This window comes from Gadus macrocephalus, chromosome 8, assembly GCF_031168955.1.
Source record: "Gadus macrocephalus chromosome 8, ASM3116895v1".
NCBI classification, from domain to species: Eukaryota; Metazoa; Chordata; class Actinopteri; order Gadiformes; family Gadidae; genus Gadus; species Gadus macrocephalus.
Window position 1 is genome coordinate 13,928,916 of NC_082389.1, and position 142,850 is coordinate 14,071,765.

The window sequence follows — 142,850 nt, forward strand, 5'->3', positions numbered from 1 at the left end:
TAATTTTTTGCCTGCAGCTCTTGGGCAAGCTGACAGCTGCCTCAGCTGTGGTGCCCCTCGGCTTGCTGTCTCTGCGCCCTATGCAGATGTGGCTGAACAGCCTCCACTTGGACCCCAAGTGGCACAGGCACCGAAAGGTCAGAGTGTCTCGGCAGTGCCTCTTCTCTCTGTCCCCATGGAGAAAGAGGTCGTATATGTCTGTGGGTGTACCCATGGGCACCATTCCATCCCGTCGGGAGCTGGTCACAACAGACGCCTGCCTATCAGGATGGGGCGCGGTTTGGCAGGGCAGGACTGCCCAAGGGCAGTGGCCGGCCCAGAACCACGCTCACATCAATGTGCTAGAGCTCAGGGCGGTACAGCTAGCACTCAATCATTTTCTGCCTCATTGAGAGGCAAGCATGTGCTGGTTCGATCCGACAACATGTCAGCTGTTGCCCAGATCAACCACCAAGGGGGGACCCGGTCTTCACGGCTACTCCGGGTATCTCGGAACTTGTTGGCCTGGGCATATCCCCGCCTGGCCAGCGTACGGGGGTCTCTTTGGCAGGGCGGAGGTAGACCTCTTTGCATCAGAGGAATCCGCACATTGCCCCCTCTGGTTCTCCTGGACGGAGGTGACCGGCCCCCTCGGACAGGATGCCTTAGCTCACGACCGGCCACAGAGTCCTCTGTATGCCTTCCCACCGCTGCCCCTGATTCTCCCCAAACTCCAGAGGGTATTTCTGCAGGGCCACAGGTTACTTCTGGTGGCCCCCTACTGGCCAGGGAGACTCTGGTTTCCACTGCTGCGCAGGCTCTGCTGCAGCTCTCCATGGCGCCTCCCCTGCAGGAAGGACCTCCTTTCGCAGCTGGGGGGCCAGATTTGGCACCCAGATCCCCGTCGCCTCCAGCTCTGGGCCTGGCCGCTGCAGGGCCCGACTCACTGCTGAATGTTTGCACTGAAGCCGTCAGGAATACCATTCTGAGTGCCAGGGCACCATCTACCAGAGCACAGTATGCTAACAGATGGAGGTTATTCTGCCCAAGGTGCTTTCACGCACCTATTTTAACCAGTTGGCACGTTTTAACTCCCCATCTGAGGGGAATGAGTCCGAGATGCTATGCCCGGTGCGGGCGCTTAGGGCTTACATTGCTGCTACGGCCGGTATATGGCAGTCCGAGCAACTGTTTGTATGTCACGGTGGCCCGAACAGAGGTTCTGCCTTGTCTAAACAGAGGCTATCCCACTGGGTCGTCGACGCCATTAAACACGCCTATGTGGCCAGTGGCCGCCCCCCGCCATCCGGGTTGAGGTGCCATTCCACCAGAAGCGTGTCGACATCGTGGGCTGCACTAAGAGGTGTACCCCTGGAGTCGATCGGTGCCGCGGCATCATGGACGTCACCGGGCACCTTTACAAGGTTTTACCGAGTCAACGTCGCCAGTCCCCACCCGATGAGTGTGGTCCTACTGCCAAGCTCTCTTACCTCCAATTAGTGAGGTGGGTTTTGGATTCTTTGTGACCTTTTTGGTATGGGTCATCCAGTGCTTTAAGCACCGCCTCTGGCGGTCAGTAAGGATGAAATAGAACGATAGTTACGAATGTAACTACGGTTCTATGAATCCTGGATGACCGCCAGAGCGTTCAGTCACTCAGAATCCTTGTGTTCTCGCGAGAAGATTCTAGGAACAGATCCTCTAATGACACCGGAAGATATAGCCTTCCCGGTGTCACGTGGGGGTCACAGGTGACTATGTTGTTATTAGGTACTCGAAATGCGCATGCGCGAGGTGGAGATCCAGTGCTTTAAGCACCGCCTCTGGCGGTCATCCAGGATTCATAGAACCGTAGTTACATTCGTAACTATCGTTTTACTCAATATAAAGGAATCAACCATCATATCAAATACTTAACTATTGGTAGACGTTGTAACCGTCTGTTGGTATCGACTTTGCTCAGTTTTAAACGTTGTGTACTGGTAAACCAGCTCTAGATAGGGGCAAGTGTAGCCTTTCATACAGTGGCAATACAATGAGCTTCTCATAAATAAAACCAAATGGATAGTATGTGATAGGCTACAAGGAAATTAAAGCGTCTGACTTGAAACTGATCCTACTGAGTTCGGTTTAGTTCTGACTGTTTTTTATCGGATAAAAAAAACATGAACGGTCGCTGTCGGGAACACGCGTAAGCATGAGCGTCATCACTGACGAGGCGTCTTGTTATACCAAGACCATGAATGCGCCTTTAAGGCCAGGGGGTCAAAGGGGAATTCAGGGCCCCCAAATGGTGAAACATTTCACAATTGCATTCAAATAAAAAAGATTTGGTTATTTTCTGTGTTCTTTCTTCATCGGTACGTATATGAAAATTATTCAAACAGTAAACATGCTTTTAGCAGATTTTCTTCCAAAGCGACATAAAAAGGGAAGACAATGGAAAGCACACATTCAAAAGTGGAGTAACAAAAAAATCCCAAAAGAAGCATGACCAAGTTTAAAAAAACTGGATAAAGTGCAAAAGCGATGTTAGGAATCTGACTTGGGCAAAATTGTTATCAAAATGCTTAGGTTGGAGCTCAAAGAGAAACGGTACTATCAACAAAACATTCTCTTAATTTATAAGAGATGAAAAAGAATAAAGGGAGGGAATCCTGCAGCTCATCAATTGATGTCAATCACTATCCCAAAGATTCAAGCGGACATTTATTAACATTACAAGGTAACTATGAAAACAAAGATGCATCTTGTTTGGTGAGATGAAGGTGGCAACTCACTGACCGATGTTCTCCAGTTGCATATCTAATTCCCCTTAATCCAATTAAACCTCTTCCAAATGACATGCACACTAGGGACAGAGATTCAATGGGAGAGAAAGAGCTACAAAAACAAACCACATAACCACGACTGAACAATATTTTTGTTTCCCCACATGGACCTATATCTGAATTCTGTAGTTATAATAAACAGAAGCGGAAACTGGCCAACTCAGTGTTTTTTTTTTGGTTGTGATGAAACAAGATGGACGAAAGGCCTTTCCATGTTGTCATATAAAATTGCTTAATATCCTACAAAATGTGTCACAAACTACAAACAGCCTAAATTAATGGAAAATAAACGGCTGCTAAAATAATATACAGTGAAATACATCTAAAGGATACTCATTAAACTGTTATATTGGGCCTAGGATAATATTTTTGAATATCTGAGCGTTTAAACTTCTGATTCGTCTTATATCTTGCATGTGGTGGATTGAAAGTAAGACATTATTTGTCATCTGTTTCCTTCTCCGGGCTTTACCCTGAGTGGGTGGAACATTAACAAAATTTATATTTATGCCTTCCCATCCGATAACATCGTCACAGCATCCGTGATGTTGAAAGTAAATCTCGCGAGACCATCAACATGATTGCGTGTGGCCTTGAAGTCAGTGCCGTTGCTGTGGTTACGGATGAACGCGATTGGACGAGGAAGTACAGTTTTATACTTGGAGGAGCTCAAGACTTACCTCATTGGTGGCCACTAAATAATAATAATAGGTAAGACGTACTACTCTTAATACCCAACCGCCCTCAAGGGGAATATGGTTAACTTATTGACTCTAACAACAATAAATTAGCTAGTGTGACGAATGAATTATAATTAAGGTCGTCCTTTGATTATATGGATATGTTATTATCACTGAATAAAGCAGTTTCTGAATTCAATATGGTTGACCAAATGGCGGCCACTTTTTCAATCTGTGTTGATTTGCGGTGTTGCGAAACAGCGACCAAGTTACGATTATTCACAACGATTTTTTACTAGGTAGATAAAATGGTATTGCCCTTATAAACATTTGGTGCCGCAATAGTGCCGGATCTGCCTGCCTCCATAAAACACACAAAACGTTTTCTGTGTGACCTGCAGATAATGGAGGATGACGACGGATTGAATGACACATTAAGACAGCAGTTTCAAGCCCTGCAGAATCAGCAGAAGAAACGACTCCAAAAAAACCAACCCAGACCACATACGCACGTCACACACGAGACTGCAGAAGTCCAGGATAACCTGAACCTGTCAGATCAAGGCTCAGCCTCTGATCCTCATCTACATCTAAACCTAAAGGAGAGGTACGTCAGATGCATTGATAGAACCCCTTCAAAAGTTGAATAGATAATATATTGTGACACACATCATATTTCAACACTAAGGCATATCAATTTTGACAAAAATACGTTTAAATTCAGCTGCATAGTAATTGCACATAACAAGTATATATGGCAAAATTGTAAAGGTGCGGGTTCAGGTGAAGTTATGCATTTCAGATCAAGTGGGGATGCATCATATATATTATTGCCTGTTCATAGTTTGTTACAGAATGAGATTCAGCAGTTGCTCGATCAGGTGAGAGAACTCCGTGATGAAAATGGCCGTCTCCTCAAACTCGCAAGTGAGAAGGATTTTGAGATAAATCACCTGAATAAGAAGAGATCTGAGGAGCGACTGGCCCTTGGAGGTATCACACAACAACAACAACAATAACAACAACAGCCAAATACTTTTTGGTACACTGCGTCTTTAAAATACAAGTTCTCAAATGAATGAATGTTTTCATTATTACGTGATGTATGATTTTATATCCAGGCACATTTGGTCTTGCGGGGGATGCAGCAGCTGCCAAGATTGTTGAGCTTTCCAAAAAGAACAGAGAGTTAACAGCTGAAGTGGAGAGAGCGACAATTAAAATAAAGCATGGCAGCAAACAAATCAGAGAGCTTGAGATGAAGGTAACTGAAGTTTAGAATAAGACTTTTTTTTTTTTTATTAAGCCTTTCACAGCAAATTTAATGTCATCATCATTTATACAAATATTACTTAATAATCACAATGGGATACTTTGGTTTATAGAACGTATTACATCAGCACAAATATCTGATGTGTTTTCTCTTTCACCCCTTCCACAGCTAGAAGATGCTGCAGTTCACACTCCTGGCCAAAAGTTTGACACAAGATTGACACAGGTTTCGAGGTCCTCCGAAGGCTGTGAGGTATAGATTTCACAGGGAGAATCAATCGGGGGGAGGGGATTGTCTTGTGGCTCCTTTGAATGCATAACCTCATCTACTCTCCAACAGAGCAGTCCTGCAGTGAAATCCCTGCAGGATAAATTAGCGGCTGCCCAGTTCAAAATGACAGAGTACCGCAACCAGATTCAAGCTGCCAAGCAGGAGGTGAAAGTAGCTCAGAAGGTAATTTGCATTTACATGAAGAAGACATTGAGTACAGTAATTGCAATCCATAGCGACTTACAAGGGAGGATGAAGACAGTCAACATTCATGAACCTAAAGTTCAAACTTCATCAACAAAACCTAAGCACATAAGTGATAAAGGGAGCTAAAAATACAAGTGCACACTTCTGTTTATGCGATGGGTTCATTCAGAGGTTTTATTTAAATACAGTGGGATTCTGCAGATCCTATGATGCCAGGTAGCTTATGACAACCCTCAAGGAACCACACATCTGAATAGGCTGGACTGAGCATTAGGTTTCTTCTGACTACAAGGTGGTAGTCACATCACAGGAGCAATCCAAGCAAAGAGACGTGTCCTATTAGCAATAGGATGCGTCCCTTTGCTAGGATTCACCTTAAATGGTGTGCTGTGGTCATTTGACCTCGGTGACTGCCGCCTGATAAACTAGTGTTAACAACCTTTTGTCCAACCACATGGATGTCCTCTTTTGATAGGCATTGCTGAGTGAGGTAGGAGAGGAGGTCAACCTTCAACAACTTATAAGCAGCCCGGGGAGCTTCAGAGGACGTTCTCAGCAGATTCTAGCGCTTCAGTCACGGGTGAGCAGGAATAAAAGACCTCCATAACAATGTCTGCAATCATTCAGCCCTTTCTGTGGGCGTGAACATGTTCCAGATCCTCATGAAGATACAGACGTGTGGTGGTTTTCTGTCCTCGAGGCCAGGTGCGAGACCTTGAGCAGCAGTTGGCCGCGTCCACGCAGCGGAGACACGGCAGCATGGAGGACGAGCTTCTGGGGGCACGGGTCCTACAGAAGACCTCCCCTCAGGACAAGAACCTGGGGCACATCCGCAACATGGAAAAGGAGAAGAGGGAGGCCTTTGAGGTGCGTTGGGCACGATAACCGAGGTTACCCCAGGGGAAAACCATTGAAATTATGGGGCTTTGGACATGGTACCCAGCTCACTTTCGCTTTGTTCCTGAGTGGTTTGTTGTTTGTTTGCAATGGCCTGACAGCGGCTCACAGCAGCGTATGAGGGGCTCTTGGAAATCCATAAGGAAACCAAGACGAAGCTCGAGGCATCCAGGGCCAGGAATAAATCTCTCACTGCGGAAATGAAAATGCTGAAGGTTCAGATATCCACCCTCCTGGACAAGGGGAAACACGATGATGAGCTGGTGGACACTTTACTGGTAAAGGTTGAAATCAGACTCACACACGATATCAATAGAGGATAATATAGATACTAATTAATTACTTAAACTTAGTTAGCAGGTGCAGAAGGCTTTCTATAACATTTTGTATTGATATAAAAAACACACGCGCACACATACAAACACACACACACAGACACACACACACACATGCACACATATACACTGAAATACATCCATACAGACAATATAAATGTATATATAAATATTTTTAGAAATCAAATATTTTATTCATAAACATATACGTTATTTTCTAGGATTTCAAGGTTTAATATGACCGAAACTCTCAACCCTACCCTGACTTGTAGCCCTCTCCTTCCCCCTGCGTTTGGGGTGTTTGTTATCATCCCACTGTGTGATGTCTCATCCTGTTTTGTCAGAAACAGCTGACCCGTCTGCAGGAGGTGCTGGCCAGGCACAGTCAACAGCAAGACGCACAGAGCCAGTACACCCAAGTGCCCCTGGGCAACTCCGACACCACTCCACGCAATTCCCTCGTCCAAAAGCTTGGGCAGTTGGTAGCTGAGAAAGAAGCAAAGGTCAAGGAACTAGAGAAGGAGATTCAGCAGCTCTCCTTAAAGGTACGCAAAGAGAAAGTGAAAATACTCTCTCAAACTCTTTAATCAGCCCAAGAGCTCTAAGAAATTGTTATGTTCAACGGTTGCAGAGAGAAGATACGGGTAGCCAGTCCAGCTTCCAGACCTGCAATACCCAGAATCTGCCAGAAGAGGGAGACAGCAGCAAGATAATCACTTCTACACGGTATAGCAAGGCATCCGAGGAGATTTGTTGTCACTGTATTTGACTTTAAGCTGGATATTTGGAATTTGCCTTGGGCAGTAAAATACTGTTGATGTTGTGTTCATGCATGTGACCCTCTCTAGCCCTAATCACCAAAAATATTTACAACACAGTTAATGTAAAACTGGCGTTACAGAGAGTAAAACAAGTTTCCCTCTGTATGACCTCTATGCATAGGTAACTAATAATTAGAATGTGTCTGATTAAAAGATTTCACTGACTGTATTAACTGCTGTCCTTTTGAATCCATGTAAACAGGAATGATAAATAACTGCAGCTCTAGTGATTTAACGTTGGTATTGAAAAGGGTAATTTGTATTATGTAAAGGGGACCAAAAGGCACTAAACTGCCCAGTTTTCGACCTACTTCCAAAAGCTCCAACATTCCACCGGATCATTTCTCAGTTTGAAATGCGTCTTTAATCAGTACTTAAGATGTACACTAGAGACACAGTTGCTCTGCACTCCCTATAGACCCTATTTCAGGCGACAAATTCATTACAACACAGTGCTGGCTGGAGGCAAAAGAATGCAACAACTGGAGGCCCATACAAATAATGGGCTGTAGTTACAATAAACATAGCTCTATAGAATATATTTTGCTCAGGTCTATTTATGTTGTATATCAAAGTCTCAAATAATCCTACAGTTTCACTTTTGCGATCAGAGCCAGCCACTTGATGATTTTAAAAATATAGTTGTTCTCCTTAAACCGTTTTCTACCATACCAGGATATAATGCAATCAAATTGCCATTTTGCCATTGCCAAGTGTTTGTTTTTGCGGTTAAATTAGGTTGTCAGGATGAGTCAGATTCTGCAGTACTATTTGATTATGTGTCTGAACTTTGGACACCGTATTATATACCATCTGACCTCTTAGATATGGTGCCGGTGTTGAGGATGAAGACCTCAGCTCTGTGTCCTTACTTCATCAAGATGTAAAAATAAACCCTTTACAACTGTTAGTTGTAAAAAAAAAAAAGTTTAGCGTCAGGGATTATTTTACCTCCACCCTAAACCCTGCCCACATAATAGAGTTATTGTTTACTAACAGAAAAGGGGTCTAAAGGCATTGTCGCTGACTAATGCATTTATCTTCTGTTTTCAGGCCGGTTTCTAAACATGGCCATCAACTTGTGCCTTCAAATCTAGGAAGCAGTGTGGAGTTAGGGTAAGATTAGAAGCCTTTTGTTTTTTTACCCCAATGCACTGGTACACTGTGTTTCACACAAGGCTAACAAACTAGCCGTCTAACTGAAGGTTTTCTTCATTTTGCTCCCCTTTGTCAGAGATTCAGGGGTGTTGAAGTGTCCTCACTGTTCAGCTGATTTGACCACGATCCAGTACGAATACAAGGCTCTCTACCATGCAATGAGTGTGGAGAAAGACAGACTCTCCGAGCTAATACAAGTCCTTCGGTCAAAGTAACAATTCTTGTTTTTGCGATATGAACAATATTTATAACAATTTGGGTCTAATGCTTTGTAGAACTATAACAATACAATGTGGGTCTGTTTCATGTCATTTCATCTCTTAGACAAAGTGTTTGTTTCGGTCTCATTAGCCATACTCCTTTGTTTAGATCATAAACCAAACATAATTATTCATCAGATCTGTCAGAAGTGGTAATGCCAACCTGGAGCAGCACCGAAATAATGATAATGAGTAGAAAAAAAGCAAAACAAGTTCTTCATCCAGACGTAAATGGAAGGACACACTGCAGAACACAACTATACAATTTAGACCAACACATTTATACAGTTTTTTATATCGTTTTATAAAAAATCCCTTCTCTTTAGCTTCTGCTTGGACTCGTATTTCCCTATTGGATACACCACAGCCACCTTCTTTTCTATTCCTATTTTCTAATCATGTTCTGGCCCATGTGAATTCCTGGGTTCCTCTGTTGCAGAGAGAAGGAGATGAAGGTACGGTGTGTGGAGGCGGACCAGAGGTCCCTGGAGGCTCGTCGTGAGGCAGTGACCCTCGAGCAGCAGCTGGAGAAGGCCAAGCTAGATCCAGCGAAAACATCCACTCGTGACGCCAGCAGCAGGAAGTGAATGCAATCGTGCAATTTCCGCTTTCAATAGCCTGACAAAAAGTGCGGTGCGATTTAGTTGAACCCTATTTATTTTGAATGTTCTCAATATGTGGCTTAGTTGTAGGATTTACAGACTGGATACAAGCAACACACAAACAGTTGTAGCTGCAGACACGGTACAAACTGAAAGAGGAAAAGCGGTTGCTTCTCTTGACCCGAGGATCAGATGATCTCAGAGATGTTGGTCTGTCTCCCCCCCCCCCCCCCCCACCACCACCACCACCACCACCACCCACCACCACCACCACCACCCCTCCTCCCCCACCCTGGCCAGGGGCTGTCGTCTGGGAAAGGGTGAGGGAGGACCTGGAGCTGGAGAGTGACATGATGAGCCAGGTCAAGCGCGCTCTCCTGCAGGCGCACTAACAAGGCAAGGCAAGCCAAGCAGGGAGACCACAAGCAGCACACTGCTGACTCCCAGCGAGAGGAGCCGCAGAGGCCCGCCGACGTCCTGTCAGGTCTGCTAGAGACAGAGAGGGTGGGGGGGGGGGGTCTTTTTGTTTTCATGGGACACACACTTCTTCGTCTTCATTAGGTCCCTTTTATGTTTTGCCTTGTTTCCTTGACAGTCTCCGATTGCTCCCCCGTGCTTCAAATTAACTCAATCAAGTCACTCAGAGCTCAAGTGTCTGTCCTTATCATCTTAACCCCTAAGGGCAGTTGTTCCTACAGCTGATTGCAGAAATAATTTCTCAGTCATAGGCTCCAACATGTCTTTGCGTTGCTTTGCCGCGTTCGCAATCATTAACATAACATGATGTCAACCTTTAGCATCGCTTGCTTACTGCCTGAATTGTTCTTACAGACTGGGCGACAAAAGTGCATATGGTTAGCATACTTTGATAATATTATACTATTATGGACAATAAAGGAAGCCTAGCGTTTGAGTGACTAAATGTTTGTAATTCTTGCCTCCATCTTTTAATCAACCGCACAACTGTGTGTATCTGTGTGTGTGTGAGCGTGTGTGTTTGTATCTGTGTGTTATTTATAATGCTAATTCCTTCCAACCTCAAACCGATTTGTAATCTCATGACTACAGAGAAAGGCTTTTGATTTCCCTCCCAGGCACATTTCAAAACCATTTCTAGTGTGTCAAGTTTGGATAAAAAGAGTCGAGACTCCTTCTAGACTGATGGTCTATCGGAGCTCCAAGACCCCAGCAGGGAGTGTCCTCTGCATTCAGATTCACCTATCAGTTATTTTGTTTCCAATGTCGCCAAACGGCCGTCGTCAGCAAACCCCTCCTCTCCCTCCCTCCACATCACGCTTAATTTAAAAGCATGGCTGAGTTAGTGTTCTGCTTCAAATACCGCACTATGGCCTCCAGAAGCCTGTGGGAGATTGGCAGGTCCCCACTGGACTCTGAGAAAGTGCCACAAGACAAAAATATCAGACTTTGGTAGCAATGAAGAAAGCCTTTATGCTGGGAGACAAAAAACTTCTTGTGTTGAAAATACCTCCCAGACGGAAGGTGAGGACCGCGTTCATTTACCGTTCACTATCTGACCCGAACAGCCATCATTCGTGCCATTAGTATGCATGAAGCGGCGTCAGCCAATTGTCTCGTTCATGTCAACCAATAACAATTGGTGTTGGAGTCAATAGGGTTCTATATCAACACCATGGAGAATAAATACATTTAAATCCTTTGTAGTTGTTGATTAAATACTCACCAGGAAATATCTTTATTCAGATATAAAGGTGATCAAAATGTCATGCATCAAAATAGTTGTTTTGCTTTGTTTTTTAGGGAAATACATTCTAACAGAGACACACCATATTACTACCCATATCACTAAGTTACAAAACAATGTTCCTATTGGCAACTGTGACTTTTGTCATATGTATGATGATATGTCCTGATCTTGTTTATTTCGTTAATTAAACAGTGTCATCACTTCCAACTGAATGACTTTCACCAAACAGTTTTAATATTGTTTTATGGAGCTGTGCTGCGCAGAAAGGTGTAGATTTATTCCAAAATGCCCAATAACCCACCAAACCAAACACAAACTTATGTAAACACACCGTACGTAAACAGCCTCCCCTATTTGTCATTCCTGCTTTGAATGACTCCTTTCTCCATCTTCCTCCTCAGAGGTATTCCCTCGTTCTGGACCAATGCTTCTTCTTGCAGACCATTGACTGCCTCCAGAAACTAAAGTCAACAGTGGGAGCCGTGAACGCAGAGGTTAAAGTTAGCCACTGGCGTAAGAGAGAAGGAATCAGTGAACTTTTCTTGGGGCCGGTAAACGGTTAGTGTCTCTCTGAGAGTACATTCATCTCGCCGTGGCACCTCATTTACATGTAATGGAAAGAAAATAAACGGTCAAGGCTTAATGTGCACATTTACAGTAAAGAAACAAATGAAAATGGTGATATCTTTACACGGACACAGCTGGATATATGCTTGACCAGATGTTCAAACAAGCCACATTCAATCTAATATATTTGCCTTTCCCACAGTCCCAGACGTTGGTATGGATTTATGGGTATGGATTCACGTGGATATTTTCTAACCCATTAACTCAAACCTCATAATCCCGCTGGCAATCACCAACTTACTCTCTTTTGTCTACATCACCTTTAAATATAAGGCTGTTATAAAAAGCTCACAGCCAACCATTTGACCTGCCTTTAGTTTATCCAGCAAATTGATTAGCATCTGAGTAAAAAAGTGAGATGTATTTATGTTGGCATTCATGGAAAACCTCAGAGAACCACAATGTAACTGAAAACAGGAAGCCAGTGACTGTGTCAACACTGAGCCAGTATCACTAGATGGCACTGTGGACAGCCATGTCAACCACTGATGACATGCAGCTCGTTCCGGCTCATAATTTTGATCTTTAAGTCAAACACAACCAAGAGGAAAAAATGCTAATTTGACTTGAGGCTGAACGGTAATGTTATGTAACACGCGTTTTGCCTTGAAAAGACAGGTTTGGATATCATCCTTTTTATCTTTGAAATTGAAACGTTACTTTAGGCTGACTATAGAGACATAGCCTACTTGTGCATGACCATTGGTAAAGGGATATTTATTGACATTATTACTGAAACAGTGAGTAACTTCACTTTATCAGTAGTCAAATAGGCCTGTCTAATTGCTGCACCTTCTAAGATCCCAAACATCTAAAGTAAGTATAGGGTCTAATTAAATACACAAAAACAAAAGTTTAAATGTTAATGTTGCACCCATATATGCGTAGCACCATAAACCCTGAGGTACAAACCCTGATGGTTTGTACCTCAGTTTAAGACTGCCTGCCAGTGGCTCCTCACCACACACCACACACCACACACACACACACACACACACACACACACACACACACACACACACACACACACACACACACACACACACACACACACAGTGTGCTGGAAGTGCAATCACCAGATGTACACCCAGTTACTTCTAGCAAAACACCAACAATCTCACATAGCTTTTCTCACCCTGGGCTCCTGGTGAGGAACTGGTTTCACCACCAGTCTCAGCTGAATAATTGCCATTTCCAGCAGGGGCCGGAAAAGCACATCTTCTCAGCCAACACTGAACATTTGAGTGCTTCTTAAATTAAAAAAATATGATTTTGGATAAATAGTGCAAAATCCAACGCTAGGCTCAGCATAATTCTATCTACGTTTTTATTTATTTAGCGGATGAATCAGTTCTTACTTTGAGTGCACGGCTGTTTTTCAGGCTGTTGAATAGGTATCAATTGAAGTAGGTACATGCTAACACAGTTCATCTTCAAATCCACTAAATGATAAAAAAAAAAGATTGTCTGCATTTATATTTACAATAGAAAAATCCACATCGTCCAATGAAGTCAGAAGTGGAAGACTTTTTTTAAACGGGGAAGGGGAAATTTGAGCTGGATGTTTGTGAATCATTGCTTCGTTTATTGTCGTCAATAACATGATCGCCGCCGGTGAGGCAGATATCCGTTATAATTCGGTCCAGGTGACAAATGAGCTTTGCGTCTCTTTTTCAAAGACAGCTTTAGCCTGGAGTTTAGTGGAGCAGTTGGTGGGCCGGTCTGCTAATTGACATCTCCATCTCGATACACTGTGATATTTAGACCTGAGAGACTGAGCTGCTCTCTCTTTCTCTTCCTTGCATCTTGGCTGCTGTGTGGGGTGACGTCAGATCAGCCATCTGCTTATCACTGGAGTTTGTTTCCCCCAGTATTTTCTGTTCTGCAAACTAGATGACTAAAGATTAGATATGAACACCCATTGCTTTTCCTGTCTTGGACTGATAAAGTATATCTTATCTGTTGCTTTCCTCCGGTGCCAAGTGTGTCCTTTTGCTTGAAGTAAAAGTGTCAAAAGTACCATAATTGATTATTGAAGCGTAAGATCTGTGGTGCTCTAGTCCATGTACTCCTCATAGCATAGTGAATAATAACATAACAGCACTTGCCATGCGTTTCAAAATTCAAATGGTAAATAAACTGTGAAAGTCAAATACTAATACAATTTTGTTAAATAGCTCTACATGTCTTTTACGGAGTCAAATAGGAGGTAGACCAAAATGGCTGCAGATGAATCTGTATGATATGAGCTGAGCTGAAGGGGGATTGTTTACAGTCTGGTGGCCATGACGGTGAAACACTGCCCATGCTGGTTCTGACCTTGATAATAACTTCTAAAGGCTATTTGAGGATTATGTGGCGTGAGAGGTTGTTCTGTGTCTTCTGGAGTAAGACCATGTGTTACATTATCACTAATAGCATCTTGGAGAGGGACATGTATGCATTCTGATCAATGAGGGAGACCTACCATTCAAATTAGGAGTTAAATCTGTTCTGTAAAAAGGAGTCATTTGATCTGAGGTTGGTCGTGGTTAGCAGTTCTTCTTTGTAGCCTACTATAAAGGCCTATAGGCTATATGGAGGGTTGGAAGCAATGGTGGTGAATAATGTAACACACAGCTGGAGATGAAATGACTTAATAGATCTTCAAAAGATCACATCCTTATGTAGACTGACGTTTTGTATTGACAGTTATGATTTTATTTGTGTGCCCTTGACCCTCAGGCCAAACCCCAACTCAGACTCATAAGCAGCAATGTGGCACTATATGGCCCAATCCCAATGTCCGGACTCACGGACTCACGGACTTTGATGCGCGTCCTCGCGAAATTATTAAGGCTTTAGGGCTGTCCCAATGTCGAATTCCAAATGGCGTGAGGGTTTGAGTCCACACATACCGAGCCCTTTTCGTGAGTCCGCATCGGTCCGCATCAGTGCAGACTTTACCTAAGGGAATTACTCACAGTTCAAAACGTTGTGACGTTTACCGCGGTGACCATAAGGAAATCCGAAAATTAGGAAGGTAAACAACAAGACGACGCTTCTGTCAATGCGTGACCAGATGGGAATTTTGGCCTTTTTTTAGTGAGCCGGATCATTTGGATCAGCTCAACAACAAGAGCCTGCTCTTTTGGCTCCCAAACGGCTCTTCATATTACTACTTATACCTTTTATAATTCAGCCAAATGTGCCCGTTCTGACTTATGATTAGTAAGTGTAGGCCAATAATCACCTAAATTATTCAAAAGTAAAAATTATATTTTCTAATATCAATAAATTGCTGTAGCCGATTGTTTTCATTGCATTTACAAAAAAACTAAAAAAGTCAAAATGAGAATTCCCAAACCGGCAAGTGTCAGCAACATCTTTGTCATTAAATGTTGTCAAGGTAATATGCGCTCTGTGAAGTGCTGTCCCAATCCCATCTGGTCTATCTGAGCCCATGTGGCCTCGCACACTCACTTAGCATCTGAGGTCCGTGAGTCCTTAGTCCTAAATCCTCAGACCTCACTTTGGGTTTGGGCCTATGATAATCAGGCCTCATCCTCAATGGTTGATAGCCTTCAAATCTAATCAAAAGGCAGTACCAAACGTAAAATTCTCTAGTATCTGTTGGCTAGCCTATTCGTCAGATGTCTTGCTAGTGCTTTTAAGAAGTCTGTGCTTCATGCATATCAAAAAGAAGGCTCACATTCAAAGGAACCAAAGGGAGAAGAAACACGCCTTTGCTGAGCTCCTGTCTACAATTGGGATTAAGGGATGGGGTTTGACTTGACTTTGTCCCTGAGTGTGTGTTTCTGTCAAAGCCGGTTGACTTCAGAAGAAGCCCAGAGGAAGAGAATTTAAAACGCATATTCTTTGCTATTGAGAGAGAGTCCTCATTTTGACGCCAAACATTATGGTCACACGTTTCACCTGACATTTGCCACATTTCAATGCATGTTTTCATGTAACCTTAGTAACATTGTGCAAAATACAGCATTGTCAGCCATCGATTATTTTTGTGCGGATGGATATTGATCCTAGATCCTAGACAGATCCTATCATCTGTTTCCTAACCAAAGAAGCATTAACATGTATAATCGCATTGCATTATATTCTGCAGCCAGCAACTAATCAATATTTTTCACTGTACAAAAATCCCCTGGTTCCCGTTTTTTGTTACTACTACTACTACAGACTAGATTGTAGTAGAGACTTTATTCCTGCTGTATCTCGTTGAAATACTAAAACCTCAGCATAGTCAAGCAAGGCCAGCATTTTCCAAAAGTCTGCGAATCCAACGTGTGCAACGATAAAGATTGCTCTCAAGACTCTATGTCCTTATTGTTATTATGATCAAATATTTACAATATTACAAGCCAAGGCTGTAACCAAAAGTGTTTCTTCCTCCACTTATGTATAATATTTGAATACCAGGTCACATCATTGCCAAACAGATGTCATTTCGAAGCTTTGAAGCCACACCTATTGAGAAGCTGACCCTTAAGTGACCACACTGCCCATCCCCCCAATGAACGCCGCCTGTTCCTAGCAGGAAGGCTCATCGGTAAACCACACCAGGACTCCTAACTAATTAATGTCCCCTGCGAGCGTGCGAGCGAGCTAGCTGGGCTGTGGTATAGTGAAGCCTTTCTCTCAGCTGCCCTCGACCAGAAAGAGCTCCTGTTTGGCTGCTTGCGTGGCTCCCACACACCACCATGTCCTCCTCGCTGGCTGACCGGAGGGAGGGCAGAGCGAGGCACCGGAGCCAGAGCGGTGGAGCGGCGGGGCGCGGAACGGGGCTCAGTGATAGGGAGCAGTCAGCGCAGCCGTAATAACCCTCAATCACCCGCGGAGGCCATTGTGGTGCTGTCTGGCAGGACGCGGCGTCATCGGCCCAGCAGAGAGAGAGAAGGGGGGGGGGGGCGGGGGGGCAGGGTCCTGGTGGCAGGATAATAAGTGTGAGTGTGGGGGCGGGGGAAGGGGGTTGACGAAAGGAACAAGGGAGAAGGATGGCGGGGCATCGGCCTGGGCGTCTCCGCCAGCTGGTGCTGCTGGGCTGGGGGGCGCTGCTGCTGGCTCACTGCTGGTCCTCCGTGCTGTCCCAGATCCCCGATCCCGAGGTAAGAGCCGGGGCGCCGCTTCCCGGGGACAGGCAGGCGGAGGGGGAAGGACACCATTGATGTCCCGCATGGCGTGAGCAGGTGTAGCTTCATGCATGATGGATGTATTTCTGTGTGTTTATTGCTGAAGGAGCCCGGCGCGGCTTGACAAAGACCGAACACACTCGCAATGAAACCCGAGACGTTTGCGTGGGTCCACGGAAAAGGATCATAAATAAAGGGGGGCGGGTTCAGGACCAGGATCAAACTGATGTTTTGTTTGCGTCGGTTGTTTAACCTGAGAGCGTTCAAAGCAGTCGGTTGAGCTGTGAGTGTGTGTGTGTGTGTGTGTGTGTGTGTGTGTGTGTGTGTGTGTGTGTGTGTGTGTGTGTGTGTGTGTGTGTGTGTGTGTGTGTGTGTGTGTGTGTGTGTGTGTGTGTGAGGTAACCATCATGATGGTGACACAAGCTAAGTACGGGGAAGGACAGGTAACATATTACATGACAACTAGTGGGACCTGACCCGACTAAACACGACAACACCTGCGCTGAACAAAGCCGTTCCATAGACTCTGTATCCATGTCTGCCTTTGATGGATTCATTTTTAGATGGCTGAGACAATATAGGGGACATTATATAAAGATTGTGCTTTTTTAAACCTCAACTGAACAATGGTTGTTTAATTGTGATGTATCAGATTCATTTGTATGTCACAAAATGCATATGCATAGTGTAATGATAGCATAACTGACGCTATGGTGCTTTCAAATCAAAAATACTAATACTTATTGTACGTAAATGGGAATTTACATACAGCCAAAGAAACTACTTTGGCTGTAGCCTGTAGCGGTCCCACGCACTAAATCACAAAATTTGCAAGCTGAACAATGCAGAAAGAAACACAGATGTATACAAAGACATGTCCTTATGTGATGTTCTTATGGTTATATACATTTGGGTAGCTTAACTTCCATAGCACATAAATATGTTCTTCAAATGGTGTACCAACTGCATTTAACTAGCGCTTTTCTCACCAGTGGCCGCTCATAGCGCTTTACACATTCAAACACACATTCCTTACCGATGGCGTTGCCAACCACAGAAGGCAACAGGGAGCAGTCAGGGTTAGGCGTCTTGCTTAGGGACATTTTGACATCTAGCTAGGAGGAGCAGGGATCTAACTAGCAATCCTACTATAATCCCCCTATTCATTTGGTTCATGTGACGTCACTGTAGCTTTGCGCCGCCATCTTGACGAACAATCCCACCCACTGACCCACTGATTTCAGTGGTAACTCGGCACCAACAACAACACCTACGACCACAATCAAACAATGAGGATGCATTATTTTATTCTCTTTAGTGCAGGTAATGAAAGTATCTGAAAGATGGCATATCCATGTAGCTTACTAATGAATAAAATGCATACAAAAAACGTTGACATGTGACCCACTATGTTCTGCTCCATATACCCAATGTTGACATGGACCCAGCCAAAGAGTATTGGTATTAATACCTCATTCATTGTCCAAAATAATCCATAATAATTCAAATCGGGTTTTGTTGTGGGTACAAAATGGATCTTGAAGAAAACTCGTCCTAAGCGTCCCCGGCGAAATTATCGTCTGTGATTTGATGACCGATTTCAACGATCAATGATAGTAACCACCACAAACTGTTCACAAGAAGTCACAAATATATAGTACTTAACTTTGCCATTATCAGATAAAGATTATTGGTGGCCAAGTGCCTCACTTTAGCGTCCTTCACCCATCCAGCCACAGCATATTGGTAGGCATCAGTGCTCTTGAACGCTTTCAAGATATCTCCACCATATGGGGAGGGGTTGTGGACTAAATAAATATATATGTCATGAAGATTGATTTGAGGCAAGCATACTAATGGACAAATAAAAAACTAAGGATAACAAATAAGGATCGGAGCCTAAAATCGATAATATCTCTGTCTCTCTCTAACATTCAGATGAGCGGTGTGGGCGGCCATACTTGGCGAGATCGGTCGTGCAAATGGCGGCGTTACAGAAAACGTGACGTAGATGAACCGTATGAATAGTATTAGCATTAGCTAAACATTATACAATTTACTACTTTATTTGTTTACTTATTTTTCTTTGCACACCTGTAGCCAACTATGTGCACTATTGATGGGTCGTTCGCGAACGAGTCGGCTCAAAGAGCCGGCTATTTTAAGTGAACGATGGGAGTCGGCTCCCGAACGTGAGCCGGTGTCTTTTTCTTTCTCCCGCGCTACGGGTGCTACATGCATTCGTTCTACACGTTCTATGCGTGTCACGGCGCATGCAAGGCAGCCAGCAACCGATCATGAGAACAAGCAGCGAGGGGCGGGGGATTTCGATGCGCGACACACGTTGCTTGTGACTGACAGGCAGGGCCGGCGCATGCGTTTGGGGTGCCCTCTGGTGGCGTCCGTAATTAGTCAATTAAAATATACGAAACAAACGGAGAAGGCAGGGGGCGCGGGAGCAACTGCGCACTGTCACCGTAGTACGCAGGACAGTGCAACAAGCCCTGATTGCAAGTGATTTCCAGGACAAGGAATTCAGAAGTTTCACATAGGCTCCAGGGACACAGGAAGTGGGGGTGCTTAGGGTGCTGCAGCACCCACCTGGCGGTCCCTGGCTGTAACTGCAAGTGAGCACGTTTTCTGAACAAATCAATACTTTTTTTTTTTGAGTAGAATTTTATCATACAACATGATTTTTCATGAAATTATTGACACCCACCATTTTTGTTATATTTATCATATTAGCATTTCATTTTATTTAGGAAAATTCGAAAAATTCGAAAAGTCAAGCTTGTTACAAGTGCAATGTGTCACAGGAAATAAGTATTTTCAGATTTATTTGGCCCCAAGAAGGCAAAACTTCGCGATCAAAACACCAGCCGGACATCCAATTCCCTGCATTCCGTATGTGATCTGTCCATAGCTGAATATGGTACTATGCTGATTTTACATAAGCATGTTGGTGTTCAACATCTGTTGTAGTGCAAAACATTCTAAAACTGGTGTAAAATGTTGCTGGCCATATTAATAGACACGTTGAATGTTATCGTTTTGATTCTGGAATCCCGCACGTAGGTAAACTGGTTGGCAAAAAAAGAGCAAAGACGGACGGTTCACTTGACGGAGAAATCGTCACTTTCCTCACATCAGACAACTCGTAACTCTGGATGAAAATTAAGGCTTTCTTTTACTGTCACTTTCCTTTGTAAACCTTTAGAAAAAACCTCCTGAATCCTTGTTATAACGCCGTGTATAATCCCGGCCCGCAACAGCCTGTCGGCATGTTGTTAGTGTGTGAAATTCAGCACAGTATCAGCCGAGTTGACTCTAATTTCCCCATTGTTTACTTGCTAACGTTTGTGAATAACAGCGGCTAGTTGGCAGAGTTAGTCTTTTTACACACCAAGAGTGTTTATCAGAGCGGAGCCCTGAATGTGACGTCACCCGTCTTCTCGTCTCTGTAAACATTGGATGTTGCGCAGCATTTATTTTGACGTCATTAGATAGACTCTCTCTCAGCACCCCCCACTCGGACTGACTTCCCGCGTCCCTGATAGGCTCTCAATCCTATGTATGTTCCTCCAAGCAGGAAAACACTCTCTCAAAAAATGATTCCAAGACTGCATGACCTTCTGAGTTACGGCATGGCACCATTATAAAAGGTATACGTAAGCGGTAATATGAAGAGCCGTTTGGGAGCCGAAAGAGCCTCTTGTTGGTGAGCCGTTCCAAGAGATCCGGCTCACCAAAAAGAGCCGAAATTCCCATCACTAATGTGCACCACGCTTGCGTGGGCTGAAGCGTGTGCAAGTGCTACCATGTGACCTCCTTTGATTCGATGCGACATATGCGTGGGGGCCGTCCCCCTGAGGTAACCCCAAACACAGCTCTGCCTAGGTACGCATCGGACCCTGACAGCGCATTGGGTGGTGTGCTTACGGCATTATATATATATATAGATATATAGATATATAGATATATATTATTTTGAAATTGGTGTCAAATTTCATATTTGGCAATTTTTTTTCATTTTCAGAACACAAATAGTTCGCCACCCCCGTTCGTTGGAGGGCATGAAAAGACAACGGAGGTCTTTTATGTTATCAAGTTAGATGTCGATCCAATTTCAAAAATAGCCTCTCGTTAATTATTTTGCAATGCAGTCATGGGAAATCAAATGCCTACTTCCGCAAGAAAAACCTTTAAAGCAGTGTAAATCTGTATTTTAAATTGAAACATCATAAACTAGCTAAGTTTGCGAAAGAATGAATGAATTCAATCATTATGAAACGATTGAATTGACACAAGGAGGACAGAAGAAACTAATAAGATTAGCATGGTATACAATAGCATGGTGTGGAGAAAAAGTATAATTTATTCCCAGTTAGAGGAATAAAGTGTGCATCTTGACTGCTAAGCATGTGGAGGTGGTTTGCATGATGTGTTTAGTGGCACTACTTCCTTTACGCATAGATTTTGCTGACCTGTTTAGTGGTTTCACTCAAAACAGGACTTCTATATTATTGTGACCCACTAAATGAGCATCACGCAGTCAAGTGTTTTATGAAGGTGAGTGAATATTGGGGATCACTGAAGTGTGTTTTCTCCCATCAAGCTCAAATGAAAAGTTCCCGCCTTTTTGCACTGTGTGAAACATAAAACGGCTTGTACTTCACAACGTCACATAGCAAACACCGCCCACATTTTGGAAGCGTAGGAGCATGTTTTTTTGGTTGCTGTTTTCAACGTGAAGTGATTGGTCATTATAGGGAGTTGATGTGCTTGAAACTCCCACAACATTTCTCATGTTAGACGTTGCAAAAAAGGATCATTAGCCAAGGTTATTTTAGGGTTTTACACAAGTACTACCACAAGTCCCATGAGCCCTCTCAACATGGCAGGGTTATGAATGCCGAAGAACTACAAGCTCTATTGAGTATACTTAACATCATTTTGTACAGAGCTGTGTGATTTTCTAGTAGGCTCTATCATTATTAATCTGTCAGCAAAGAAAATCAAACTAGCTCTCTTAGAAGCATAGTTCAATACTGATGGATGGATTTGTCCAGTGCATTGTACCGAAACCAAATTGATGTTGCGTTCAAGTACATACATTCAGCTTTCATACTGTAGAGTAATATACATCAAACATTCTATATTCATATCCTTTCATAGTTGTTCTTGCTTTTACTTCATATTTTTAGATTTCAGCTATAATGAATTAAATCTCAATTTTTTGTCAATGTGTGTGCGTGTGTGTGTGTGTGTGTGTGTGTGTGTGTGTGTGTGTGTGTGTGTGTGTGTGTGTGTGTGTGTGTGTGTGTGTGTGTGTGTGTGTGTGCGTATGTGTGTGTGCCTGAACGGTTCTCTGGGTATGTGTGTGTGTTGTAGACTAAGCCTATGGTGATAGATATCAAGATATAGAGATTTGGGCGACAGGAGAAAGACAATAATGAGTGATTTATTGAGAGAGCTGCGTTAAAATGCCTTTATTCAGTGTTCTGAAGGTCTCTTTTACAGCCTCAGGTCACGGGCTGGTTCTCAGACCCACTCTATCTCATGAAAGGCACCGCCACCTTTTGAACCGGTGCTCAGCATATTCAGTCAACTGCCTTCGAGGAATATCTTAAATGCTCCCATTCGTAAAGACACGTGGGGCGTGACCCGATCTGCAATGTTCCTTATCAAGAGAACTACACGCATAAATGGACCTCTTCCTGCCCCTTTCACCCCCCCAGCTCCTACCCACAGACCCCCCGAAGAAGCCCGACCCGGTCAACTCGGAGACGGTGGTCTTCTGGGGGCTGAGACTGTGGCAGGTCATCGGCATCTTCTCGATGTTCGGCTTGACGGTTGGTAAGTAGAAGCACCGTTTCCTGAAGGTCACGTTGACAATTAACCTGAAAATGACACTGATGCATTGCAGTTTCGTAATGAACGGGTGTGCCTTACGTATTTTGCCAACCCGTGTATTAGTCGGGGGGAGGCCGGTCGAGGTTGGTTCCACTCTGGCTTGAAAGGTTTAGGGGTCAAACCCCGACGTCTGCAGTCTAACGTTCACGTGCGTCCATTCCCAAAATGCCTCACCCCTCATGAGTTGCATCGATGGTATCCCCTGAATGACTAAGTAGGTCAGTAGTTTGGTCAGTTCACTCACCACAAGGAGGTTATGGGTTCAAATCCACCCGGGCCTGAGTGCATCAGGCGGGTTCTTCTACCGAGTATATAGACCCCAGGGTCTTGCTCTGGGGGCCCGGGTTCCCTCAAAAGACACGCACATTATGGTACAAAGCAGTGCAGTTCTAACTTTATAGATATATATATAGTGATCAAACAATGACCAGCAAGTCAAGTCGTAACATTGTAATATATGTTATTGTTTCACAAGGGCAACACTAATTTATGGAGCCAGTGATTCAGATATGAATCACTACTGTATCATAAGTGCATCCAAAACATCAGGGTAAAATAGATAACAATAAATGAATGCCATAGCTTCTGCATCTTAATTGTTTTGGGTTTAAGGAGAAAAATGTGTGAAGAATAAACACAGTCTATGTTTGTGATTGTACTATAAATAGATTTTGTATTGATGTTTATTTATGTGGTTAAAATAAAATAAAAAAACCTTTTTTGCAACGATTAGCAAACAACATAACGTGTTTAAGTCTGTTTTAAATGACATGAGTGCTATCTCCAAAATCCAATTATTGGACAATCTTTTGTGTCTATTGATGTTCCTACAGCGTGACCGCAGGAACGTGAGGATCCATGTATTCAGAGACATAATGGATTCTGACCCCTTTCTCCTGCTGTCTATATTCTGCTCCCTTCTACCTCAGTTATCACGTTATGCTGCATCTTCAAATGCCGAATCCCCAGGACCAAGAAGGAGATCGAGGCACGCAACGCCCAGAGACTGGCTGCTAAGTCCTACGCCGACACACTGGAGACTGTCCCCCCACTCAACGAGCTGACCGAGATCCCAGGGTGTAAGTGCTTCTAGATTCTCCTACACATGTTTCATCGAATATTGCAATTGGTGACCCTGTTGCTTCGCGGGCGGCTGTCTACCTATAGCAGAACGTGTTCATCACTCCCTTCTCTCTCGCTTTAGTTTTCCTGTTTTACTACTTTACTACTTATTTTTCTGTTTAACACTCTTTTCTTCTCCTCTTCCCTCCTTCCTTCATCTCTTCCTTGTCTATTGCCTGTTATGTCCTTCCCTTCTCTATTTGTCTTCCTTCTCCTCCTGCTTCCTTCCCCACCTCTTCCTCTCCTCTTTGATACTCTCTGCTTCTCTTTCCTTCTTTCAACCTTTTCTCTCCTCCTCTCCCTTTCCCTCTCCTCTCCTCTTCCTATCTCTATTCTCTTTTTCCGTCCTTCCTCTCCTCTCCCCGGCCACTCTTCTATTCTCTCCTCCTCCTCTCCTCTCTTCCCGTCCTCTAGCGGAGTCTTTGGCCAGCGTGCAGACGGTCTCTGAGCAGGTCCAGCTTCAGAGCACTGAAAGCAGCGAGCTTCCAGTAGTCAGAGAGGAGGAGGAGAGCAACACTCCGCTCAATTTGCCCGAGACAGCCTGATCTCCCTTCTACCCCCTCATCCTTCCTCCTCCCTTATACTCCTCCTCCTCCTCCCCTTTCCTATTCCTCCATCCCCCTCCTCCTCCTTCTCATTCCTCCTCCCTTCTCCTCTTCCTTTCTCCTCTCTTCACCTCATTTCTTCTCCTCCTCATCGGCCCTTCTCGGTCCTCCTCCCTTCTCATCCTCCTTCATTCTCCTCCCCCCTCCTACTTCTCCTCATCCTCTTCTTCCCTCTTCCTCCCTTCTCCTTTTCCTCCCTTCTCCTCCACCTCCTTATTATTCCTCCCCCCTCCTCATCCTCCTCCCTCCTCTGTCTCCTCCTGCTCGTCCCTTCTACTATTTCCTCCCTTTTCCTCCTCCTCCTTACTATTCCTCCTCATCCTCCTCCCTCCTCCGCCTCCTCCTCTTCCTCCCTTCTCTTCCCCCTTCTCGCTTCTCCTCCTCTACCTCAACCTCTCCCTTCTGGCGTTGATTTAGACTGTAGGCCCCCATGCCGCCTTTGGATTGAAGAACGCATTGAAAACAAAGTGTGTATGTTGGGTGTCTTCTTTGTGCCTCTTTTGTGTTAGTAATGCAACCCCTGGGGTGCTCCCTCTACCTGGAGAAGGGAACAGAGAGACATGCACGCCCCTCGGTCAGACAGTTGTCAGGCTCATGATATTTATGCACCACTTAGTGCTTTATATAGAAACTTTGCGAAAATTCATTTTCTCTTTTGCCCGGAAATATGTATGTGCAGCTGTGCCTATTTCTCGCATGCCATTATGTTAGGAGATGGTCCTTTTTTTATTGTAATCCTCTTAGCACCGGTTCGTGTGTATAGAGGCTGCTGTGAGAGATCATGCACATTGTGGTTTTAGTAGAGTCAAAATTAATCGTTGCGGAACTTGGTGTCCTGAATGTAGATTATTTAGACTTAGATATGTTACGTGTTGTGTATGATGTCTTATTTCACTTCTGTTTTCTGTGTGATTGTCTGCCTGTCAGTTTCTCTGTCTACTTCTCTATTTGTGGTCTTTGCTTCTTCACGTTAAATAAAGATTAATTGTAGTATAACTTATTAGTTATACTTATTACTTTCATCTGGCCAACACCAACTTTACAGCAAACATATTTAGGTCAAATCATCTTCCTTCTCTTTGTTATACATTTGGATCCTTTTTGGAGGTTTTCAAAGGTCAAATATTATGACAGATCTGGGCTGACAGCTTTGGTCTGTCGTTGACAGATTATGACGCACAAAGACACAGAAAGCCTTCTTCATAAAAGTATTTATTTGCCTAGTCATGACCACTGTGTTTCTCACACAGGAATGAAAAGTCAATAGTGAGTTGAAGTCGGTGAACCCTGAGTTATATTTAAATATGTGTGTACATACATAAAACCATGTAATCCCTTTCTATGATAATAATATCCCATAATAACAGAGAGTGCTAATGGAGCAGAGTGAGGCAGTGGGCCGTCGTTCACCTCCTACTTTATCGAGGGATAATCTGATGCCTTGAGCTAAATCCTTGTCCTCCGTTCCATAAATGTAATCACCCATGTGGAGGGGATAACATGTTTTTAATATGAACTGCTGCCATAACAGAGTGACAGGATGAACGGATACACAATCACTTCTCACTGGAACGGAACTCATAGCACTCCATTATTGCCTGCTAGGGAATATATACAAAAATGCACACGCAATTTGTATTAAGCAGGCCCCCAAATGATTGTTAACAGAAAGGAAATGACCATTTGTGTCAAACTGTGATGACCTACAACCTCGTCTGTGGCATGCCGAGGTTCAAATTAAAATAGTGAGAAAGTCATGAAGAGTTCATTTTAAATAATTAAACCATTCACCACTGGTGCTCTCATCATCACCACATACATTTCATCTCATGTTTTGAAACACAAATATCTGCCTTGCAGCATTTGCACCTGTTGATGAATAAATAAATTGATAGATACATATAACAAATCAAGCTAAATCCTATATGGAGTTTTTCAAAAACATCCAATCCAACAGGCAGCAATCCCTCCTTGGCCCTGACTGTGGCTCTGCAGTAACCCAACTGATGGTCACAAGGTGAAGGTGTACCAAGGTGCCAGCTCCTAGCCCTTCCATTCCCCTCAAAAGCAAGCAGTGAAAAGTCTTTGTTAAAGCCGACAGGTTATATCTTTCTATCACATCTCAACACCTGCACCTCACTACCTCCCCGACACACACATTCACATGCACGCACACACACGCACACACATCATAATTCACCAGAGAGAGATAAAGAGACGAAGGGAAGGAAAAAGGGGAAGGAATCCTATCTATGGGTGACAGCTAACGTAATAAGGTTGCTCGAGACTCTCACTGGCTCAAAATGGGCTTTAGCGTTCCTCTCTCCCTCACTATGATGGCAGGCAATAGCACGGGTGTCCACGCCAATGTCAAGAATAAGAGGTGTTATCAACAGCAAACGCAACAGTGCTAATATAATTGCTGGAAGGGGTTTCATGCTGTGTTTCGGGCCTTTCCCCCTCCGGCCTATACCTATAGTGTGAACACGATGATAGAGGATCTATGTGTGTATAATATATATTTAGATAAACAAACAGCATTATAATCTTTTTTGTCCCCTCGCTGTCAAATCTTCCATTGGCAGAGGGTGCACAACTTAATATTTCCATTTGATCCACAGCTTTAAAGCTAACCAATTACACAGAGAGTCAGGGCTGCTGAACTTGCTGTAAAATGGGGAATATATGAATGAATTGGTGTACAGGTTTTCATGGACATGCATAGCATTACAACAAGCAAGGCATTTATAGAAGACACTGTCATTTTTTTCACATGTATTTCCGTGGCTCCTGTTGACCGATACCGTAGGATATTTACACTGAGAATGTCGGAAAAACGTGACCACTGAGTCATATTTTCTTGAGCAAATGTCCGCGGTGTGTAAAGAGACACCAGTGTTTGTCTCCCCCTCACTCTCTATACCTTTCTTGCTCTTTTCAGTCTATGAATGTACAACATGAATGATATGCTGATTCCTTAATCCAAAGCAATGGCATATACTATGCTTTATGTATGCTTTATGCTTTTAAACAGACAACATATGCCATATTTATTTTAACCTGTTTAAGAAATACCTGGTAGTGTCTATAGAAATCGATAGACAAATCTTAGGACAAGTTATGCACTATTCTTGGTGCAATTATTGAAATTATGTAGTTTTGGAAGTGGAATATGGACATACCTTTTCGGTATGCCATAATACACACCCAAACTTGTCGGACTGCTTTCCTTCAGGCTAATACTGCATGACATGACTCCACATCCATATTTCAATGTAGTGCAGAGTGAAGCGGCCGCCTGGGATGCCTCTGAGTCTGCTGGACATACCGAGCAGCATGCCTCGTCATTAGGCGCTCATTACAATCCTATTAGAAGAACAAACAGACCATGATCATTAGGACCCATAGAGACCTCTCCGCCTCCGTTAGAACATGACCTACTTAAAGCTTCCTCTCCTAGATGCCTTCTCCCTTTTTCCCGCTAGCCTGGCTTGTTGTGGCAGATAGGATGAGGTGAATGTGGGGGCTGTTGTGGAACCAGGTGTGTGTTTGGTGTTTTTGTGAAGAGATTGAAGCGTTTTTTTCTTCTTCTTCAACCTTGTTCTTTTTCTTTCGGACGCAGCTGCGAAGGTGGTGGAGGAGGAGGTGGAGACGGTTGCCGGCAAGGTGGACGGCAAGGAAGGGAAGAAGGCCAAGAAAGGAAAGGAAGGGAAGGAAGGGAAGGAAGGGAAGGAGGAGAAGGAAGAGAAGGAGGATTCAGAGGAAGAAGGGAAGAAGAAGAAGAAGAAGAAGAAGAAGGCAGAGGACGAAGAGGACGGAGAGGAGGCTGAGAAGGGTGGATCCAAGAAAAGAGGGGACAAAGGAGAAAAGGGAGACAAGGAAGGAGGTAAAGGCGGAGCGAAGGGCGGGGCCAAGAAAGGAGGGGCTAAAAAGTGAACTGCAAACAGAATTTAAATGGAGAACAAAGACTCTTATTTTCTATGGACAGTCTCTAATTGTCTACGGACAAATGCTGGTGATGCTGCGAAAGAAAACACGAGTAAACAAACCTCATATTATCCAATGTTGGATAATATGAGTTTTTTTGGACTTTTGGATGCTTTTTATGTTTTGTACATGTTTTATAAGCAAACAAGAGAGCAATACAGTCAAATTTGTATATTTATTGTGTTATTTTCAATACACAAACAGCAAACACCATTTTGTTTGATTCCAAATGTACATGTACATTATTAACTTGCCTGAATAACAATCGACTATAAAACAAGCAATGGTCTCTTGCAAACATTCTCCACATATCAGAAGCAAAATCATATTTATGAACAATGAATGTATATATATATATATTTTAGTATGATATAAATAAAGAAAACCAACTTTTTATTCTATGAGAGGTATTTGAAACAATTGCTATAACCTTAGCTCTATGACAATTTGCCGTTATACACTTGAATCCAAAACACAATCAATTTACAAAGTACATCGAAAACAGAATACTGTATTGTAGTTCATTAAAGTGCTTCATTTAAAATGTTTCTTCCTTTCTAAAGAATAACAAGGGTTGAATGTACGGTTTACTGTCATTTTGTCTCGTTTTTATCCTTACATGAGATTTAAGATTAGTCTGGGGTGTGTAACCTTGCCAACTCTCACCATAGACGCATATGACCTGCCACGGCCTCAGCCCCCATAGACCGGGATAATAGTATCTACACATTAGCACTAGCAAGCAGCAATAGCTACAAATCTGGTTTCCTTTCTCCTCATACATCTTAATCACTTGCAAAGACCTCTAAGTTCACGTTAGAGACCTTAAAGGCGCTAAAAAGCTGAATAAGGAAGTTTCCTCATAATGGATTTTGCCATCTTAAGACTCATAGCTTATTGGATGTTCCCATGATAGGCAGTCACATCTTATTTCCCATCGCAGCGTATTGTGAGCCAAGCGCACATTGGGCTTAAGCCGACTTTACCGTGTGGACCAATAGCCAATGGGTGAGAACCAAAATAGAAACGGTAGCGGAGTCAGGGGGAGGCCAGCAGAAGGGTCATGGTGGACACAACAAACTGTCACCATGAAGGGCTGAACGGCTGGCTTCTTCTAACAGTGACACCCTCGGCTTCAGGCAAACAAAAGTGTGAATAAAAGTGAGAGGAACATCCTTTCGTTCCCCGTGTCATGCAAACAAGAAGCAGAAAGACCAAGATTATAGTTTGTGCCAAGCAACGGTTGTCCTCGTATAGCAGAACCAAATCAAAGTTACACTAACTTGTCAGTGATCAGGATGACATCAAAACCCATTAATAAAATGCTTTTGGGGGGTGGGGGGGAGGGGGGATAACCCATGGTTTTCTATTTCATATTAACACATTTTCTTCTCAAGTGACGATATTGTTACCTAACAACTTTTAAGACATAAAAAATCAGGGCACTGTAAATAACACTGAATAAAGGTAGTAACTTTCTTTGGTAAAAGTGATAATGCTCCTTAAACTGTAAACACATTTACAAAACACCCACACTCATTGTTACAAATCAAAAATACACAAAACATAACAATTTAAGACTGGGCCATCTAACAATTAATTGCAAGACAAAAACACAGATTAGGAGAAACAACATTATATGCATGGAAGGTGGAAGGAAAAATACAGTATTCAAATAGCAAGTGTGTCAAAGGCTACACATCTTTGTACTAATGTTTTGGAAAGCAGTGAGTTTTGGATTACAAAGGCATTTTATTGATTACCATCTGTACAGTACTGGCATGAATGTAATTCAGATAAGTAAGAGAGGAAAGAACTATTATTTTGCAGATATTCAGCTAAATGTTTTATTACCCCTTTCCTCTAAAAATATTCACACATTTTTGTATTGTGGATTATGTACAGTTTGGAACATTCCGGCAACACCAAAAACTTTTCTTCAACTTATGTACACTTATTTAGCTTGATAACAGATTTATAAAACACAACACTTTTAGCTCACAAACACTACGGCTTTTAGATCTTTGTAAACATTGTGACTTCTATTTAAATGTATACATTATATTTACAAAATACAAGCAGCATAACACTGTACTATATATATACTTCAGGCATGCTAGTTAATTTCTTGCTTTCCTTCCTAGCCACATAAGATATAGGTCTTGGAATTCCAAAGGTATTTGAGAGTTCTTTGGAATCCACATTTGATTAACATTCCATTGAGGAGGAGGAGAAAAATAAATCAATTTCCTCCGCTCTGAGTTATTTGGTTCCCTACGGAAATATTGAGAGAAATTGGCTCTCAGACGTACGTACATACAACCGTTCTGTTGCCCTGGCAGGGCACTGACCGTGACCGATATATTCCTAGGTTGGTGTTAAATACTGATATACTTACACCTTTGAAAATATACAACGACTAATTACTTAAATACTATGAAACCCCATATAAAAACATAATTTGCAGACTTGTTTTTTGTGGAAACGTTTTTTATTTAAGGCCTTAAATAAGACAATAATTAGCAAAGAAATGCTGACTAACACAAGACTTCTGTGCAAAAAAAAACTAACACAAAATGGATTCTAACAACCTGAGTACCTTCGTGTTTACATAGAAGCACATCCTGTGTTTAGGTCATTGCATGACGTTCCATTCCAAGGATCTTAAACTGAGTATAGACGTCGGTTAATGTAGTTCCTCTCCCTCATGATAACAAAACGGACAAAACGCCTTCGCCATCGGTCCTCAGACTCCAGATCAACTTTAATGTACAAATGGGATTTAAAAGCCTTTCTGCCAAGTAATTGTTGACTCACGTCTACTTGGTCGGCCAAAGTGAGGGGAATTAAATCCTTGTGTCAACCAAAAAGGATGAAAAGAAAAACAAACAAACTGTGAAGTCTGAACGGTGAAGCATTGGAAAAGGTAATAAGCGATCAGCGGCGCTTTTGTAGAGTCTTCACACGTTCGCCGTGGCAGGTGCGAGGAAGGTTTCCATGCCAATACAGACAGTGGGCTGTTGCTGTCCCCAGAATACAGTGATACCCACGTTTGTCTGGGGCTTGGTTAGTCATCCATAATGTCCTGGCTCTCTTTCACAGGACGCCATGACAAATAACGACAAATATGGAAAGCAAATGGAGTTGGCAGTGACCAGGTGGCAGTCCTCCTCTCCCCAAACCCCCGAGAACACAAGACCGGCCAATGTTTGTTCAGGTTGGATCGGCTTTTTTGTGAAGGTCTTTTTCTCACCAACCGGTGACTGGAAACTCAACCGGAGGAGAAGAAGGAGGAGGAGGAGGGGGAGGAGCAGGAGGAGGAGGAGCAGGAGGAGGAGGAGGAGGAGCAGGAGGAGGATGAGGAGGAGCAGGAGGAGGAGGAGGAGGAGCAGGAGGAGGAGGAGGAGGAGGAGGAGCAGGTGGTCACATGACCGTCTCCCTCTCCTCCTCCACCAGGGGAGCGGGCTTCTCCTCCTCCTCCTCACAGGGCCGCGCCTCGCTGCCGGCCTCCTCCTCCGGGACGTGGAGCTCCTGGCCCGAGGAGGGCAGGGAGTTCTCCGACACCGAGCCGTTCTTCACGTAGCCCGGCAGGGTCCGGTGGCCGTTGACGGGCCCGGGGCCCAGCCTGGTGGTGAGGTGCAGAGCCAGGGGCCCCCGGGCCGTGACGTTGGTGACACTGGTGTGCGACACCATGGGCCCGTAGCTGTACGTGTTGCTGCCGCTGCGGGCCTTCCTCTTGAAGTCCAGCGCCAGGGTGCGGCGGTTCCAGGCCTTCTTGATCTCGGCCTGCACCTATGAGGAGACACTCTGAGTCAGGACAAGGGGGCTTTGATGAAAGAGGCTGAGAGGAATCAGGTGAACAGAGACTTTAGAAAGCCATGAAAAGAGAGGAATTCCTTACCTCCCCGTTGCAGAAGCAATAGATGATTGCAACAAAGAATCCCTGAAAAAGGATAAAAAAGGCGACTACATTTTAGACCTTTGCACAGCAACACGTCAAATACGGGCCCTTCCGTTTTACAACTGCAATTTTAGTTTGAGTTGCTATTGCTATAAAGCAGGATCCACACCGGGGCTGTCCCGTCTTTTAACTGAAAGTTAATCGCTATTGTGTGCTGATGGACGGAATATACATTTTCTAAAGATACATTGTCTTTGGTACCAGTGGTATCCCTAGTGAAACACGGGCTGATCTAAAGTGTGCGGGTGCCCGTGGTTAACTACGGTCACCCCTGGTTACCAGTCAAACAAAATAGGTTCACGGTTTGCGGGCAAGCTTTTTGCAAGTCAGTCTAAATAGGCTGTGAATCACTGAACAAACACGACAGCCACAAGATGGGGACAACCAACAGCAACCACAGCCCATGAGCCAAGCTAGCTGCCTTGCCTGGAAGGAGTTGAACAGCAGCTCATAGTGCATCTGGATCTGCCAAGGAATCCCAGAGACGTCAGTGTACGGCATGGCCATGAACACAATGTAGTGCACACCGAACAACGGCATCAGAACCAAGGTGGACTTTAACAATTTCCTGTAAAAAGCAAAGAAAACAAACAAACAAGCAAACACGTTAATTTCACTATCTTCCCACTTCCCACCCAGTTATACATTCCCCTGCCAATGTGGTTAAACCATCGTCCCCAGAAACACTCCATGCCATAATCCATAAAGTTACATTCCGACATAATTGTTAAAATAATAACCACAACTTCTTGAGTTGTGTCCATGATTACAGACAATCTGTAATTTATTGCATGAGACCAAAAAGGTCAAATATATTCATATTTTATAATGCTTCCTGGGCTCTAGGTTTGTAACATGAAATTAAATGAATAATTCAACAGTGTGGGTCAGAATTGCGTCCCCGACGCACAGGAAGACTGGGTCGCTATTAACATAGCGGAAGGGACCTACCTGTACTGCTGGCGCGTGTCACATCTCCCTGCATTCGTCTCTCGCAGTTTAGTCGCCAAGACTCTGATTATGTTCAGGAATAAAACAAAATTGACCTGGAAGGGAGAAAGTATCCACATAATTATATGCATTACGGCACATTATCACCCGTAGATTACACACGGCATCATGTATCACAGGCTTAGAGCAAATTAGTCACATGTGCAGCCGGGGGCTACAGCAAACTCAGCAAGTGAGCGGGAGAGAGAGGGAGAGAGAGAGAGAGTGAGAGACTACAACACGAAGTGCATGCTTACCACGATGGCAGTTAGGATAGGAATCTGAAAGATCCCCGTCAGGTTGCCTGCACTTAGATCCCAGCACCTGCAAGAACAAACAACCCTGGTTATGTATGTGTGTGTGTGTGTGTGTGTGTGTGTGTGTGTGTGTGTGTGTGTGTGTGTGTGTGTGTGTGTGTGTGTGTGTGTGTGTGTGTGTGTGTGTGTGAGTGGCTGCGAAAATAGAATAAAGAAATCATCATTCTGTGTCACTTGGAATGCATGAGTGTTTCTCGAAATCAGATCTAAAATCTGGCCAGAATAAATATAATAAATAAAGAAGTTGGGTTGAGTTATGCTCCATAACGGATTCGCTTCTACCTTAATAGAGAAAGAATATATATATTGATGTTAAGCCGTTAGTTTTTCTTTGGTCTTCACTTTTTAAAACCAGAGAGAGACACCGGAGACGATACTTTATTCCCTTTAAGGTTCCTATGCGGAAAATTGTAATCATTCCCAGTTGTCCAGATGATTAAAAAAAGTAGTTTATGGTTGACAAATCAATCCTTTTCTCTTCAGAGACCACCTCACCTGGTGTCGGATCACTACAAATCCTCGGCTCATTCCATGTGCCTGCTGCACCTTGTGCGTCGGGGTCAACCCTATTGTTTACTATTGATCCCATGGAGTTCTTTATCTGTCTGACCGTGACACTACCTGCTGTGCATGCTGAGGTCAAAGTAAGGACCAGGATGACTTACTCTGTGTCGGCCAGGGTGGCTCTTACACTCGCCCACACCGTCACAAACATGGCAGGCACCCCTGAGAGAAACACAGCAATCGAAAGGAAAATCAAGAGCCGGTCGGCCATTCAAAACCTGAGTATGAGTATGAGTATGTTGCAATGCACACGACAAGTTAGACCTTGGGAAAAGGAAAGAGTGGTCTTAGATCAGGAAACAAGAGAAGGACATTTGGTATCACAGCGTCCACATTGTATGCGCTGTGCTCTGTTGACAAATATGCACAGTGTGTACAATGCAGGGGCTGTAAGGCCCATCACCTCATTGCTCATTGTTTATTCAAAGCAATGTGCCACAGCATTTCTGGGAATTGGGTTTATTCTGATGTATTTATTGTTATTTTTTTGTAGGTTCTGCGTACAAAAACCATACGAAGATGTACAGTTTACACACTACATAAGCTGTGACGCCAAGTGCATGAGAAAAGAGACATTGACGCAATCCAAAGTAATCAAGTCCTCCCTGCAATGCAACGTGGATCACCATGGTGATTGAGCAATTTGACCCAACAACTCACCCCAGCCAATAAGAGTGAATCCCCACAGATACTTCCTGTCAGAGAAGAAGGTCATGAAGATGAGGCTGTGGAGGTACAGGCCCTCCACCAGGATCCAGTAGTAGTTAGTGGCCAGGAAGTAGAGGAACACCGTCACCACCACCTTGCATCCAATCTGGAGCACAGAGCGAGAGATAAACAAAACACACACAGACAGACGGACGGACAGACAATGTTATCTGGGAAAAATCTATCGAGGCTCAGTCTCAACCAGGGGGAGACAGAAAGCGAAGAGGGATCTTTGTTTTTAATCAATCGCGGTATTGACTCACGCCTTCCGAAGCCAGTTAATATGAAGATGTAATTTTGTTATATTTCTCTTGATGCCCTTTATCCCCATGTGCAATATAATAAGCATTAACATGTCAGCCCGCTATCTCTTCTCTCTGAGATAACATCGGGCAGGAAATTAGAATATCAGCTATTTTAGGCATTCTAGACTCATTTGTAGCAGTTTGTAGTGCACAACTATGAGTGTATTTGCAAATAAAGTAGGATTTGTGTTGCTATCTACCCTCTCCTCAGCCATTTTGCTTGCATTTGGCACTAAATCATTGAGCATTCAGAAAATCCTCCACAGGCTGGCGTCACATTCCAGTTGCGTTCCTCACAGCTGTCGTCAGCTGCCTGGAACCACCCCAGAGAACAAGACTAATAAATGTGAATGGACGGATGATGGATCAAGGCAAAACCTCCTCCCCAGGGGCCCTACCAACGGGGCCCTAATCGTCTCATTCATCCAAACAATCTGCAATGACAAAGGGATCAGGAACACATCCAAACACAACCCACTGTATTGCTAAGAGGCTTAGAATGTAACCCTAATTGAGCCTCAACATTCCATACTAATTGCCTCATAGTTGAGCAACAACTGTAATGTTAACATCTGCACTTGGACTGACACAAAGGTCACACGGAAGTCACAGTCAATTAAAGGGCGAGCTCTGAAAAGGTGGATTACGCTGTGACGCTAACGCAGACGGCTAACGACGCCTAGAGTGCTATCAGTGGTGAACCTTACCCCGTGTCCCTCTGTCTGTCCAGCATGAGCTGACATTCCAGGACATGCCTCTCTCCCTCTCTCTTAAACGCTTATTTGTACTTATTTGTGCACGGTTTTAGTTTCTGTCGCGTCAATGCAAATGGAGATCAAAGTTCTGGTGTTTTATTATTCGCGCCTCTTCTGCGCCAAACGTACAAACTGTGTTTTGTCTGCGGGCGGGGCCTCGGTGATGGACTTGAGGTCCTCCACGGTGACCCTCTCCATGTCCTCCATGGCGGAGCCCGAGTACAGCACCACGTCCTTCACGAAGATGCTGATGGCCCTCAGCATGAAGGACACAAACAGGTGCATGTGGATGTAGTTGCGGGTGCAGTGCAGGCGCCTGCAGGGCGGACATGGAGGTGAAGGTTCGTCCATCAGTACAAAATCATGAAATCCAAGTGGGGGAGAAGTACACACACATAATCAATGATGCATGCTCCTGAAAAACATCTCCACATGAGTCATCCCAAGCAAAAACAAGTTATATGTAACGGTTTACATTGGTTAGCAGCATCCGAGGCCAGCGGTAGGCGTCCTAATGCCGGTGTGTTTGAGTGTGTTTGTGTGTGTTTGTGTGCACGCTCACATGCATGCGTGCGATTTCACACACACACATGAACAAAGCTGAAACACATTCTTGAGATTAGGAGGCTTGAAAGGCACAAATATTGAATCTCTGGGCTCAAAGTGAGCAGCAAAAGCGAAATGACTAGCATGTGCTGAAACAGTCAGTCCAAATTCTCCCAGAATATCTCTCCATCTAAGCCCAAATATTTTCAAAGCGCCAGGCATCATGCTATTAATACTTATCAGTCCACCGATTGGCAGGTAAGGGAACACAGTAAATCAGTGCCCTTGTGACAGTGTAATTATAAAGTAATATGCACTGAAACAGCCGGTGCTTAAAATGCAGACATGGAATTGCCTGTCACAACATGGTGCTTATACATGTTAAGAACACGCTGCTACAAGTTACGACCCTCACGGGACACTGTAGCGTAATGTGCACATAATGTAAGGTGTAACCAGGATATACTGTAAACAATGTTCAAACAAGCTCATAAAAAAATAAAACATATATATATATAAATATTTATATATATATATCTATATATCTATATATATATAGATATATAAGCCGTCTTCTGACAAACTATCGATCTGGAGAATGGTGGCAAATTGAGGCAGGATAAGCGATTCCCCCGTAGGGACCGACGAAAAACTACAAGCTACCGCAAATGTGAAGTATCCCCCTGGAGACCGTTGTGAGCCCGGCTCTCCAGCAGTGTGACGTGCGGAGGAGGCCAGGCGGGGCCGGAGTGCCCCCCGAATGTCAGCCGCCCCCCCCGGGATAACACATTCAACTCATTCTGAACATAGATTTCCCGGTGCCGGTGCTGAGCCAGGGTCCACGCGAGGGGCGCTGGAGGCCCAGGACACTCACGCCCCTGACAACACCGGCCGAGTGTGGCGTCACACGTCCCGGCCAGCACCGTCCATGATTCTCCAAAACGTTCCAGAAAGGAAAACAAAAAGAGCCGATGATTTTACCGAGGCCCGGGAATTAAAGCTGGGGTGGCTCATTTTTTATTCAAAGCATCTTTTGTCGTATTTGTTGAAATTCTATTTATATCCAGCAATCAAAAATTGGATATCTGTGACTGTCAAAGGCTTATAATAAGTAAGTCTTCCGTCCTTCAGCCAGAACGGAATGATTGGATGGCCCATCTGTCTGTCTAGCAAGCTAGCGAGCTAGTCATCTATATTGAGCAGTCTTTTTGGAGGGGGGTCTGAAGGGAGGGCTGGGATTTGTCCTGTTGGATACATTTTTAAATGTAACTTACTCATGCTGGTTTCTCCAAATTGCCAACGTAACTTTAATAAGCAGGGACCGAAAAATATCTTTCTTTTTAATATGCGAGAGCTGCAGTCTTGTGTCTGGCTTCTGTCATTACAGATAAGTCTTCCATTAGTTCTGTTAAGAGGAAGTAAACAACAATAATAATTCTTAAGTCTATTTGTATAGCGCTTTTTCAGATGCAGCAAAACCATAAAAACTTCTTAGGAAGATGGTAATTTAGGTGAATAGGAAAGGAAAGGGAAGGACATGTTAATCCCCATTTTGAAAATTGACATGTGTCCGCAACTGTGGTCTGTAATCTTCATCCCTAGGCAAATGCCAAATTCAACGTTTTTTCCTAAGAATCATATCATATTCTAAGTAAAACCGACAGTTTAGAAGACAATAAAGCGGGCGCACGGCAAAATGTCAGGAAAATCGAGCATTCAGTCCTGCCAGCCTGCAGCCAAAATAATCAACGGTAGACATAATAGTATGCTGTTGAAAGTCAGGAGGCCTCCAAGGGTTAAAGTAACGGTTGATACACAATCTGCAGGCTCCATCCTCATTGTCACGCCACACATTAAGCGGTAAACTCCCAGCACAGCAGAGCTCAGTTCTGCAAGACCATTGTTATTCATATCAGATTAATTCACTTTTAAGTCTTCATCATGTTTTTATTGGAAATAAAGCCAGCATCTGGTGGCTTTGTTGTGTGCTAATCTCACATTAAAAAAAAAAAGGTTTGAGATACGTGGCGCCAATCTTTATTAAAAAGTTAATTAACTACTACGGACTCAACACACGCCTTTAGGTGTTGTATAACCCAACCCAGATCCTATTTTAGCTGTGTAGTATCTGTGTAGTATTTAAGTTGGCCGCAGCCAAACTCAATTTCTGTAGATGCTACTCAGCCACACGTAACGAAACATGACTTCAGTAGTTACAAATGTATGTCATAGGAGAGTATGCTTTAGAATCACTGTAGCATCAACAATAAGTATCAGATATTGGCTTCATTTCAAAGAAGCTGCATTTATTATATATAATAAGGCATTGAAAGTTGTTTTTCAGAACGCACCACTGCCTGTCTACTTATTAAAAAGGTAGTCAACTCACCGGAAATATCCCAGTATTCCCACAGCCACCATGAGGGAGCCCAGAGAGATGGAGTAGCCCACGGTGTAGATGATGTACAAGCGATGGAAGACCTCCTGGGGAACACCACATTGTATATATTAGAATTTAAAGTACTAATACCTCCATGTATCTTTTCAATATCCGTTATTTCGATAAGGGCAGGCAGTAAATATTACCTTTATATAAATAAATAAAGCTGCCTTTAAAACATATTTCTTTCATGGTGCTGCGTGGGTATCAACAATAAGCCCACTCTATACATACTTTTTGTATGCTCCCTCATGTGTCAAGGTAATTGCATTCAACTGGTCACACTAGACAGGTTTCAGAACTCAACATACACATGAGTCATGTAGCGACAGACTGTTTTATGTAGTTGAGGTAGCCGTTTAGCTATAAAACTCGTTTTGTTCACGTTTTATAACTACTTTTAACTTTTAAGTAACTTTCTCAAGTAAATAAACGGTAAATAATCGGTTGTCAGCGCATAGCAGTGGCACCGCACAGTGCACAGCGGTGAAACCTGACCAAAACGCGATGATCGCTCTCCCCAATGGCCTTGTATTGGATTGTGCTCCAGCACACAGAGTGTGCCCCCTGGAAATGAAACAGCAATTTGCTTGGGTGGGTGATGGGTCCCATAAGAGCCGCAGGGGGCTAATTGGGGCTTCCAGTGTTCGGAAAGGACACCAGCAGAGGGGGAGAAGGAGGAGGTGGGGGAGGTGGAGGAGGAGGAGGTGGTGGAGGAGTTGAGGGTGGAGGAGATGGTGGAGGAGGTGGTGGAGTTGGAGGAGGAGTTGATGGAGGTGGATGAGGAGGTGGTGAAGGTGGTGGAGGTGGAGGAGGAGGTGAAGGTGGTGGAGGGGGAGGAGGAGGTGGTGGTGGTGGTGGAGGCGGACGCAGCAAAGGCGTCCAGAGGCTAGCGGTGGCTGGCGCCAGGCCCCTCGGCGCCCCTCTCCCAGAGCCAGGCGCTGGGCTCACCCCTGGGTGCGGTAACCAGACCCTGCGCTGCTGTTATCATTTAGCATCAGGACCACCGTTGCCAATCGTAGGGGAGTCTTTAGGTTGTGGTGGCGGTCGTGCGGTGTGCGGTAGGAGTAATTGCACCGTGACCGGGGGTTTTCAGTTTTGCACATATGCATTCATCGTGGACTTCTGAAAACAATTCTTGAGCGTGCATTAACGTTCACATTCAGGGTACGGCAGAGAATGGAGGGACCCATGATGAGGTTGTGACCACATCCTTTTAAGAACTGTTTTTGGAGGGAGAGGGAGAATGAGCCATACATGTGCGAAAAGCCGTACATTGCCAGCTATACTAAAACACTATTTCGCTTATGGCTCTGCAGCACAAAGAGTGTAAGTGAAAATCGAATTTTAACACGTTGAAAGCAATGTGTTGAAAATGGAAAGGATAAATATATTTCCGTGCAGCCGTTCTTTGTTGTCACAGATCTGCAGCGGCGCCCCAATGAAATCAAATCCTCCTCCGCACTAAACCTTCATTCCATGAAATCTGCAATGAATGCATTCATGTTGTTCCGGTGACATTTCACTGAGAGGCTGATTGCTGTGTTCTTTCGAAAGACCCTTGTAACCAATAGCAACCAACTGTCTTTTATTTTTGTTGTTGGTTTTCAACATGGTTATATGGGAAATCCTATGAGGGACAACGGCGGCGAGGTCTGTGTGGATGTGTAGAGTTCTCAGGGCAGCGGTTGACTGCGGGGTCTGAGAGAGTTAGGCTTCTCGAGCACATAGTGTAACGCTCTGTGAAGCTCTGTCTGAGCAGCATTCTATTTCAATGTCCGCTTCCGAGTCAGGGTTAAGCTGCTATGACCCTTATAGTATAACACCAAAGTGTGTGGCGCATTTCATATACAACATCCATCATCATATGACTCATTCACAACGACCGTACTAAAAAAGTATGGTCGTAATCATGGGGACAACACGCTCCCCCTTTCGTTCCTAGAACCCAAAATGTATTATTTTAAGGTTGAAGACTCATTGAAAGTAAGGCACAGTTTGCAATTACGACTGTGCATGAATGAGGGCATAATGGCAGAAAAGTAATCCCTTTATCCAGGGGTACATTCAGAGTTTAATGTCAAGCCCTACGTGACACGTGTCACGTAGCTACCCACCCTGGACTGTGCTGCTACGGTGGTCCATTCAACTGGCAAAGATGACGCTGTGTCAACAATCACGTATTGTCACCTGGCTGGGGCTTCTGCTACACCTGACCTGTGAAAACGTGCGACAGGCCACAAGCCCCTGCTGCCAACACCATGACACCCTGCCCGCACTACGGGAGCTCTGGTGAGTGCTGATGTCTTCACCACAGACCTGTGTTCGCCACTTTCAGCCAGCGCAGAGTTGAGTCGGATGTCTGATGGTTCTTTGCCTTTCCCATACTTATCGAAAGCCCTGACCGGATGTCTGATGATTGATTTTTGTGTGAGTTTCGATGAATATTATATATAAATATATAATATTGTTTGGAAATTGATTGTTATCTCAGGTAATTTCCTTGTTTGAGGACACTCATCTAATGAATTATGATGTATATGAATGCATTTGCAGCTAACATTGCATCTGAAGAAAAGAGGCCATTGTTGAACCTACGACACTCAAATAAAACCATAATTGCATTAAATAATTCATGAGATTTTTGATGAATCTGCCACAGCGATTTCTGTGTTGTCCCTGATTGCGTGGAAGATACTAACTGTCAAACTGTGCAGGGTTTAATGGAGCAGAAATACTGCCATACAGAACATGAACAAAACAAATGCAAACCTTCTCATGGTTGTGGTTGTAGTGAGGGAAGAATTTTGCACATTCACTATAATTGGCCCAGGTCTTGTTATTGGTGGCGGCCAGCTCCCATGTCCCATTGTTGTCACAGCGACGGTATGCTAGTCCTGGGAATCGAACAGAACTGTGTCAATTATCACAGCATCATTACATAGACAATAGACATGGTACACAAAAAGGTGCCAATTGTTGAAACGATGACAAGCAAACTTTGCATCAATATATTCTATGTAATCACACACAGGCTGCTCAATAAGAGTGCTTTCTCTTGCAACGGCTCCCGGCGGAGACACGACAGGTCAGCCCTACCTTGGTGGTTGAAGTCATGGATGTACTCTGGACATGCCGTGGAAACAAGCTCTCCTGGAGCCCCCTCAGGCCAGCAAACAATACCATCCCACTCCGGTGAGCAGAAGCCATCTGCAGACACAAGAGCATGGCTGACATTTAAAACCATGTTCTTGGGAGCATGTACTGGAGGAGTGTAGAGCAACGTCTCAATTCAAGCATTACATGACCTCCGGGGGGGGTTCACTTGAAAAAAAAAAAAGGGTCCTTTCATCCCTGGAAAAAAAGGGAGAAAATTAGCTCTGCAAAGGCAGCCTTGTAATTTGCAACGTAGCTGACATACGCAAAATCATGGGGATGAAATGGAAAGGTCTGCGACCCGGACCGACAGCACTCACTGGGTCGAAGAGCCTACAGCCTACACTTTCACACCATATAATTAGTGTGGGATAAAATACAATGGATTCCCTAGCATCAGCACTCCCGGGTGTCAAAACAATTTGCCCATTAAGCTCTAAGTGTTCGTTAACGTTTTGTTCACTATGGCTGCAGAGGGCTCATACCAGCTAACATGTTTTCAGACATGTACGCCTGGACAATGTACTATGGTACATTGGTGGTAATGGTCAATTGGTTTCAATATGGATTTCATTCGAAGGATTCCCTGTTGAGGTTTGGGGAGCCACTTTGAACAGGAACTGCTGTCACGAAAGACAAACGGAAAACAAAGGCACTACTTGCTCAAATAGACTCTGCATCCTTGTTTCCCCAAAATGATTCCTTTATTTATGGAAACCTGAATTGATGAGATGAAAAAGAAACGCAGTCAACATTCACAATCATGACTTTCTTCTGACGTAAAAAGCACTATCACATTAACGCTTCATTTTAGACTTTCTTTTCTTTTCAGACTTTCCTCTCCAAAACTCTGGTGATACATTTGTCACTTTTCAAAATAAAATGTGACAAAATCGTCAAAGCCAGCACAAACTAATAATTATGGTTAAAGTTGTACACCACAGGGCATTCAAGGATACAAGTAAAGAGCTGGTGCCCTACGTCACCCATTGATCTCCAGAGGGCTATGAACCTCAAGCCTTCTGATAGGACAGGGCTGAGGCCCAGGCACTTCTGGAAGAAGCCATTCTTTGGTTTGGCATTGATTCTCTCTTCTATTGAAAACATGTACCCCTCTTCTGACCACTAATAAGCAGCTAAACCTATGCCCTCTATGCTGTAGATCCATTATTTTCCCTATTCCTGTAATCAAAGTTACAAAGGACCTTCTGGAGCGATGACGAAAGGCCTTTTTTATATGCCTTCAAGATGGCCTGTCACTCTGAGCACATAATTAAAGAGTAGCGGAATGGGGTTGAGTAATTCGTAGAGCGCTCTGGCGGGAGAACAACAGTGTCTACTTCTGAAATCACACTGACCACAGGTCCTGGGAGTCAAAAAAAGGAAAAGCCCTGCAATCTTCTGCCATAGTTTTTCATGACCGCGGGACCACCTACCAGCAGGCCTACATTTAACAATGCATAGGATCTACAGTACGCTGCACAGCTAAGATGGAAATGTTGCTCGTGATTGTTGGGGGACTTGGGCATCACTGATTTTTGTGCCGTTAAAACATTTGCATAGGGTTATATTTTTCCCCTCCGCTTGACTAATTCTGTCCTGCAGATGTCAAGATGCATACAAACAGAGTCCTAATCCACAGTGAACAGACTCATAATGATGGCCGGTGTTGTTCTACGGCATGACCGCAAGCCTGAAGGCCGGGCTATTTTCACACTGCGAAGTCTGGGGCCTCGAACCCACATCCCTCCACTGTCCTCTCCAGGGGGAAAACCTCAGTGTTTCCCTGAATGAAGACCTTGTCCAGGCCCTCTAACGTAGCCCCGCATGTATTTAAAGCACAAATGAGGAAGAAAAAGCAAATAAGAGCGGGCTTCACTGCGGAGCGGCATTCAGCATAATTAAACGTTCTGAGCGTTGAATGTGGTGAGCGGACTGACCCCTTTAGAGTATCTGGAATAGCAATAGCAATATCAATCCCATTTATTTCCAAAAGGTAATCCTATACCATACAGTACAAAACAGTTGGCATGTCTAATAATAGTGCAGTGAGCCACCGCTCTACGTGGTTGTGTGAAATCACTATGGGGGCCAGACAAGACAAAAGGAGGACAGATATAGAGTGAAAAAGTCCTCAAAAATGAATAGCCCTTACTATTCTCTGAGATTGACTCAGCACCACAGAATCCCGCTTTCACCACAATAGGCTAAAATTAAACAAATCTCAAATAAAAACCAAGCCATTTTAGGCCCAAACCAACAAAAGTAAAAATATAAAAACTATCCATGTCCTTTTGAAGAGAATCCTGTCTTATTACAGTCTCTTGACATCAAAACTTAAGGGTAGGCAATATATCGTAGAAGTACTTCTTGTCATATTTGTTGTAATTCTCATCCTGACTTGCCTTGAATAAGGAAAAATATCCGGTTTCGTGGCCGTCATAGGCATGTAATCATTTAATTACATGCCCAAATGAAATAATTGGATGACCTTCCTGTCCGTCTACCTCCCTGGCTACCTGGCTCCCTATCTGCCCATGCACTGCAAGAGTCTATCATCAAAACATATCAACTCATTATCGGATCTTACCAAGTTTAATATTCTATCCCATTCCATTCCATAGCACAAACAACACCGATACTTACCAAATATATGCCCCAAATACTTTACATTCAACTATTTTTATGTAAAGTAATAATCAATTAATCATTATTTAACAGTAACGTTTAACACATTTAAAACTAGAAAATGCATTTCCTGTGAAAAATGCAATCAGTGCTGTAGCGTCAAGTGGGGTTGAAAATATAGAGCAACACAGTTTAAGACGTACAGAAAGGTCGAATAGCTGAACCCAAGTGAATATTTAAAGTTCAAAAGTTTATAGTCTGAACGGAGTAAGCATGATAATCTAAACATACAAACTATTTTAGAAAAGTCAAATAGTTGGGAAAGCGTGTGTGTGTGCGTGTGTGTGTGTGTGTGTGTGTGTGTGTGTGTGTGTGTGTGTGTGTGTGTGTGTGTGTGTGTGTGTATTTGGCATTTAATTATGGTTGAGTCAACCATAAATTACCCACTTGAATATTTGTTAATGGTGGAAATATTTGTAAAGATACGACTTGATAACAACACAGGTAAGATATCATTTGTGGTTGTTAGAACACTTAGAAAAGTGTAGTGGGTTATTGACGTCATTCTTTCACATCTAGTTCGTCGTGTTTAGGTAAAAGAATGATAAGGCTTTTACTGAATTATGCTTTCAGAAATTTCGTTTGTATAGATGATAGGGAAAATTATACATTCTGGTACCTCTACCAAAAGCAGACAACAAGCCATTTATGAAGAACCGAGTCTCAAACTATAGACTCGTTCTCAAAAGCTATAATTCTGATTCTATAAGTTGGACATGGTCATGCTCAGTAGAAGCAGAAAAACTTTAAAGATATTATAAAGGACGAGACGCCAATGGGCGTGAGGCTCCGATTGGACCCATTGTGAAATAAGCAGGAGTCGCCTCGCCACACATAAACGCCCCATGCTCGACAGGTGAATGTCCAATCGATTAATCATATAATGTCAGTGAAAAAAGAACTACCGTCACAGTTTAAGCTTAACATTGTGTTTCTGGATTAAATATTCAAGGTTCAAAGACGTCCAAAATGTTTAGCTGTGGTTATAGCCAGCCTGGTCTAGAGCTGGGTGACGTCATCACTCTCTAAGAAGGGTTCAATGGAAGTCAATGAGTCAATGAGAAAGAAAGAAAGAAAGAAAGAAAGAAAGAAAGAAAGAAAGAAAGAAAGAAAGAAAGAAAGAAAGAAAGAAAGAAAGAAAGAAAGAAAGAAAGAAAGAGAGAAAGAAAGAAAGAATAATAAAGCCTAAGACTTAAAAGAGTTGAGCGCTAACTGTGGCACGAATAAACTATCTTATTGAATTTAATAATATAATAATAATTCAATGAATAATTAGTTGTTCCTCTTTGATTGACTAGTGACTAGTTGAAATGACCTATAAGGCATGATATAAGTCAATATCAATGAGTTTGTAGTCTCGCAAAGCCAGACCAAACAACAGCAAGTAGAATGGTCTGGAACCACGCTATTTAGAGCCGTCTATCCGGGGGGAAACTGGGCTGGCCTGTTTTTATTTCTTTAAACCAATCACAATCGTCTAGGGCGGGGCTAACCCGGGACGCAGCAGCGGTGTCCATCCGAAATAGTGCAAGAACATCTTTCTTCCTCAGCAAATGCTGAAAGCAAATCTTTGCAATTTTCGACGTAAAGAGCCAAACATGCTAGCTTTACAGCGCCGTCAAAGTCCTCTTCAAAACTCGCCATACTGCGTAGTTTCCGAGATTGAGGGGGAGCACAATACGGGAAAGCCTGCAACAGGAAGGGGAGGAGTAGCGGTGGAATCCAACGCTAGCGCTATAGACGCGGTCCATTTCCGCTCAGCCAGACTAATGAGTTGGTTGATTGGCTGATTGATCGTTTGATTGCTTGGTGTTGACAGGCTGAGACTACTAGTAGCCTTCAGGGCTGTGCCACGGTTCTACGTGTGCTGGTGCATGTTAACACTAAGGCTGGTAAGGATTTGAACATGATTGAAATATACAGCGCAGGCAATGCACACGATGACCTTCTCATCCTGAAAGACGGAGAAAACCTTTTTTGAAATGTGGCTTTGAGGGCACGAAAAAAAAAAACTATCATTGGCTACAAAAAATAAAAACGGCTCCAAATTAACCCTTTAAATCAACCAAGGGTTTGGTTGTTGTTAGTTTTTCCCAGACAAAATGCCCTCATTAGCATGGCTTATTTACACATGTTCACTTCTTTAACGGGGCTGCGATTGGAAAGACGTGTGCAATCTTCCAAATGGGGTCATCAGAGCGCCACCAGATAAAGGCTAGGTCACATCAGCTCCGCCGGCGTCATCAGGTATGTGGGTCAGGCACTGTGGCCAGCGCTGCACACAACCCCTTGAAACGCGCTCTTTACGCAACAAGCTTGAGCAATTTTCCCCTTAACATGATTCCCCTATGGGCGCATTACAGTTCCTACTCAGTGCGTCGTTGGATTAAGTGTGAAAATGTTTGCCAACTGAGGAAAAAAGAAACCTGTGTAAACCCCGTCTGAAATGCTGGGAAATACAAGCAATGCTGCACAGATGCTAATCCAATGTTTAGCAATAATAAAACCAACTACAGCGTGGATTCTGGATAAATAGGGACACTGGCCTGGGTGACTTGGGAATTGAACGGGTGGGTTACGTCCAACACATAAAAAACCCTCTAAATCCCAAGCCGGGAGCTGGGAATGAGCTTGCAGGTACCGGGTAGCTGTGTGACGTGTCAGGCTGCATTAGACATGACGATTGTCAGAGAGGGAAACTAGCCTCTCATTTTATAAAGGCCTGATGTGTAGCCGGTGCCCTGTGTTGTGTAAGTGTCCTTGGCTGTTGGGATCAATGTGGCGTGAGAAACAACATGCTTCTTGTTTTCCCTGTCACAAGCAGACAAGCCATCCTTTAAAGGCACAATGGTTTGAGTTTGGTTAAATGTTTTTCATTAAACATCGTGACACATGGAAATACTGTGTGAGAGACAGCATAATTACTGGTGGCAATGAATAACACTCTATTGCCGCTTTTTCACCGCACATGTAGCTCGACTCGACACGACACGACACGACACGGTAGCAGCACGGGTCCTTTTCCACCGCAAATAGTACCTCCTGGACGTGGGCGGGGTCGGCTGCGCGAAAGGGCTGTGACGTATTTTTGTACGCGACGCAAACAACACCTACGCAACCCACACATGGACAGAACCCACATAACAACAATGGAGGACATCGATGCAATGGTATTCGTGTTCGTATTATTAGCTGGCATGTTGAAGAAGTTGAAGAAGTGGAATATGTTGGCTGCGGCGCTGCTATGGCTGTTACCAGCATGGTTGCCATGTCGCTCTCGTGACTTCGTCACACTCTCTGGCCAATCAGTGGCCGGCCGTCTGCCGACGTCACCTTTTAGCATCGGCTCAGCTCGCTTGGAACCTAGAGCGAGGCGGTACTAGAAAAAGCAGCCTCTTCAGGTACCAGATACCATGTTTTCGCGGTGGAAACGCAAAAAATGCGAGCTGAGTCGAGTCGAGTCGAGTCGTGTCGAGCTGGTACCATGCAGTGGAAAAGCGGCATATGTGATTTATTTGATTATTATGGTTTGTTTGCAGAGAGGGAGGGGGAGGGGGGTAGTTCGAGTCTCTGACTTCAATTTTACAGAACCACAAGTTTCTGTAGAGAAATGATTGGTATGCAGATGGGATCTGAAATTTCAGTTTCTGAGCAACTGAATGGTAAAATTACTGCAACCAAGTTTTCTTTGAGTCTACACAAAATTATGCATTTAGAGTCCCATAAGTGAACCGATACAGCCAGAATACATATCGCCTTTCTTACTCTGTTAAAAACCCAAAATGAAGACATAAGGAAATGGACCCCCGTGTTGTTCTGATCAGGATCACTTGTTGAACCTAACGGATGTGCAGTCTAAAACATAACAGCTTGCCCCTGATTTGGGTCGATTCGCCTGTCCATTTTATAGAACTCTGTTAACTAAACAGTAATATACTCTCAGTGGTGCCATTTACTACACACAACAAACGACACTGCCTGTCTTACGATACAGACAATGCTCCAACAACCATTTATTCAACCATTGGCTGACATCTTTCCAGTGAAAAAAGGTTTTACATCAAACATGCAAGCAAAAAGATAAAGATCATAATGTTGTCGCTTTTCCTTACTCACCTGGAAAGATTTGCTTTGAAATGATGTTTCCCTCGCACATACGCTTGGCTTTGAACAAGAGGCCTATCTGTTCATCTTTGGTGAGCACGTCATCTGCATACACCTGCATAGAAGAAGGACATGGAGGTAGGTGTACAGGTGAACAGTCAAGTGTACCGATAGAGCCCCGCAGTTCCCATCTGTGTGACCTCATCTGTGTGACCTCATCTGTGTGACCTCATCTGTGTGACCTCTTTGAGGAACTCTCATGAAATCGTATACTATCATGTCATCGAGAACCCCTGTTCACTTAACAAACATATTGCCCTTTGTTCCTACCTATTAACAATGAGCAATACATTAATGCGGTGTGAATATTGCGCTGTACCGCATGCGAACCCATCTGGGATCCAGCATAAAGGTTACCACATCACTCTCCCCGACCCAAATGAGCATCTGCACATTAGTTGACCACCGTTGTTCTCCACACGTGATTGTCTGAAGCACAGCTGGTTCCCAACCCCCCTCCCTCCTTCCTTCCTGGGCTCTTCATATCTCCAACACAAATAAAAGATAAAAACAAGTGTTGTTTTGTAAAAGGGCAGAGGCGGTGAATTTGCAGGAGGCTAGATGGTGGCCCCTTGACAACCTGATAGATTAGCAGCGGAGGTGGAGAGGATACTCTTTATCAGCCTCCGCTCAAGAGCAGGGGTCAATCCACCCCGCTGAATGGTGTCGACGGGCCACCAAAGTGATAGGTGGGTGTAAAACAAGAACTGCAAAATAACCTGTAACTCTCCATTCCAAATGCTAATTTAGCCCAGTAGGTTAGAGTTAGGATCAAACCTTTAAATGTTTTTTAAAGGTTTAAAGGATCCTATTTTTGTTCCTGTATTAACAAGCCATCAAGCAAGAGGTAAAGAAGTTGTGCCATATTCCTGTCCTTGGGTCAACAGTATCCATTCCACCTGGTGTTGGTAGACACAGCTGGTATTCCTGTGATTCTATCTGCTGCAGTCAGTATGATTTAGCCACTAATCTGATGTGACGTCTGAACACAAGAAAATACATTATACATACACTTTCCTCTGACACCTTGTGTTTTCCTTCTGCGTTTTGGAGAGCGCAATAATAGCACAGGTGTGGTTTTCCATTGAAGGAAACATTTTTCCATCTAATAGATGACTTTGGCCAACTTACTGTTTTCTCTGAGGTCACCTTCAGTTGGGACATGTATGAGTGTATTGGAAATGACAACAGTCATCCTGGGTATTGGAGCACATAAATATAGTGAGCAAAGTGTGGAAGTGAAAAAAAATAAAGCTCAGGCAGCTCGCAAATCATTTGGATGTAGTATTGGGCTCATGTTTTTTATTATGTATGTTTTACTGAAGTAAATCAGTATTATATTGTACTTACAACTCCCAGTACCGGGAAACTCTATACATTTAGCATTTGAATATCATTAGAGCAGTTGCTCATACACAGAAAACGACTGCATGAAAGAGAAAACCCTCTCTTTCTTGAATATAGATGTATCCATGATAAACCAGTGACACTTTGAATACTAAAGAAACATTTAGATTAAACGTAGAATTTGTTCAAGGTAGAACTCATAATGTATCACGCTCAAGTTATTAGTCATATATCTCCGCGGTAAGTTGCCATCTACCTAAAATGCAAATGGATAGCCGTTGAAAATAATCAAATACCAAATCCTGGTATAAATGGAAAAGGTGGAAAGGTGGGGATATTCAAAAAAAATATTTGGTCAGCACTCAGCATACAGTGTTTTATGTCCAGAATTTTCCCATGAAAACCCTAAATAGGAAATAAAGGAAATCAGAAGACAGTATGTGTTTGCTTGGGCCTTGCGACTTAAGGCTCACCTACGTGCATAAACTGTTTTATACAAAACAATGATCACAAACAAACTGTTTGCTGTTGCCCCTTATCAATCGGGTACCAGTGCCAATTAATTAGCAGGAACATAACCCTTGGTGGAAATTAATGCTTAAAAAAAAACGATTAGCGTCTTGTGGGTCTTCCTAATTTGAGGATGCTAATTTAGCTAATAAGACACTCGAATCATCAAATTGCACATGCAGGCGATGAGGAAAAGGCGTTAAGCTCAACTTGTTATTGGATTTACATTCAACTTTTTTTAGCCACTGCCATCTGGCCCAGATGAACCGGTTCTTAACAGTAATTTCCAGACAGATTCCGCCTAGATTTCATATGCAGTCTAGTATATATGTATATAGGGCTATATATGTTCCTATATGATTTGGAATGAGACCATACCTAAGTTTCTGAATGTTCAAATTTTACAGTTGGTCTTTTTATAAAAATACACATTGTTGATAACACAAGGATATATTTTCTTACTTCAAATTTAAACCGTAAATACCAAGCTCTCGTAGAGGTTTGTGTGCTTAAAACCACAATATCTCGATCCATCAATATTTTTTTTTCACGTTCAGGCTTGAAATAAGGATGTCCATTTTGAGAGCTGAATGGAGTTACAGAATGAGACATTTTGGGCTTCACACTGTAAACAACCACAGAGGGAACAACCTCGGACCACAGTGGAACAGGGATAGATACAACCTGTTTACTGTGCTAACCATGCCAATACAGGATATTCATTTGAGACCTCCCCAGGACGCTGTTTATACCTGAAGCACACGTTTTAGACAAGTATTCATGTGTCAGATGACAGGCTGTTGTTAAAGAGAGAAGTACATTTCACTGTGAATGTACTGTGTGTGTGCGTCAGTCTTGTGCAAACCAAGTAGAATATTGCATAAATAGATTGCACAAATAGGTTGAATATTTTGTTCCCCCCTTTAGGAATATGAAATAAACACTTAAATGTCTACTAGTAGAGAATACAGTCCTCCCTAGAAGAACAGAGCACTGCCATATTTAGTAGGCAGATTTATTCAGCTAAAAACTTACTCTAAACAAATATGTTCATAACTCTGTTCTGCTAGTCCACTAGTGAGGACTGTATTCCCTTCTGGTAGACAGTAACATGTCCACTAACATTTAAATGCTGATCTAATAGAGATGAAAAGGTAAATATGTATTTGGAAAGTTGGAAATACAGCCATTACTCACATGTACCAAGTCCACCAAGCATAAGCACTCTTATAATTAGTAAAAGAAACACAGGTTTATTTTTTCTTCTCATCTAACAGAAACGAACAGGGAATTTTAAAAAGATACCAAAAAAATTATAATTTTCCATTTTTAATAAGGAAAATCATGGTAAATAACTGTGTCTAGTGATTATTCCAGAAATCTATTCCTCCTGCCCTGGCTTGTGGCCAAACCACCAGAGCAAACACAACTCTCACAGGGCGAAACATAGACATTCTTATTTACAGCATTTCATTTTCAATACAGTATTCCTTTTGTTTAATACTTTTGAGTGTGTGCCAGTGTGTAAATTAGAAAAATACACACCATATAAATATGTGTGTTTTCATCACTGGGCCGTGGAATACAAACTGCAGTTGAAAAAACCACAGGTTTCTGTTTGTCTATCAGTTAATGACTTAAACTGAAACTCTCTTCAAGGATATATGAAGACCAATATGGAGCTTACTGTATCTAGGCTGCTGTGTCAAGGTAACGATAAACCCCTTGGAATATAAAGTTAGCTTAACTTAAGAAATAAAACGGATATGACTCGTGTTTCCCCCATCCCTGAGACCACAGTAGCAGACGCTGTATATACGCCTCTCTCTGATGACGAGGTAGCCAATGCTACGGTAACAATCATTTTCACATCCTTTTTTATTTCACACTTCTATATTTATACTGTATGTATATCACACTTTTTGCCACTTCTACATGCCACCTACTTTCCCACCCTGCGTGAGCTGCAGTCAAAAAAGAGATATAATATTTTCTATTCAGTGCATTTAAAAACATTGTGATCAAATTCAAAATGTCTGTGCGTATCGTCAAATGACATGCACTCACTATTTTAAATTCTTAAATAAATAAACTGCAATGTGGCCTCCTTAAAAATAAAAAGGCAAATCTGAGTTGTGAGACATAATTTGGACCGTTTCCTACAAACAGTCCTAATTATAGACAGCATGATTTTTGTGGTGGACCAGATCACTTTCTGAAACAATGCCGTGTATCGAAGTGGAGAAGACACAAAGTCAAGGCCTCATCATTTTACTTTAGCATGCTCAAATGTACCATGTACCACTCACAAATAATGTTCATTGTTTTTTCACTGATATTTGATATACTCCTTTGTTGCTACACATTTGATTGCCATAGTTATGAATAATTAAGCGATTACCGGAGGTAAAAGGAGACATGTATGAAAGACTAGACAACCACAAAACATTATACTCGCAGTCAAAGTGACCAAATACGCAGAACAGACAATTGCTTGAGGCCCCGGGCAAGAGAACCTATAATTCAGTTGACCCACAGGGTCGAGTCATCTCAAAGCCAATACATCTCAAATTCAGGGAAGGCCTCTCTTTTATGGCCTCTTGTCCGTTTTAGGAGAACAGAGGCGAAACCATAGCACTGCAACTAAGATACTAGTTTGTTTCATATCACATCCCTACAACCAAATACTTGCTTATTGGACTAATCATCGATATCAGAGGAGCACTACATAACATGTTGTTATAATCAAAGTAGAAAAAAAGTTATTAAAAAGTAAAGCTGCACTATGTACACTTTTCCATTAGCAGCCTCTAGTGGCTTGCATGGTTGCTGCAGCTATAGTTATATCATTATCAGATGAGAGTGGCTGTCATCTTGACTCAAAGATGGGCAAGTTTTGTTATTTGGAAAACTTACTATTTCAGACATTTTTTTATTGGAGTAAATAGCTGCAATATAAAAGTACCTTAGTGCAGCTTTAAATATTGCAATGTTCAAAATTGAGATAGCAAACTATGAGTTGTTTGCTCAGTTTGCTATCTAAATTTTGAACAAACTATAGCCGATTGGTTGAAGAATAATAATCTAATCATATTCAACCCCATTGTTATATATCACAGGCTGAATACGAATGTCCATGCTGAGTACAAATAATTTCAAACGTCTCATTCAATCAATAATCCAATATTTTGCAAAATGGGCCTGTGGTTACTTAATCTGAGTTTAATGTTGCACAATGGCAGTAAAAGAGAGGGGAGGAAAGTAGAAAATTGCCTCCGATTTCCCCACAACCATTTAGCATATCAATAGGATTTAGGTGAAATTCCTTAATATACAATACATGTAAAATGTATCTAAACGTTTTGCGCCTCAGGGAATAGTTTACTAGAAAAACATGGGTCATTAAGGGATAAGCAAGTCTCAAAGTACTATATTACTACCTCCACCAGAAGGAAAGGGGGGAAGACTGTGTGTGTGTGTGTTTTTGACGCACAAATTCTATGACGTAGTTAGTGTTTTGACATGATGTGTATATCCACATTAAAACGCCTGATCATGACCTTGCTAGTGTTTTCATTGGAGCCATACATCTCATTCATTTTCTCGATCACTTACGCATCATCGGATATAAAGCTCCTCTTGTTAGTTGATCCATTGCTGCTGTGTGCATATCTACGATTCTCGGGTAAACGCCGACATAAAGTGAGACTTTCCTTTCCAGATCACACCTCATCACATGGATGATAAATAATATACCGATAATATTGACTCTGGTCTCTGTAAGCGCCTCTATTATGGGAGTACAGATGTGTGTTTGTTTTGTGTACTTGTTTTGGTCATTTGCCATTCTTTGCACCATAAACCAACATTGACTTCCTTGTCGTTGGCACGTTATCAAAATTGGGATCCCATGGGCTTCTCAGACTTTCCTCAGCGTTTTTATTTTAAAAGTAGTCGGATCTAGAAAATTATAACTTTGCTGAATCTCGTTTTTAATGGCCTGTCCACTATTTGGAAAAAAAAACATGAATATGTTACTTTTGACATATTGCACCACATGAATGTTTTAGCGGATGAGGTTCCTGGATATTATAAACTCTATGAGTCAGTGCCACTCCTTTTCAACTGTGCAATTTGCATTTGACGATAAAAACCACAAACCACAAGACTTGGTTGTCCTTTGGAAATACTCGCAGACCACATTCTGACTTAAAGCAGCATTCAGTTCCTAATTATACCCTCTGTTCATAAGGGTAAAGAACAGCACTTTTGTCCTTGATGGAAACATTGTGTGATCCATCAGAACGAGTGTGTGTATAACGCAGGGGCCTCAACCGGTTACACTGTTGCTCTCACTAATTGAGGATTGAGCACTTTTCCTACCACCAAGTTATATCAATGATTTACCAAAGCAATGCAAGGACAACAGATTAATTTTACACCCAACGTTTAGAAACTACTAGTGGTCGTTTATACAACGTAACACCCGTTTCCATTGTTTGTAGTGATGTATCAGTAACACACATGTATTGTATAACATCTTAATGGGTCTAACACAAATGCTTATATTCATACTCTAAACAGACTATTTTGCATGACACTGGGTTACATTTAAGTGTATTTGCATAGACCACTAACCCTTGACAAAGGGAGTGGTCTTTTAATGGATACATCAAGATAATCTAGATTATGGATTAAAAATGTATGTTCCAGACAGTGAGAGCTATCTATTTTAGGAGACACCAGCTTGTGGCTTTATATCATAGTGATGATACATAAGATTGAAGCACAGAGCTGTCCTCTAAATAGCAGTGGACAACCACAAACTCTCCACTTCCTGATGTAATGCCTTCTCAGTCTGTTCTCCACACAAACACGATTTAAACATGTTGATGTTGAAGTTTTTAACACATAGACCAGCCCTTTGATTTGTAGTCAAGAATTGCAGATCCTCTGTATTTCCAAATGCATTGGACCTTCTTGAGGTGGGTAATGTTATGACTGTCTTGTTTCTGTCTAAAGTATTAATACTGTGACAATTTCATCACCTCCATCATATCTCGGCAGATCGCCGTGACCTCCTCCTGGAAAATATGCCTCCCACATTTAAGGTCTACTAACCACCTGCTGCCCTAAAAACTACAATATTTAGGGCAGCAGGTGGTTATTTAATTGGTTTCTGAGCCCATGCAGAACCAAACCATGGTTGTGTGTTCCTATCCGAAGGTTTGGCAGCTTTTTATAAATGTTTTCCAGGAATGAGGTACAGCTTTAACATGCTGTTTGTACATTAACTGGTTATCTCCTGTAGCTGTTGTTATCCTTGGCTACTTAAGCCTCCTTGTAGCCAGGGCTTACCCACCAGCAGCGGTCACACCTGACCATATTAAACTTCCATAAGCCAAACCCCGAGTTTATTCCATCACGTCTGGGTGAGCTTCCTAAGATACTGCCTCTGTTAGCAGTTTAACTGTGCTGGTGTATCATCATAAAGGTTACAGCAATTAGTGTGAATGCAGCAGCACTATGAGCAGGTATAAATGATAAACAACACTTGGATATGTCAAATAGGTCATTTGACATTGTCCATTGCCAAATAGCGTTAAAGGGCAACTCAGCGCTACAACCTTAAAAACAGTTCAACGCCTCAACAAATGCTTGTCATTGCAAATAGCTGTTTCGGATTAACTCAGTAAGTCACGTGTTTCTTGCACTTCCTATTCATTCAAGAAGGTAACAAAAGGCAACACCAGGCCACAAAGACCTCCATGTCTCTCCTGTGGCAACCTGAGCAAAATTCAGGCTATAGTCATCAATTCATAACCTTGACTTTTTACAGTACAATAAAAGTTATTCAATGTTTTTTAGTAAGAAATACAGGGTCAAACTACAGCAAGCATAGTGCTAGAGGTATTTTAGCACTTCAGGTATGTTGAGCAGCTTAATAAGGTACGGTGAAACACAGTCACATGCATGTACCCAAACGCTTCCTTCCCCACTGTCCACCAAGGGCACTGGGGCCTGCAGAGACAGAGGCACCGCTTGTTAGAGTCCCTTAATTGCTACTGTTTTCCTATAGAACATCTCTAAATCAGAGAATAATCAGGCATACTTTAATCATCTGAGGTGTCTCTCATTGTCGGCAAACATCCTCCCTCTTGATTTGGCTATTAATGAGCCAGCTGGTCTTGAATCCTGCCAGGTGTTAGAGGTTAATTAATTAGAGGGAAGAGGACAATTGTAAACTAGGGCTCGGTAAGGCGAGGACACTTCAAATATACTCAGTAGAGGTTAGCCGGGCATGGCAAGATCAAACAAAAATGCAAATGCCCTGGTAAAGCATGTGTTGTTGTGTAATAGGATGTAATAGGATAAAATACACTGATATAAATTAGAAACACATTGTCGTTGTATACATACTTAATATTTAATACTCTCAAGACTTCTCGAACTGAAATACAAACATCACACAAACCCAGTGAAAGACATTTGCAAATGAGCCAAAATGACTATTATTATTATTATGACGTGTGATATAACCGTGAAACATATCTCTGGAGGCATTCAATGTGTAAACTGGCGCCAATTTCTGTTAGTATGAGGGCAACAGCCTCTCAAGCCCAGTGGACGATAACTGCCTAAAGTGGCCTTGTGCAGTACTTTAGAGCTTATTGAGGGCTCTTCTTGACAGCTATTTTTGATCTACCATTAGCCTCCAGGGATCTCAGTGCAACGTAATGCCAAATAAAATCACCTCGATGCCCTGTGAACACCACGCTTTATCTTTACACGTCATGCTGCTCTCCTGAAATAATAAAACATTTATTGTACTGCTTACTTGGTGTAGTGGCATATCTATCCCATTACGCAGATCTTTCTGCAGTCCATGGCTGAGCCTGTTGCTTTAGATGGTAGACTGGCCAAAATGAAAACCTCGCCTGGAAGGGATTTTCTTCTTGTATATATCCAGGTTTAAACTTTACCCTAACTTAAAAACAAGATTGGGAAGGATTTGCTGAAGCACACATATAAATTCCAGCAAGTACCTGCAATATGTGTTATTCTATTTTGTCATTATTGTCGTTTTTTCGATGCCGTGTAGTCTGAAAGCATTTACAGACGTTTATGCATTAACTGTTAGAACTATTATATGTTCTTGTATCTCTTTATAAGATTATTGCAGTCTTTATTTCTGGCGTTAAGAAAAAATGAAATTTTTTCTCCATTGTTATATTTCAGCTGCCAAGCTTGCAACTAAAAGGAGAAAATAAGATGACAAAAGCACATGACACTTATTTTGGCTTCTCTGCATAACGTGAGAGCTATTGAAAAATACTTTTTGAATATGATGATTACTTGGAAGACTCTTTATGGCTTTCCAATGGCAGTTCAATGTTAGGGTTTTTTCTTATTTAATCAGCATTTCATTCATAAATCGTGAGACACAGTATTTCAGTGCAGGTAGCTCTGCAGAATCAGTGACGGGTAATGCTATTATTTGATTGTGTGCTTGTTGTTGAATATTTTTTTCTAAATAAATATACTGCACTTTCTTTGCAGTGTGCTCATGTTGAAGCCTAAATCACGGTCTGCTGCCCGCATAGTGGTATGTGTTAACCTTGCAACAAACAATGGAAACGGGTTCTTTGTAAGACAAAGCGCTGTAAAATACAGTGGTTAGTCCACTTCCCCCAAAATATGTGTTGGGCCATCGACTGTATAAAATAGGTCTTGTCTGTACACCGTAACTGACAGAGCTGTGGCTGGAAAGATGTCATTATAATGACAGAAATATGTATCTCAATATGAGAAAAGGATGTTGATTTAATGACAGAGATTTCCAGTTAATGAGAAAAATTTATCACTATGACGTTTATCCCTTTTTGCAGTGTTCTATTAATGTGCAACTTGAACAATTAAATACCCAAAACCTGAAAACTAAAGCCATGCTTTCATCCTGAAACCCCCCCGACAGTTTTATTATTAACTAAGTACTGTTCATCAAAAGTAATTTCCCTTGTGTACTTGGTATAGGGTGCATGGTGCTAAACAAACTTCAAGCTGTTTTTTTTTTAACATCTCTTTTTTTTTGCCTTGCTGAAAGCCTTATTTTGTATTGATCCTTTGAAGTAGGGCTTGAAAGGGATTTGAAATGGCTTCGAAATTGCTGAACCACAAAATTGAGAGTTAGAAAGAGTTCTATACTTTGCAGATTTATTTTGCCTTAAAGAGCAAGTCAACCCGCTGTTTCAGCTGGAACAAACTCTCCACCCAATGCAAAAATTTTATTGGCGGGAGAGTCCTGGGAAGTTCTGGGAAGGGTTGGCGTTATGACCCAAGGCAACTTTGTGATACTTTTTAGTACCGTCGTTGGGAATGAGTGTTATACTGAGTGACGTTGCATATGAAATGCGCCACACACTGTGGCATTATAGTGAGAAGCTCAACCCTCAAAACAGACAGACTCATTCCTAAAAAAGTTGGATTACTTCAGCTGTATGGAAGTGGAAGTGATCACAGATGTGGTGACATATTAAATCAAAAAAGATATGGTCACCATTTACACAGTAAAATAAAATGGGTTCATTATGATTTTGCAAACAATGGATCATATACTTTGGTCCAAGGAATCAGGGTCTAAATCATTTGAGACAATTATTATTAAAAAATATATACAAATATACAAAATACATATACAAATCGCCAAGCCCCACAATGAAGTGTTAATAAATCAACAACCTTGCAGCCACCCATAGCGATTCAGTGCTCTGCTGATGAATAGCATCCAGCTAAGGAAGTCAACCTTGTTATCTCAATTTGCATTGGCTTCGATCCGGCCGGATCTGCACTGAGAGGAATTCTTACTCTTTGCTGGAAAATCGGAAAGCTGTGAACTGAACACGTACAAACCACTAAAGCCCCAGACGTTTGCAATGAAGCTCATAGAGGAACCTTTTTAAAGTGCACTCCCGTCTCAGCCATAACCCCAGCAAGCCAGCGAGATCTCCACTGAAAAAATGGACCTGCATCCCTTAAATCACCTAAACGCCTGTCCGGATATGTGGAGCCTCGAGGCTGATCTCAGCTATAGAGAGCCTTCATTTTCTCTTCCCAAAGGATTTCTGTCTATCCATAAAGACAAAGATACTTTCAATTTACTGCATTGTCAGATAAGGCAAAGAAATGCAGACCTTCAGTTTGTCCTGTGTATAAACCTCAAACCCTTCTGCAACAGTGGAGAGGGGCGGGGGCAGGAGTGGCTTCTGTCAATGGGCAAAGCAAGCTCCCTGGCTGAGAATTTTTACACGTCAACGCTATTGAGGTAATATGGGATTCCAGGAATTTTGCCCACAAGGAATGCAGTGCCAACGCGTTCATTCAGCTGGTAAGTGGTGAAAAAAGGATGGATTGAGCAGGACAAGACCATAGTCAGGGCAATCAAAATAATCCCAGTGTCCTTCCCTTGTCTTAATTGTTATAGTGCTTCTGTCAAACGTAGGCTTTCTTCAATTCCAGATCTGAAAAAGATAAGTTATTACAAATAGAAGATACACATAGCTCGTTTGTGGATCTTGGTCTGAAGTGTTTGCCTCGTAACTTAAAATATCACTCTTTTCATTTCTAATGCGAGTCAACAAGAACAGCAACGGCCCCACATTTGTGGTTGTATCGGGGACGGAGTTTTGCTTTAACGTAGTAAAACCAGTAAAATAAATATTGCAGTCTTGGCCCATTATTATTAAGACAGAACACATTCTGTCAAAGTTTATGTTCTGAAGAAGCCTGCTGCCAAAAAGTATTATTATTAATAGGTACAAATGAGCAGGCAAAGTAGATTATTCTTGAGTGAGTAATGTCCAAATGAGCAATATATTCACAATTAAAAAGGTAATTACGTTATGGTAAATTATATCCTTTTTATTATTTTTCCATTTGATCCCATCCTCTTCAAACATGTATGTTTACTTTTTTCCCCGTCTGTATGTTCATTTGCTTTTTCTTCAGCAGAAGATGCACAGCAAGCTAAGGAGGGTTTTCAGCAGCAGAGACAATGATATCATTCAGACATTTGGCGTCCATGGGCTAATGTCTTCAGTGAGGTGTTAAAGTGGCATTGAGTTACTCACACTCTAGCATTCTTCAAGTGGAAAAGAGAAAAAATGGAGGAGGTCATGGGAAGTCAAGAAAACAAGCCTTTTCCTGAGTCAAACACAGCCATGGTCTAGCCTTAGCATGGCAATGAAACCCAACACTCTGCTATCAACATATACAAGCTACCGGACTTGCTCAAGAGCCACCTCAGGGCCCAGCACTGCCACTAAACGCAGCAGATTGTGTTATATAACAGGAAGAAAGAAAAAGATAAAGACAAAAAACTTTAAATAAATATTTTCTTTACAAAAATTAGACATAAATATTTGTCTAAATTAATAAAAAATCCACTCAACTCAAATAAATGTAAAATTACCAAAGCGTGTGCCAGTGCTTAATAAAATAAAAAGTAAAGGGCAATGTAGTGTTGTAGGATGTTTATCACAAAATAAGGTCACGCAACCAATGATGACAGCCGGTATGGGGCTGTATACAGGTAAGTGACCGTACCCCATGCTTTTTTAAAGTTCAAAGCATGGGGTATGGTCATTTATTTACAGTCATGGTTTGTTGTAACTCTGCCAACCACATGGAAAGCATGGCATATTAAATTGGGTGGATCCCATGTCCATTCATGTAGGCTTGATGGAATACTCCCTCATGAATTCTCATGCTGCGAACCCTCCTTTCTATTTCCATTCATCAGTGGGTGACAAGAACTGAGAACTGTCATGCAAGACTTGTTCTTCAATACTCCACAATGCATTTTGGTGTCCTTAAATGGCTGACAGAATGGATGTTGATTTCTATAGACAACTGTCAAAACCACTAGTAAGCCATAAGAAGCCCTGAAGTGTTCCCTTAATACTCCAACGCGACCGAACAATACCACAGAATGAGTGAATGAATACAGCTAAAGGGGATTCAAATGATGCTTCAAATCTTACAGTACAAACCTGTACAGAGCACAGAGCACAGAGAAAAACAACAAACAGAACTAACAAAAGTTAGTCCCTTGGCTGAGATTACTTCGGCATGGGTCAACGGGAGGTGAATTCCTTTGAACAACATTTCAGTTGTGTTTTGATCCTGTAACCATGGTAAACAATTATGCTTATTAGCAATCAGCGGTTAATTAATTGGCAGCCTTTCAAACAAAATGCATTAGAGGATATAAGAGGATGAGATGGGTTTATATTTTTCATTCAGGATCACCCGTGTCATGTAATGTAGGACGGACCACAGTTAATCCTGGTCTCCTCAAATGGCCTGGCGTTGACACAGGTCAGTGCTCTGATGTTAATGTGCCCAGTGCGACTCTCAAAAAGGCGCATTTGGAGTATTTATAACATAGCTTTTTCTTATCACACACACGGGCATGAATTATGGATTAGCGTCGGCTATCTCGTCTTATTCCCTGGCCTGCTCTTGTGTTATTCTTCGATTTGCCCGTCCCAAACAGGGTTGATAGTGTGCTGAGCCTGCCAATGTTTTCACTAAACAAGGAGAACTTCAATCACCCGGCCGGAGCCACAATAGGAGAAACGCAGTGAGTCGTTCAGGATACTGTTCGATACTGTCAACCAGCGACGCACGAGAAGAAATGTGTTCATCATATCCTGGGGGTAAACTTAATTATCTCATTATCACGTGAGGAGATGAGTGTGAGAGCTTCACATCCCCAGGCCTGCACAGCCATGTATGTCTCTCCTACATCTCCATGGGTTGGTGATGTCACTGGAGAGTGACTGGACAACTACAGTGCTTTAGATTCAGTACTGTGGGAATGCCACACTCACACAGCAGTCCCTCACTGGCTGCTCGTTATTCAGTCCTCAGCCCTGACCTGTACATCTATCTGACTAGGAAATCCACTTCATCCAACCAATTTACTATAGCTTTAATAGCCTTGCCGTACTAGTATTGTCTGTCTGGTGAACGGCAAAAAACATCTTCCTGTGCGGTGCAATAGACTCCTATTATTGTCTTAAAGCATGAAACCATTCTCATTTTAAAACATACCATCACCTATAGAGACCTGAGGCAGATTTGACAGGTAATTCTCTGCATCACTTGAAAAGCTGCTTTAGGAAGGGCGTAGACGGTGGATTTAAGGATAGATTGTTTTAATCAAAGGTAAAGGTGGCTTTGTGACAACGACACTGAATCATTTTGATCCTGTGTTTTGGAGATTAGTGCTGGGAGTTCCCTGAGCCCTGGGTGCTGGCTAAATAGCAGTCCACTCTACACCTCTTTCTCATCCTCATTCAGAATTATAACAATAGGTATCTCTCTCCATAGCAGAGCGTCACTTAACATTTAATAATTATAAGTAAAGGGTCTCTTCCGTACCTAAGCAAAGCAATACATTTGCTATTTTTCTTTCTTCTTTCTTTTTATTTATTATACAGGAAAGTATTAGAAATAACAAAGTTACAATATAAAACGGGCCTGTCTCAGTAAAATAGCGGATTTCCAGCAGGTTCCTGTTCTGCAGCACATATAACATACAGGGACAAGGCACATCGCACGTCACATTTACATACAACACATAACAGGGACATAGCACGTATAAGTCAGTGTTTGCAAGTGTATGTGTTGAGGAGTAACAATTTATATGCTTTTTTGAACTGTGTGATGGATTGTAAGAATGGATGGATTTTGTGAGCAGTAGTAAATCTGCAACCCTATTGCAGAATCGCAATAGTTTGCTGTCCTTGCTCCCCAATGGTGGAATGAGCTGTCCCTGACAACAGGACTTCAGATACCCTACACGTCTGCTGTAACAGTCTGAAAACTCATCTGTTCAGAATTTATCTTGGCCAGTGAAAAAAGGAAATATAATATAATAAATATAAATATTAAAATAAATATAATAATAAAACCCTCATTTTTAAAACGTAGCACTTGATGCAGTTTGCTTATTATATCAATTGAATGTGCTTGCATTATTCTTGCAATCTCTGGGTTTAATCTTCGTGGTTAAAGGGACTTATTGTAAGTCATCTTTAAACCCAGCATGAACTGAATTGTGTCCGTGCAAACAACTGCCATCAATGCAACCATACATGATGAACCCACATTTGAATTAGGTCTGAGAGTACACTGCTATTACACTGTTGTAATTATCTTGGAATGATAACGCAAGCATTTGTTGGCATCATTGTATTTACAGGAGACAAATGCCATGCCCACAAAAAGTAGATCTGCCCGCATGTTGTGTATGATTGACAAAATATCAACGTCAAAGCAAAACATCCAGTGTCTGTGAAACCTTGCTGAATGTGAAAATGCTATTAAGGAAAAACCCTGAAACCTTATAATTAGGGGCACACATAAGAGAAACATACTAGTATTGGTCACACACAGTGTTTGCCCCAAGTTAATTTGATCGATTACTCTTAAAACCAAGGGACCATACAATTAATGCAAGCCACGATCAATACAACCCACTGCACATCCATCCATTCTTTATCGACATACATAAAATAAATGGCATAGTATTTATGGAATCACTATGAAAAGGTAATGCAATTCCAAATAACAAACTAGCTCCAGTAACAAAACACCTGGACCAGTACGCTACGGTACTGCAGGTGGTACACGGGATGTTATTCTTGATGGTTAAGGGCATACGGCCAATATTTAAATACAATGTCATTCAAAAAATATAGAAGTGAATAAGCTGTTATGGATTTATTATTCATTAATCGTGTCACACAAGCATAAAGGGGTACCGAAAGGTCTTCATTAAAATTGACATCAGAGGTGAGACCCCACTGGCCTAGACCACACAGCATCACCCCTGGGATGGCTTACATTACTCAAATGGGAAAGCAATAAGCAACGGTTTCCTCTGTGTTTGGTATACGGCAGATAAGGAACCAGTGGAATATCGGATGGAGCACAAGCAAGTGTATCAGTCATGCAAGTCACAGCTAACATTCTCAAGGGCTGCTAAATTTATGAGGAAATCAAGGGGAAAAATAAGAGTTATGCAAAACGCAATCATGTTTTGTTTATGGGAATTCTAACTTTCCAGAGCAGTCGATGTATATGTGGTTGAGTGATCATGGCATATAAGACGTGCGCGACACGTGTATATATATATATATATATATATATATATATATATATATATATATATATATATATATATATATATAAAGCAAATCACCAATGACTTATCCTCTTGTATTCATACATGAGGGTTAGCATTAGGGTAAGATGCTTGTGGACACTGATGGTTAAGGGCATACGGCCTACATTTAAATACAATGTCATTCAAATTGTTAATGTGAATAAGCTGTTATGGATTTATTATTCATTATTAATTTAATAGTGTCACACAAGCATAACCATATCCACATGTTAATGATGGGTGGAGATCGGACTGAGATGTTGAAATGCAGCTGTGCCAGGGGAAGTGGGGTCACACGCTGCAATTTTGTGTTATTTCCATAAAAAAAATAAACTTGAAGAAAATGGCTTGCCCTATAATTTTCCAGCTTTGGAAGACAGTTAACTTGGTTTGTCCCAGGTCCAAGTCAATAAAACCTTAACCCATAGAACAGTTGTTTTTTTATAAAACATTCTGCCTGATTCTGTCAACACTCATTGAATATTCCTATGCTGGTTCTCGTATGTGTTTAAGATGAAAAGAGTAAAAATGTATAACAAAATAAACACATACTACATACTAACACCACTCATATTGTTAAGAGGAGGGTGATGATTAAGAAGATGATAATGATGATGATTATGATGATGATGATGCTGCTGATGAGAGAAGACAAAGTCTTAGAGCAAGATGAAGAAGAAAAAAGTGGGAGTAGCAGCAACAACGTGTGAAGAATCAAGAATGAATACAGCATCCCAGTCCGTACAACCCTAGCTCCTCACACTCTTGATCTAGAAGTACAGATACCACTATTTATTGACCTTACCTAGTGAGAGTGCAAACACACACACACACACACACACACACACACACACACACACACACACACACACACACACACACACACACACACACACACACACACACACACACACACACACACACACACACACACACACGGTAAACATGGTGCACGAATCACAAGTCCAAGAATGTACAAATTATAGGATATGCTAACCAACTTTCCTGAGCAGCCATATTCCATTAAATAAATGCCATAATAATAGAGAGCGGGACTTTGTTTAGTCAAGAATATCAAAAACAGCTCCAGGGAATTTGTCTGGGAGTTGCTTATTTGTGAAACAATAGTGATAGATATCACAATGCCTGCAATCAGTCAACCTTACCCCGAGAATTACCCACTAAAAAAACAAACACATAAACACATGTATTTATATTCATAGCAAACACCAATCTTGCGTGAGACTTTGACTTGAATACTTGAAGTAGCGATGCAAAAGTTTCTCTTATGGTCGGGCCATGAGTCCTTTGTCGGCATTGTGTAAGGGTGTTGGGGACTGCTCAACTAAACAAACCAAACACTGAACTACTAAAAACAGATCAAGCGAATGAACAAACACAGCCTTCAATATGTGAGTGTTGAATCGGCTATAAATACACAGCTAGGGCCATAATTGTTTTCCTCTGCCATCCAAACCAATGTGCCTATGAGCCTAGAGGTCCATTGCGGCACACTGATGGACCACATCATGGGGAAACGGCTCTGTACCTCAGAGCTTGGGCGCACTGCCTGTTGAATGCAGAGAGCCTGATCCAAAACACACACAACCATTGGGGCACTGCTCTCACTCTTTCTGGCTGCTCGAAACCTCTGTGTGTGCAGAGCAGGAGCAGCCTTGTGGATGATGCTACTAATGTGACACACGGTGTGGATAAAATATTAATAAAGGTGAGAAGGAGGTGGGGCTTGGAAGATCCAACATGTTCACGTTGTGTTCACTTTGAGTGTGTGTGTGTGTGTGTGTGTGTGTGTGTGTGTGTGTGTGTGTGTGTGTGTGTGTGTGTGTGTGTGTGTGTGTGTGTGTGTGTGTGTTTCATTGGAAAGCATGCATTTACACACATCATTAGGCTAATTGTTTGGGCTATGTATAGTAATGCACTCTCTCCAGGGAACAAGAGGGGGACAGTAACAGTATAGTAGTACCTTAAGTTTCATTGATGATGCTGTGTGAATCACTCTAGAAGACCACAGGGTCAGAGTGTAAGCAAACTGGGACCATGCATAGACTATAGCTGTGGGGAGCCTGATTGCGATATCAAAGGCAATATAACAGATCTTCTTCATAGTATTCGTGTGTTGGCAGCAATACACACGGGACTTGAACATTGTACATAATAAACCTTGTGACCCCATGTACACAATCAATAATGCATAATAATAACATATTGACAATAATGCCCAGCATTAAGCAAATAATTGCCTTTTCCACCCTTTCACCAAATTTTTTTTTATCAATATGCCAGGACATTACTTACCAGACATATACTGCCGAGTAGTGAGATGAGCAGAAAGTCCAAATTGTGGAGCAGGAGATTGGATCCCATGCCTGACTTGAGGCTCTACTGTGAACTCCAACAGTCGATTCAGGGCTCAAAACAAACGGCGATGGTGGCGAGATCAAAACGAATGAATCTACTTAACTATCTTCAGACTGGCACGAGGCATGTCCCCTGCATCTGGCCTCTTGATGCCGATAGTGGCTTGTGAAATCATAACTCTATAATCTCTACTTTGGCCCTCAAATTTCCCCCCTCTAATCTATACCCTCAGATTGTGCTCACTCTATTTCTCTGCATCTGTCTCTTTTTTTCTTCTTCTGAAATTACATCCACATGTCAGAACTATTTATGTCGCTCTCGGTCTGCGGTGGGAAGTTCAAATGATTCTTTGTAGGGGGAAAAAACAGCGCTGTATTTTTAGGGCTTTTAAATTTCCCCTCGGTCTAACTTAAACACTTCAGTATGGAGCCTCGTTGTGTGCCATATCCCAGCCTTTAGCTCCGAAATGACTTTTTTTTGTCCAAATGTTGTGTCAATGCTGGGAAATAAAACGCCATCACTCCATCACGGATCGGAGACAGGAGTCCATACGGTTCATGTCCCCATCAGCGATGGGATGGACTATTTAGCAGCAAGTTGTTGAACAGAGTCTCATATGCTGCAGATAGTAACAAATAAGAAGTGGAAATGTGGAGAACACATAACACGTTGTTCTAGTAGAAACCTGAATGAATCAGAAACGTTGGGACTATGGCACTCTCAGTTCGTCCTGGTCAACTCAAGACATTTACTTTGCCCACGGCTCGCTTTGTGGTATCTCAGAGCATCGTGAAGTTAGCGTATTAAACAGCTTTTGGCAGGACAACAACAAAGTTTACACTTCGCTACACAACGTAGGCTATGAACCCTCCGAGTCACACTCACTGTTTATTCATACTGCTGAAGCTAACGCAGGGAGTCCGGAATACGGCCAGATTAGATTTAAGAATCACTACTTACTATTAAGGGTAGCCAAATATACCTTGAAGCACAAAAAAAAGCTACTTCACAAACGAGTCCTATTCCTGTGCAGAGCTTATTGGAAGTTAACTTAAGTTAGTTGAGGAGAGAAAGCGTCTCCAGATGTGGACGGCAGCGGCTCGTGCTCCCTTCTGACCGCGCGGGTGGAAAAGGGGAGGAAGGAGACAGGTAGGGTGGAGCGTAGGGCTCCGATTGGTCTACACCCTCTTACGTTGGATTAAACCACGAGTCGAAATGACATATTTTCTCTCCCCCCCCCCCCCCCCCCCCCCCCCCCCAAAAAACAAACTTTACATTCAAAATTTCGCAGGGGCTTTGCTTGCCAAACTTTTTTAACAACATGTCAGATTTGCATCTGGCTGGCACAAATGCGTAGGACAGAAGATCTCCAAACACAGCAGTCCTCTATTTGGTTGTCGCCATATTCTGACGAATGCATGCTTTAAAATAATGCTGGAAACATTTAAAATCGGTATAATGCACCGACTAAGGCAATAACTGATCGATGTATCCGTTTTCTCCTTAGACTATAGCAACACTAAGATAATTACATTAAACAAGTTGAAACTCCACCTTTTCAAAGGAATATATTGAAAAAAGTAACTCACACAGCTGTTGGCACCTGGGCAATGGGCATAGGCATGCTAATCCAAAGTATCAACTGTAATATGCAACTGAGTGGAATGCAATGGATATAACAATAACAATAATGCTATTTCATCAATCACTGCTGGAAATTGGGTTTTTGCAACATAATGACAAGGGCATTCAAATAAAGATCTTTGGAAGATTTCGGAAAACAATATAAAGATGTGTTCACTGGCTGAATTGATATTGATTATTCACATCTAACAAGCATCCAATCTATCGGACAGATCACTTCAGGCTCTATGACCTCTTAGCAAATGCTGAAAAAAGCAATGTTGCATCATTCCGAGGCAGAGCAATGGGGTAACAGTCCAATAATATTAGTACAATTATAACGGTGATTCTTTAACCAAAATATGTATATGTGTGGGTTTTGTATGCATATCTGTATGCATGAATGTTTATGTATGTATGCATGCATGCATGCATGCATGTATGTATGTATGTATGTATGTATGTATGTATGTATGTATGTATGTATGTATGTATGTATGTATGTATGTATGGATGGATGGATGGATGGATGTATGGATGTATGGATGTATGGATGTATGTGTGTGTGTGTGTGTGTAAGTGTGTGTGTGTGTGTGTGTGTGTGTGTGTGTGTGTGTGTGTGTGTGTATGTGTGTGTGTGTGTGTGTGTGTGTGTGTGTGTGCGCGCGTGCGTGCGTGCGTGCGTGCGTGCGTGCGTGCGTGCGTGCGTGCGTGCGTGCGTGAGTGCGTGTGTGTATGTGTGTGTGTATGTTTGTATCAACTTATGTACAAATGTGTTTTTTGTTTTTATTATTTTTCTTTCAACAAGTTGCTATTTTTATTGTATTTCTAGGTTTTATCTCAGTTCTGTTTAGTTTCAATTTTTATGTTAAGGGTTTCCTTGTCGTTTTTATTATAGTTTTAGTTGAAAAGATCTCATTCTATAAGTTTTATTACTAACCCTTTTTTAATTAAGGATTAAATAATTAATTAATTAATAAGTTAGAAAATATTAAAACACCAAAGTGCCGATACACAATTACGAATACAGAGCAATACCAATTAGTAGAAAATAAGAGAGAGAATTAGAAACAAGCCACAAGCATATACCACAATAGATTGTAAATTCAAGTGCATCAAGCTGCTGCACACTTATATTTAGTTTCCATTCAACTATTTCAAGAATTAATACTTTCTTGGAATGACTATAAAAAAGGCTGAGTTGTGCATTACTGGATATATCAACATACTTACTGATACTACTGGTTACATTGGGATTTATAAATTGTGGCCATTAGTATTAACAGAGCTTAAAGCAACAAAGCAAAAATAATGCTGTCAACAGATACAATTCCCTCCACAAATGCTTGGGATCCTCAGTATTGACCTGAGTCGTGGCTGTGTGCCCATTATTTACAGCAAGATAGCTCCTGTTTCTCTAAATTAAGAGGTTATCGGTGACTCCGACCTTAGAGCAGAGCTGCTACCGCAGAGAGCCATGTCTGACAGTGTATGTTGCTCATCTATGGTCGAAGGCGGTGAACTTCCTGAACGTTGTCGAACGGGGAACGTCTGAATCTGTAAACCCCGAGAATTCAGCTGTTGAGCCTTGCTGAGATATGAACAGACCTTGGTGCTAGTGGACTTCTGTTTTCCAGACTGCATACATACAGAAGGGTATAAGTTCTGTATTAGGTTTGACAGATTATTCACTTTCTCTGTTGTGTGGTTGGTGTAGCCATAACTGAGTTTGCTTGCTGTACTGTTGGCTAGTGTGTTCATAACAGGATTTATAAAAAGGGTAGGGTTAGGGGCTTTCTTTCTGGAAAATATTGATTGGTGTAGCTTAAATAGTTGACCAACTGGGATCTTTAGAGTATACAGTATGTGCTATTGTCTTAGAAATTGGACAATTTCACGTTGCATGAGGGAAGCAAATTGTATTGAACTGCACAAGGAGTAACAAATACACAAAACACCAAACTTAACTGACTTCTAAAACAGCGTCTTTTATCACTTACTTTCTTACTAACTTAGTGAGATGCTCGTTTACTTTGTACAACTGCCTTTGCAGCCCATTGTGACAGACTGCTGATTTACATTGAGCCAACATATCTATAATACATGCGAACGGAGGGGGCTTCAATTCCAGAGCGATCGCCCACCATATGTTTCTGACACATGGAGAGTAAATGCTTGGCAATTTTTAGAAGAAAAGGGAAGAAAGGACGTCACCATAACGTCAAAGTCCTCCCTTTGTGTCGTCAAAACAGCATGGACGATGTCATTTCAAATCACATTGGAACGTGTCTTTGTGCTTCCTCGTGTTTTCCAACCTGTGCCCAGGCAACTAAAGGCTAAAGATGTACAATCTCTTAAAAGATAACAAAAGTTAAAACAATGAGGGCTGGAGAGCCTGCTGGTACGATTTTACTCAGTTATTGCATAACAACCCATAACTTTTATCGGTAAGATCTTCCATGAATCTCAATTCATGGAATTGTATCTTAGTGGGCACGACAAAAATCATTTATACAGTGCTTTTATGAAAGACCTAAAGCCCTTTGAACGACAATCAATGGAAAAACATGAACCAATTACATTTCTTAGTCTGATTTCTCACTTTACTATACCTTCTGCCTTTCAACAACTGACATCATGAAAGAACCACCTTTCAACCTGTCACATCCTTTTATCTAATCTCCCAATGTCCCTGTTTCCCGGGGAGAGGGAAATTAACCATATGTGTCCGTGTGTATGAAACAGTGGGACTCAAACAGCATGATGAGTGTCAATGACAACGTGTTGCATGTGTTGGACAACGTATCGCTTGAGTCTCCGCAGGCTATCAGAATACTGTGGAGCACACTGTTTAGCAGGGAGTTTAATCTTTTTAAGATGTATGAGTATTATGTCTGTCTGTCTTTCCTTCCATCCGTCTGTCTTGCTATCCATCCTCCAAAGATGAAGTCATTGTAAGTCACAGCATTGCAACACAATTATATGAAATGATAGGTAGTGATATCCCTTTTTCCCTGTTCTTGGTCCTATGACCCAGGTCAGGAGCCTTTCCATCCTATTGGTCATAGAACTGCTGTGCTTCTGATGATTCACTTCCTTCTGCAATGATTAGCATCCACCTCAAGTCTGCACGCACCTGCTGAATGTCAGAGCTACTACTGGACGCGTAGCAGTTTGATTCAAATGGATTCAGTTAGAATACAGTGGCTGTTATGCCCCTGTAGCGATATTTATACTGTTTATTATTATACATTTTTCAGGCGCGACAAGTTTAGTCATCAATGCAACACCATCAACATAAAAAAAACGAAATCCATATGTTCTCAACGTGCATTATATAGTTTGTATCTTTTAATGCAGTCTTCTTAAATAGTAAGGTGTGTGAGTGAGTGTTTGATTGATTGTGATTGTGTATGTGTGTATGTGTGTGTGAGTGTGATTGTGTGTGTATGTGTGTGGGTGTGTGTGTGTGTTTGTGTGTTTGTTTGTGTGTTTTCTAGTCAGCTATGTTATATCAATAGTGTGATTGCAATCAGTCAGTGGACCACCAATGGTTAAGAAAGCAATTTCTGAGCATGTGGAAACTGATGGCTATCCCCTGATGGCTATCTGTGTTAATTTTCTATTAACACAGACGGAGAAAACAGGGGCCAAAAGAATGTCGTACTTGGTGATGTTTTCTATCCAGGTCGAACAGAGATAGTAGAGCAGTGGCAAACGTGCTTGACTATCTGTTATGTTTTTCTATTGTAACTTCACACAAAAAAACATCATACATTTTAAATGGTGTCCAATTTCCCACAGGACTAGAGAACAACGGTTATAACATCCAAGAGGAACTCTGGTTGGAATGAAGGTCAAATCAATCACATACCAAGACGCCGCTTATTGTCTTGACAGCTCGACCACTCAACCCTCCCAGAGGTGCATGTCTGGAGACTGGAAAATGAAGGGACTTCGTCGGGCTCCCAGATTGTGGGTGGCACTCACGCTCAAGTGTGGCTTCATCATATAGCCATAGTAACCATAGTCACCCTGTTCATCAATGGAAGCTGCTGCCATTTTTCTTTAAATACAGCATATCATTTTTTTCCTTTTTAAATTATCTGCAAAGGCTTTTGTCATTTTTTAATTATTTCAGTTTTTTAACACATCAGCCTTGATTTAAATAGCTTGCCTTAGAGACATGACATTTATTTTCTTCGGGATGTTTAAATTGCCTTTGATTGGCTGTTTGGGGTTACTGATTAAGGATCTGATTGGCTCGCAAATCAAGGTATTGCTAATGTGTTGCTTCCACATCAATTAGTAGATCGAACAGACAGGGAGAGAAATCCATGGCAGATCTATTGGGAAAACATGTTTCTATAATTATCCTTTCCCTGTCAAAAAAAGCAAAGAACCGGACCGCTTAAGGGAGTTGATAGGCGCAAGGAACAAGCCAGATGCTTTTCAATATCAATGGAAATAATTGCCCCACAATGATTTAGTTGGAGGAAACAATAAACATTTTATCAAACATGCGTTTGAAACCTAGATGGCTGTAGTCTATAAGCTGTTTCAGGTCTTGTGTACAGGGAAAGGTGGTCTTAAAACAAATAAAAACAATGTCAGATCGATCAGACTCAGGGGCAGCCTAGGTCAGTAACAAGGGAGGAGAGGGACACCGGCACACTGTTGTGATGTAGACTGGGGCCAGTAGATTTCCTCTCTGGAGGACCATATAATCATATTGAATTTAATCTGATGTCCTTCACATTGCACACAATCGTGCAAATGCAACATCTGTATTTCTACCGTGCTTGGTCACACTGACTTATAGACACAATTTAAAAGTGTGCTGACTGACATATATAAAAAACATGTCTGATAGTGGGGGCAGGATATTGGTAGCAGTGGCTATAGCTTTGACTCCGAGCCGTAAGGTACTGGGTATGATGCCTAATATCCACACCCTAGGAACTTGTAGGCATCCCTGAGCAAGATGCCCGAACCACTACCTGCATCTAAAAACAACGTTGGTCACTTTGGCTAAAATCTGCTAAATGAGAGCTAAATCGTATAGTGCACTTGAGTATTCACCGAAAAATTGGGCTTGATTACCTAGGAAATGTGTGCACATCATTAGATAGACACGCTGTCATCCTGTTTCAACCAGTTTTTCGCCGAGCAGTTGAGTGAAGGGGGGGTCGCGCTGCTACTCATTAAGATACGGTGGCCCCAATCAAAAGCCTCACTCCTCAAGAGGAAGGCCGTAATTGGTGCAGCTGCCCTGAGCACACAAATTTCACCGTTACAAAAACTGTCCAACAGGTTGGAGGAATGCGATCCATAACCGTCGATAACCGTGGAATGGTTCAGGCATGTAGGCCCTTCAGGATTTCCAGACCAAATGTGTTATGTGTTACCGGGGGAGGGTACTGTAGTTTGCCGGCTGGTGATGCTCACAGACATTGCATTCACCAATTGATTGTCTTAGCCACTGCCTGATATACGGTTGTTGTTCAGACAAACACTGTAATTGAACCTTTGTTGTGGGTTAGACCAATTAGTTGTTCTACATTGGTCTAACCAACCTGGGTTGCATGCATTGTGAAACATCGTTACAAAGCATGAAAGGAAAAAGATAATGCCGATCTATAGGTAGTAACATAGTAAATCACCTAATGTAGAACTGTCAGGCACAATTACAACTAAGAAAGCTTATATACTGTAGGGCCCAACTTTGATGTTGAATCAATTATTTTGTTGTTGAAATGTTCATGGAAGTGTGACTAAGGGCGGGTTGGCAGCTAATTTATCAAGCTAAGCCTTTATTATCATTAGAATAATGCTACATGTTTCCCATGCGGTCAAACTGAATTAGTTTTAGGGCCGACTTTTAAGCAAATAGTAACATAGCAAACGCTGCTCATGAACACAGTAATTCACGCACTCACGCACGCACACGCACACACACACACACACACACACACACACACACACACACACGCACGCACGCACACGCACACGCACACGCACACGCACACGCACACGCACACACACACACACACACACATAGTAGTGTTACGGTAAATAATTCAAATTTGGATAAAAAATTCTCATCAAAAGAGTAGTTCAAAAGAAAGAGTTTGTGGCCGCCTCTTGGATTAGCAAAATGATGACAATGAACTAGTCATCAGACGCCTAAAATAACGTTTGCAGTGGCACCACAACGCCACGGAGAGGTAATCAAGAGAAGTATGAATATTAATGTATCTGCCAGAACGGTACACTTGTTTTGATATGATTTTCCATAATCAATTCAAACTGTTAGATCATTCTTAAATTATTGTAATACAATTATATGATATAAATATGAATATTAATTCTCCATGTCTAATTATTTAATTGCAGAACTGCAATTATTTGAATGGTCACTCACCACAGCTTGATTTATCAATTTATATAGTGGCAGACATAAAACTTGATTCACCAGACATCCCTGAGACTAAACCTTCCTCCCCATTCATACAGGTTAAGACACGTGATAAAAGTACAACACACGGCTAAGACCATCCAATGAATGTGAGAGGTTCAGCAGCTCCTCCCAGGGTAAAAGCTCATAAAGGCAGAAGAGCCTCATGGACATAATTCCACTGAACCACCCAGTCTCGACCAGTGGTCTGGACCGGATGCAACCAGTACTGAGCACTGGGCCGGGCCCACTTCTAAAATAAAAGTGCACTGCACAGCGCAGCCATGCAGCTGAAGGTCACCTGCAGGGCCCGTACAACAATTGGCATTGTAGAACGCTGAAGTGTTTCCAAGAGACATGCCAGAAGAAACAACAGGCCGGTACAGAAATAGCAGGCAGTGCAGCTCTGGGACGGCTCCTGTGACGCCCCGCGGTGGATCATGACGGGGGATTGTTGTTCTGAGCTGGCAACGGCGATTCCCAGATAAAATCTCTAGAGGGGTCCCCCTTTCTACCCTTTTGTCATTTTTTCTTCCTCTGTTCCGATTGTATTTATTTGCTCTAAGTGGGCGGGCGTGCGCCGGGGCCCAGACAAAACCGGTCATGTGTGGGTTTGGCCTAATAAGGATCAAAAAGCAGCCACTTCTAATTTAATGACCCCGGCATACGGTGATCTGATTAGTAGGCATGGTTCAAGACCATTATTCTGCACATCAGCTTTGGGCTTTTGTATGTGCTGCAATTTTCTCTATGTTGTGTTATTTTTGTGTTGTTGTTGTATGTTTTCAACTATTCAGGTTACAAGCAATCATTGCTTTTTCAAACTGTCTTAACTCTTGCTGACCTCGGGAGGGCTGAGTTTCACCACTTGCAATTGATTGAATCTGTAATTATCGTTCCATTGACCTGAAAGTTGATGAGAGATGATTCTATACATGACCATGGCCAAGAAAACATCCTTACAAGGTTAAACCCTATATCCAAGTGTGTGTAGTTGATATTTCCCATGGTGACAGTGGTGACCTTGGTGTGCATCATTGTCCTATTGTCCTATAGATGGAAACCATCTCTAAGCCAAATCTCTGGGTCTAGCCTCCACTACAAGGTTTAAAAGTCCTCATTCCTAGGATAATGCCTCACAGGTCAGAGGTCAGGCCTTGCCCACGAGTAGGCTGTAGAATGGTCACGGGGGATTGAACATAGCCCCTTTTCACTGGAGGTCAGACACCTTCGCATACTACCACCATCATGCCTTTCCAAAATAAAAGGACTCAATCCAACTCCTAATCCAAAACCATAATGGTCAACTGTCAACCTGTAAAATGGTTTTCCAGTCAATATTACTCACTGTACTGCTAGTAAAAGCATCATTACTGTTCTAATCATAGCAGGCAGTTTGAAGACCGCAACCTGCCTGCATACGCGTTCATTTGCATAGTTTAATGTGTCAAAGTTGAAAGACTCCAGACTCAACCTAAATGATTATGTTAAGGAGTGGCTGTGCAGTAGTGAGGTGATACAGTTAAAAGCTGCTAGGTCCAGATTCTAATCAGCTGCCGGATATCATGGCATTAGTGGATGCCTGGTCACACACCTTGCATGTTGGTTAACGATGCATGTAAATGCATGCAAGAATTTATTTCAAGATAAAGACCTGTTAAACCAGCCAATTTTACTTATCTTGATAAGGTTAGGTAATTGAAAGTGGTTGAAATTGTATATTGTTTATCTGGTTCATCTACACACCCTTTTCAAAGGATCATTCGATTACCTTTTCTAATTGTTGAATGTTTCACATAGGCCTAAATACAATTTATACAAAGTTACACAAATAAACTACTACATATGATACATTTTGTATGTATATATTTACATATTTCTTTTTTTACAGCATCATGTTGACAAGCAGCTGTAGCTATATTATTATCATATAAGTATTAACATCAAAAACAAATTGTCATTGACAGATCAAAATAAACATATTTTTGCAAATCTGAAGGAGAAGACCTCGTTGCGCATTATGGCTGCTTATTGTCGTCGTGTGATAGGCTCATCTCAACAGCTGAATCTCAAGTCTGGTCGTCATGACATCATTGCCCGCAACCCCCTGACCTCCACTTCACTCAATTGGCAAACAAGGGGTGTGCGTGTGTGTATGTGTGTGTGTGTGTGTGTGTGTGTGTGTGTGTGTGTGTGTGTGTGTGTGTGTGTGTGTGTGTGTGTGTGTGTGTGTGTGAGGTCACTCAAGGTCTCTCCATTGACTCTAAGAAGGTTTCAGGCTCCTGGGGGGGGGGGGGGGATTTACTCCGCGGTTTGCGTCTCTGATGTCCCACTCCTAATCACGCAGGCCAACATTCGCGCTCCTTTGTCTTAAATAGAATCACAAAGGCATCGCCTTTTATAGTGCTTGGCCTATTGTTGGCGGGCCCTGGAGGTCACGCGCCGGTGTGCGGGCTGGGAGATGACACCTGTGGTGGCACAGTAGATAAATGGGCCCCGCCAGCCAAAGGGGCTACTTTCCACCATAGCGTGCGAAACCCTTCGGCGGTGTTAATTCGTCCTATCCTCACTCTTGAAAGACCCTCGCAATGGCGCCAAAGAAGAAGGAAGAGCCCAAGCCGGTGGAAGCTCCTAAGCCTGAGCCCGAGCGCCCCAAGACGCCAGTGTTTGACGCTGCATCAGTGAAGGTAAATAACCGATAGAAAACTTGGAACTATTGATCACAAGTTGGGTGTGTTCTTCTGTTGACCTAATCGTGTTGTATTGCAAAATAAAGGTGTTCTAATTCTATTATTGCAATAACCAAAGAAAATCAGAAATCCCTTTCGATTTAGAGATTAGACGTGTGAATGCGGTGCACATGCTGTGATGCATGTCTCTTACAGAGCACCAGGGACACCATGTGACATAAACACAACAGTGCATGCAGGCAGAAGTATTGGTAAACCCGAGGTAACGTCATCACAAACACGTTCAACTAAAATAAAGGAAGTTTATTTCGATTAGATTTGGATGAAAACATTTCATGCATAGTTTTGCTTAATATGTGCATACGTAGCTGAATAGGTCAATAATAACTTTATGTAAATGGATCCCTGTTACTATTCTTGCAACTAATTTGTCATGTGTTAAATGTGTTCTGGTTTGTGTCAGTCTTGTTCAGTGTAAAGCTATGGCTTACTAACTATAGCATAGTAGCTAAGACGGAACATCATGGAAAACCGGTCTTCTGCTGACTTGGCGTCCTTTGTCTAGACATCGGCTTGGTTTAGGGGAGCAGCCATGTTCTGAAGCAGCGAGGTTACAACCACAAAATATGATTTTCATTATGTCTGAGAATTGGAGACCACCCACCATGTCTGCTGCGGGAGAACTGCTTAGGAGAAGGGAAAAGAGAGGCGGATAATTAAAACCAACATGAACCATTTTTAACCGTGTGTAGATAAGTGTTGTGATAATATTTGTACTGTTTTTATAGCGGTCTTGGGTGTGTTGCCGTGCTGAGACAAGAGGGCTGGTTTGAGATGTGGTCAGGAATCCAACATCAACATATTCAGTGATAATCAACTTGGCTTATGTTTATCCAAGTCTAAATGGGGATTTGTTTTTAGGATTTCTAATGATGCATATAAAGATAAATCTATTCCACTCCTACAGTTTATTTGGACCTACTTTGTCTTTTGATAACAATTTAATAAAAATGCAAAAGCTTTATCTTCATAGTTCAATGTTTAAAGGAACTTTGTATAATTAGGCTATATATAGCATTATTATAATAATAATATAATAATAGCCATAGTAGTAGTAGTGGTTTAAGGCCTACCTTATATCATATATCATATTTTTAGACATATCACACCTAGTTGATCTTAAGAGGCCTTCACAGCGCGGACCACCGTTGGTCCGCTTTCTAATTACACCCCTTCATGACCCCGTCTTTGCTTTAATAAAAGAGAGAGTCAGACAGCGCCCTGCCTGTTGTCTAGCGGTGTGGGGAGAAGAGGCTGTTGTACTGGGACTCAAGGTTACCACAGAACAAAGCAGAGGAGAGGAATGCAGATTCCTCGAATGAGCGCAGAGAAACTTGAGTCGCTGGAATCTTAGTGTGCTCCGGGACCGGTGGGGGGGGCCGTTTAGAAAGCTCTGGGTTTTTAATAAGGGCCACAGGTCGTTAAGAACGGGTTTCCCCTCTCCTTTTCCTTGTTTCTGTTTTCCTTGATTTATGTGTCACTGCCTGAATTCCTTCTTCTTGGCGTTTGTCTTAGAGCTCCAGAACAACGCTAATGGTTTCATGTGCTTTGCCTCCCCCTCAGTTGGAGTTCACCCCTGAGCAAATTGAAGGTACGTTTGGGCTTGTTGTCCCAGTGGTCCCAGTGGGTCCAGTGTATTGGCCGCCAGCTATTTATAGAGGGATAGAAGAGCTTGTTATTCTCAGCAAGGACCAGCGCCAATCCATTTCTGTCCGAAAATGTCCAAGATCAATCGATTATAGATAAGAAAGAAACACACCAAGGCAATTTAATGTTGTTTTTGTTTTTTGTTGGCAGTTACATTAATTTGACCTAATGTAACCGTCTCATCAGCACAAAAAACGAATGAACAAAAATTCAAAAGGGATGCAGGGAGTTCATAGGATGCATTATTCACCGTTTCTTGGCTCGGTTTCTTTTCCTGTCAGATTTCAAAGATGCCTTCCAGTTGTTCGACAGAACACCCGCCAATGAAATGAAGATAACTTACGCACAGTGCGGCGACCTCACCAGAGCCCTTGGTCAAAACCCAACCAACAAGGAGATCATGTACGTTCTAGGAAAGCCCAAGCCAGAAGGTAATTATGGAGCCCAATATATGTCCTCATTGAATTCTTTGTTGTGTCCGTCCTCTGCACACATGTAATGAATAGATTGAATACAAAAAAGGATTTGAATAAGTCAATAATAACAATAGTAACACCAAAACAACAAATGATAATGACAACAGTGTGCATCTGTATTCCATTCAATTCAATTTTATTTTTAATGCCCTTAATCACCATTAGTTTGAAAGGGCTTAACAGGCCAAATATTTATGACAACACTTTCTCTTCAGAAATGCAAACCAAGATGCTGAACTTTGACGAGTTCCTGCCTATCCACCAGCACTTCTGTAAAGGGAAGGACAGCGGGACGTATGAGGACTTTGTTGAGGGTCTGAGGGTGTTCGACAAGGAGGGCAACGGTACAGTCATGGGCGCTGAGCTCAGACACGTTCTCTCAGTAATGGGTGAGTAGGTTTCCCTTTGAAGAGGTGCCACACATCAATTGCAGATGATGAAAAATTAAACATAAATGCGGTGATGACAACAGTGTAATGGGGAGGTGTGCATCGGACCGGGCACGCCACTGACCATACCTAGACATTAGCTGGATATTTCCCTTAGGCTTACTCCTGCACGTTTACACAGCAGTGTTTCGTCGACTGTTCTGTTGTTGTCGCAAGCGACTGAGGAACATTTTTGGGATTCATCATGTCTGAGACACTTTTTGTCAATATATCTGTGAAGCGTTCACTTCTCAACTCTTTAAAAAATGAAATTAAACATACTTTTGGTATTCCTCAGTGATTATTATTGTTTTTTTTATTTACTTATTTCTTAGTTATTATTTTGCGATTCATATATACTTTTTTTATTTTTTTTATCTGTCAATAATAAAGTAGGGCTATGTCTCAATCTAAGTGAACGTTGTTCTCCCATGTGGGCCGAAGGTGAGAAGCTGAAGGAGGACGAGGTGGAGCAGCTGATGCAGAACCAGGAGGACGCCAACGGCTGCATCAACTACGAGGCCTTTGTCAAACACATCATGGCGTCTTAAGGTGAGGGAACTTCTCCTCAACATTAACTCAAAAACGTATTCTGAGATTTTTTAAGATTTGTGACTTTTAAGGTCACACAAAGTGTCTTACCGTCCCCCTCCTTACCCTCTTATCTTCCATCAGAAAATGATGACTTCAGAAGGCCGGAATCGATGTATACATCCAATTCTATCTCCCAGTCTTCACTTATGCAAATTGCGTTACAAGGGACTTTTCAATGTTGTTTGTCTTGATTGAGTGCCCAACTTGGAGGCAAGAAACAGTATACATTTGTTGCACATAAACCTTGTTCATATTGTAACCTAATTAAATTCGGAAATAAAGGATTCGTTTTCCAACAATTCTTTAAGATGCTTTTTGACAGTACAGGAGTAAAGTTGAAGCAGTTCACAGGTCATCCAGCAGAGGGTGCTATACCCTTTGATATGACATTCTAAGATCACTAGAGGAGCGGTTCTGCATCTGGACATGAGTAGGCCCTCATGTCCAGGGAGACCACCGAAATGAGTCCGACATGATGAATGTTAATGCGTAGAATGTTTAGACACATCACAAAACAAACGGACAAACAGTGTTATGGATTATATAAAAAACAGGCTAAAGGTTTTCTTCCTCCCAGTTAATGAGGAACAAAGTGTGCCTGTGGTAAAGAACACTTTACCACTCTCTATAATCTACTAGTGCTGGATGTCCATATTTAAACAACATTTCACGGATGCCTGTCAATTGGATAAATAATCAAATCATCTTAACGAATGAATCCATTCAACTATTGAGACAACAGGTATGTTTTGGAAGAGTGGTGGCGTTAACTCCCAAATCAGTTTAAGGCTTGTTTATTAGTGATTACTTTCTTCTGCAAGTAGAGGGCGCTATTTCTTTAGGTTGGACATTGTTATTTATTCGATTTTTTGCTAGAGTAAGATAGTTAGGAAAGTATCGGAGATAGAGGGACGGACATGCAGCAAAGGACCACGTGCAGTTATTGAACCCGGGTCGCTGCCATCAGGACTGAGCCTTATATGGTACGCGCTCTTCCCGGTGCACCACTGGGAAGCCCCAGGGTTGGACATTTTTTAATTAAATCCTGTATGCCATAATTTCAACAGTTAGTTCAAGAGCTTAAATAGATGCTCATGTTAGACATGTAATATAAATATTCTAGGACTTACCAATCACATTTTCCAATATTTTGCCTTTTTCTTGTAATTAAATTGTTATGGAAGACACACACACACACACACACACACACACACACACACACACACACACACACACACACACACACACACACACACACACACACAAACTGAATAATACCATAATGTATGTGAATATAATTTCTTTGTATTGCAAAAGGCCCGCTGATACCGTGTTCTCAGAATGGGGTGCCGTCACCCAGATTGGTTAACATACGACAAGAAGTGTGCTGAACCATATTCAGCCTCATAACAGTAATACAATGTATGCACTTGCATCTTATGTTTGCACCGCTTTTCATTTATTGTTTGTGTGACCCTGGTGGTGTTATGTTTGTCCTTCAGCTTTCTGCCCTGTATAACTTTCCTTGTCTCCCAAGATAATTTCCTCTCATTTCTAAACCAAAGGACCACTGAGATCCAAGGATTAAGGGACGAAGTGTCGTGACTGAGAGCCTTTTCAGAGTTTCCCTTACTTCCCTTCAAACGTGTGGCTTTCAGCAGGGCTATCACGATGGGACTGTTGCCTTTTGTGCTTATTTTTCAGGGGTATTCCTATTCTACGTCCACATCCACATTCCCCTAGCCATCCTGGGGGAAATGCCATGAAAGCTGATGTCCCAAACTGACATTTACACTGATCAAGCTTGAATGGTGTGATGAACAATGGTTATTTATAACTTAGCATCTCTAAGGTTTGTTCGATGATTGGTCAGGACTATACTTTCCACTCTGCCTATAAGCCAGGTCCTGGCAGCATAGAAACAGTACTGAATGGCACCAAGGATGTGGAACATGTAAACCTTCTTTTGGCAAATGGCCAAAGAATGCTTTTAAGGATATTATTATTAGATTTATAATATTTTTTTAATAAGGATACATTTTTCCTTATGCTAGCTCTCCGTTTCACCATTCATTAATCATTCGCCAACATTCGCAACATGTTGGACTGTTGAGGATAAAACTGAACAGGGCTTTTTGAATGTGTAATTCTACGTTTAACATTCCCTTCTCTTCTGTCAGAAATGCAGTATTTGTCCCAGATCATATACATAAGGAATTGCCATGCCGGTCATTTCCCAGGGTCCCTATGTTCACAGATTTATGTGGCCTATAATAGGAACATACAGTTATTGTTAACTTGGATCTGAAAATCTGAACGGGTGTTTGCATGTATGGGAATATTCAGGGAACATAGCATGAGGTTGAACATAGAGGCAGAGGAAAATGGTCAAATCTTTTGAAATTGTTACTTTACCCTCAGATTGTGCTATGGGGCATGTACCGATTGTGTTCACTGGTAAATGTTGGCCTTTTCACTTTAAAAACTTGTTTTACCTCATTGGTTGAACAACTTCACATTCTTAACAAAACTGCCATAACTTACTGTTGTTAAGATCATCAAAAAAAATCGTCAAAAATAGGTCGAAATCGACCCGCAGAGGACTTTGTTTGTTCTGTTTATCTAGCTGCTATGAAGCATCATTCCAATATAATAATATATTAATAATATATATATACAATAAAATATTTTGACTGGAGCATAGGACCAAGGAAGATAGACCCTGAGAACATAGACCCTGAGAACATAGACCCTGGAACATAGACCCTGAAAACATAGACCCTGAGAACATAGACCCTGGAAGATAGACCCTGAGAACATAGACCCTGGAACATAGACCCTGAGAACATAGACCCTGGAACATAGACCCCGAGAACATAGACTCTGAGAACTCAGACCCTGGAACATAGACAAAAAATATTTTGACTTGACCACTGGAGCATAGGACCAAGGAAGATAGACCCTGAGAACATAGACCCTGAGAACATAGACCCTGGAACATAGACCCTGAAAACATAGACCCTGAGAACATAGACCCTGGAAGATAGACCCTGAGAACATAGACCCTGGAACATAGACCCTGAGAACATAGACCCTGGAACATAGACCCCGAGAACATAGACTCTGAGAACTCAGACAAAAAATATTTTGACTTGACCACTGGAGCATAGGACCAAGGAAGATAGACCCTGAGAACATAGACCCTGAGAACATAGACCCTAAAACATAGACCCTGAGAACATAGACCCTGGAACATAGACCCTGAGAACATAGACCATGAGAACATAGACCCTGAGAACATAGACCCTGAGAACATAGGACCATGGGAACTTAGGACCCTGGTTAGGACCTGGTAACATAGGACCTGGTAACATAGGAACATGGTCCTATGGACCTGGGGACATAGGACCTAGCAGAACAGAGCCCTGGCAACATGGGATGCTGGGAACATGGGACCCTGGGAGCATACACACTGCTTTTATATTGGAAGGGATATGAAAAGGCCAAAATATTTACACCGTTATATTTAACTGTCTTTTCATTTCAATTACAATTATTGTCATGTCTTTGATTAATGAAGTGGAGTTGAATGAAATGGAGTTGAATGCAACAAGGCTAGCCTGGCTTCCATTTGACAAATAACTGCTTTCGGCACATCAGCTATCTTTCCCAATCGTAGCTATTGCCACTTGGTATTCCTCCACGAAAATAGGGAGAACACATCAATGCTAGCAGGGAGATACTTTTCACAGAGAGACCCACTGGGGCTGGGAAAACAAATTGTGTCGTTTCCAGGACACGCCCAAGTTGCCAACAAATAAACAACGACAGCAATACATTGAGCCAGCGGACTGCACGACTCCTTTAACAGAGCTGTGTAGGATCTCTGGCCCCGTGTTGCTGGGTTAAAAAACACAAAGTCTTAACTAGAATATATGATAGGCCTCCGACACGACTTATTCAACAAAACAAAAATGTCCTGATGAGGGTGGCTTATTTTCTTAAGTGCTGACTTGACCTACTGTAGAGAGAGCTTGGGGCACACTAGGGAGAGCAGATTGCAGATGTCTGCCAAATGAGGCCACGCTGCACGTTATTAATAACCGTTAATTGTCGTTGGAACTGAATCAGGGTCTGCTCGGATTGTGAGGAACTGCTTATCTCCCTGTGTCCTGAGGGGGGAGTGGGCCTCCTCAGATACATTTCATGCTCCACTTCACCCGAGCCCAACCCCGTGGTTACATGACAGAACTAAATCTACAGGCATATTACATAAGCTGGCCAGTACTCTGCTCAGACCACGCACAATAAGCCAATCATTCTAATCAGAGTGATAAAACACGATAATGATAGTTACATCTGCATGCCGCAGTGTCGGTAAGCCTTCAGATGCCCAGCCCAGACGTCCAGCATCATCATCAAGAGAAATCTTTATCGAATCATCAGCCCTGTGTAAACACTTTTTGAAGGCATGCCGCGTAATGCTTCCAGACAGGGAAAAGAGCAAAAACATAGAAGCACGTCAAGCGAGCATTTTCCATTTGTGCAATTCATGACAAGAAAGTACGACGGCCAACTTTATCGATCTGACCCAATATGCTTGGTTCATTGAGTAAACACACATATCCAGGCTTGGTTTTAAAAATTGTCGGCTATAGGATCCAACCACCAAGTATAAGATTTTAATTATATCTTTCTTTTTGCATGTGAATGTACAAATCTCATTTGATCACAGACCAGTACATAATATACAGATACATGTTTTTCGTACCTACAAATGTACATTTACATTTGCTTTGTAAGGCAACCTGGGTGGATAAACACAAACGTTTCAATTCAAATAAAATAAAACTTAATAAAAATGGATACAAGTACACCAATGACAACTTATTGAATCACAGGTCACAGACACAATATATAAAACATTGGTAACACTTTAAGATAAGGGTAATCAACCATGAATGAACATTATTTAATGCAGTAATAAGCAGTACCTTACAATTAAGTATGACTTCATTAATGTTCTAGTATTTGTTTACTTATGGTGGTATCTTAGGTATTCATTTATACATTATTTATTTTATATTACTATAATACTTTAATATATTCTATGTTAGAACTATATGAACACCATTAGTAAAAGATTACTTGACCATTAGTTAACTGTTAGTAAATGATTAATACTGCATTAACTCAAGGTAATAACGGTTAATTAATGTACCCTTATTGTTAAGTGTTACAAACACAGTTTTAAACAAAGGTATATAAATCATGCCCCCGCTCTTATGGTCTATGTACAGTGCACAGCCGGAACAGTATGTATTTTTATCCAAGTATGTTTGTAGATAAGTAAATACATGTTAGACTCTTTGGTGATTTCAAACAGAGATATATATATATATATATATATATATATATATATATATATATATATATATATATAATATAAATGCAAAAATAATTTCCCAAACTGGGCCAGCAGGTCAGTTTCCCTGTACCTGTGTTGATGTTGATGTATTTCCCTAAGTCAGAATGTTCTTGTATGGGTCTCTTTATATATATATTGAATGATCATCAAAGCTGGAATATACGTTTTAAAAGAGAGTTGGTCCAACAGCACGACGACACAAACATCCGTGCATCACGTTTATACACAATACAAAAATGGAACTGCGCAGTTCAACGACGGATGAATGAATGGCATATGTTCTGCATCTTAATCACATCGCATTTTGGGGCTCTGAAAAGATTGTATCATTGTGAAAATGTTAGGGCTAAATTGGGAGCAGGGGAGGTCGCTGCCAAATTACACTCATGATGACAAAATGTCTTTAAACCAAATGACATGACTTTTCAAACTTTATGCAACTCAATCATAATGGGAATTACTACCATCTGTCACATTGTTGAATTGTTTGGCACCACTTATTCATCATTGAGGAAAGATTGGTCTCATTTCAACAACAGTGCTCCGACCTCTGCTACGCATGAACCAGCCTGCTTATCTGGGCTGCTTCCTATCAGCAGCAGCCATAGCACGCCGCGGCGAGCTAATCCAGGGAACATCCTCCTATTGGCAGTGAGAGGGGGAGACCATGGCGGCTTCCCAGCTCCATGTCAACTCCCCGAATCCCCAAATTAGGGTTCGCCCTGGAGGGGGCCGGCTATTTCGTAGGGGTCATTTCCAGGGCAGGACCAGGAGGTTTTGACAGGAGCAAGCCTTTGAAAAGGGCAAACGTAGCTCTACTCTGTCAGCAAGGTTTTTATCTCTTGGACCAGACGCATTGGTCCAACGGCTGGCGCTTCAGTGAGAGGAATCCACGCAGGAAACCAAACCAAAGAAAAAGCTCACAACTGATTTGACATAAGATCAGCCTGTGGCTTGCTTCGTATCAGAGGGCATGCAACGACGTTTCCGTTTACGCTGTTTACATATCTTTGGGTTGAAGGGGGGGATTATAATGACCCCCGACGTGCATTATTAGCATAACGTAATGGGTATAATTATAGTGGAGATTGGAGGCATTGAAAGGTTTGTGAAGGGCTCATTCATCAGCCTCCAGGGGATATGAATAGAACAACAAAACACACGGGACTGGTCCTAATGATCTAAAGAGGGTGTTCAACTAAATCCAAGCCAACTCAAGTCAGAGTCAAACAGTCCACAAACAGATGGGGATTTAGGAGAGGATGCTCACATTGTGAATTAGGATGAATAAAAGCAATGACGGAACAATACAATCGTGGGACTCTTGGCACTCCTGTTGCAATAACTTTTTGGGAAGATTGGAAAAAGGCAAGAGAAATTCTTTGAAACAGGATGAATAACTCCAGACTCCATACTGCTTTGTTTATAATTGAGGCAATCGAATGACGAGTGTGCTCAAGGGGCTCTTTGATAACAACAATGTGGATTTGGGAGAATCAAAGCCCTAATCTTCATCAGGCTGATTCCCCTGCTGTTGTAAGACACCTTGGCTTTCCTCAGAAAATGATCATGCACTAATTGTATCCGAGCAATTGTCCTCATGAAGGTGGAACAGACTCTATGCCCCGGTTGCCAGACACGATACCATTCTTTATGATCTGCAATACTTGGAAATGGGTTCCAGTTTTAAGTAAGTCACAAATACATAAACAATGTACTCTTCAAAACGGACACCAGATATATAAATACACAGAAACACGACAAGCATAATGCATGGGGTCCACATCCCGGCCACTCTTCATGGCTCCTCTTCCCTCAGAAATAAATTAGAAGGAAACGGTCCCGATACGTCTGCCATCACACACTGGGTGAACCCGTCAGACTTATGGATTTCAGTCTTATTTCCGCCTCATCGATGGTCCGTACTCGACGACAATGACAAACACAAAGTGAGTGTCTCCGTGGCAGCGTTGTTTCCACCTCAGCTGCCTCCTCCTCCTCCTCCTCCACCTGCTCCACCTGTGGTAGCGGCGGAGGCGGCCCCGTGGCCCCGCGGCCCCTGGGGTCACATGGCCGTGGTCTGCTTGATGCTGTGGAAGCTGATGCGGCTGGGGGAGGTGGGGATGGACATGGCCCGGGCCACCCGCACCCGCAGGGCGTGGTTGTCTTGCCAACGGTGCCACCTCTTCCTCACGGCGGAGCGCACCTGCCGAGAACCATGTCACTTGAAAGAGACCCGACGTGCGTTCACGTCTGTGTGGGAGTGTGTGTGGATGACGGCTGGTTTATGCAGCCTCACCCGGCCCGAGGCAGACTGATTGGGGGCTGGGGAGGCTGCTTAAACCAGCAGTCATCCACACACACTCCCACACTGACGCTTTTATCCAAAGGGACCTATCGACTTGGCTCAAAGAACCACCAGAGAATGTTAAATTGGAAGTGCTACATCCAAGTTTCTAAAACACAGCTGGACAAAGTACAGAGAAGCAAAAGCAAAACAAAATCATAGTAATCATTATTTATGCCTGATCCAGATGCATTTTATGATGCGTACATGCAACAATACTTAAAACACATGTTTACTGCTTGGCCATTGGGACTTAACGGTTTGCTAGGAAAAGCAAAAGGGTAACTTCAATCAATCTTTTAATAATAATAATAATAATAATATATAGTTGGATATGGTTTGTTTTTATGAGTTGGCCAACATTAAATAATAATTGAATCAAACAAGGTGAAAGGTAAGTATAGCCTCGAGAGCGATGTACAGGGGTTAATGAAACCCATTTGAACCTTCATAGAGGAAACAATTAACATTTCAACTTGACATTTCAAATGAAATACATGAGCGAGCCATGGAGGGCTTTGGGCGAAAGGCTGTCCACTCACCTCTCCGTTTAGGAAGCAGTAAAACACAGACACAAAAAAACCCTGGAACAGACAAAACCACAAAAACAAAGGCAGCTGGGTTTGAGTATGCAACCCTCACAACACCCACTGTGTATACAGACACAACCTCCAGAGGAGAGTGGCTCTCAAGACGCCGTAATGCTCTGCACGCCGTCTCCACTGATGAACGCAATCGAATATTCCCAGAAGACAACACGCTCTGAAATGTTTTCAAGACGACCGCTGTGTGCTTGTGCCAGTTTGCGTTGGAATTGTGTAAGTGTGTGTGTGTGTGTCTGTGTGACGGGACTGCAGTGGCCTCGACTGACTTCAACTGGTTTCTTGTATTTTTTCCCTTGCCTGACTCATTCCTGACGAGTGGAAGGCAAATACCCACGCAGAGAATAGCACCCACTCCTCACATCTCACGCTGACAGTTGAGCACTAAGCATGGGCTACAGGGAGGCCTGATGCTGGGAGTTGGTCTGTGTGTGTGTGTGTCTGTGTTTGTGTTGAAACAGTACACAAGCATCATCATCATCATCATCATCCTCATCATCCTGTGCCCTCACTTCTGAGCTGAAAGCTCTCGCCCTAAGAAATAATGGAACAAAAGTAGCAGGACGTGCTCATGATGAAAGGATTCTGATTCGATTAAGGATTCTGATTCTGCGCGGTTTCCCCGTGGCCCCAGCCCTCCCCGGTCATTACCCTGCCCCTCCGTACCTGAAACGACTGCAGAAAGGAGTTGAAGTAGATGAAGACTATCTGAGAGATGTCATCTTCTCCAGGGTTCACGAAAAAGAGTATGTAGGTGATGCCCAGCAGAGGCAGTAGAACCAGCGTTGCCTTCACAGCCTTTCTGTGTGAAAGAAAAACAGGGAGAATGCCTTTAAAATGGAAAAAAACAAAGGCATATGAACGGAACAGACTCGTGCACAGGTCAGTAAGCACACACCAGAGCAACACAGAAATTATTCTAATGGGTTTATTACGGGTTCAACAGAGAAGTTCACTCATTAGAGATCAGTGAACCTGAAATCACGAGCAGTGCTATGGTTGAGATTTATATTTCTTCATAATAATTGCAAATAATGACGCATGAACATTGTGCACCATTTTCTAAATTGGGGATTTTAATTGGAAATGTTTACGTTTACCTAGGAGACCAAGCGACAATGTGTTTGTTTCCCCCCTTGAAAAAGTCATCGGCAATGTATTTGCTCCAGTTCGAATTGAGCACACAATCCCTTTTAAGGTTTAATATATCAGTAATTAACCACTCCTGAAACTCAGCATTAACTGGCCGTTTGAGCAGGTAAAGGTGTAGAAAATGGGTAAGAACCGCTATATTGATGCGGCTATAGTATACATACCTGTACTGTATGGTTTCAGAGGTGGTCGAAGCTCTCAGTTTGGTCATGAGAATTCTCACTATGTTGAAGAGGAAAACAAAGTTTATCTGCCAGGAATACAAAGACATGAATTAATGCCAACACAAGTGTTAATAAGCCACACTAAAAGTGAACAAATATAAGGGTGAGAAATTGGAAACACCTCATTATAAATAAACTTGGTGAACAATTTCATAGCAAGGTAGGCTCAGTTGAACAATAAACCACAAACATGATGGCATTTTAACACCTATTTTTAGCAGCCAAATGGCACAAACAGACACCCTTTGAGTCAACAAACTGCATGCTCAGAAGATGGTGGGTTTCATTCATTGATTTTCCTCTCCAGGCATTGAGTTCACCTAATGCTTGATCACATATTTCACAGGTCTGAAAATGTTAGTGTTACTTAAATTCACATTCAAAATACAATGTTTGGGACATGATATGTGACTAAATAAAATTAACGTGTGACATTATGAATTCTGAATGGTTCAGAATTACTCACCAACAGTACCAGTATCACCGGCCCTTGGTAAATATAGTCCACATATTTACCAGGCTCCTTGCCAAACCAGCACCTTAACACATGAATGAATGCTTTGTTAAAACCCAGGTGTAACCACTGTAGTCATATGTCATGTGCAGAGATGCAGAGCTTAAGTGGACACTTACTGTTCATTTTCATAGTAGAGTTTTCCAATGGCCCATGCAACGATTATAGGACATGGAATACCTAATCACATGGAAATGAAACACTCATTTTAGAGTGTGTTTGCAAAGCACAATTATGCAGTAATGAATGAGAACATAAAAGGTCATCTTAAGATGTTTCCAGTGGAAAAGGTAAATTACATTTTGAAACATCCGGAGGTGGCGTTGTGCTGGATCAAAAGTAGTGGACGACACCACTTCTACTTCGAACAAGGACAACACACATCCGCCAATTTACCTTGCTAACAGGGCAATCATTTAATTCAAGCCTCTCACGGACACTATCGCCTTCATTGTTCAGTCTCACTCTGTAATTGAATGCAAATTGTCGTTGGGTCATTGCATGATGGGTTTATTAACGATTCGAAATTCACGATATGAGGCGTAAAAGGTCATCAAGGTAGGAAGCAGTTGAAATGCTCCTTGGTGTACTTCTGTAGAGGGAGACTCATTTGTGGCATTGTTTGACAACGTCTACAACTGTATCCTGTCTTTGCTCCTTCCTCCTCACGAGTTCCCTGGTGCCAAGACAGATTTAAACTGTTCCACTTCCTGTGATCGGCAGAAGGACGCTAATTAGCGGCTGTCTTGAGACTACCGAAAAACGTAGACTCATTACTCGATAGGGTGGGTGAGGCTGCTCTGTTAAAGGAATCATTATTCGCAGAATGCTTCAGGACTCTCTTTGCAATATTCTTCTCCTCAATTAGCCAGCATAGATACACCATTAGAAGATGGATGGTGTGTTATTTCAACACCATCTGTGACTTTAGCAGGGTACTGCGATGGATCATTGAGTCCCAGAGGATGAACTTAATTCTAAACATCAACCAAAACCACACCGGCGGATCATACATCTTTACCAATCTGCCTACGCCACATATTGTACAGCTGGAACATTGTGATAGTGTATTCCATCCGTCAATATCTCTGTTTTAAATATTTCATTACTCTAAATCTAAATAGTTTGACCTATAAACCTATTGTAGCCTACTGACGAGTTATTCCTTGAACACATATTCTGCTTATTAAGATTAAATGTTCTATTTTCTACACATCGACAATGTTGAGTGCTCGGTAGCTGCTGGGGCAACATATGCGAAGCACGTATGCACTCACACTCATCAGATGCTTAAGTTAAAATCATCCACCAAATGGCATATACATACATACATCTATATATATTTAGTTATGTATATATTGTTCTCATTATTCGTATTATATCGTCCTAAACGTACAGCTTTACAGTACACCGTGAGTGGCGTGCATCCCGCTGCATCTGTTTGCGTTGGCTCCATGAAAGCATCTTTTAATGTGAAGCACATTAGTCCCGGTTCTTCCTCTGTGTGCGCTGGGCTTACAATGAGCGAGACACGCACCACCCCAAACGGCACTGCGGCGGCTAAGTGAGCAGCGGCGAGCGCTCGCACGCGGCCCAAAGCGAGAGGGCTGGGAGCAGAGTGTTCAGGCAGGGTCTCCCGCCTTCCGCTCCGTGTTCTCTCTAATAGCACACGTGGAGACGGGCCATTGTGTATAATTGATGTGGTGCTAAACTGTACCCTACATCTACTTCCCACCGCGCGCAACACACAGTTTCTATCTCTGGAAGTCACGGCCAAACCGAGCGCGACTCATAGTCAACGGGATTCTCTCCAAGATTCGGTGGTTTCCAATGAAGTGGGAGACGTTTGACTGAATGATGTGTAGCTCTGTGACATTGTGAACCGTTCCTCACAAGAAGGCCTACATTCAAGCGAGCCCCGTAAGCTGTGCTTTTTTCTATGAGTGGTGGGTAGATAATTCTATGAATATATAACCACCTGAAATAGATTTGATCCTCTGAAAGTTTGTGAGGATGTTATTTTGGACATATTTTAATCCATGCATCCCTTGCTCCCGTGCACAGAGGGCTGGTTGTTTGTTTGTTTCCCGCTGCACATTGTGTGTCTGTTGTACTTACACCATCCAATGAAAAGGAAGACCCACTTTCTAAGCTTGTCCGTGGAATAGGTCATTACAATGGCTGTGTGAAGGTAGCATCCTTCAACAAACATCCAGAAGAAGTTAGTCACCACAAAGTAGTTGTAAATGGTCGTGATAAGCCGGCACCAGGGCTGCAAGAGAGGATGGTAGTTCAATGTCAATCAAAGACAAGCAATAATTCTGTAATTTCATGTTTCATGAATATATCAAGTCTATTAATAATATATCCCAATGCACGTTTTAGGATAAAAGGTTTTAGTTTTTACCTCATTGCTCTCGTGAATATTGTGATCAATCAACTGTAGCAGGAACCACATGACGTTTCGTAATATGAAGGTGGTGATTAAATTCCAGTGGATGATGTTTCGAAGACATCTGATGCTCCTATGGAAGAGATCAGACAAATAGACATCAAAGGAGTATTGTTCTTGTTAATATTTATTATACTATAATGAGTTCATGCAGCTGAAAGACATTTTCTCTTTCGGCATGATGTAAGAGATAGTTAATGCTGATTTGTCTCTGCTTCTGTCAGAGCAGATTGGGGATACATTATAAGTAAATAGAGTAAGAAATACAAGGTCATGTCTGTGTATGTGTGCGTGTGTGTGTGTGTTTGTGCGTTTTCGAGACATGGTACGCCTTAGTTGTAAACATATCTGTACATATGTGTGTGTGCGTGTGTGTGTGTGTCTGTATGTGTATGTCTGTTTGTTCATGCGTATGTGTGTGCTTGTGTGTGTGTGAATGCATGTGTGTGTGTCTTTTGAACACACAGCATGCGTTTCACAGGGCTAATGCATGTTACTGCGCTAAACGGCCGGATCTGCTCGTTTGACGTGAACGAGATAATGACGAGGACGGCTGTCATTGGCCGTTAACTGAATGTCCGTGACTGTTTGTGAGCCGTCATATGCGTGTAGGAGGTTTTTGGGAAGGACTATTTCTGAACTTGCCTTAAGCAGAGGAAGAGAATGAAGGCCACAACCAGGGCTCCCACGGAGATACAGTGGCCGAGGTAGTTGATGATCAGAGCGATCTTATAGTGAACCGGGTATTTCCTCTGCAAACACATTTTGCTTGGGTCGTTATTACAGGGTTAAACATGACACGATCAAGTCAAAGTCCCCCCCCAGAAAGTCTAGATCGAACTGTTTGAAATGATCACGGTGCATTATATAAGGAGACCTATATATGAAAGGAATATATGAAAACGGTAAGATGGATCTACAGTTATGAGCTCCACATATGCTGTATAAAGGCTGCTTATACTGTCAGATCTCATGTATTGAGAGGCATTATTTCTCAGGGGGTGGAGGTGACAGGTGTTGGGTGTGGTTGGTTCTCAGCAGGTGGAGGTGAGGGGGCGTGGTCGGTTCTCAGTAGGTGCAGGTGTCTGGGTGTGGTCGGTTCTCAGGAGGTGGAGGTAGCAGGTGTTTGAGCGTGGTCGGGTTCTAGGTGAAGGAGGGAGAAGGTGTTTGGGTGTGGTTGGTTCCCAAGTACATGCATGTGTTTGGGCGTGGTTGGTTCTCAGTAGGTGGAGCTGGCCGGTGTTTTGGCGTGGTTGGTTCTCAGTAGGTGCGGTGCTGATCTCCTACCTTCTCCTCCAGGATGGGCTCACAGCTGGAGTAGTTGCTCCTCTCAGCCCAGGTGCCGTTATCCATGCACTCTCTGTATGCACTTCCTGTAAAAGGAAGGACAAATGCAGACGTATATTATCTAACGTGTTATTACTTATTCTACTAAGTGTATTCAGCAGGTGCTTTCTCCAAATTGTCTAACAGGGACACTCGGCAGAGGTTTAGGCCTCTCGGTCAAGGATGCATCAGATAGGTGGTGGATATGGGGATTGAACCCAGTGCAAGAGCTGGTGGGGTTTGGGGATTGAACCCAGTATAAGAGCTTGTGGGATTTGGGGATTGAACCCAGTACAACAACTGTTGGGGTTTGGGGATTGAACCCAGTACAACAACTGTTGGGGTTTGGGGATTGAACCCAGTACAACAACTGTTGGGGTTTGGGGATTGAACCCAGTACAACAACTGTTGGGGTTTGGGGATTGAACCCAGTAAAAGAGCTGGTGGGGTTTGGGGATTGAACCCAGTACAACAACTGTTGGGGTTTGGGGATTGAACCCAGTAAAAGAGCTGGTGGGGTTTGGGGATTGAACCCAGTATGAGAGCTGCGAGCCGAACAAACCTGCCCTCTAAAGAACAGTTCTGGGAAAAGGATAAGTTAAACCTCACTGAAGTGATACAGTACAGTATGAACAGAGCTTAGTATGCATGAAACACAAAAAATGACCAACTGAATTATTTTCACCAACTTATATTATGTTCAGAAAATACAAACTAGTTTAATAGAGTTATTAATGTTGTGGTTAAATAACAGGTGATTCATATTCAGGCCAGCAAGCAAGCTTCAAACTCAGTTGAAAGTTTCATGCAGTAATTGGTCAATGATACTTCTAAGGAATACAAAGTAAGGATTAACATTTTAAATGTATGGTTGTTTTATGCAAAGCCACTGAACCCCTCAAATAATTAGTATATCTTCTGATAGAGCTCTCCATTATCATCTTGAGTGACTTTTGAGGTACCTTTTTTCCCAATTCGCTAGTGACCTGTCAATTGACGTCCTGGTATAAAATTGATATAGCTGATCTGAAGAAGTCTCTTATATGCTTTTAAATAACGACAAAGATGGTGATAGTCTATAGAGTCTGTGTTTTGTTTAAACACACACTTGATGAGAAATTTGTCAATCTATTTAAATTGACAAAAGGCTCTAGAGAGTTCCTCTAACTTCAACTATAATAGCAAGTTTTCAGGTTATAAAAATAGAATTAAAATACAAAGTACAAGCGAAGGAACGCACCTTAGCGATTCCTTTCATTATTCACCTTCAATTTCCTTTCAAAAGCCAGTATGTTTATAATAGTAAGTGGTCGATAAGAAACAGAATGATTGGATGTCCTTGATGGGTTCAAACTCCGCACTCCAACAGTTTAGGAGGCTGGTGCTCTGTGCAGAAGACAGCCAGGTGTTCTGTAAACATCCCCTTGCGGCGATGTCATGAATACATCTTATCAAACACTCTGGTTGTGCTTTTCTCTCCTAATGAAACAGATGCAATTTTCCTACTGCTGAACTGGTCATGCAAATGTTGGTATGAAGATAAATCGTCTATGTAACTTTCCAAGTAGAAACATGATGCTATTGTCAAGTGTAGAGTGCTGGATTAACAAAATATATTCCAGGGAAAGGTCTTTCCATTCGTTTTTACTGAATATTCTCCTATTGAAAATATATTCTGTTTTGTTCACAGCCAGTGCTGTACATGAGTAATCTCTTACTCAAACATACTAATCATGTATAATCAGCAGGACAGGCCATGGCTCTATGTGTGAGCCTCAGTGCTAAAGATCCAAAGATATCCCAGAATATTCAGTCCCTGTGTGCAAAGTGAGTTGCTATGTTGGAAGAGCTACCGGAATGACAGCAGGTCTTGTTGGGGTTTGTCTCTGAGCTTTTCCACTGAGGCAGGGCTAATTTAAAGTAATGGTGAAGCCAAAGCACATTACACACGCGCTGCCCATCTGTGCAGTGCACACAGCACAGCTCATTGTGTTCACCTATGCCTTTTTTCCTCCCTGTGGCAACCTGCGAATTATTGAATTAACGCCGCTTTGATGGATCGCACATCACACATCGTTGAACGTACACTGAAGTGTACGTCCATCATTTCAGTTTTCATGCAAAGTTTTGTTTTGTATCTGTATGTTTGTTGAATAGTTTTAGTTTTATGCTCTCTGCTTTGAGGTTATGAAAATGACAGCTGTTGTCTGAGCTCTCCTCCTTCCTGCAGGATTATCGAGTCTTTCATTCAGACGCAATTCTCACTCTTCCTTTTACATGAGTTCCTCTATATGTGAAACTACACGATACAAACATAATACTGAGTCTGCCAAAATAAGTCCACTGCTCAGACTGCACGGCACCTTCTGCTCCAATGACGACGCTAGTTCATTGAACATGAACAGATGTGCAGTTATTTATATTTGTCTGTGTGTGAGGGATCATTTGGTTTCTAGCATTTGTCAACATTTGCCAGCTCATTTAAGGACATGCTGAGGCAAACATCAGCTGAGCAACGAGCTGTAATGTTCCTTAAAATCCTTCTTTGTTTCTTGTCTTAGTTAATATGGTGGTGCGGTAGAAGACTCAACAAGAGAAAACGTGGATCGTAAAAGCATTCCTTTAGCTAAATTTAACCAACTCAGCGGGTGGATCCATTTAGTTTCTTGTTCGTGCAGTGCAGCGAGAAGCTCACTCACGTTTAATCGCTGGATTGGTGTTCAAGAAAAAGAACATTGTCCATAGAAAGCCTTTTGTACTGTTCTGCTGCAGTGGCAACGTAGCCTGGATAGCAGTCAGCTCTGCGAGCTCATGTTTTATTTGCTCTGGCGTGTGCGTCTGGCCTTCCTCCTGTCTGATTTCCAGCAGACCTGGACCGGGTCAGGCCAATCACAACCGTTCTATAATATATAATGTGATATAATTTGGGTTCGCAGGTATAAGATGATGTAGAGGAGTACCCTATGCCAGCGCCGTGGAGGAATTCTCATACACAAGCTAGATGGCTGCCGCTGATTCTCACACACCTTTGGTCTGATAGGTTGTCCGTCCGTCCAATTGCGTCCAGAGGCACTTTGGTCTGCGCCCTTATAGCGACCCTTGGAAATCTAAAATGAATTGGGAAGTCTGGTGGTGTCAGGCTGGTGGCGACGTGTGTTAATGTTGAGGCTTTGCTTTACAACGTCTGCTTAATCTTTTGACACAACCAACCTACCATCTCAGCCCTCACCCACTCTGCCACCATGGGGTAGTGACCTGAGTGATAGTCAGGGCTATCAGTGTGGCTGTGGGGAGATGATCTGTTTCAATGTGTCCTGTCTTCCACACACTGTTCCTGGAGGTCAGCCCAGGCTGTCCTACAGCCAGGTTTCCATTGTCATGGGAGGGAGTGATGCTTTTTCACTGCAGCAGCCATGGCTGCCAGACACTACATAGAAATAAATATGCATATTCATTTTTTGCAGCAAAGTCATATAACTAAAACAGCTTGACTGATAAACAAGGCAAATGTCTACCAAACATTTCACTTGGTGGAATAGCTGTATAGTGTAAAAAGACCTGATTATTATTTATATCTGAGGAGTTCAGAAGTTAACGATAGCAAAACAGGGATAACTAACGCACACTTTTAATCAATGGGGCTATTTTCTTACTGGCACACTGCATGTGATGCAGATACAGACAATCCTACAATACTTCAAATTTATTATTATCAATTAATACTTCAATTCATTTTTTTTTATTATTCATCTCTGAAGGGCTCTACATATCGAGTACATATAGAGTTAAATTTGATATATTTTATTTCTGTTTGTTTTGCACTTTTGTTAGACTCATCTCTTAGATAATCCATTACAACTCAAATCACCCAGCACAGCTTTGGTTAGGTTCCAGTGTGCAACATACACCTGAGCCCTTCCAGGCATGCCTTTGCTCATCCACTCGTCGGAAAATAAATGTCATGACCCTGAAGGGAGCAGAGCAAACCAGGGCACATTGTTACACAGTCTCTCCGCCGGCTGGAGGCTTCTGACATTGTGATGCATGACAACAGCAATCAGTGTATTGGGTTCATGAGGACAGCGTTGGATTCACAACGCTAACGCGCCACAGGGGCAAGAGGCAGGGTGTTCCCCCATCGTTTTGTTTTGTTTCCTCAGACATTGATTATAGCTACTTAATAAATGGTTTGTTTGACAATGGCATAATGACATAATCTAGCAGTGGGTGTGAGGTGGAGCTGGGATTTGCCGTCAGAATCTGTAAAGGCCCTGGGCTTGGATTACTGAGAGAGGTAAATATATCACTGGGACGTTTCATTTTTGTAAATGCAGTAACGGGGCTGGGAATAGGTGAGGCAAATTATTCATAGAAATAGATATTTTATGCAACTCTTCTGAACACTTCTTTGGTAACTTTTGCCTTTATTATCTTCTTGAAAAACCTTTCTAAGCAAATCAAACGTTTCGCTTGGCTTCCAATCCCATGGTATTAAAGGTAATTCAATAGGAATGACTACTTTACATAAGACCAAACATTTTTGCTGAGGAATTATTAATTGCTATGCATATTTATGCAATTATAAGACAGCATACTGATCTCTTTGAGTACAGACAAGACAATATCCCCTAGACATCCCAGGTCGTTATTTTTACACTTTCCAAGGGGACGCTACAAACGTTTGACAGAACTCAAACACGTAAGCTCCTTATGAAAATGTAATAGAGACTTGGTATCTGACTTCAGCGCAGAATGCCTCTTCAGCAGCCGTTTTTGCTCATGGTTGCTTAGGCGTGCTTTAGAGCACGCCTAAGCAGAGAGGTCCGTAAAACAACACACTCCAGGGTTGGATCAGAGGAACAGGCTGTCAGAAATGTGGAAGAATTCCCGGTAGGTGGTTTATTGTTAGTCTCTTTTTTTTATTCCTTTTAAATGCACTTGCCACAAAACTTTACCATTACATGAACCTTCTGAGACTCCCAATATGATAACCCTTTAGCGTAACTTCTCCCATCACTCAAGCTTTTTATTGTTTTTCTGTTTGCAAATGAAAACTGTTGAAGGCTATTGACGGCTTCCTAGTTACTGTTTTAATAATCATATTGTTTGATAGACTAATACAGTACTTATAAATTAGAAGGGCAAATCATCCTGTTTTCCCAACTTTGAATTGTTACCAAATAAGTTGTCTGTCTGGCAGCATTTGGATAAAAATTACGAAAAATAGGTATGTGAAGTGTAAAGTAATTAAAAGTATGTAGTCATATAATTTAAATGGAAAAAGTTATTATTTTTTCCAATGTTTTTCCCTCAGCACAAATGAGAGTGCCATCCATTAGGACCCATTTGATTAAACACAGGACAAAAAAATCAAAACCTCAAATCTAATCTTCGGCCGTGTGTTGTCTCTCTACCACGGCGGCGCTCTGTGGCTCATCCGGTATGCTGAACGCTTTATATTGAAGCTCTGCAGTAACCCAGTCGGACTCTGACCAAGAGTGGATCTGAAACCCACTGACATTCTCCAAACAGCACTTACTTGATATTTAGGCTAGCAGGTCGAGTAGTTAATCCAGAGATAACTGTCAGATTTATTTTGATTAAAAAATGTCCCCGTCGTCCAATCGATTTGTCATAGAGATGGTTGAATTTCTGTCAATCAATATTTTATTTGGTTGACTACAGCTCTATTGGGAACCAAACAACAGTAGAATGATGCTGCTCCTCCTCTGGCTTAAGATTTTGTGCCTGTGTGTATCTATATGTGTGTGCACATGCATGCATGTGTGTGCATGTGTGTGTGTGTGTCTCTGTGTGCTTGTGGTCTGTATGTGTGTGTATGTGTGTGTTTGTGTAAGGCCTTTCACACATGAACTCCCGATTAACTCCAGAGAATCGGGATAATCAGTAGTTGCCCTTTCAAAAAGTGTGTTCTGTTTGAAACACATTAAGGATGGCGAGGGAGGCTACCAACTCTTCGATGCTGACTCTTTTTGCAGTGACATCAATACTGCATTTATTGTGATGTATCCACAATATCAACAGAAGAGTGTGAAGCAGACAGAAGTTGGAACGCAAAATATAGGTGAGAAGAGAAAAGTATGAGGCAGCTAAACTCTGTGCTGCCAAATTTCACTCCAGCCGCATGACAGAAACGACATCAACACGTCAGCAACACGTCAGCAAAAGCAGACTCACTCCGGCTCCCTAATTCTCCAGACTTTAAACTAGGGTTTTACTCTGGAGGGGCAGATTCTGACACCAGTTCAAACATACAGCCCCAGCGGGGATTATCAGGAGAACGTCCGACTTTCGGTGCATGTGGAAAGCCCTATGTGTGGTTTGCTCTAATCTTGCTAATCAAACCATCTGTCTTATTATTGTACCGGCCACCTACGTTCAGTTAGAATAACACAGCCAAAGAGAGGATGTGTAGAGAGGAGTATCACAAAACATAACACATCCAGCTTCTCCAGGCTGTCAAAGTCACACTTCTAACACACCAGCAGCTCAAAGCTACTCACGGCACAAGATATCTTGAAAATAACAATACGATGACATGGGAAATTAATTGTAAAAGATAGCAATGCCAAAGACTTATCTTTGTCAACTTACATTGTGCTGAGGAACTATTATTGAATAATGCCTCAAGGGAGGGGAGTCAAATAAGATAATAATGAGTAGTACACTGCGTTGAGAGCTTCTATTTTGACATTGTCTGCCTTCGTGGTGTCAAGGAAAGTTACTTGCGGCTTCTATTCTAAAGAAGCACTTCATTGGGGAAACGGCTCCAGAGAAAGACGCTCAAGCCTTCTCCATGTCACGTGACCACGTGGACAGTGGAGTTGTCTCAGTGGATAGTAACTCGGAACTCGTTGTGTGGGATTTTGAGGCATACGTACTAGGGGTGTAATGTTACGCATATTCGTACACATGTGCGTGTGTACTGTGTACCATGTGTACAGAACTTAGGCAGAATTGTTTTAACCACTTTATGTGCAGAATGCCTTTGTGTGTGTGGCATCTTAGTGTCAGGCCAGGCCAACGAGGACCCCCACCAGGCCAAAACAAAGATTACAAGAGAAGAAATGCTGAAACATAAAATGTAGTTACAAAAGAATGTATGCATTAAAAATAAAGAAGAGATATCTTGATGCAATGCAAGTGCCATTTCTAGCCCCTTAAATGACTGCGGAGTGAGAGCAGGCGAACGTATCAAAGAAAAAAAATGCTCAACATTTGTCTCCAAAAGTTACGCTAACGATAGAGAATCTCGCCCTTCTCGCATGGCCTGATGAACAATAAAGGTTTCACGCAAATTCAAACTGTTTAATAGCCACGATGCGAAGATGCTGCATATTCTGATAATAATGGAACGGTGAAAAGACGGACGGAATACTTTCAGATGAATAGCTTATGCTCCGACCCTTTACCAAAACATCCCATGTATTGAGAGGATTAAGGTGTACTGGAGGTTCGAGCGATGGCTGTTCGCGGATGAGGGGGATCTAATAAGTGGGTGTCTTTTGGAGCATTTAGTAGCCCTGCTCAATAACTAAACTAGGCTATCACCCTTTTCATAGAGAGTTTTTAAAAAAGAACTACATTTGCAAGTAAACAACACAAGTGCAAGTAAACATTGGCTTGTATCGCGACTGCTATCGAGATGAATGATAATAAACAATATATATAAATGTAGTATATATGATTTTTTGTACTTTACCTCTTTGGATGCAGTAAAAAACAGTGTGTTGAGAAACCTAAATAGGCTGTTACCTTGGCCACGTCTTACAACTTATAAAGTCTCCACATTGGTGACTATGACAAAGAGACCCGAATGTGATGGCTGAACGGACGTATCCGCTTGCGAGAGCCTTAAAGAATCAACCTTGGTGTGAATCAAATGAATGTCGTCTTTTCACAAAATGTAAATCGCATTGTCATTCAACAGAATGATTTTAAAATTTTAAATTTTTTTGTCATGTTAAAAATCCCACCCAAAAATCACGTTCACTGTGAAAGGACCTTACAAGCCGGGTAGTGAGTCAGGGCTCGCCATTACCATGGACCATAAGGCTAATTATATGAACCCTGTCCAGAGGCGGCATTCATATCATATCCTTTTTGCCTAATATTTAATTAGCGGTTAGGTGAGCTCTACAAGACAGAGGAGAAAAAGAAGCCTACTCTTCAGATGGTGAAGGAAGAGGTAGCTTCACTGGATTCCGGGCCACTTTTGTGCTGGAGGACCAATGAGCCCAGAGATCCCCACGTTGCCATTGTTAGCTAAGCGCTGCCTTGCTGTACGTGCTGCCTCTGTCCCTAGAGAGAGGCTGTTCTCCTTGGTGGAAGACATTGTTAGTGCCAGCAGCTCTGCCCTTTCTGCAAACAATGTGGACATGTTACTAAGTCTGTCAAAAACAACATGAAAATACAATGAATCTTAGTACAAGCTGGCGATTCTAAAGTTACTGTAAAAAAAGTTATTTCTTACAGTTAATTTTCTGAATGCTGTATACCTTTATGGATATTTATTTAGTACCTTTTTTTTTCCGCTACACCACTAATCCATGCACAGCATTTTATTAAGTCCAGTTCAGATCAAAGATTAGCGATGAGACTGCTTGCAAAGGGTGACTGCTTGGACGTCCAAGCAGTCACCCGGTTCTGAAACTGGCCCATTGTAGTGACGTGAGCTGTCTGTGGCTACTGCAGCATCAGAGGCAGAAGGCTTACAACAATGTTGTGCACAGAGTTGGGAGCAACGGTTGTATTCCCACCTGGAGAGCAACTAATGAATAATAACGCTAAGCTTCTTGGCGACAGCTGAGAAACTAAATATCAATCAATATCACGCTGGGATATTTTATGGTCATAATTCCCCTTTTTAAAGTAATTACCATTGTATCCTTTGGTGTGCCACATTGTGTCGCTGAGTTTTGCGGTCATCGTCTACCGGAGACATTGAAGATTGAAAACAACTATCTTTTAAGGATTTGATCAAGTGAATCTCTTGAGACACCAAGCAACGGCTTCAGACCCTGTGCAACTAACCAGATCACACTGCTGCAGCTCTCTCTGCATTGTTCTGAAACTGTTTCCTATCGTCCCAAATATTTGAACTGAACTGCGAAAAGATAGAGAACTGTATTCAAATCCATCAACTTGCAGTGCCTTTTTTGCAGAAAAGACTTCTCATCACTCGTCTTGAATGGATCGTAATTACAGATTCTGATGAAACCCCTGAAAATCACAGCGTAAAATAAATTGGTCCTAAGAATGATCAAAACAATAGGAGAAATAACATAGCAGCTTTGAATTGAAGCATAGCAACAACTCAAAGAATGCTCAAATCTCCTCAAGCCAACTGGAAACAAAAGGGACAAGTGAGCAGCAGTACTTCGGTCACTTGCTGGGTTCTCCAATTGACTGTATGCTGCAGTGTGTTTCTGTCTGCCAGCCTGCTGTTCTCCCGTAGTGCACAGCATGACTCAAAAGCCAGATGCAGCCAGAGCAGCAGCACAACATGCAGTAGGCTGCTCCTCACACATCTTCAACCAGCGACCGCCGGCCTGTCTCTCATTTGGTGTCAACTTCTTCTCAAGGGTCACTGGCTTTCATTGACCCAATCAAACCAAAGACAGATGTTCCAAACGCTCTGGCTAAGCTCTGGCTGATGGCACGCCAAGCTCACCCCACTGCAGTCCTATAGATGGCAACGTAATGTGGGACACCCTCGTGAAGACACCCTCCACACTTCCTGCTGTGTTTCTGCTTCAGCACCGCAGAGTTGTCCAGCAGGATGGACCCAGCAGCCAGATAAAGACTATTTGATTTTATTGTCACACCAAATCCAGTTGAATACGGAATAGCAGTGAATCAACCAACCGTAGTGGTATTAATAATTGACACACTCATTGCAAGCAACACATTGCATGCATCAATGGCAAAAAACCTTTTGCATTCACGTGCTAATACTCTGTGCTCTCTGACTCTTTTAAATTGGGTGCAAGAGTGATGCTCTCGCAGGCGCTATATTAAAACACTCAAATATGACCCTCATTTTAACACTGAAATCGACATTCTGTACATTTTATGAATCTAAGAGATATAAGGATAAAGAAAACAAAAGAGCTCAGTGAGAACACGAAACCATTTGTTGTTTGCCCTCTAACAAAAAACTTTGACACGGATAAGAGGTGGGGATAATTTTTTTCCCCTTTGAAAGAGTTTAAAAAGCAGTGGTCCTTGGGCTGCACTCTCCAGTTATCCCATTGATTTGGGAGCACAAGTGGATGTTCTGGGACAGGGGAGATGGACTGTTATTAAAATCAAGAAGAGCCCAGACTGGGCTAACGAGGAGCAATTCTAACACTTCATCTGCCCAGAGAGCTGGGACACTTTGTTCCAGAGGACAGCTCTATGACATGGGTAGGTTAGAGGAATTGATCCCGAACAAAGACCCATTTTATCCCTTCAATAAAGGGGGTGATAAGCTACGGGGAGCATGTAAGTTGGAACGACGAGGCAACCCCTGTAGTATCACTCTGTAACTCTTTTTGGTCACTTTGTGTCTGAGCGTCTCACTCATCTACATCAGCGTCACAAACAGTCCATATTTGGCCTGAATGGCCAAACACTATTCTATGGGCAAAATGTATTAAAGTGACAGACAACGAAATTACGGAATTCACTTCTAATTACGTTATTAAGGTTTTTCTTACGGTGTGAAACAAGCATCAGAAATTATGCTTTATAATAAAAATATAACCAAGCAAAATAGATAGTATGAAGAAGACTTGACCGCTGACATCCTAAACTAATGAAAAAAACGATTGCCTTTGTATTAAGAGAAATAAATCCCATCCTATTGGGTCGTTCTGCCACTACCGGCTGGAGGAACTACATAGTTTCTTCTAGGGCTCTCCGCTCTGTCTACCCTGGGGCCACTCAAAGTCTCCCAGAATAACCATTGCAGTGCTTTACAATAACTGAAACAAACATGATATGGAGGCTTAATATATAGGTATGGCATGATAGAAATCATGTAATAGAGAAAATAATCATTACAAGAGAACTACTGCTTCACAAGGAGAAGTATTTCATGTTAGATCTAATGAGAGAGCAACATATCAAAATAAAAACTTTGAAAGGACTATGCCACAAAGGGAAAATATTAAATAATCTCAAACGTTATTGCAATGAGATCTGGACGAGCTGTTGATTTTACTCTTGTTTTGAATGCAGTTGATTGGCGGGATTGCCGTGAACTGTGGATTGATCCATCATATTGATCTTGTCAAACTGAGCTAGGAAGATATTGGATATTCATGCTCTAGTCTGTAATAAAGCAATCTCTAGCGGGGGACTGCTGGGACGTTGCACGTCTTTGGATAGCCTTATTACGGGCCATGAATCATGGAATCATTTGTGTTTCTGTTATTTTATCATTGGTTCTCTTATGATGTTATGGTTGTGTTTAGCCTATGGATCAGTCGTGGCTGTCGCTTAAACCTGCTTCCGACAGTTATCGTAATTGTATGTCAAGCTGCATTTTTTTAATTTTATTTTTTTGTTTTTAGTTCTTCTTAGCTGATAAACGTATGCGTATGAGTCAATGAAAGTACAACATTAACACCCAGTTCAGTGGATTAAAACATAGAGACCCAGAATCAAGCATCAAAAACAATACCAAAGGCTTATTGTAGTGCTCAGGATTATCCCACAGACGAGTCCTTGGTTGCTGATCAGATAACCCGTTATTGGTCCTATGGGGGAAATTTGAGGTTTACAACAGCAGCAGCAAGAGAAACACAAGATAATAACAACATGAACATATCTAAAAAGCCTGCAAGTTACTAACAAAACAAATAGGCAGTCAACTAGAAAACGTGTGTGTGGGTGTAAACAGATGTTTAAATATATATAAGACAGGTAGTGGTTGAATATGGACAGTGATGTGTCTCATAGTTGATAAAACCATTAGGATTTGTAAAAAAATGCATACGTATCTACTGATCAAAGTTTTACATTTTGTGTAAATACCAAAATAAAATATATTGATTTTCGCATTTGCAATAACACTAATATTGACGAAAAGAAAAAAAGTAAAATTGTTTGCTAAATCTGTCAAAAAGTTCAGGGTTTTACTGAAGCTTGAATCTGCATTATCGCCTATTACTCACAGAAGCTGCTTCCACCTGTCTGTTAACCGGTAACACAGCGAGGTAGCGGCTCCAAGGAATATTGTTTATTTAAACCATTGTTACGGTTTCACGCCAGCATCGGGCGGTACATGCAAGTAAATGGGTTGTTGAGCTGAGATATGTAATAAGATGTGGTTTATACAACAGAGCAGCTTATTTAAGGCATTGAAACATCCAACCCTATTTTACCGCTCCTGCGGCTTAGAGAAAATGCAGCTTTATTCTTTAAGAATACAGGAGTAAGGGTTAGAAGGGCATTATGCTTAACATCATTCAGAGGTCTAGGATGATGGACTGTGAGGTTAATCAACTAAGAATTGAAAAAAAGCAACAATCCATTAGATACAATACATTATGCATATAGATTTGCATTCATAATTCACTAAGTGTTTGACTAACAAACGACACACAAGTTCACACCAGCACATTGAAGAAATGGTTTTCGTGTTGTGTGTGTGTCCGCTTGTTTTTTTTTATGTGTGCTTGCCTGTGTGCAAAGATGTCTGAGCATGTGTGAGGGAATGAGAAGAAAGAAAGAGAGAGGCTGGTGAGAGAGAGAAAGGGAGAGAGATGGATGGAGTGAGTGAGAGTGAGTGAGGGGGAGGGAGTGAGGGAGAGAGAGAGAGAAAGAGCGAGAGAGGGATGGAGTAAGAAATAGTGAGAGAGAGAGAAAGAGGGAAGTACTGAGGGAGAAAAAAGCGAGAAAGAGGGAGACAGACAGAGGGAGGGAGGGAAATGAGAGACGAAAGAGAGAAGGAGGGAGGGAGAGTGAGAGAGCGAGAGGGAGGGAGAAAGAGAAAGTGACCTTAGGTTATATAGCATATATCAGCTGCCTGTATCGGAATGGGGATAGCAAGAACCATTCCATCAGTTGTATTTGTGCTATGCGTTAAGCAGCAGGCCTCGGTACATCAATCTGAGGCAGGTGATAACAAGACAGGCCAGGGGGAGAGGCTGGACCCTGAAGTGTTGATAAAACTCGGATGATTGACTGACTCGCTAACCTGCCAACTAATCCACTATTGAGTTAGCCCCTGAAAGTACATTTCAAGCACTGCTCCTGACTGAAGACATAAGGCTTAATGAATTAGGGCAGATTACCGCTGTTGTACAAGATGAAAATTGGCAGCTGTGTTGGGATTGAGGCGATGGGAAAACTGCATCAACAGAATGCGGGATTTACAATATTCTATGGGGAGGGTCTTACCGCAACACTTGTTTACGAGGGAAACAGTCCTTCTGTGCATAATTATGTGCGAAATGCAGCGTACCAAATGGAAAACACTGCTCACGTAACGAAGAAATTATTTAATTAAATAAATATTATATAACGATATTATTTGATTTGTAAAAAAATTAATAAATAGACAATAATGTTTAGCATAATTTCTAATTATAACACCAATAGTTACCTTATTGTTAAATTATAGAATGGACAGATAACACAATCAAATAATGTGTTCTTTGGTGAGTGTGCCACAGCATGTTCCCACTAAACATTGGATGTCCGATACCAGTCCGTCGGTCCATGACCAATTCTGGACATCTATTTGACGTCAAAATTAGGTCCACTTTTTGGATGTCAAACCATGACGCAACTTGGACGTCATATTGACGTTCAACATTTCACCTTTGAACTGGGTACATATTTTGGACGTCATTTGGACGCCTATGACCGGTGCAGGAAATGTATACATGATGTTTTTTTGTTGTTATTTTACATTTCCTTGTTTATTTATTTTAAGTAATCAAGTACTTTTTCACTTCATATATTTTGAGTGAGAGCCAGTGATCTCAAACAAACCAGACGAGGACAGCTCCCTATCAAGAGCGTCTGAGCCAGTCAGTACGTTTAAATGCACAGCTTACTCAGATTAAAGCCATAGTTCGACTATGCTCCTCATTTGGACCACTGCAATTGTCAGTTCACTTCGGGTCCATATTATTTCTTCAACCCTCCATTTCAATAAATCGCCGTTTCTCTTTTTCGATTGCAACAACCATAAGCATATAAATAAAATATAGAAGTCGTATAAAAAAGACGTTTTGTCTAAATTTGATGTTGAAATTTGTCTAAATTTGATGTTGAAAAGACGTCCACAAACAACCACATTTGGACTATAAATAGCCCTTACACAGAGAGGTCCCACGGACGTCAACATTAGACGTTCGGTAGACGTCGAATAGTGTTACAAAATAACCCCTTCAGTGGACCAAAATTTGACAACCAATAATGAAACAGAAATGACGTCGCTTGGTCGACACATTGCGCAGTGGGATATATCCTGATTCCAAGCTAGAGAGAGAGAGAGAGAGAGAGAGAGAGAGAGAGAGAGAGAGAGAGAGAGAGACCAGTCGCTGCCAGCTGCAACTGGGGTCAACTCAGGGGTCGCATGACAGCTGAACCCCCTTTAGGACACATGCAGGCAGATCACAGATAACCCAGAGAGGTCCTTGCTTCAAACATACTAAGCACAAAAGAGACTTTTGGCTTAGAGATAGGCCTTGGAGGAGATGGAGGACACCTCACACAAAAAATACACACACACTAACAGTCGCTCCACAGAGCTAAATATGCTGGATATAGAGATCAACATTGGTTCCTACTTTGGAAAAGGGTAAAGCTGTACAAAAGGCTAAAGCTATTGTATCCTTTTGAATCACGTATTGTCAGGACATTGACAGAAACACCACAGATTCCACTTCCACTGGCAATGCACAATGTGAAAGTGGTTTACAGTTGATTGAGCTGCTCATTGATTTTCTGTGGGTTTATTATTGCATTCATATTGTATCACAGCTCGAGCGGGAAATGTGTTACTTGTGACTCTCAGACTATTTTCTAGAATAGTGTGGTTGTCAGGAAGTAATGCTGCAGCATAACCAGTTATACGAAAACAACAGCGCTTTCAGGTACTTTATGCACTTCAAGCACTTCAGGACGCACTGCTGAAACATTAAGCTCCTTATTAATCAAGTGATCGTCGAAGATGAACGAGATTTCATCAATTGAATTAGTGGACAAATGAGCATAATACACACAAGGAGCATGTACAAGAAGTTTAAAACAACATCTGTCGGAAAGAAATCACACGCTTAGGGCAGACCAAGTCAAATTTAAAACGGTTTGGGCCTGTGGGAGTCTTAATGGGGGGCGGGGATGGAGAAAACTTGTTTTGTTGTCAAACTGGGTACTGCAAACCCTGCAAAATATTCTGCCGTTGTCAACAAGGACATTGTATTTATGGTGCTTGCGGCTGGGTGAGGGGGTTATTTTCTTGATGCTGATGCAGACCCACTTACACTTGCACTTTTACAGTTGGTTTTGGGCGGTGTTGGTAAGGTGGCACTGGTGACGAGAGAGGGAGGGTGGGGAGAGAGAGGTGCCGCCAGTGACTAATGCTTTCTCCCACCACCAACTCTCCGGGCCACACGCTGGAGGATGAGCAGATTAATCACATCCCTGCAGCCTTCTCCTTGTTTGTCATCATAGTCTGGTGTTAGTCACTGACTCCCCGGTCAAACTCAATTGACTACGGTCTACTAAATATTCTTGAGAGTTTTTAAAAATCATTAGTTTGTGCTTATGAAGTATGTCTTACAAAAGAATGAAAACATCTTAAATCTTGTTATTTTTTGTTGAACCTTCAAATTAAAGGTTAAACACCATAAATGTTTTTATCCAATATGTCTGGCTTGAGTGACCTTGAATCTGCAATCTGAGAAAGTTCTTTATGCACAGTGTTGCAAACACAATGAAACTATCAAGTAGCTGAGGCTAAATGAAGTGAATCCCCCTCGGCCGTGACAACAGCAACAAAGGATGACAAATGTATTGATCCACTCCTGCTTATGAGGGCCTGGGCAGAGTCCTACCGGAGAACGGTACATGGTCAGTTATAGTGATGCACTGTCGGTCAATACACCCTGTTGCGTGATCAGGGGAACAACGTAAACCTTCTCATCCTATAGCGATGGTTGAGAAGATGGCAATGCGGTCGATCAGGGAATTCCAAAGATGTCATTGCTATTTCAGCGCTACTAATGGTTGAAGCCCGGTTTATTCAGACTACACCGTTAAAAAATGGTGCAAGACCAGTCGAAGCTATCTAGTGTTGCCTGAAAAGGTTAGTTTATTGGTGATAAAAATGACAAACTTTTATATATATATGTATATATATATATATACATATATTTATATACTTTTTTATTATATACTTCATAATATACTCCTATAAATTTCAGGTCAGATTTAAAAAAAGATTCCGGTCAGATTTGAAGAAGCTACTGCTCAAAATAGTCCTCTCTCATCCCTCTCCAATCTGCTACCTGTAATCAGGGAATCAGTCTGAAAATTTAAATTCCACACTCAAATCATATTTCTTTACTAATTTGGCTTGTAGGAGTATTCTTCAGCTCTCATTACAGCTAAATCAACCTTTTAGTTTACTTGTTAGTTCAGGGAGTTTCTTCGTGTTCTTTCAGGGGCTAGGGTTATGGGGCGGTATAAATATATATCCTGCAAAGCTCTATGAGACTGGGACTCTGGATTAAGGGCTATACAAATAAAATTGATGACCAAATCGACCAACGCCACGCATTGGCCTTTTACAGAGTTATCGACAGGCACAGGACACTCACAAGCTGTGTTTATAGTGCCTGACAATTTGAACCGTGAAGAAAGGGCTACTGAGATTCAATGGATCAGCTTTCCTACGCAAGGTGATAACATGGTAGACCATGTTGACACCTTTCCAGGAATGGCCTGAATCCAATCCCCGCTCACAGGCAATGACTAAAGCAGGGAAAGCCTGTGATGCGGTTCTTCTGACTTTGGTCCAACCACTCATACTCTGCCCGACGTCATTGTTCTATCCACAGAGTGGATGGAATCAGACAAACTTTAATGCAAAGAGGCCATACAGGGTCAAAGTTGAGTCCAACTACAGGGGCTCAAACACCAAAACATGTGGTCCGGATTAAAAACATCAGGAATTAGAAAAGGAAACCAACAGTGGAAGTGTCCGATCTCTTGCAGATAAACCAAACCCTTCTACGTACGCTGTCTCATCCGTGGACGCTATCTCTTCTGTAGACGCCGTCTCTTCAATGTATGTTGTCTCTTCTACGGACGCTGTCTCTTTTATGTACACTGTCTCTTCATGTACGCTTTCAGTATAACTCCCCTACTGTGGATATGCAGAAGACCAAAGGACGTCCATGTTGGGACTCCTGCCGGTGCCCTTGACCAAGGCTGTGTGTAGCAGACATGGTCCCCGGCGCTGTACTGTGGCTGAACCCCTGATCCGACTGCTGCTGCGATGGTTAAACAGACCAGGACCCTTGCCCATTTGAAACATCAACCCAGAGGGGTATTAAACCTTCAAAAGGGATAATCCACAAAAAACACCTGGCCCTCAGGGCATCCCCAGCAGATCACTCAAGGTGTTGGCAGACACACACACAAGATGTGTGTGTCCCTGAAGACCAAACCACTCTGCTTAAATGACTACCGCCCCATAGCACTCACATCCGTCGTCATGAAGTGCTTTGAGCGGCAAGTCAAAACCCACCTCACTTCCTCACTGTATGACACCCTGGACCCACATCAACTGTTCAAAATTACCTAGGACTTAATTAAAAGATAAATATCAACATGGCAGAATGCACTAAAAAAAGTGAGTGTGTAGTTTGCTTAAAGTCTGTGGCAACCATAAGCAGCATCACATTACATCTATTACAACATCTTAAACTGATGCACGCAGCAGAGTGGGAGATGTGTGTTATTTATTTTGCTTTTGTTAATCATTGTAATCCTTCAAACAAAATCCAAACTTCATTTATTTTATTTTTTTCACTTGGAAAATCTATTAAAATCGATAATCGGGTTGAGATTTTATTTTTAGACCAAATCCCCCAGCCTTAGTTCACGCACAGCCATGCAGAGCCTGAGTATACTTAGGGATCACAAACACCCCAGCCTCAAACTGTTCACTCTCTCACCTCCTGGAAACCAGTGCAGAATAATCTACATCCAAACCACCAGGTTCAGCAAACAACTTTTTCCCACAAACCACAAGACTCCTGAACTCAGCAGCAATACTCCTGCACACATCCCGCCCATCCCTGATTACACACAGAACCAAAGATATACATCTATCCAGACACACACAAAGACACTCTATTCTATTCAGAACTATATTCTGACACACACATCACCCATCTTACCACCCCTGGTGTGTACACTCTGAACAATACATCACTTTAAACTAAAACCATTTCTTCTTGTTGTGGATTTGACAAATTAAGAAGTGTCACTTATTACCAACGATTTTCTCCTAAAGGTAGTATCTGATCTGAACTACGCCAACTAAGCCAGATGTTGATACTTTTCTGCCAGTAGCATTCAAACATGTCGCATATTTATGAAAAGGCCAAAAGGAGATGAAAAGGAAAGAGAGGAGAATTCATAAAGAGCCCATTGGCCCTAAACTCAGGGGGGCCTTCAAGGAAATGCACCTTTATCCCAATCCCAGACATTTTGCAAATCCTGAAGAATGTAGCTGTCTCTAAAAATGCCCATGCATTAAAAATGAAGTCAGAGTACGCTTGTGAATACAGGAGTCCGCCGTAAGCTTGGGCACTTGACTGGAAAGGACTATTTTTACCGACTATGAATAGCGTGGATCTGCGGCGTATGACTGTGTATGAGTTTGAATGAATGCGTGTGTGTGCAAGTGCGCACGCGTGTACGTGTTTGTGTGGCTGTAGGTCAGGGAGAACCGAGGTGTAAGCCTGGTAAGGGATCCATCTAAGGCCCCAAATTACAGCCAGGCCCCGGCCAGCCAATGAAAGGCCATGTTTGAGCTCCCTGGATTAGAAATGGTTCTCCAAAGCATGGGTAACATCCATGATAGGAAAACAGTGATGAGAATAATGACGATATAATACAGAGGCTCCCACTTCCATGCCCTTAACAATGATTTCCTAAATTATGAGTCAACTATTACAAGTTGTATAATGATGCTATATATCTTACCTTGCAAACACTGATCTGGTTTTAGATTAGTCTCAGACAGTTGCCATTAGCTGATTAATTCGTCATATTCAAAATAATAAGTATAAAACGGTCTTATGAACAGACCTTGAATCAGGTAATTTCCCTGAAAATAGAAAATAAATAATAAACAACCAACAAACGCTATTTGCGATTAACCTTGGTGATTCATTTCGCTCCAGTCATAGGTTGGAAAAGTATGTGTTGCATCATTTTTTTCAGGGTAATTTCCATCTCAATTTGAAATTACAAGAATAAATTCATTGATCTCAGTAGTTTGAATAACATGCGATGATTGAGATGATTCAGAAAGCCGGCGATGAATAGTTGAATGAATAAATAAATAGCTCCAATGAAACAAAGTCACTTTTTGGTCAACATTAATTATATTCTCCTCTTTGTTGAAGAATCAGCCAATTTTTTAACTTAAGTGCATCTAAAGTGCCGTGTTTCCCTCATGAAGAACAAGTGGCTGTGCACCGATTCATTCATGTGATTTAAAATGAACTGACAAGTTCTGTTCCCGACATGAAGCGAGGGAGATGGTCTGCTGCTTGCCCTACAGATCGGTACCTGCTGCACAACATAAGTTCTGCTCGGCCGTACGGCAGAGACTTTATTAACACAGATAAGAGAGCCAATAACACCCCATTGTAGGGGCAGAGATCTTGTCTTTAAACTGTAGCCATGGACAGCATTGTGTGAACTAATAACGTGTCTTCACAATGGGCCTATACATGAAGGAGCCATTTATAAGAAAACAAACATGATGGACTAACTTCTCGAAATGACCCAATTTTCTTTGCTGCATCTCGGGAGTCTTCATATCTGGCTGAGAACAGAACATGTGACACATGGGAGTGTATATAGTGTATTCAACAGCTCTTAATGCCACGAATATACGTTTTATATTGACTTCTAAACGGGATGAACACTGGCGTAAAAAGGGCGCAACTCCTTTTAAAAATTCATAAACCTCTTAAGCCTCTCGCATGACATCAATATTGTATCATGTTGATATATGTTGAATGACATGGAAAGCCATTTCACTATATTCTAGGGCTGTAACAATACACAAATTCATGATTCGGTTTGTATCACGATTTTTGACCCACGGTTCGATACATCCCACGATTCTTTTAAATTTGAAAAGCATTTTATTTAAACAACACTTAAATACCAATTATCTTAATGTAACATTTAATAACAAATAATTTGGAACACTGAACAGATTTGAACCGAAAGAATACTATTAAAGTATAGCTAAATTAATAAAGAAATAACCAAAGATTGCAGTTGGAGGATGCTTTTTGCTGGTAGGCATAATAGGGCCCCTTTAACTGTTTGGTTGGTTTATTCAAATATCCTTATTAGCGCTTCTTATTAGGCTATGTAGCTTAAATAATGACATAATCAGGCCGTATAGAATGCAACATGTTTAATAGCCTAACTTTCAATAGATGAGGAAAAACATGAACGTCGCAATAACGAGGCATAGTGTTACGAGTAGCATATGTGTGTGCGGGAGAATGGCAGTGTGCGTATGCGTGTGTGAGTGACGTCAGCGAGTGAGTGGACGAGCGAGGAGAGCGAGCGGTAGCGCGTGTGTCTAGTGAAGAAGCGAACGAGTCCGGTAGAATAAAGTACCCATCCTGTCAATAATCGGTGGCCGCTTCATTCCGACCTATAAGCAGACAAACTGCCAGTCAAATCACACAAAACAATAGAGACAGGATCACAGGCAATTTTTTTCGCGCTTGGCCCACTCTGGATAAATGTCGTTCATATCGCATATGAGGACTTCAACGGCTGTGGAGAAATGCAATCCTCCGTAGCCACGGAGAGCTTGGATCACAGAGAGGGCATCTCGTCACATATTTACGGCATCGATAGGAGGGGGCGCTGTCAGCAGACTATTATTTAGACAAATTATTAGCAAATTTCAATCGGACAATTTGACCGAAGAGTTAGAAAGGGCATATCGCGCTTCTGCCTTCTCACACCGCGAGACAGGATCGTGGCTTTGAGTATCGCGATTTTCGGTTTGATACGCGTATCGTTACAGCCCTACTATATTCCCACAGTGAATACTTCAGATTTCCTTTTTTTTGTGACATTGACCCTTTGCCTTTTTTTCATCATGACCTCTCATAAAGTTTCCTTCCAACCGTTTATAAATAAGATCTATCGAACAGCACAACCAGGTCAAACAGGATGTGTGTGGTCGTCTCAGTGCCAACAACTGGGTCAGAGGATCGAGGCGTGTCCATCTCGGCTTTCTCCCCCTGGGCAACCTAATAAGCTTCTCTGTAGCACTGCTGGTTGCACTCCGCTCGGGAACTCACCCAGGACAGCATCTCAAACGGAAAGCGGTCTATTATTAGTTCTGTTGGCGGATACGAGGGCAAGGTGGTTAGAAAGGAACCACACAAAAAATCAAACCGGACGCGGTGGGTTACGATCGACTTGATGAACACACGCCCTCTTCTCTACGACGGCTTCCTGCAAGGCTGGCACTGCAGAGACCGACGTGTTTAATTAAGACGTGAACTCGTGCTCTCTGAAAACCTATTCCTGCCATCGCTATTAATACGCTCCCACATAGTGTGAATCATCGTGTGTGTATCCTACTCTTGAATTAATCTCAGGGTCTTGAATCGTCTGTTAATAACAGGATGACACTGTCATCCTATCACAAGGGCCCGAGAGTGGAGATGTGGTATCTGTGGAATTTATTTTGAATTTCATGCAATCAGACCTGTGACTGAAACAAGCGATGGCCTCATTCTTTTACCGTAATAGCACTGGAATACTAAATGTAAAACAGATATCACTTAGAATCTCAAGGGCCCATAATTCACACATGCAGCTGAAGCAAGGCTTCTCAGTAGGTGTACTTGTTCTGAGATTGGCGGTGTAGAAAGGCACCGGCGATGAAAACCAGATGCGGTCCGTTGAAGTATTGAGGAGCCCTTGAGAGACATGGCTCAGTTGTCATGGCCTTAACGTTTAGCTCTGTGCTTTGAGGTAAAAGATGAACCCATTCAGTTTGAGAGGCAGTGGAGGTGGTGGAGGTGGTTGTGGGGTGTCGTGTCGGTGCCGGTGCAGGGGGAGGGAGTGGTTGAGCTGTCAGTGGGGGACGGTGGAGGTGGATCAGGTAGTGGTGAAGATATCGGTGGTGGTGGTTGTGGAGATGTTGGAGATACTGGTGCTGGTGTCAGTGGTGGTGGTGTCAGTGGTGGTGATGGTGTCAGTGGTGGTGATGCTGTTGGTGGAGTTGGTGGTGGTGGTGGCAGTGGTGGTGGTGGTGGTGTCAGTGGTGGTGTCAGTGGTGGTGGTGGTGGCAGTGGTGGTGGTGTCAGTGGTGGTGGTGGTGTCAGTGGTGGTGGTGGTGTCGGTGGAGGTGGTGGTGGTGGTGTCGGTGGAGGTGGTGGTGGTGGTGTCAGTGATGGTGTCGGTGGAGGTGGTGGTGGTGGTGGTGGTGTCAGTGGTGGTGGTGGTGGCAGTGGTGGTGGTGTCAGTGGTGGTGGTGGTGTCGGTGGAGGTGGTGGTGGTGGTGTCGGTGGAGGTGGAGGTGGAGGTGGTGGTGGTGGTGTCAGTGGTGGTGGTGGTGTCGGTGGAGGTGGTGGTGTCAGTGGTGGTGGTGGTGTCAGTGATGGTGATGGTGTCAGTGGAGGTGGTGGTGTCAGTGGTGGTGGTGGTGGTGTCAGTGGTGGTGGTGGTGTCAGTGGTGGTGGTGGTGTCGGTGGAGGTGGTGGTGGTGGTGTCAGTGATGGTGTCGGTGGAGGTGGTGGTGGTGGTGTCAGTGGTGGTGGTGGTGGCAGTGGTGGTGGTGGTGGTGTCAGTGGTGGTGGTGGTGTCAGTGATGGTGGTGGTGTCAGTGGAGGTGGTGGTGTCAGTGGTGGTGGTGGTGTCGGTGGAGGTGGTGGTGGTGGTGTCAGTGATGGTGTCGGTGGAGGTGGTGGTGGTGGTGGTGGTGGTGGTGGTGGTGGTGGTGGTGGTGTCGGTGGAGGTGGTGGTGGTGGTGTCGGTGGAGGTGGTGGTGGTGGTGTCAGTGATGGTGATGGTGTCAGTGGAGGTGGTGGTGTCAGTGGTGGTGGTGGTGTCGGTGGAGGTGGTGGTGGTGGTGTCAGTGATGGTGTCGGTGGAGGTGGTGGTGGTGGTGGTGGTGGTGGTGGTGGTGGTGGTGGTGTCGGTGGAGGTGGTGGTGGTGGTGTCGGTGGAGGTGGTGGTGGTGGTGTCAGTGGTGGTGGTGGTGTCGGTGGAGGTGGTGGTGGTGGTGTCAGTGGAGGTGGTGGTGTCAGTGATGGTGGTGGTGTCGGTGTCGTGGTGGTGTCAGTGGTGGTGGTGGTGTCGGTGGAGGTGGTGGTGGTGGTGGTGTCAGTGGTGGTGGTGGTGTCGGTGGAGGTGGTGGTGGTGGTGTCAGTGGTGGTGGTGGTGTCGGTGGAGGTGGTGGTGTCAGTGGTGGTGGTGGTGTCGGTGGAGGTGGTGGTGGTGGTGGTGTCAGTGGTGGTGGTGGTGTCGGTGGAGGTGGTGGTGGTGGTGTCAGTGGTGGTGGTGGTGTCGGTGGAGGTGGTGGTGGTGGTGTCAGTGGTGATGATGCTGTTGGTGGAGGTGGTGGTGGTGGTGGCAGTGTCAGTGGTGGTGGGGGGGCTAACACATGAGCAGAAAACAGGAATATAATTACGGTATATTAAAATCCTCTGCTTATTATTATTTAAAATGTTCTCCCAGCCTTTTAACAGTGAGCTGGAGATTATAATGCAATTAGCACCGTTTGTGAGGTCCCCAAGAGGACTTTGTGAAGAGGAACTGATGCTGTTTAGACATGCTGTGCAGCAGTAGCAACCCACTGCACCTCCTGTGAGACCCACACATACCATCAGCCAGAGTCCCACTCCCCTGGGGCCTGGGTCGGTCGGACAGGTCAAGGTAAGAATGGATGCATGACATTTGTTGAAGAAAAACAATACATAAATAAAATGTAATAAACTGTGATTTCTCAAGAAGTTCTGCCGGTTTTAGTTCTATCGTTGGAGCGGATTGAGAGAAAGTGATGTGAAGAATGAACAATGCTGATCTACCCGCTGCCAATCCAATATATCCATTCAGAAATGTACCTATGGTGATGCTGCTCGATGGCTGTGCTTGGCTGCAATGCAATCAACACATTGGATCTACTGCCTCAATGACACATTCTCCTGATCAACCCAGTCTTCTATGCTCTGTGCACAACGCATCAAACCCTCCATCTCAGATTTCCATTACACTAAATGCCATCCATTTGAAAAAGCCTATGAGAGATGCATGGCTTCACTATAGAAAGCAACTGCAAAAGAGTTTTCATGTGCCTTACTGCCCTTCTTTTTGTCACCTGGGGATACTATCGCAAACAATAGACGAACGCCTCCGTGCTGTCAGAGTTTGGCCCTTCAAGCGGCCAGCAACATGTCTGTCACAGAATGTGTTGTGTGCATGTGCGGTGGCAAAGGACTGCACTTTGCTCACTGAATTGATGGATGGAGAAGCCAAGGAAACCGCTATTAAGAGTCTGGATTCCGGCCGGTGAAGCAAAGGGGACGTCAGGGATTACTTTACCTTCCTTTTTATAATGTGACATAAATGAAGACACATCTTTGATGAGGGGGTTCAGATTTGTATTCCAACACTACAACCTTGGACATTATAGGGGTGATTGTGCAGAGACAAAATATCCCTAGAATCCTAATTTCTCCGCAATATCTAGCATTCCATGGGTTTAATCTGAATTCATTTATTTTCCATCAATAAATATTTCCTTGCGTATTCATTAAGTTCCAGACAGTGGTAGGGCAGTCTGTGGCAGGGTAGCTAGCCTACTTATGAAAGCATAATAAATGCAGGTCCAACCTGCAGGTTACATCTGCAGTAAACCTAATATAAATAGGCTACATTTGCAGTAAATGTAACATATTTGTTTAGCCCATTTAAAGCACAGTTTTCATGAAGACAAAAAAATAGCTCTTCTAGTAAACGAGAAGGCATACTTGTTGTGTTGTACTTCACCCCGTTGATGTACTCGGGGCATGGTCTCTCTACCATCCGCCCGGTGCTGCTCCGCGGCCAGCAGGTCCCAATCTCATCCGTTGTGGCATTACAATATGAACCTTCAGACAGCAAACAAAATAAAAGAAAACGACGCTTAGACAGAAGGAGGCACATACGAATATCTAACACAAAAAACCTCGACAGACATTTTTACAATGACCACAGCTTACCATCAATATTCAACAATGAGAACGAAATGTTTTCGTAAAAAGTGTCCTGGAAAGCGTCCATTAAACTACAGTTAAGGTCGCCAAACTCCCCCAAGATGATTTGATAAATCGTAGCATCCATAGCGAAAATGGCTGTCCCAAATGTATCGTTGAAAGTGCTGTAAGTCCGGGAGAGGAGCCTGTGCGTGGAGTGACTGACGGCGGCAGAGCGAGCGCGCCTATTTCGAACCTCTATACCAAGACCTCATCCAATCGGCGCCGCGGAGCCACTAATGCACGCGCTCCAACACGCTCGACATTTATCCATACCGTTTAGGCGCCGAGCCCTAATCTGTTCAGAATCAATTGGAATGCTCACTTGACTGTGTGAACGTTATTTTCGTTATTTTTATCACATGTTTTGGCACACACACACACACACACACACACACACACACACACACACACACACACACACACACACACACACACACACACACACACACACACACACACACACACACACACACACACAAACACACACATTTATACAATCAATAATAATATGGCATTATTTTTATATTATTATAATGCAGACCAAGCTCTTAAGGTCGACACCTCCTCAGTCGTTTTGTAGCAGGCTAGCAATAGGGTATATGAGGTCGATGGAGCTCTTTAGGCAGCCTGCTGGGTTGAATGCTATAAGCCAATTCTGAGGCCAAATGAAACCAACCAAATGGGCCTATGTATTCCGAAGCACTAAAAAACATATTAGTATAATATACTAATATGTTTTTTTTTATGCTACACGTAAACCTCCTAAGATGGCGCAATTTTATTGGTTCGCTATCTCGGGATACTCGGCAATATCCCATGATTGAGGTCTCAACCTCGGGATATTCTTTTCCTCGCAAAACATCAAGCTTTGCAAGTGTTTCAAAGGAAAAAATACAAATAAATCCAGGCAGAAAGTGTTATCTTTTTTATTTTTGGAGTGTTCACGTGTAGTAGTATACTAAAACAATTATTCACCTTAGGCTCTGTGAATAATTGGGATAGCCATTTGTTATTATACCCATCGGCTATTCCCGACCATTCACTTCGCCTACGGCGAATAATTGTTGAATAGTGCATGACTAGGCCTGCACCGGCCTCATACTTGATACCCGTTGAAGTGAATGAGATTTCAATGCCTAAGGGGATGTCTGCAGCATGAAATCAAACATTAAGTGTATCATTACTACAAGGAGATCTTTAATTCATTATTATGATTGTGGTTCTGATATGCTATAATGTGTGCTTCCATTCCCCCTGATGAGGTCTCATCCCCCTGATGGTAAATACGTGATGAGGTCATGATTACACACGTGGCATCCAACATGTAAGACCTTTAAGAAGTTAATAAGGAGCACTTGGTCATACGTGACTTTCAGCTCCATTCCTCTTTCGTGCCCGTCACCCCTCCCCATGTATTGTGGTACCTCTCACCCCCTTTAATCCCTGTTCATATTCCTACCAGCACGTCGTGCAGCTCTGCAAAGACAATCCCCTTTGCAGCCTGGAATTTGGAGCTGTGATGCAAGGGCCCACACTAAAACTAAAACCTGTTAGGAACAGTTCCTGTTTTTCAGATCACCATCGAAATCTATAGGCATGCGCCTCAGCACTGTAAATGAATACAGGACATCTCATTTGACGGAGAGTCCACGCATCTTCTTCTCTTCTTGTTACAGTGTACTCTGTATGGGCATTGAGCCCACGCCATACCTTGCAGTGTTGACTTTACCAAGTAACCGAGAAGGTATGAAATTGTATGCATAGAGCTAGGAGAAGTGTATGTAAAGGTTAATTCCACCCCCCCCTGTCCCCCACCCACCCCCAGGTCCTATTTGAATGAAGTTGCGTTGGTGGGGGGGATCAGAATGCCATCCTATTACAGAGATCACCCGACCCATAACGGATCCGTCACTCTAATCGCATGCCGTGTTCCATTAACGCTAATGAGAAAACAAATCTTTACTGATTGATTCATGTTGTAGGACGCATCATCGGACCTCAGGGCAGATGATACAAAACAAACGTGTGCATCTACAATTTGAAATCCATCTTGAAAATCTTCATTCTCATTTGTTTAATTCTGCAGCATACTATATAAATGACATCATTTATTTATAAGTCATCCTACTACTATAATAGCAGGCCTGTCGCACCAGTTACTCAAGTTAGTCATGTGCGCATGTGCGAAGCAGCCTGCAGCACACACACACACACACACACACACACACACACACACACACACACACACACACACACACACACACACACACACACACACACACACACACACACACACACACACAGCACTCGCGAACGCATACATACACTGCAAGCACGCACATACACACCGTATACACACACCGCACAAACATACATGGAAACGCACACACGCACACACAAACACTTTAATAATTGATTTGCAATTGATTTTCTGAATAATACTACCCCTGAGGTAGTATTTTCTCTGTAGGAAATGTAAATACCTTACATGTGAATGAGGAGTATAAAGTCTGTATTTCTCAGACCACTTTAGTGGGTGTGTTGATGACGCTTCTGCATGTCATTGAGTGGCCCCCTAAATGATAATCAGCCGGTTGCCTTTTGTTCGCAGAATGGTTAAAAAATATTAAAATGTTGGCACTGCTTTTAAGAGTCATTTGTGGTGAACGAATGTTATACGTTGTAACGTTACAGGCAAAATGATATTATATTACGCTCTCAGAAATGTGTTACATTATCGACTGGGGTTTCCACATTATTGCTATGGGTTTAATTACAACTCTATTTTCCATAATAATAATGAACAACAGCTCACATACTGAACTTTGTTAAAATGGATCTATGGCATTTCTCGTCCAAAAGCCAATATAAATATAGAGCCATCTAAAAGTTTGTCTAATTGGTTGCCCCAATCAAAGTTAGGTTCTCCTCACTTTCTCCAAATACTGATGATGTGTTCCGACACCTTAAAGTCTGCCCTAACAACTCAAAACACTCTGGCAAAAAGCATCAAACAAATGCACAATATTATTGGAATATGTAAGTGAGCACTAAAGACAGTCAAGGCTAGTGAGTGACTGAATCATCAGGTGAATACGTTTGTTTGTGTTGCATAAGGAATTGTCTGTGAGAGTAGATACTCTATTCTGGGTTGAGAGCCCCTGCATTTGAGCAAATCTTGATTTGAGACCAGTGCCTGCAAAACTCTGATGTCCAGGGCATCTCTTCCCCGATTGGTTAAGGGGAATCCATCTCACCTGTGAATCACAGGTGTGTCACTGTGACAATTCCTAAAAGTGGAGAAACCGGAGGGAGGGAGCAAAAAAGGGGGAAACGTTTTTTGGGGGTTTAAACGTCATTGTGTGAGTTTAGTTTTAATCAGTGCTCATGGGGCTACTCAGTTCATTTGAGGCTGAACCCGAACGGACGGCGGCTCCCTGTGTGGCCCGGCCTGCCAGGGTGTGAGCGGCTGTGATCATTCCCTCCACTGGTCGCATCCTCTGGCTTCTAAGTGAGTCTCGTTCCCTCCCGGTGCTTCCTATCAGCAGACGCAGTTTTCAATAACAGTCGCATGGAGGCAAAGAAATGCCTTTTCTGGTGCCTGATCGCTCAACAGGGTTAAGGCTGCCGAGTACTGCAGATGGCTTCTCAATAGAGAATACGTCAGGTCTTTCTTTAAGAGAAATTTGTTGGAATGATATTGATATTGATATATAATGGTGTGTTTTTTTGTTTGTTTGCTTTTTGCCTTCATTTTGATATGTGACAAAGCATAGAAATTCTTTGTCACATATTAGAATTTCAGCTTCTGACAGGAGAAAATAAATAAACGAGTTAACGTCCAGCAGTGATCAATTTACACCACCAATCGTTCAAAGCAATTGAATATACCTCTATTCTTATCTCAAGGCAGAGATTATTTGGATGTAATTAGGATGCTAAACATGTTTATGTTTTAATTTTTACATATTTTAGTTAATCGTTCAAAGAAAAAGCTAATGGGGTGATTTGAACAACCAGGACAATCCCTCTTGTTTGTCCAGGGAATGCTGCTTAGTAAGGGTGCTTAATGGGATTCAAGGGGTGCAGCCTGACCTTCGATGTACCTGGAAGTTATTAGCAGTAATGGATTAAAGCTAAACCTAACCTGACAGTTCGTCATCAATTTAACCTCCCTTGTGCTGTTATGGATTTATGTCTTCTGAGGCAAGGCTTCCACTTGAAGGCACGTCACGGAGACATAAATATAGAGGTGCGCTTACGCACTCGGTGGACGCAGTGTTTTGATCAAGCGTGCTTCTGACTTGGCTCCTTGTCCGAAAAATAATAAAAGAGAGACAATTGTCATGCAAGCCACTGTGGACAATGATGTTCTGGAGTGACCTCTGCCGCTTCAAACAGCGGCTGTCACTGAACACGGACAGTGTTATCGTGAAGACAGCTGAATAAAATATGCCCTACAATGGCAGTGGCCCTCAACCCCGGGGCGGTGAATTAATCAAAGTGGACCCAGCAACTGTCCACCCGGTCGTGTTAGTTTCTCTTTGACGGCTTGGGATTCCTAGCCAGTCTGGGGCCTCCCAGTGTTGCCCGCCTGAGCCGACCACGGACGCCAATTCCTTTGTATCATTTATAACAACGAGCAGTCTTTTTTAATTGTACTAACGCCCTCGAAAGGAGGTGACCCGCAGGCCTTGCTCACCTACAGTTGAATCAAGCTCATTACAGGGCGATGGGAATGAGGGTTAGCAGCAGCTGTTCTTCTCGGATGTTTAGCACAAGACCTTGAAGGCTGCGCACGAAAGAGGCAGTCAGCTGAATGAGGCCGTGTCTGGCGTCCTGCAGTATGTCTGTATCTCAGCTCCCGGGGTGTTGGGTATGAAACCGGGGGCGTGAGGACAGCAGACGATGGAGATGAATAATGGAAGCAAAGGTGTGTTGTTTTCTATCAGCATCCTCTGCGCAAAGTAGTCCTGAGACTTTAAACGGAAAGGTTGTCCCGGCTCTCACTCTGACGCACTGTGTTATACTAACACCCAATATCCTCGCCTGCAGACCCCCGACTATAGGAAAAAAGGTAGGATGAAATGAACACTTATCTGCCTGGTATTATTTACATATGATTTATGTACACAACAGATCCCCGAAAGGAAAGGAGAAGCCCCAGCTGGGAGCTCGCAGCCTGCTGCTCCACTGAAGATAAACAGGCCGTTAGCCCGTCAGTTAATGAGGAGAGACCAAGGCACTTCCACATGGTGCTCAACATACAAATTGGGGATGACAATTTTGAGGCGCATTATAGAATCATTAACTGTGTCCCGATTGCTTTAGCTGGCTTTCTTCATTTGTTTCTTAGAACATTGAACAGTGTAGATATGTTTGTGTGTGTGTGTGTGTGTGTGTGTGTGTGTGTGTGTGTGTGTGTGTGTGTGTGTGTGTGTGTGTGTGTGTGTGTGTGTGTGTGTGTGTGTGTGTGTATTCAAAAGTTGTGAAAAATAGTTTAGACAAAGGGTCTTCGTCTGCCTATAGCAGACTGCTGAAATGTATTGCAACATATGTCCTTCACTCAAAAAATATTTGAACACATCACTGTCACAAAAATCGTTCAAGGAAACCTATTGAGTGGTTCCACAGGCAAGGCATTTCCTGCTGCTCTCTAGCCTCTTGTAGGAAGGCAACATTGTGCTTTGTGTGACCGAGAGTGTCATTTCGGATATCCATATATAAAAGTGGAGGCGTTATAATGAGGCCGGTGTGTGAGTGTGGGTGGACTTCTGCTCTCCTGTCTGTGACTTTCACCCCTGAAATGAAAATAACGCCAAGTTCCCATCCTTACTTGTTGCCATGCCAGTAGCTCAGGTGGTAGAGTTGCTTGGCTGGTAACCACAGTTGCTAGTTGCTAGTTCGATCCACAGCTCCTCCTAGCTGATTGTCGAGGTGTCCCTGAGCAAGGCACCTCACCCTAACTTCTCCTGACACGCATTTTTTCGCCTTGCATGGTTGATTCCGCCGTCGGTGTGTGAATGTGTGCGTGAATGGACAAATGTCAGGCAATATTGTAAAGAGCTTTGGTTAAAAGCGCTCTATATATGCAGTCCATTTACCGTCCATTTAGTTGTAAATATGTGTGCGTGTGTGTTTGTGTGGGGTGTGTGTGCAGACGTGTGCATGTGCATGTATCTTAGGCACCTGGATCTGTTTGATTGCGTAACCAAGTGATTGTGTGCCTTCATTCTCATACATCCCTCCGATGGCTGCTTCATCCAGAGGCTTCCTTGTGCTGTGTTGCATCTCAAGTGACTAATCTGAGATGACCTTTAGCATCTGATGTTAATGGCCCGAGTCTAGCTGAACGCTTAACTGACTGTTTTGGTAGTGCAGCTGACAGAATACTTCAGTTAATTAAGTGAGTGTTAGTATTTCCTTTTCCATTTACTGCGGCCGTTTGGTCTTATGCCTCGTGAAATTTTGATATTTTTAGATATAATTTATATTTATGTATTTCAAATTCACAGACAGCTCTGTGGTAAATTTCTATAAGGCATATGCCACTGCATATTGATTATCAAGAGGATTTATTGGAAAGGCACAGCCGCATAACCAGCCATATTCAACCCCATTTCTCGGTGAGATGTATTGAAGCTAATGCTGAATTTCATATTCGGGCTGCATTCAGATGCTTGAACAAAGATCTAAAGAAAGAAATAGCTCAGACTCGTTACGGTAATAAGCTAGTCTTCAATTAAGCTTATTCAGAAATAAATCGTAATCCTCACAGTGGAGTACATGATGGTGGTTGTAAGGAGTGCTATGAGTCTGTTGAAGACGGCCTGCTTCAGTTGAAATGTATACATGGGCGACCCGGTATCACGCGATTGCGTGCTCCTGCGCACGAACGTTAATCTATTGAAGCGTGTTCCAGAGCACGATAGTCCGACTTTTTGCGTGTTACACAGAACGAAATGTAAACCAATGCATTCTGAATGGGAGTGTTCTAAGACAATTAACGTGCTCCACAAAACGGTACGAGAGAGAGAGAAAGAGAGAGAGGGAGGGACAGAGCGAGAGAGAGAGAGAGAGAGAGAGAGAGAGAGAGAGAGAGAGAGAGAGAGAGAGAGAGAGAGAGAGAGAGAGCGAGAGAGGCTTCAGAAAGGGTGTGCGCAGATATTGCACCCTAGTTATGTTTATGCCAAAACCACAAATGCTATATGTATATATATTTGATACTGAGAAATTGTGACAATACACGGATAGGCCTATATTAAATGCAGGTGCGCTGCTCTGTAGGCAAACCGCGAAGGAAAAAAAGGGTAGCTGCTTCATCTGTTCTTTTTAGAATTGTATGTCTTGATGTTTATTTTATCTAGCCATCTATTCTCTTGTTTTTGGCTATGTGAATGAACGTCCGCGTCGATGCCTCGATCGCAAGTCCAGTGTCGCGAGCGGACGTTGCCATGACATCTAGAAATCATACCGTATTTCATGGGTTGTAGTGAGTGCAACATAATTCACCTACAGTATTTTGTTATGTGTTGTTCTTTCAATTGTGTTAGGCATGTCGTTTACTGTCTTGGTGGTTCAGGGATCGCTGTCCCTTTTAAGGATTACGAGCGTCTCATGACGTCAGAGCCCATGCGGGATTTGTTTACCTTCAGCACGTTTTGATTTCTCGTTTCTCTCTTACTAAATAAACGAGTCACACAACTGTGTGCTCAACGTGCGAAATTGTGTCTCTCACTTATGGCAATTTCCACAGGGTTATCATTAATATTGATGTGTAGGGGTTGTTTATAACTCGTGAATAATATTATTTAGACCACGGTCTGGGGGAATACTCTGATTGGCTGATTGGCTGCAGTGCGTGCATTAACTCCTGATATAGCCCTACAGACACCTGCTAAGTAGTTCCAGTCAGTGTTTAGATTCTCTGCCCGAGCCCGAGCCCGACGCGGGCCGGGTCGGGCCGATATTTCCCACCACTATACTCGGGCCGGGCCTTTGATCGAACGTTTTTATTTTTATTTTACCATTGGTTTATTGGCCTAATCTGAGGAGAAATCTATGCCATAAACAGAAATATTATAGGCCTTTATTACACGGGTCTTCTCAATGCCGTGGAACGCTCCGTTCACTTGCATGGGGTAGTAGTCCGGTGACTTGTCTACCCCAGCGTCTACCGTTGCTAAGCGACGTTACCGTCTTTGCAGACAAATTATTTCTCTGCTGATCAACACTACAAATGGCCAAAAGACTTCCTCCCCCCCCCCCCCCCCCCTTAAATAAATACTATGGCAGAATTATTATTCTCATTCAACTTGAACATGTGTTTTTACAGTATAGTGGTGGAGGGATGACGTATGTTGGCCAACCCGGAAGTGAGCGTCGCCCTGGATTCCCTCGACAAAAAGCCAACGGATTTTGGATTATTATAAATTGAAACAATTTATTAAATAAATATTTGTGAGATGTCATTACTCATTTGTGAGATGAGTTTGCTTCCTATTTATGTCGAGTATACACCCCTACTGTCCACAAGCATCCCCCCCATATGGATTTGGAGAATTGTTGCCACGTCCCAGTGGTGGAGGTATCATATATATGAAAAAAGGCATTCAATTATACTATAATGATCAATTAGGAGGCCGAAGCCCTAAAGGAAGTGATGCAATAGGTGACTGAGGGTCAACATTTGAGAACCCCTTTTATCAAAGGGGGTCTCAAAGGACTCATACGCTTCAACAGCGGCTGCAGCAGAAGTGTTGAGACGAAAGATGATAAAGACATTTATAGAATATTCCCATTCACATGATTCTTCGCACGACCTGCAGGTTGGGACTGAAATAACCCCCAAAATGAGTAATAATGTAAAAGCAGCCAAGTCCCACAAATTGCTTGAACTATTTATTTCATTCCATTGTTTCGTTGATATGCATTATTGAAAAGTTTCAAGCATATGGATTTAATGCAATATCCACAAACAGTTCAAAATGGTACCATGCAATGTCTTGTTTATTGTATTAACCAGTTCATTTCTCTTTTGTGAAGTCACCAAAAGTAAACGCAAGGTCACAGGCTAACGGTGGAGCTGTGTTGGGAACCAGCAGCCAAGAGCTTCCATGGAAACTTTCTACCCATGTTAAATAGATTTAGTTGGCAGTTCCTTTTCTGCCCATTCTTTTTTAAACTTGTGGAAGCACTTTGCAGTACTGGGAGACACCATTTCTAACGGCAATGGAGCTAGATTCTAAAAATATCAAAAGATGCCCAAAGCAAATACCTTTAACCCATAGTTGTTTTTATCAAATTAAAACATTTCAGAGTTTCATTGACCACAAATTGAGCAGAAATATTTTGCATACAAATCTTTAAATAGTTTAACCACATTAAGAAAAATACATTTGTTAATTTTTTTGCACATTATCCAAACAGAATACCTGAAATGTTGATATTTCAGCCCTTTCGGGTTAAAACAAGAGAAAAGGACAACCTAACAAGAGTGAAAAGTTTGGGTTAGGTGACCTATAGTTCAAAGATGTCCCTGGTCAGGTAGACTAAAAAAAGTGTATTCCCAATTGCTCCAGGACATTCGTGTAATTTACTTGTGAGCTCTCCCTCAAGCCTAGAGAGACATCAGTGTTGAACCACCAACTGAAAGAGGGTATTTGCCATTAGTATGAGTGACAACATTTCATGGCTATTAATTTAGTTCATTATAGCCGATTTGAATAGACTTTTCTAGCAGGTGAGGCTGTCAAAGAACTAAATATGGAGCAATACAAAAAGTAAATTTGCAGCATGACCAAATTATACAAAAAGTATAGGAACTGTTCTAGCAGATATGTTTTAGAAGTCTCTTTTGATAGGCAGTGTAGAATGTTGGTGTATTTTAGTGTCTCTGTTGTTCACATTTCTAGTCCAGGGACAAGCCAGGGCCTCTCATACTGACGGGGTGTTCTGCCATCGTTATGTCTCAACAAGGTTGAACCGACCTGGTCCTCCGGGACATGGCCAGGGCCAGATACCTTATCAGTGCTGAGAGTGCGTCTGTTTTCGTGTTATTCATATATCCCCTTTTACTTTTTTACTAAACTATTAATCATGCTTCAGAATAATTAACCTTTCTTGGATGGCAGATCTACCACAAGCCTCCATTGCCACAACCTCCAGATGGCTTACGACCTACGGCAACTCCTCGACTACTGCAAGCCAACAAATTGGCTCTTGCACACCAGACACGCATTTTGCTTTATTTTAGGTTTTCAAGCATCTTAAAATACCCAAATCATCGCTCCAATACACAAGTCAGCTAATGGCCTACAAGGAAATGCTGAAGCTAGTGTTAGTGATGGCGATAGAAATGGACAAGCTTGCGTGTACAAATATGCAACTAGAATTGCAAGGTTCACAGCCCAGTTGCATAAGTGGTCACAACTGTTGGATTGTAAGCAAAGGTAAAAAAAAAAAAAAACTTCCCACAAACTAGTCAACATGGTCAATTGAAAGCCTGTACAAAAACGACCCTGGAATAGTCAAATGCAGCTTTACTGCGGATGAATTAAGCCAAATTGCATAAACATCCAATGGTAAACAGTATACAAATGCAATCAAGGTTGCACTCAGACTAGGCCATCTGGCCGTGACCGTCACAACTGTGGTCTGGCCACGGTAGGCTCTTGTACATACGCCATCACGTCGCTAGCAAACAATTCTACCAAACCTTAACCAACTAGTGAAAAATGGAACAAAACTTTAGCACACACCCCTGACCTTGTCCAGGGGTGTTCCAACGTGGTTTACCAGAGGGCCTTGTGGACTTAAAGTAAGCCACACATTTGACAGAGACAGCACGGAATGACGTTAAACTAAGCTAATCTACAGGTTACTAGTGCTAGTGCAATTACATGAGCATTTTGCACAATATATGTACTCCAATGCTACGTAAAGCAGGCTTCTTCAGAATGTAGCCTGCTACATTGAAGGGCAACTGTAACAAATCCTGACCAAGACCGAAAGATGGCTCTGGAAGCCACTACGGCCCACGCAGCAGATTACTGCGTGGACCGTGGTGGCTTCCAGATCAACCCTTCGGTGGACCATTCATACACATGTATTCCGAGGATGTTTTGAAGACACTGGAGTCCCATGGCACTAGATTCCTTTGAAGACTAAGTTGGTATGGGGGGGCCCAAAGGGGGCCCCCCCATAGATCTTGTCAGTCATCTAACACCTGTTAAGAAAAACACACACACATCACAAGATACAAATCAGCAAAGCTAGGTTAACAAACAGCGGCGACATGCATGTCAAGGTGCAAAGAGCAGGGATACTGATGGCTTGTGTCTGAGGAGACAGCCCAAAAACGTCAACATTTAATAAAGGAAAATAACTTTTACTCACTGCGGTGGTCTGTTTCGAAGTGCCATGTTGGTAGCAATATTTGTCTGGGCTGTTCAGTCAAATGCCCACAAAAACAACGCATCCTTTCAGTTTGTATAAAGTGACAATAGTGATCTGCAATCTAGATCGAAAACTTTCAACACTCACTAAACTCAACCTCGATTGACACAGGCCGATGCGAAAAGTAAACCAAACCGATTGCGTTCACCATTAATAAAGGGGTGCGTGACAGGTGATCTCAATTAAGAGCTAATCAGAAAGAACACACTGATCTGCCATGAGTGAGACGTTCAAAACGAGGACGAGGATTTAACGGAATTGTTACCATTCAAATTCAAATTTCTTTATTATTGGATAGGGTATGATATCAATGATTTGGTCGTGGACTCCTGAAAAATACTATGGTTGTTTTGTATGTAGAATAAAATGCCATTGTACATTTAAAAAAAAAAGGGAAGACTTTCACAATGCAGGATTCTGGGAATGCAGTGATGGAATCCCGATAACACCTGTTCCCTAATAAATGGGCTCAAGATTCTGAGTCAATATATATAATTAGGCAATATATATATATATATATATATATATACATACAGCATTTGTGGTTTTGGCATAAACATAACTAGGGTGGACTGTAGGCTACTATCTGCGCACACCCTTTCTGAAGCCTCTCTCTCTCTCTCTCTCTCTCTCTCTCTCTCTCTCTCTCTCTCTGTCCCTCCCTCTCTCTCTTTCTCTCTCTCGTACCGTTTAGTTAATTGTCTTAGAACACTCCCATTCAGAATGCATTGGTTTACATTTCGTTCTGTGTAACACGCAAAAAGTCGGACTATCGTGCTCTGGAACACGCTTCAATAGATTAACGTTCGTGCGCAGGAGCACGCAATCGCGTGATACTGGGTTGACATGGGACATGCAGCTGGTTCCTCATGTTGTGCACTCCGTCTACAGGCAGAGAAAAGAAACCTTTGTGCTGCTGGTGTCAGTTACAAAAACGGCACAGTTCAACAAAACAGAGGGCTAAAAACAGACTTTACTTATCACCAACGCCAGGAGGTGCTTAACCCTCGCCACAAGCCAAAGTTAAAATTCTGTAGGTTTTCTGTGGTTTTCTCTCCTTTCCCTTTTTTGGTAAAATAATAGAAAAACATTGTGAACATAGTAATTGCTCTTCAATTTTGTCCCTTTGTTTCTAGTACCCAACACACCTGGAGATTATTAAGAGCCTCTGGGTTCCTCTTGGGTTCATTGTCTTGCTGATTTTTTTTTTTTATTGAAAAACGTATTCATCTGCAAAACTTCTTTTAGTAGTCCCGGAATAAAAATCAACATGCAGAGACCGCATCATACAAGCAGAACGTCTGTCTTCCGACAAGATAGAGAGTGAACCAATGAAAACACAGCAGCCCTTTAGTGCCTTGGTGCCCAATCCATCTTCACCATCACATTGCTCCCTATCAACATGCTTCATCCACAACGGGCGAGGGGCAGAACGTCGCTCACACACCCACAGACAACGACTGCTGTCAAAGCCCGGGGTTGTCATCCCAGCCCGGAGGGATCCCCACGCAAAGGCGGACGTTTTGGAGACAGACAACAGGTGCCTGAACTGAACCACATGTATGTAAACGTTTCCATGGCGATGTGTACAGGCGGTCGTGCAGCGGCAGCCATTAGCTTACGCAGTGTTATGGCTACAAGGTGCACCGCACAAGCCTATGCAATTCAATTCAGCTGTAAACGTCAATCAAGAAAGAGAGAACACTGTGCTATTTGGGCCATGAAATGGGAAGATTAGGGCGAACACGAGGCCTGACACGGCCTCAGTGGAGGGCAAGATCTGCTGTTCCCCGTTGGTCGCCGCTCTCCCGGTGGAGGCAGTGTGCAGATGGCGTCTCTTATTTTAGACAGTAACCTTTTCACACCGTTTCCAGGCAGGGCTCTGTGTGTGTGTGTGTGTGTGTCTGTCTGTCTGTCTGTCTGTCTGTCTGTCTGTCTGTCTGTCTGTCTGTCTGTCTGTCTGTCTGTCTGTCTGTCTGTCTGTCTGTCTGTCTGTCTGTCTGTCTGTCTGTCTGTCTGTCTGTCTGTCTGTCTGTCTGTCTGTCTGTCTGTCTGTCTGTCTGTCTGTCTGTCTGTCTGTCTGTCTGTCTGTCTGTCTGTCTGTCTGTCTGTCTGTCTGTCTGTCTGTCTGTCTGTCTGTCTGTCTGTCTGTCTGTCTGTCTGTCTGTCTGTCTGTCTGTCTGTCTGTCTGTCTGTCTGTCTGTCTGTCTGTCTGTCTGTCTGTTAAATAATGAAATTGCAGAGAGATCTTAAGTCCCTCCCCTCCTACTTGTTGTATGTTGTACTGTATGTCCTGGCACTTAATGTACGCACTTATTGTATGTTGTTAAGTTATTGTACATAGTTATGTAACATCATATCCTAGCTATCTATGTTGGATACAGGGAATGGGTTAACCTAGTGATTGTTGGTGTTTTGCACTTGGTTCTATGATCATCCTTATTGTACCGACAGCGATATATTGTTTCACTTTTTTATGACAAATTTATTATTGTAAGTCGCTTTGGATAGAAGCGTCTGCTAAATGGATAGAAGCGTCTGCTAAATGGATAGAAGCGTCTGCTAAATGGATAGAAGCGTCTGCTAAATGGATAGAAGCGTCTGCTAAATGGATAGAAGCGTCTGCTAAATGGATAGAAGCGTCTGCTAAACGGATAGAAGCGTCTGCTAAACGGATAGAAGCGTCTGCTAAACGGATAGAAGCGTCTGCTAAAAGGATAGAAGCGTCTGCTAAATGGATAGAAGCGTCTGCTAAATGGATAGAAGCGTCTGCTAAATGGATAGAAGCGTCTGCTAAATGGATAGAAGCGTCTGCTAAACGCCCTAAATGTAAATAACTTACAGAGTTATCGTTCTCCAGCGTGACTGTAATATTTATGGACGTCTATCTGACCAATTTAACAGAATGAGCCGGCTGATGCCTTATTTGTTCTTCTGTGTATCTTCAGTAGTCTGTCACATGCAGGGTTAGGGAGGGGGAGTGGGGCAGTGGCAAGTGCCCCAGGGCCCAGGCAAGACAAAGGGCCAGTAAATATTTTCTCAAAATAATATTAATCAAGAAAAAAAATTAGAAAAAATAAAATGTTTGATAAAACAATTCTAACAAAATACTAGGACGAATGGAAATACATTTACCATGAGTATGTGTATGTGTTTCCGTGTCTCTGTTCTAGTGCTACCACTAACAGCTTACAATAAATAATATTATTTTTAAGAATAAATGTGCCCCCTTCATGAGATGTGCATAGCTGATTAGAGCCGCAGGCCTACGCTACTGTATGTAGTTATATTTTATAACATCTGTGTTAATGGTGGTAGGAGAAAAACCTTTTCTGTGGTGGAATGCGGTTTAAAAAGTTTGAGAACCACCACCCTAGGCCCTATGTAGTGAATAGAAACTATCCTGGGACTGGGATATGTCACGCGGCTCTGCGGCACCAATCATATAAAAATCAATTGCGCGCTGATATAAAGTCTCTGATTTCCCCGTGCGCTTTTCAGTTGGCCATTGATACATCTATTAACTATCTTTACAACAGTTGTATCGTGCCACACATTCATTTGCTACAGTTATTCTGTCTTTTTGTTTGCTAGGAGGGAAATATGACGTACTAGTGACCTGGAATATCTTGGTCCCGGGGACTTTGCCCCCTTGACCCCGGCTCCCTGCGGCCCTGGTCACATGATCAACAACCGCTCAGACCAAAGCTTCCGCATACGTCAGACTCCATGAGACAGGCCTACTCCATGTCAATGTGTTGAAGGGATCAGAGTCTGACCTCCTGGTCATAACAGCCTTTATCCATTGCAGTGATCTGCGTCGCTTCACTGCATTACAGTTTTTCTCAGTCGCTTTGGTACATTTCTCGAATCATCCTCAACGTTTGCAAAACAGTGAATGCATTTCTCAAAACAATTCGTACAAATAGCAAAACACCATGGATTACCTGCAAAAGCCAGTCTCTTGGTCAAAATCCTTAGTTTATCTCTCAAAAGTAAACATCTGTGTCAATGAACATGTCAGTGCCATCAGAATGACAAGTCCTTGTGTCATTGTGTACGGATAAGACGTACACAAATTCATTCAGCCTGTATTATCCTTTAAGGGCTCAGAAGTCAAATAAAAAATACATATATGCAACAACCAAAAGGGAAAGCTTTGGTTCCTTTGCAAATGTCAAGGAGTAGAGAAGTGTGGAGACGGGTCACAGACGAACATGCAGTACTCCTCGTCTCCCCTCAGGTCGTGCCGGATGTAAGTTGGCCTTTTTCTGTTGGTTTGTTGTGGTTGCGATGCAGACAGCTCTTTATTATTATGTGGGTCTTTGATGCGAAGGTCAGCAAACCTGCAGGCTTTCAACAGAAGTGCAGCTCAGCCATACGGTATGGCTCAGCGGGGACAGAGTACAGCACCCTCACACTTGATTTGGCCAGCGACGGGGGACTGACACAGTGGCTTCCTGGAGGCCTGTCTTTCCTATGAAAGACGTGGTCTTTCATAGGAAAGCTTTCCACATTGGTAATCACGGAGGTCCGATATACGGATTATGTTATTGATTTACGACTCTATCAATGTTATTGATTCATGAGGCTCTTTGAACTCAGTTGTATTTGTTGCCAGACAGAGGTCAAAAGAGTTCTCAGCCGAGACAAGCCTGGCTGACCTGGGGCCAGGGAGTTCAACCGTGGGACATGGAGGTCCATTCTGTGCTGCGATGATTTCAGTCAAACAGAAAATCTGCTGGCCGCAAGGCTCTTTGATTAGTTTTTGTTTCAGGTAGGAGAAAAAGCAGTAACTCTGCAAGGAATTAACGATCTGTGGAAAATTACACATAATCACACGTTCCCACCTCAGTGCAAAATGACGTGGCCTGTACCAATTAGTATGGCCAGGTAATATAAGAACTGTATAGTGGAAATGTGTGTTTCAATGTGTGTGGAAAATGTTCTTAAAAGCTCTCTCTCTCTCTCGTGCTCTCTCTCTCTCACGCTCTCTCTCTCTCTAATCTATGGCATGTACAACAATCATTCTGATTGCACAGCGTCTCAGGAGTTTGTGGGTCAGTCTCTGGACAGCAGCTGTACTCAGCACAACTCAGAGTTAAGCCTTAATGAGTGCATTTAATCCTCAAGATGTGCCTTGTTTAGTGCTGCCCTCTGGGAAAACCTACATCTACGCTGGCGTCAGAGATACGAAACCATTTAGCAATGTGTTTAGCAAGTAGGCACTTCACGTTTACCGATGAGCACAACAGCCTCCCGCACTCTATGAATCCATTCTGTATAAATCAAAGTATATTTATGAGGAACATTTCATACAGACGACACAGCATAAGGATCTGTATGTTGAAACATAACAATATAAAAAACATTGAGTTATTTAGAAAGAGGAACCCAGAGCTCAAGTTTAATAACAAGGTGTAGATTTGAGTTCATATAATCCCCCAATCCTCCCATTGTAAGACACACATACACAGAAACACACAGAAATACACACTTACACATGTGTGCAACACATAAAAATAATCAAAACCAAGACATGTTCCGTCATAAAAGTATCACACCGATGGACCAGGGTGGTTGGGCTAAAATATACTTTTAGGTTGATCCACATAGCTCTGGCTGTCTGAAATGCCTACTCACATCAGCTTCGCTCTCTGGCTGTAAAGGTTAGTGTTACGGTTGCGGGTGCAGGCAGGCAGGTAGGACCCAGACGCAGACGGTTTAGGGAGAACAGCACTTTATTTTCGCCTAAAGGCTAAGGCAAGGAACCAGGGAACTCAGGTGACAACAGGGAACAGGGAACAGGGAACAGGGAACACGCAGGACGAACAACCACAATGACAGCACAAGGAACAAAGGAAAGACAAGGGCTTAAGTAACAAACACAACGGGGAACAGCTGAGACACATTAGGGGAGGGAACAGTAATCAACACAGGAGGGAAACACACCAAAACACGACAGACCATGACAGTTAGTCCAACTGAAGTGGCTCTCACTGGTGCTCTTTCCTTGATGCAGATAGAAGTGGTCATCCTACAAAAGCCTTGACGCTTTGATGTTGAAAGTTTACCAATAGTTTCCACAAATTTATTTTCTGCATGACACTGAGTGAGACGCTGTGCAATCAGAATGATTGTTGTACATGCCATAGATTAGAGAGAGAGAGAGAAAGAGAGAGAGAGAGAGAGAGAGAGAGAGAGAGAGAGAGAGAGAGAGAGAGAGAGAGAGAGAGAGAGAGAGAGAGAGAGACTGTGTCAATATGTGTTTGTATATCTGTGACCCAGAGTGTCTCATGTATGTTTCTGAGAGGAAGGGATGATTGATCTAAGACACATTTAATGATTCCACAGAGGCAAGCTGAAATCTGCTTGCTTAGTGTATCATCACAGTGTCTGAGGTGATGCAGTACGCTAGCAGATTTCTACCCCTCCAATTATAAATAAGCAAAAGAATTTGCTTTGCTATTAAGAATAAAAATAGGGAAAACGTGTAGGGAAGAGATAGAATAAGTGGTCCGCCTCTGAACATCTCTTCATGTGCCCTTCTATATTTGCTTGTTGCTTTCGTTATGGTGCATACCTGCTTATTTTGCTGTAATAATGATTATAAATCTTTCTTCTTTACCTCTCTCCCTCTGTGTGTGGTTATGGAAACATTCTTAGAGAAGTTATTTCTCTCTCTCTCTCTCTCTCTGTCTCTCTCTCTCTCTCTCTCTCTCTCTCTCTCTCTCTCTCTCTCTCTCTCTCTCTCTCTCTCTCTCGCTCTCTCTCTCTCAAAGGCTTTTGTGAGCATTAGGTCTTCGCCACTCAACCTCCTCTAAATCCCCACCAGTTTTAATCCCAGCAACAGATCCCTCTGAGGTGCTCCCATTAATCTGCATAATTCCCAGCCTCTGACGATCCATTGCACACACACACACACACAAAGGATAAACCGGAGCACAAAATGTCAGCGACTGGAACAAAAAGTCAGTCAGCCGTCCCCAGAAAAAGAAAAAAACAAATTAGATAGAGATAAAATTCTAATTAAAACTCAAAGAGAAAAGGATTTCAACGGCCTTAAATGCACACACTAACGTACGCACACACGCATTCGGGCACACAGACACACGCACACTCACACATGCAGCTTGTACATGCGGCCCCCCTCACCTATTTGAAAAGACAAAGGCACAAGTGCCTCTGGCAGTTCTCTAATGACACACCTTTAGTCCCGGCCTCTGGGAGCTCAATGCAAACCCAGTGGGATTCAGTGATGAGGAGCTGGCTGCTCTGCTACTCCGGACCGGTCTAATCCGGTCCGGCCCGCTCTGGGCTGCTGCTGCTGCTGCTGATGCTGCTGCTGGTGCTTGACTGTGAAAGGGCAGAAAATGACATTTAATCAGGACCCTGTGAAGGCCTGCGTCTGCGCGGCACTCTGGGGAATTGGAAGCGGGAAAAAAGGTGCTGTGATAGATTAGGGAGAACGAGGGAAAGGAGAGGGAAGGAAAGTAGGTGGGTGGCGGTGGGGGTGCAGGGGGTGGGGGGGGGGGGGCATGGGTGTTTTTGTTAAAGTATGAACAGTGTTAATAAGTTCTTTGGCACTGTGGTTATGAACTGCGCTGCAAATCAGGGGAATGAAAATCATGCAAACAAAGCGGATATGTTGGCTGGATACTGAGCCCCCTGCAGCCAATAAGAACCCGGGTGGATGTGTGTGTGTGTGTGTGTGTGTGTGTGTGTGTGTGTGTGTGTGTGTGTGTGTGTGTGTGAGTGCGTGTGTTTGTGTGTGTGTGTGTGTGTGTGTGTGTGTGTGTGTGTGTGTGTGTGTGTGTGTGTGTGTGTGTGTGTGTGTGTGTGTGAGTGCGTGTGTTTGTGTGTGTGTGTGTGTGTGTGTGTGTGTGTGTGTGTGTGTGTGTGTGTGTGTGTGTGTGTGTGTGTGTGTGTGTGTGTGTGTGTGTGTGTGAGTGCGTGTGTTTGTGTGTGTGTGTGTGTGTGTGTGTGTGTGCGTGTGTGTGCGTCTGTGTGTGTCTGTCAGAGATCCCACCGCTGAGAAAGTTAAGTGGGAGTCATCTTGGATACGGAAGGAATAATTTATTAGGAAGAATTAATTTAGAAATCCAACACCAAGCCTGCGGTTTCTAATTGGGTTATAATCGTCAATAATTGCATTGTAGCTTCCAAATGAAAAAGGGCTACTTAGATTAAACAGCAATTTCTTTGATAACATAACAAAAGCAACTTTTAAATGTACTCCATGTGTATCACTACCATAATTGGGATAATGCATTCCAACAGAGGCCCTGAGGGAAGAATCAATCACAATAAGAGGTTATTTTAAGGGGTTTTCAAACGGTGCATTTCAAATCGAGGTACATTTTAATTCCACCCAGATATGAAGAAATGCAGAGGTGAAATAAACAGAGTCTGTAGGAACATAAATAACAAGCACGCATCCCAGTGAATTGTAGTAAACTTCTACGAGAATACTGGTGGTGTAACAGTTCAGGTAAGTCACTGCTCCTTTCACCTTTTTTTGGTCACGGTTTTCAGTTTGGTTTGGGACTACTACTACTGTACTATTATTATACCTTTGATAACTTTATAAACCCAGGGGAGGCTCACTGTGAAATCAAGTATTTGAATTCTGTTGTGCTTTCTTAAAATGTTTTTTGTCTAATAAACATTAGCTGAAATAAACCAATGGCCTATAAAGTGCAGTAATAGTCTTCACCTTGTATTAAATCCCTGAATGTAACGTATAATCACACCCAGACCTTAGGTGACTTCCTTGTATCGAAGTGTGAAAGATGTTGGCTGAATACTTACAATATCTACTTCATAATAATTATATGGCTGTGACCCCAAATTGTTCTAATGTCACGCTGCACCATATTTCTAACGTTTTGACTGGAAACGTAACACCCCTAGAGACCACTCCTGAACTTTGTGGAGAAACACATTGAATATCAAAGACAATGCCTTCATATTTCATTCTGTCGACAGACCTCAATCACATATGGTGGACTATCAGATCCAATTGCCATACAGTGATATCATGTGAATACTCTGCTATAAGGTGTGGCCTTTGAATTCCAGAAGAGTTTTAAGACAAATGTTTTTTTTGTGTTTTTTTATAAAGCCTTCTGTTGCTGTTTTAAATAAAAGCAAATATCTCCACAAATATTGCCCCCGGTTGAGCGACAGACATTGGTAATAGAAAATTAGTGAGATTACAGCTCCGGCCCCTGAAAGACACTGCATTAAATACGCTTACTTTTAATGTGTTTTTCGGTCACAGGTCGACGGGGGATTCATCATAAATATCCATTAACGTGTTGAACCCTCAGGGTTAACAAAAGAATGCATGACCGACATGACCGATTCCTGAGACAAATTCATCCAATCAAGAGCTATTCTCTACATGACGCAACAAACAGGTCAAAAAGGTTCATCCCAGGTTTATCCAGAGGTACCATATAACACCATCCTGTACATTTCCCCGCATTAAAGACCAGACGCAGATATGGGCTGTGTTTGGAACATGAGCATTGTGTTCCAGCTGCACTGTGCTTGATATCAGTGGCAAAGTGCATGGTAAGATTAGGGTATGTAATGACTCCGGCTGAACACTATGGATGTATTTTTCCAGTAGGGTTTCTTCTGCTATTTGTCTTACATATTATCCTTACATTGTACCTGCTCCAAGAAGATCAATAATTTACATTACGCAGGTTACATGGAATAGATCTCTACTGGAAACCAACTGACGGGCGGAACCACAACAAACGTGATTTGGCTGACCAGATGCAGAAGAGGACTGATAACGGTAAACTATACATTTTCCATAGCCGGTGGGAAATGAATAGTTTATAGTTTAGCCGGGGGGCTAATGTAGCGTCTGGACACCAACCTCCTTAAAAGTTTCTGTAGAGATTTGAAATCAAACCAATCAAACACAATGGAGTAGACTGGCAACTGTAGAAAAACATTTGGTGACATCGTCTTCTGAGGTGTGATAACGTCTACGGCCCTCATACTCTCTGGTTTCCTGGCCCCCCCAAAAACAAATCATACCATCAGTTCACAGCCACAAAGACCCCCTGCCTTGAGCCACTGTTGTGCTTTTAAAATTACTGACAGTCACCCTTCTAGTTGTATTATTTAGCAAGCGCTGTGAACTGCCCCAGTTAGCCATCAAGGTGTTGTGAGAGATTGCCTTCAACATGAATGCCTTCAAGGGTATTTGAAACCAGGATCTCATAGCTAACTGTTAGTCAACTGTCCATGCACAGTTCTAGGGTATACAATGGTTGACATACCTGGTCGATGCATTTATTACTGATGCCC

The 142,850-nt window shown here is 42.6% G+C and overlaps 5 protein-coding genes across 9 annotated transcripts; 3 read left to right on the top strand and 2 right to left on the bottom strand.

Annotated features, from left to right (window-relative positions):
* Positions 1 to 3,161: 3,161 nt before the first annotated feature.
* Positions 3,162 to 10,235, top strand: ccdc13 (coiled-coil domain containing 13). 5 transcript variants are annotated; one of them, XM_060059278.1, is made up of 14 exons: positions 3,162 to 3,521; positions 3,892 to 4,097; positions 4,335 to 4,483; positions 4,612 to 4,754; positions 4,932 to 5,015; positions 5,103 to 5,216; positions 5,716 to 5,820; positions 5,946 to 6,107; positions 6,239 to 6,415; positions 6,823 to 7,017; positions 7,104 to 7,198; positions 8,347 to 8,409; positions 8,528 to 8,662; positions 9,151 to 10,235. In XM_060059278.1, the coding sequence occupies exons 2-14, from the start codon at positions 3,895 to 3,897 to the stop codon at positions 9,296 to 9,298; spliced, it is 1,773 nt and encodes a 590-aa protein (XP_059915261.1). In that variant the 5' UTR covers positions 3,162 to 3,521; positions 3,892 to 3,894; the 3' UTR covers positions 9,299 to 10,235. The 5 variants fall into 5 exon arrangements, with proteins under 5 accessions (XP_059915261.1, XP_059915259.1, XP_059915263.1 ...); XM_060059276.1 differs by having other exon boundaries at positions 3,175 to 3,521; positions 6,817 to 7,017; XM_060059279.1 differs by lacking the exon at positions 8,528 to 8,662 and having other exon boundaries at positions 3,187 to 3,521; positions 6,817 to 7,017.
* A 6,395-nt stretch (positions 10,236 to 16,630) lies between these two features.
* On the top strand, positions 16,631 to 28,952 carry tmie (transmembrane inner ear). The gene is made up of 4 exons (XM_060059286.1): positions 16,631 to 16,771; positions 22,534 to 22,651; positions 23,638 to 23,787; positions 28,058 to 28,952. Exons 1-4 carry the CDS (start codon positions 16,661 to 16,663, stop codon positions 28,369 to 28,371), a joined length of 693 nt encoding a protein of 230 aa, XP_059915269.1. The 5' UTR covers positions 16,631 to 16,660; the 3' UTR covers positions 28,372 to 28,952.
* pth1r (parathyroid hormone 1 receptor) lies at positions 28,584 to 68,603 on the bottom strand. Its single transcript, XM_060059285.1, has 13 exons — positions 67,423 to 68,603; positions 48,969 to 49,071; positions 42,108 to 42,218; positions 41,781 to 41,905; positions 38,958 to 39,052; positions 36,152 to 36,338; positions 34,915 to 35,068; positions 34,356 to 34,416; positions 33,631 to 33,697; positions 33,335 to 33,429; positions 32,810 to 32,951; positions 32,324 to 32,365; positions 28,584 to 32,214 (listed from the first exon to the last, which is right to left on the bottom strand). Exons 1-13 carry the CDS (start codon positions 67,489 to 67,491, stop codon positions 31,846 to 31,848), a joined length of 1,620 nt encoding a protein of 539 aa, XP_059915268.1. The 5' UTR covers positions 67,492 to 68,603; the 3' UTR covers positions 28,584 to 31,845.
* Positions 68,604 to 78,062: 9,459 nt separating this feature from the next.
* Positions 78,063 to 81,759, top strand: myl13 (myosin, light chain 13). The gene is made up of 6 exons (XM_060059284.1): positions 78,063 to 78,252; positions 79,879 to 79,906; positions 80,244 to 80,393; positions 80,654 to 80,827; positions 81,311 to 81,418; positions 81,542 to 81,759. Exons 1-5 carry the CDS (start codon positions 78,154 to 78,156, stop codon positions 81,415 to 81,417), a joined length of 558 nt encoding a protein of 185 aa, XP_059915267.1. The 5' UTR covers positions 78,063 to 78,153; the 3' UTR covers position 81,418; positions 81,542 to 81,759.
* A 4,337-nt stretch (positions 81,760 to 86,096) lies between these two features.
* Positions 86,097 to 121,275, bottom strand: LOC132463255 (corticotropin-releasing factor receptor 2). Its single transcript, XM_060059287.1, has 12 exons — positions 121,026 to 121,275; positions 120,795 to 120,914; positions 95,467 to 95,552; positions 94,825 to 94,931; positions 94,135 to 94,252; positions 93,846 to 93,999; positions 91,847 to 91,907; positions 91,680 to 91,752; positions 91,154 to 91,239; positions 90,504 to 90,639; positions 89,778 to 89,819; positions 86,097 to 89,094 (listed from the first exon to the last, which is right to left on the bottom strand). The coding sequence occupies exons 1-12, from the start codon at positions 121,144 to 121,146 to the stop codon at positions 88,954 to 88,956; spliced, it is 1,245 nt and encodes a 414-aa protein (XP_059915270.1). The 5' UTR covers positions 121,147 to 121,275; the 3' UTR covers positions 86,097 to 88,953.
* Between the last annotated feature and the right edge of the window lie 21,575 nt (positions 121,276 to 142,850).

What these genes read in the sequence shown, in the direction of transcription:
- myl13 (XM_060059284.1), top strand. Translation starts at nt 78,154, where the DNA reads ATGGCGCCAAAGAAGAAGGAAGAGCCCAAGCCGGTGGAAGCTCCTAAG. An exon ending in AGGAAAGCCCAAGCCAGAAG is followed by an intron (nt 80,394 to 80,653) that starts GTAATTATGGAG and finishes CTTTCTCTTCAG; the next exon opens with AAATGCAAACCAAGATGCTG. An exon ending in ACACGTTCTCTCAGTAATGG is followed by an intron (nt 80,828 to 81,310) that starts GTGAGTAGGTTT and finishes TGTGGGCCGAAG; the next exon opens with GTGAGAAGCTGAAGGAGGAC.
- LOC132463255 (XM_060059287.1), bottom strand. Translation starts at nt 121,146, where the DNA reads ATGGATGCTACGATTTATCAAATCATCTTGGGGGAGTTTGGCGACCTT. An exon ending in TCTGAAACCATACAGTACAG is followed by an intron (nt 90,640 to 91,153) that starts GTATGTATACTA and finishes TCTTTCACACAG; the next exon opens with AAAGGCTGTGAAGGCAACGC. An exon ending in ACTGCTTCCTAAACGGAGAG is followed by an intron (nt 89,095 to 89,777) that starts GTGAGTGGACAG and finishes GGTTCTCGGCAG; the next exon opens with GTGCGCTCCGCCGTGAGGAA.
- tmie (XM_060059286.1), top strand. Translation starts at nt 16,661, where the DNA reads ATGGCGGGGCATCGGCCTGGGCGTCTCCGCCAGCTGGTGCTGCTGGGC. An exon ending in GATGTTCGGCTTGACGGTTG is followed by an intron (nt 22,652 to 23,637) that starts GTAAGTAGAAGC and finishes CTTCTACCTCAG; the next exon opens with TTATCACGTTATGCTGCATC. An exon ending in GCTGACCGAGATCCCAGGGT is followed by an intron (nt 23,788 to 28,057) that starts GTAAGTGCTTCT and finishes TTTCGGACGCAG; the next exon opens with CTGCGAAGGTGGTGGAGGAG.
- pth1r (XM_060059285.1), bottom strand. Translation starts at nt 67,491, where the DNA reads ATGGGATCCAATCTCCTGCTCCACAATTTGGACTTTCTGCTCATCTCA. An exon ending in TTCAAAGCAAATCTTTCCAG is followed by an intron (nt 42,219 to 48,968) that starts GTGAGTAAGGAA and finishes TTGTGTCTGCAG; the next exon opens with ATGGCTTCTGCTCACCGGAG. An exon ending in ATTGCTTCTGCAACGGGGAG is followed by an intron (nt 32,215 to 32,323) that starts GTAAGGAATTCC and finishes GTCTCCTCATAG; the next exon opens with GTGCAGGCCGAGATCAAGAA.
- ccdc13 (XM_060059276.1), top strand. Translation starts at nt 3,895, where the DNA reads ATGGAGGATGACGACGGATTGAATGACACATTAAGACAGCAGTTTCAA. An exon ending in GGAGCGACTGGCCCTTGGAG is followed by an intron (nt 4,484 to 4,611) that starts GTATCACACAAC and finishes TTTTATATCCAG; the next exon opens with GCACATTTGGTCTTGCGGGG. An exon ending in TTCTAGCGCTTCAGTCACGG is followed by an intron (nt 5,821 to 5,945) that starts GTGAGCAGGAAT and finishes CCTCGAGGCCAG; the next exon opens with GTGCGAGACCTTGAGCAGCA.